Here is a 122,675-nt window from a genome sequence, read left to right as displayed (position 1 = left end):
CGAGTTTTAAGACCACCTTAAACCTAACCAGTGTGATCACATGAGCGCGCAGCAACTCCAGCAAGACTCTCAAGATTTTATTCCGACTTTGGAATTTTGTCTGAGACTTTGAAATCGGGGGGAAAGTCGGTAGGTGTAAGGCGGGCATTAGCACTGACAGGTCCAGTAAACGTCAATTTCTACACTTTTGTGAACATGTTTAACAAACAATTACCTGTCAGAATCTTTGGGGAACCAGTGAAAGGCGAGCTCTGGACATGTACTCTGATAGTTCTGACAATTTATTGCACTGGTTTCGTTTTTCCAGGCGTTTTTTCTGCAGCTGATTAGGGTCTTCATGTTTATCTGACTGGATGAATTCGGCAGCAGATAACCGTGTCCATAATGGCGGAAACGCTATATGAACACCCTCTTCAGGCGGGTGCCAAAAACCACAGAAGCATCCCCTCTTGGCATTCCATACTCTTTGCCTCGGCTAGGTAGGAACGCCTCTGTCATATGGCTAGTCACGCTGGACGTAGGGGCGTGATTGTATGGCGCCCCAAAAGGCTCAAAACAATAACGAGTTATGAATAGTCAAGAAATGGTATGCAATCCATAGTAGCAAATAGTGACTAGAAATTATGAATAGATAAAATAGTGAGACAGGGCTTTGACTAGAGGCACGTACAAAAGGTTATTTCACACATAGCGGAAAGCAGTTTTTTGCAACTAGCCTTACCAAATATATACACTCCTTTTTTATTTGCTTACAAGATTGTAACTATATTCAAATATATATATGTTCCTTTTCTGTTTTTTGTTTTTTTTAACCCTTTTTTGTATCCAAATACAGTAATGTGCCGGGAATGTTATTGTTTTCCTGTGAGATTTTGTATATTTCTTGTTGTTCTTAAATAAATGCTATAAAATAAATATTAAAAAAAACACCCCCCCCTACCTTCAGGCCATGGCCAAACCCTATACACAATAAATAAATACATTTCTATTAATACATCCATGATACATTTGCAACGAGCTTCCTGCATTAGCGTATCCTAGCAACCATATTAGTCATTTTATCCAATTGCAATGCCTAAAATAAATGATGGACGTGTATCTGACCAACCGGGTGCTTGGAAAAAATACTTTACCGCCCAGTTTGCCAATGTTTCTGAAATGACAACAAACCTAGCCATTATCACACAACTTGCAGCAAACTAACAGGGGGTTTATTTGGTAACCCTGTTATTCACACCTATTTAGCTTTTGCAATCCGAAAGTTTTGCTCGTATGTACAGTATGTAGTCGGCGTTTACTTGCAAGCTAGCTAGCTGAGGTTTAGCTAGCTATCACATTACTAATGCCATGTAGCCAAGCTAGCATAACATTCTAACGCTAGCTAGCTAGCTCTGGTCCAAATATGGATAGGGTCTTTGAGCTGGTTATCTTGGTAACGAGTTACAGTAGCTACTGTAGCTAGAGAGATGTTGGCTGTAGCTAGCTAAGTTAGCTGTAGCTGGCTACCAGCCAGCTAGATTAAATGAATTGAAACTTGTTTAAATTATTTTAAATAGATTTGCTGGGCGCAATGGAGCATGTTCATCTTGCTGGCGAGGAGGAGGATGACTTGTACTCTGGCTACAATGACTACAATCCAACTTTTGACTCCGAGGTAAATATGATAGCTAGCTAACTGTGTTTTAGCTGCCTTTACGAGACCTTCTGTTATTGGTGTGTCAAGATTCATATAAGATAGGGTTGAAAGTAGTCTAATATTAGTAATATCCTGTTTCTTAAAGGAGCTTGACAATGATGCTGGTTTCCAGCAAGCAGTGAGGACAAGTCATGGGAGACGACCACCAGTGAGTAATGTCACTGTCATGTAACATTTACAATACAGTGCAGTCCAGACTAGCCAAACAGCTGTGTGACTCTTCTCGTGTGGTTGTATAATGCGCCATCACTAACATGCCTTGCTGTTGATGAAATACATTCATGCATTATTCAGATGACTGCGAAGTTTCCTGGCACTGCTATTGGAGGACGGCCTTTGGGGACATCTTTTGGAGTAAGTTAATGAATTATATAAAATACTGTAATAAAATCCAGGTGTACATTTAATCTGTAAATGGGGATCTGGCCCCAAATACATCACATTATCATTCATGTTAATTGCTAATGGATTTGAGCATGTTTGATATTTCAAAATGTCAGGTTGAGAGCAGATTTGGCAGTGAGAGCAGGTTTCTGAAGGTGAGAGGAACAAGGATCCAAGATGGTCCAAGAGATTAAACACTCAATAGTCTGAGGTTAGGTGTCTCTAACTCAAGGTGATTTGGAAAAACAAAACCCTTTACCAGATAAATTATTACAGGCTTTTGATGTCTAAATACGCACTTTTCATGTTCTAATGAACATATTAGACAGTGGAGAAAGGCTTTCCATATGGGTGTTGCTTCATTGAATCTCTCAGTGTTTAACACAGCTGTGATGTTGTTGTCCTGTGTGGTGCGTTGCAGTCCAGGATTCCCATGGCCTCATCGATGGGCAGACCCATGACAGGAGCTGTACAGGTGATTCATCAGGAGGTTGATAAGTGACCGTATGGTCTGCTTCTGTAAACGGATGTTCATTAGTTTGATATCTTATGTTATTCGTGTACTTGGCTTGAGTGTTCTATCTCTGTGATCAGTGAAATGTCGGGGGAGTTGTGAAGCTCATCTGTGTGTGTGTGTGTTTGTGTGTTTGTGTGTGTGTGTGTGTGTGTGTGTGTGTGTGTGTGATGTGTGTGTGTGGCAGGACGGAGCAGCCAGGCCCATGACAGCAGTCAGAGCAGCAGGCTACACATCCGCCATGACTAGAGGTGCACTGAGACTACTGCTACTGGCACAGACCAGCAGAATAGCACACTATGCACAGCAGCATGCAGTATAGTACAGGTGTGCAAGTACAGATCTAGTCATTTTTTAATTTTCAGGTTCAACATTTGATCCACTAGGCCAGTCCAAAGGACCTGCTCCTCCATTGGAGACCAAAAATGAGGACACGTAAGTTGTCATTTTAATATCTGTTTAGCTTCTTGTTCAATGTTATAAATATGACGCTGCCTGATGATAGAAGTGATGAGCGTGTTCCTCAGGCTGGAGGAGAAGATTAAGATCCTGGAGAAGAAGGTGAATGATCTGATCGAGGACAGCTGCCTGGCTCACGGCCGGGGAGACCTGCAGCTGGTGAGGCTCTACTGGGCAGACAATGTGTGTGTGATGTCTGACCTGTAACCGTGTGTGTGTGCGTGTGTGTGTGTGTGTGTGTGTGTGTGTGTGGGATGTCTGACCTGTAACCGTGTGTGTGTGTGTGTGTGTGTGTGTGTGTGATGTCTGACCTGTAACCATGTGTGTGTGTAATGTCTGGCCTGCTGTAACTGTGTGTGTGTGTGTGTGTGTGTGTGTGACTCCTCCAGTCTCTGGAGAAAGCCAAAGAAGCCGGGAGGAAGGAGAGAGCGCTGGTGAGACAGAGAGAGCAGTCGGGCAGCGCTGACCACATCAGCCTGGACCTCACCTACTCTGTGAGTCACACATCTGCCCCCACCTGTTTCTCTAAGCTCCGCCCTACTGTGACCTCACCTGCGGTTGTAACTCTAGTATACGTAATATGTGTCTATATATTTCTGCAGGTTTGCAGTAGATCGTTCCCTGCTGATGCTTCTGTTTGTGTCCAGGTCCTGTTCAACGTAGCGAACCAGTATAGTAATAACGACATGTACCCAGAGGCCCTGAACACATACCAGGTCATCGTGAGGAACAAGATGTTCAGTAATGCAGGTGGGCGTGATGGTGATCAACGTGGTCATCACTGTGTCCTGTATAATCCACCCTGACATGCTAACCTGCTAAATAGCTGTTAGCCTACATACCAGCATCACCTGTAGCCATACCTGCTTCCTTATTCACAAGCACTCAGTCGCTGCTGACACTGGACTACTGCTGAGGCTGCAGAGAATCTCCCAAATCTCCTCCTTCCATCCTTCCTTTTCTCTTCCCAGGAAGGCTAAAAGTCAACATGGCCAACATCTACTTTAAGCAGAAGAACTACCTCAAGGCCATCAAGTTCTACCGCATGGCCCTGGACCAGATCGGCAGCCAGCACAAGGAGATGAAGATCAAGATCATGCAGAACATCGGCGTGGTCTTCATCCGCATGGGCCAGTACACCAACGCCATCACCTCCTTCGAGCACATCATGAGCGAGAGCCCCAACATCAGGACGGGCTTCAACCTCATCCTGTGCTACTACGCCATCGGAGACAGAGAGAAGATGAAGAAGGCCTTCCAGAGTCTCATCTGTGTTCCTCTGGGCATCGACGACGAGGACAAGTACATCCCTCACAACGTGAGCAGTGCTCTCATATCAGCATACAGTCATGATGGAACTGCCCCTCTCTAGTGTCACTGTACCTGCTCCAGCAACTGGTTTGTCCTTCTGTCATCCAGCGATTGTGTCCATTGACCGTCCCCTTTCACTTCACATGTCTCCCCTCCCGTTCATGCATGCTAAATCCTGAGGACACTAGTGTGTAGAATAGTCGTGTGGTGTGACCTGCCCTAAGAACTCTAGTGTGTAGAGTCACTCTAGTGTGTAGAGTCATGGTGTGACCTGTTCCCACTGTGTGGCCCATAGGATGACGCCCACGCCAACCTGGTGATCGAGGCCATCAAGAACGACAAGCTGCACCAGATGGAGAGAGAAAGGTAACACATCTCACTCTGTTTTGTGTGTGTGTATTTTTTATCTACATGCTCTGAAGGTTCCCTCTCTCCCTCCATAGAAAAGCACTGGCTGAGAAGTTCATCATGACGTCAGCCAAGCTCATCGCTCCGGCCATCGAGACGTCGTTTGCGGCTGGGTTTGACTGGTGAGTGACGTCACACCTGAACAGGAGAGCAGCCTGTGCTCCAGCCAGATAGCTAGGATGCTAACTAGCTGAGTCTGCTGCGCAGTAGGGGAGGCAGGGAGGCTGCTGGGTAACAGGGCGCCCCCTGCTGGAGCGATGCGGTAATGTTCCTAGTGCTACTCTGCACGCTTGTTCCTGCAGGTGTGTGGACATGGTGAAGAGCTCCCAGCTGTACGTGGAGCTGGCCAACGATCTGGAGATCAACAAGGCCATCGGCTACCTCCGACAGAGGGACTTCAATCAGGTGAGCCCAAGCGTGGTGCCACATGCAGTACGAGGTGTTTTTCAGCCTTTCTCTCCATCATGTCTGTTCTCGGTTCTGTCGCTTGGCTGTGTCGTCCATGTTCATGCCACTTTCCCCCTGTGGCTGTTTCAACACACAAACGGGTTTCCTCTTTATTTACTCCCTCCATTTTGTCTGTTCGCCTCTTCTTCTCTCCACGTGCATGGCTTCTCAGTCTGAGGTATGTGTGTCCTTTGTGTGTCTGTTTCTATTCAGTGTGTTTATTTTGTACTGAGAATGTTGCAAGTGACCTTTCATACAATGTAGGAAACATGAATCAGTGTTTGAGCATCACTAGTATGATTGCGTGGTTGTGTTTTTGTGCGGTTGTGTTTTTGTGCGGTTGTGTTTTTGTGTGGTTGTGTGATTGTGCGGTTGTGTTTTTGTGCGGTTGTGTTTTTGTGCGGTTGTGTTTTTGTGCGGTTGTGTTTTTGTGTGGTTGTGTGATTGTGCGGTTGTGTTTTTGTGCGGTTGTGTTTTTGCACGGTTGTGTTTTTGTGCGGTTGTGTTTTTGTGCGGGTGTGTGATTGTGCGGTAGTGTTTTTGTGTGGTTGTGTGATTGTGCGGTTGTGTTTTTGTGCGGTTGTGTTTTTGTGCGGTTGTGTTTTTGTGCGGTTGTGTTTTTGTGTGGTTGTGTGATTGTGCGGTTGTGTTTTTGTGCGGTTGTGTTTTTGCACGGTTGTGTTTTTGTGCGGTTGTGTTTTTGTGCGGGTGTGTGATTGTGCGGTAGTGTTTTTGTGCGGTTGTGATTTTGTGCGGATGTGTTTTTGTGCGGGTGTGTTTTTGTACGGTTGTGATTTTGTGTGGTTATGTTTTTGTGCGGTTGTGTTTTTGTGCAGTTGTGATTATGCCGTTGTGTTTTTGTGCGGTTGTGTTTTTGTGCGGTTGTGTGATTGTGCGGAACAGTGTTTTTGTGCGGCTGTGTTTTTGCACGGTTGTTTTTGTGCGGTTGTGTTTTTGTGCGGTTGTGATTATGCCATTGTGTATTTGTGCGGTTGTGCGGTTGTGTGATTGTGCGGTTGTGTTTTTGCGCGGTTGTGTTTTTGTGCGGTTGTGTTTTGTGCGGTTGTGATTTTTTGCGGTTGTGTTTTTGTGCGGTTGTGTTTTTGTGCGGTTGTGTGGTTGTGCGGTTGTGTTTTTGCGTGGTTGTGTTTTTGCACGGTTGTGTTTTTGCGCGGTTGTGTTTTTGTGCAGTTGTGTTTTTGTGCGGTTGTGATTATGCCGTTGTGTTTTTGTGCGGTTGTGTTTTTGTGCGGTTGTGTTTTGTGCGGTTGTGTGATTTTGCAGTTGTGTTTTTGTGCGGTTGTGTTTTTGTGCGGTTGTGATTTTGTGCGGTTGTGATTTTGTGCGGTTGTGTTTTTGTGCGGTTGTGTTTTTGTGCGGTTTTGTGATTGTCATTGTGTTTTTGTGTGGTTGTGTTCTTGTGCGGTTGTGTTTGTGCGGTTGTGTTTTTGTGCGGTTGTGTGATTATTCCGTTGTGTTTTTGTGCGGTTGTGTAGGCTGTGGAGACTCTGAAGACGTTTGAGAAGAAAGACAGCAGAGTGAAGAGCGCCGCAGCCACCAACCTGTCCTTCTTATTCTTCCTGGTACAGTAACCCTCTGAGGAATATATCCATATCACTTACATATTCACTGAAAACAAAATGTTTTTCAAAGAAATGAGAGCTCCCCATGTTGCTCACTGGAGCTGAATAATGTACAGTATCAACTGATTGTGAATGAATACTGAACAAGGCCTGTGACTGAACCAGAGATTGATGTAGAAACACAGTAAGATATGGTTTGTACTTTTGCCTAAAGCCAGCGTGCTGACCTGCCCTGTGCCCTCAGGAGAAGGACTACGAGCAGGCCGACCGCTACGCAGACCTGGCCATGACGGCCGACCGCTACAACCCCGCCGCGCTCATTAACAAGGGCAACACGGTGTTCGTGAAGCAGGACTATGAAAAGGCTGCGGAGTTCTTCAAAGAAGCCCTGAGAAACGACTCTTCCTGCACCGAGGCCCTCTACAACCTGGGTACCCCGTCCTCTCCTGAACCCTAACCTTAACACTAACCCTAACCCTCTACAACCTGGGTACCCCGTCCTCTCCTGAACCCTAACCTTAACACTAACTCCTAACCCTCTACAACCTGGGTACCCCGTCCTCTCCTGAACCCTAACCTTAACACTAACCCTAACCCTCTACAACCTGGGTACCCTGTCCTCTCCTGAACCTTAACCTTAACGCTAACCCTCTACAACCTGGGTACCCTGTCCTCTCCTGAACCTTAACCTTAACACTAACCCTAACCCTCTACAACCTGGGTACCCCATCCTCTCCTGAACCCTAACCTTAACACTAACCTCTAACACTAACCCTAACCCTCTACAACCTGGGTACCCCATACTCTACTGAACCCTAACCTTAACACTAACCCCTAACACTAACCCTAACCCTCTACAACCTGGGTACCCCATACTCTACTGAACCTTAACACTAACCCCTAACCCTCTACAACATGGGTACCCCGTCCTCTACTGAGCCCTAACCTTAACACCAAACCTAACCCCTAATCCTCTACAGCCCAGGTACACCCCCACTCTGAACCCTAACCCAGTGTTAAAGGAGTAGTAGAGGGAAAATGCATGTTTAGCCCTGTTTTAAGGTTACTTATGATCATATACAATGGTTCAGATCAAAACATTGACAAAACTAGCACTTTTGAGAAAGTCTGATAATTGCTCTACCACTGTTATGGTCATACAATGGATGTGGGTGAGCACCTTGAAAAATCATTCAAAAAACATGTTAAACTCTCAACGTTTTGATCTGAACCATTGTATATGATCATAAGTAACCTTAAAACAGGGCTAAACATGCATTTTCCCTTTACTACTCCTTTAAGGGCTAGTGTTAAGGTTACAGTGGACAGTCTTGAATTTTTTTGAAGTGATGTCAACATCACCCTCTAGCCTAGATACCAAAACTTCAGAAGTGGGTGGGTACCCTGAAAACCAGTTTGACATTGACATACAAAATCCCAATGTCCAGAGGACATCCTCCCTTATAAAATATGAAAAGACTGGTACGCCTAATCAGGTGCAGTAGGATGGCTAATTGTGCATGCCTGTGTGAATTTCAGTTGGTGACCACTGGACTGAGATGGAAAGGGCATTTGGAAAGCACATTTAGAAAGATTCTCGACACTTAACAAAAGTTATTTTTTAGAGTTATTTCACATAAATGGGCTGGATAGATATGGTTTTCAGCTCTGGGATATTTATATTTGCCTAAGGGTTAGGGTTAGCCTAGTGTGCTAACAAACTAGCTAGCCATCTGCTTACATCGAAGTTGGCTTATATCTCGCCCAAATGCCCTGAAGTCATGCATTTAAGGCTCCAGTATGTAATTGTCGTACTACGATCTATCTAGAAGCTGGATACGAGTGAAAACTCTATCTGCAAGGGTTAGTTCAGTATCACGGTAAGTTTGTGGGTTTGGGTACGCCGTAGAAAAACACTCCTGTTGCTGATTGAATCTCTGCACGCACGGACGCTTTGAAGTGGGGCGCAGGTGTGGGTGGCCAAGCCTCTATAGAGGAGGCATCCTCAGCTCCATGCTGCTTATAGAAGGACTGTAGCAGCTAAACAGTAGTCCATTAAGATGCGTCTTTCACAGAGGATCTCATTCAATGATCCCTCTCGGCTTATCATCGCAATATAGAGATATTATAATGTTTAAAATCTCACACATCTTAGCAGCCTTAAGTCTAAGCCATGAAGAAGCAACCGTTGTATCTTGCGTAGTTATATTTATGTCTTTTATTAAAAGGTTATGATTCAAAGAATCAGTTTTAAAACTTTTTGAAAGTCTTGCCATGATATACTGTACTGTAGGCTAAAGTATGAGGTGGCATATATATTTGAATCAGAGCATTTAATAATGAGATTTGCCAGTGTCCCCCAGACCCTCAAGTCATCTAATCCAGTGTTCCCTGCTGCTGTGATTGTGGGTCCGGCTCTCCTGGTGGCCCCTCCCCTTCCCCAGGTCTGACCTATAAGAGGCTGGCTCGCCTGGAGGAGGCTCTGGACTGCTTCCTGAAGCTCCACGCCATCCTGAGGAACAGCGCCCAGGTCATGTACCAGCTGGCCAGCCTGTATCCTCCTCACAGCTCTGATCAGGGACTATCAGCATCTGTTGCTATGCATCTAGTGTGTGTTTACGTGTCTGTGTGTGTGTGTGTGTGTGTGTGTGTGTGTGTGTGTGGTGTGTGTGTGTGTATGGTGCGTGTGTGTGTATGGTGTGTGTGTGGTGCGTTTGTGTGTGTGTGTGTGTGTGTGTGTGTGTGTGTGTGTGTGTGGTCCTTGACGGCTGCTCAGATACGAGATGTTGGAGGACCCCCACCAGGCCGTGGAGTGGCTGATGCAGCTGGTCAGCGTGACGCCGACAGACCCCCATGTTTTGGCCAAGCTGGGCGAGCTGTACGACAGCGAGGGGGACAAGTCCCAGGCCTTCCAGTACTACTACGAGGTACCCACACCGCCGGCCGCAGTGGGACCATGCACACCGCAGGGCTAGAGGAGGATGGAGAAGGCAGTACTTTGTTCAGAAAACACACACACACAGACACAGACAGTGGATATCTGATTGTATGTATGTTTGCGGGGCGGCTGTAGCTCAGGAGGTAGAGTGGGTCGTCTAATGATCGTAGGGTCGGCGGTTCGAATCCCGGCTCCTCCTGACGACATGTTAAAGTGTCCTTGAGCAAGACACTGAACTCCAAATTTCTCCCAATGAGCAGGCTAGCACCATGCCTGGCAGCTGCCGTCATTGGTGGGTGTATGTTTGTGTGAATGGGTGAATGAGAGGCCTTCATTGTAAAGCGCTATGTAAGTGCAGTCCATTTACCAGATGTCTGTATTGGATATCACACTATCCTAAATCCCAACAACAGATACCCTTGCAGTGACTTCCAGTGTTGGGAGTATTATAAAGTAGTGCGTTAGTGTAATTCCACTACTTTTGGCGGTAACTAGTAATGTAACGAAATACTAGTAGAATTAAAATAACACAGGTGAAGGCGGTGCAGGTTTTGTCAGTGGCTGGTCTCCTTGAACCTTCTCATCCGCTCTCCTCTCCTGTCTTAGTCCTTCAGATACTTCCCCTCCAACATTGAGGTGATCGAGTGGCTGGGGGCCTACTACATCGACACCCAGTTCTGTGAGAAGGCCATCCAGTACTTCGAGAGAGCCACGCTCATCCAGTACGTCAGTCAAGTCCAGCTTAATTTATATACAGTAGCACCTTTAAAAGCAGCCGTAGTTGACCACCATGCAAGGACAGTGTTGATGTGTGTTCTGCCTGTGTGTGTGTGTGTGTGACCCAGTTCTCCTGTGCTCCTCAGGCCCACCCAGGTCAAATGGCAGCTGATGGTGGCCAGCTGCTACCGGAGGAGTGGTGAGACCCCGTTGAGATCCCAGTCTGGCCTGGGCCATGTGAACATTCAACACAACACAGCCTGATTCAATAGGAGACCAAAAGATACTAATCGCTCATTTTGCAGGGAACTACCAGAAATCTCTGGAGACGTACAAAGACATCCATCGAAAGTTTCCAGAAAACGTTGAATGTAATGAACCTTGTTCTCTTGTATTGCTCCCAACATTACTGGGATTAATCTAACTTATAATGATGTGTTCTAAAGGCGTGTAGAAGTTCTGACGTCTGTCCGTCTGTCCGTCTGTCTGTCCGTCTGCCTGCCTGCCTGCCTGCCTGTCTGTCTGTCTGTCTGTCTGTCTGTTTGTCTGTCTGTGTCTGTCTGTCTGTCTGTCTGTCTGTCTGTCTGTCTGTCTGTCTGTCTGTCTGTCTGTCTGTCCGTCTGTCCGTCTGTCCGTCTGTCCGTCTGTCCGTTTGTCCGCCTGTCCGTCCGCCTGCCTGTCCGTCCGTCTGTCCACCCAGGCCTTCGTTTCCTGGTGAGGCTGTGTACAGACATTGGGCTGAAGGAGGTGCAGGACTATGCTACCAAGCTGAAGAAGGTGGAGAAGATGAAGGAGATCAGAGAACAGGTACTCCTCCTCCTCCTCCTCCCTCCTTCTTCCCTCTGTCACAGCAGGCCGTTGGAGGCGTCCGCCAGCCCTGGCGTCACCGAGGTGTTCCTGTAGGATGAGGACCAGCGTCCCAGACAGACAGACAGACGCTGAGCAGCCAGGCAGGCAGGCAGGCAGGCAGACAGACAGGCAGACAGGCAGACAGGCAGGCAGACAGGCAGACAGGCAGGCAGACAGACAGGCAGACAGGCAGACAGGCAGACAGGCAGGCAGGCAGACAGGCAGACAGGCAGACAGGCAGGCAGGCAGACAGGCAGACAGGCAGGCAGGCAGGCAGACAGACAGACAGGCAGGCAGGCAGGCAGGCAGGCAGGCAGGCAGACAGGCGCTGAGCAGCCAGGACTAGATGAGAAGCAGCTGCTCCTCAGTCAGCGCTGAGATGTTGTTGGACCAGAGGGTTCTGCTGGTCCTGCTCTGCTCTCTGGCACAGACCCGTGTGATGTCAACACCAGCTCAGTATCTGGAGGCTTGCATGCTTGTCTCTGGTACTGTTTAACTACCATAGAAACAGTGTTAGGAGGGTTACTTTCCAAATGGATTCTGTTACAGGTTATTGATTACCTGTTTAAAATTGCAATCAGTAACATCCAAAGGGTTACTCAATCTCAGTAACATAATATGATTCATTTCCATTACTTTTGAATTACCTTTCATTTAAGGTCATATATTGAAATAAGGCATGAATCAACAACATTTTCAAAGAAAAGACTTTAGGTTTCCTGCTTCACAGTTGGCAAAGCAACAGCATAAGATTGAGAGTGTTGGTGCGCGGCAGAGGGAGACACTGAGAAACCCTAAAGCTAGCAAGCAAGCTAATCCTGCCTGTCCAGCAGCTAATATTAGCTAAGTTAACCGACCTGTAGCAAGATCTATCCAGTTCAGCTAGCCTGATTGCAAACAGAATTGTCAACTCGTTACACTCCATTGAGAACTTAAAGAATCAGAAAACCTTTGGATCCAGGCTCTGGACCCCAATTCAGCAGCATTGCTTTGCATTTTGGCAGCAGTAAAACTGACATAATACTGCCTCACCATCATCATCATCATCATCATCATCCCCAACTAGGTAACTTGTGTTTCCTCCAAATGCTTCTTTAGATTGGATGTTGAATCCTTTGAAGATGATGACATCTGAGTGCTGGCAAACACAACTTGCACCGCAAAGTGACATTATTTCCATGTTCAGCCTCAGAAATAAAATCCTCACAAAATGTCCAGATGGTGAATGCCTTCTTATCTTAAGGCATGCTTGATAATGCTGTCTGCAATGTGACTCTTGCTGGTACTGTAGGTTTTGTGTAATTTGGTTGCGTAATACTGGTACATGTAATGTGTTCCTCCCCAGCGCTGCACACAGACCAGCAGGCTGTCAGAGTACTGTATAATGGAGGGGCTTGTGAGGGTCTCTAACCAACCCTGTTCTCTGTCTGGTCCAGAGGGGGAAGTCCTATAACCAACCCTGTTCTCTGTCTGGTCCAGAGGGGGAAGTCCTATAACCAACCCTGTTCTCTGTCTGGTCCAGAGGGTGAAGTCCTATAACCAACCCTGTTCTCTGTCTGGTCCAGAGGGGGAAGTCCTATAACCAACCCTGTTCTCTGTCTGGTCCAGAGGGTGAAGTCCTATAACCAACCCTGTTCTCTGTCTGGTCCAGAGGGTGAAGTCCTATAACCAACCCTGTTCTCTGTCTGGTCCAGAGGGTGAAGTCCTATAACTAACCCTGTTCTCTGTCTGGTCCAGAGGGTGAAGTCCTATAACTAACCCTGTTCTCTGTCTGGTCCAGAGGGTGAAGTCCTATAACCAACCCTGTTCTCTGTCTGGTCCAGAGGGTGAAGTCCTATAACCAACCCTGTTCTCTGTCTGGTCCAGAGGGTGAAGTCCTATAACCAACCCTGTTCTCTGTCTGGTCCAGAGGGGGAAGTCCTATAACCAACCCTGTTCTCTGTCTGGTCCAGAGGGTGAAGTCCTATAACCAACCCTGTTCTCTGTCTGGTCCAGAGGGTGAAGTCCTATAACCAACCCTGTTCTCTGTCTGGTCCAGAGGGTGAAGTCCGGCCGGGAGGGCAGCGCCCGGGGTCGCAGAGAGGGCAGCGCCAGTAGTGGTGAGTAATCTGGCCCAGAAACACAGAGCCAGGTCTCTACTTCTGACAGGAATGATCACTGTGTGGTTCTGCCCAAGTGGACCTCTGTTCAGTATGGTTCTGCCCAAGTGGACCTCTGTTCAGTATGGTTCTGCCCAAGTGGACCTCTGTTCAGACAGAAGGAGATACTCAGTCTTTCAGTCATCTTTTCTCCCCCGTCTGTTGGTGTGTTGTCCTGGACGCAAGATTACTTTTCGCAACCCAGTTTAGCAAGAACACCAATCAATCAATCAATCAAAGCTTTATTTGTATAGCGCATTTCATACCCAGAGGCAACACAATGTGCTTTACAGAGAACAAGGGAGGTGGGCATACGACCCACCCCTACATATTCCAGACTGAAGCAAAAGCCAGTATCACCCGGGGGCCAGATAAGTGAGCTGTAAAAATTCTTCCCTCACCCCTCTCAACAAGGCGATCGAGCAAGCTCCTGGAGTATGTTTGTCTACCGGCTAAGAACATTTATAAAGCAATACATTACATTAAATTACATTTCAGAGTAAGAGAGGCTAAAAAAGCATCATAGGAGAGACATGGCAAATACTGGTGTGTGTTTGCTATAGCCCAGGCCTAAAACCGGAAGTGGGCTGGTGTATGTCTGTGTACGTGTGTGTGTGTGTTAACTAGATGCTACGACATCCACAGCAGACACGGGGGTATCTATCGGACTCAGGGTGGTCTGCTGGTGACAGTGGGGCATCCACTGGACCTGGTTAGAAGGTAGGAGGGAGAGAGAGAGGCACTAGGGGAGGCAGAAAACGGTTAGTAGCACACTGAGCCATTGAAGCAACACAGCTGTCAGAACAGAACAAGCCTGTTTCAGGGTAACCAGCTTCTGTACACTACTTGATATACATACAGTGCATAGCAGGATAAATACCAATGTATACAGAGGATTCACAGGTAGGTTTGAGGCTGCCTTTCTGTGTCTCAAGGTCCTGGCTAGTGATTGTAGGCTAGGTCGAAAAGGTACGTCTTGAGATCTCTGTTTCGGCCCTTCGAAATTAAGATCTGAGTCAAGTATGACACCTAGGTTTTAAGCCTGGCAATTGGTGTCAATTTCCAGAGTTTTTAAGTGTGCTGATAGTTTCTCTCTTTCAGCGTTTTCTCCAATGATCAGTACTTCTGTTTTGTCCTGGTTTAGTTGGAGGAAATTGTGACATCCATACATTTATATCCGTAATACACTTGACAAGGCAGTCAACCAAGTTGTAGTTACTGGGTGTTACAGAAATACAGAGTTGGGTATCATCTGCGTAGCTATGGTAGCTAATGTTGTGCCTCGTGATGACACTGCCAAGGGGCAGCATGTACAGGCTGAAGAGTAGAGGTCCTAGGATCGATCCTTGGGGCACCCTACAGGTCATAGGGATCTTTCCTGAGCTATGTTCACCGAGGGCAACGAAGAAATCACGACCGGTTAGATAGGTTCTAAGCCAATGGACTGGACCAGAGAGACCAACCCACTTCTCCAGTCTTTCGATGAGGATTGCATGATCTATAGTATCAAAGGCTGCACTCAGGTCCAGGAGGACGAGTTAGAGCTTAGGGTTAAGGTTAGAGTTAGGGTGAGGGTCAGGTGTAGGTGTAGGGTTAAGGTTAGGGGTTAGGGTCTTCCTTAACCCTAAACTCAATGGTGTTATCGCTAAACTGGGTTGCGAAACGCGTAGATGTGTTCTGGACAGGGGGAATGCCCAACCCTGTCCGCACGGCCAGCGTTATGACCATCCTCCTACATAGTTAGTGTTAGTCAGAGTAGTGTCTCTGTGTAGAGATGGTGCTAGGGTTAGGAGTGAGCTACAACAGAAAACTGGGCGTACGATCTTTTCAGCGCAAAGCTCGGCATTGATCAATTTGGACGTGAGTGGAGGTTACGATCAAATCCCACGTGAAGTCTCAGCTCATGTAGCAAGTTTGAGAATGATCACTTAAAATATGTAGCCTAACCTATAGCAAAATATTATATTTTTCAAAGCCTCAACTATATGTTACATAAATAGATATTTTCCAATTGTTTGCAATTAATAATAATAATAACTTTAATTTATATAGCGCCTTTCATGAAACCTAAGGTCGCTTTACATCAGAGCAATAAACAGAGACAACAACAACAACAACAACAACAACAACAACAAACAAAAACAAACACCAACAACAAGAACAACCAATCTAGCTGCCAAGGCCTGGGTGAACAAGTGTGTTTTCAGTGCAGACATGAAACTGTCCAGTGTTGGCGCCTGGCGAATCTCCATGGGGAGAGAGTTCCACACAATTAATGGGATAAACCATTTTTTGGTGTAAGATTAATTTCTCTTTCATTTTAAGATACCCTACTTGTTATTCTACAGTATGGTTACTGGTGATATAATTACAGTACAAGCAATCAAAATGTACAAATTAAAAGCAATGTGTAGGCTAACGGATTTACAGTGTGGTGGGTTAGATGCTTATTCAGTCACTTATTTAAACAAGAGCTCTGACAGTCATCAAATCTCGCAGATCGGGCTCTGAAGAAGACATCTACGTGCCCATCCTACGGATTAGGCCCTATGCTAGCTGAAAGAGGTTTATGGGATAAAATTCACACAGGTCTTAGCTCTAATTTGAGATTTTGTTTCTTTGTAATTTATTGTCACAATAAATCCTCAAATTGACAGCTATTCGTGGGCAATGGTTTTTACAGTATAAAATACACAATTAAACATGTATGCTGCCCAGCTCACATGCTGTCCCACAGTATGTGTGAATGAGTGAATTTACATTAATTTTCCAATAGCGTCTTTCAGTTGACTGATTATTGGATGGATTTGTAAGACGAGAGAGTGTTTTCCAGGAGCGCGGGGATCTGTTCATGGAGTGATGAGAGGCTGTTGGACGAGTGATTGGTGAAATGTTCTTAGTGATGAGTGGCTGTTGGACGAGTGGCTGGTGAAATGCTCTTGGCCATATTACACATCTCTCTGTCTCCACTACAGGGGCAAGGCCAGAATATGTAGGGACGTGATATTTAAATAACTATTGTTTTCAGCTGCCACATTTATCAACGCCCGATCACTTGTACACTATAATTGGCGAGATATGAAGGTTCATGAATCACACGTGAACAGAGATATGAAGGTTCATGAATCACACGTGAACGCTGTCGTTCATCATCTCTGCACTCGGATCTGCGCAGGTTTCTATTTTCATTGATCAATGAGGGCCAGTGTCTGTACAGATACAGTAGTGTTAGTCAGAGTTAGTCTCTCTGTGTAGAGATAGTGTTAGTCAGAGTTAGTCTCTCTGTGTAGAGATAGTGTTAGTCAGAGTTAGTCTGTGTAGAGATAGTGTTAGTCAGTCTCTGTAGAGATGGTGTTAGTCAGAGTTAGTCTCTGTGTAGAGATAGTGTTAGTCAGTTAGTCTCTGTAGAGATAGTGTTAGTCAGTTAGCCTGTCTATAGAGATAGTGTTAGTCAGAGTTAGTCTGTCTGTGTAGAGATGGTGTTAGTCAGAGTTAGTCTGTCTGTGTAGAGATGGTTGCCGATTTAAATCTGTACCCCTCATACACTTTCAGATTTCTGTGCCAAATTGCCACTCCGACTACCCCCAACTAGTGCAGACTGCTGCTGACTAGGACAGACTCGGCAGGATTGTGAATCGTGTACAAAATCGGGCAGAATATTTTGTAGTGTATCCTCAGCTTTAGTCAGAGTTAATCTCTCTGTGTAGAGATAGTGTTAGTCAGAGTTAGTCTCTCTGTGTAGAGATGGTGTTAGTCAGAGTTAGTCTCTCTGTGGAGAGATAGTTAGTCAGAGTTAGTCTCTCTGTGTAGAGATGGTGTTAGTCAGAGTTAGTCTCTCTGTGTAGAGACAGTGTTAGTCAGAGTTAGTCTCTGTCTAGAGATAGTGTTAGTCAGTTAGTCTGTCTGTGTAGAGATAGTGTTAGTCAGTTAGTCTCTGTGTAGAGATAGTGTTAGTTAGTCTGTCTGTGTAGAGATAGTTAGTCAGAGTTAGTCTCTCTGTGTAGAGATAGTGTTAGTCAGAGTTAGTCTCTCTGTGTAGAGATAGTGTTAGTCAGAGTTAGTCTCTCTGTGTACAGATAGTGTTAGTCAGTTAGTCTGTCTGTGTAGAGATAATGTTAGTCAGAGTTGGTCTCTCTGTGTATAGATGGTGTTAGTCAGAGTTAGTCTCTGTGTAGAGATAGTGTTAGTCAGAGTTTGTCTCTCTGTGTACAGATAGTGTTGGTCAGTTAGTCTGTCTGTGTAGAGATAATGTTAGTCAGAGTTAGTCTCTCTGTGTAGAGATAGTGTTAGTCAGTTAGTCTGTATGTGTAGAGATAGTGTTAGTCAGAGTTAGTCTCTCTGTGTAGAGATAGTGTTAGTCAGAGTTAGTCTCTCTGTGTAGAGATAGTGTTAGTCAGAGTTAGTCTCTGTATAGAGATAGTGTTAGTTAGTTAGTCTGTCTGTCTGTGTAGAGATAGTGTTAGTCAGAGTTAGTCTCTCTGTATAGAGATAGTGTTAGTTAGTTAGTCTCTCTGTGTAGAGATAGTGTTAGTCAGAGTTAGTCTCTCTGTATAGAGATAGTGTTAGTTAGTTAGTCTCTCTGTGTAGAGATAGTGTTGGTCAGTTACTGTCTGTGTAGAGATAGTGTTAGTCAGTTGGTCTGTCTGTGTAGAGATAGTGTTAGTCAGTTAGTCTCTCTGTGTAGAGATAGTGTTAGTCAGAGTTAGTCTCTCTGTGTAGAGATAGAGTAGGGGTAGTATCTGTAGAATTAAGTCAGAGTAGTGTCTCTATGTAGAGTTAGTTAGTCAGAGTAGTGTCTCTGGCTGTAGTCTCTCTCTAATGATGAGCAGCTGTGGGATCCCTGTCCTGTTTTGTAAGGACCGAGGAGCAGAAACACACACACACACACCCCTCTGAATCTGACTATGGAAACAAATGACATCAGCAGCAGGACTCATTGGAGCCAGGCATTTACTGTCAAAGACAACAGCTGAAATATTATATTACAAACGGCGTATGTGCATGCGTGCGTGCGTGTAGTGAGACTGCCGTCTAGACTGGCCTGGTCCCCCCAGAGTAGACTGCCCTGTTACCTGTAGGTGGACATTACTAGTGAAGGCTGGTTATCTCCACTGCTCTATTCTCTAGACAGCTGTGTATTGATGCTGTATCACAACTGTCTCTCCTCTCTGTTTTCTACTGACCCTCAGAGGCGGATATCAAAGCAGGTGAGCAGGACTGGTGAAAAGCTGTCTCTTTGTATGTGATCCACGAACACACACACACACACCCTCTCTCCATGGTCGTCCCGTCCTCTTTTCTATCCTGCTAGCTGTGAACACACACACACACACACACACCCTCTCTCCATGGTCGTCCCGTCCTCTCTTCTATCCTGCTAGCTTTGAACACACACACACACACACACACACACACACACACGGTCGTCCCGTCCTCTCTTCTATCTTGCTAGCTGTGAATACACACACACACACACCCTCTCTCCATGGTCGTCCCGTCCTCTCTTCTTGCTAGCTGTGTCTCTCTCTTCTCTCTGGGCTGTGTGGCCTCCTGTCTCTGGATCTGCTCAGTCTCCTACTGAGAGCAAACACAGGCAGGAGCCAGAGAGAGGTATGCACACCTCTACACACACACACACCCTCAGCTCTCTCAATCTCTCTCACACACACACACACACACACACACTCTCAGCTCTCTCAATCAGGTTTACTGTCAACTCTCAGTAAAGTGACTTGGTGTTAAAACTAATCCAGGTCAGGTCCAGCTGGCTTGTTTCTGTTCAGGACTGGTAGGACGGAAGCTAGTCATGCCACTGAAATAGCTGTGAATTGAAATGACATGAAATAATGTCTGATAAATTAAGATAGGTCTTGTTGCCTGGACACATCAGTTCCAATGCTTCCAATGCTAATCTAGCACAATAAGAGCTGGATAGCCAGTTAGCTCATGAGCTCACAACAACTAGCAGCAGCTTCCATAACATTAATAGCAGTCAGTGGCTAAAGCAGTTACACTGATGATTCCTGTAACTTTAGCTTTTTTGCTGCAATTGGTTCAACAAAGGTAAGGGAGAAAAAGATTGGAGTGAAAGAATGAACGTGTGGAGGTTTGGGGTATATGGAGGGCTAGTTTTGGTGTCCTTCTTCCAGTCCCTAGTGTGGGTTGGGGTTAGAATAAGGGTTGGGGTTTGGACAGGATCTGACCTATAAGTCAAGGGGTAAAGGTCGGAGTGAAAGGATGAACATGTGGACGTTTGGGGTATAGTCCCATAAAGTCATCCCCACCGGGGCCTTGAACCCTTATCTCCCGGGTGGGAGTCCGATGCTTTCACCACTACTCTACTTGTGCAGTGGAGATCGGGGGGTTGATTTTGGTGTCCTGCTTTATTTTGGTGTACTGCCTCTTGTGGTGCCAACAGAGAGATGCAGGCCAACATTCAACGGAGGGAGGGAGGGAGTGATAACTAGTATAACTCTAGGGGGCCAAGTGTGCCCAGTAAGACCAGTAAGGTCTATCCTGCTGTGTTTTAAATGCATGGGTTCTGGAGTTCTGGCCTCTGGAGTTCTGGTCTGGGTTCTGGATTGTGCGCAGAGTGCAGTGCATTCCCCAACTCTCGTGGTCCCACAAATCTTCTCACAAGCTGCTGTTATCTGTGTTCTGCCAAGAACGGCTCCCTCCTGCTACTCTCCCCCTCCAGACAGTGTTTGCTCTGCAAACCTGCCAGGAGAGGAGAGGGGAGGGGAGGGGAGGGGAGGGGAGGGGAGGGGAAGAGAGGAGAGGGGAGAGAGAAGAGGGGAGGAGATGGGAGGGGAGGAGAGGGGTCGAGAGGAGAGAGAGGAGAGGAGAGGGGAGGGGAGGAGAGGGGAGAGAGGAGAGGAGAGGAGTGACTGAGAGCCTCCAGAATCCCAGTTTTCCCTCCTCTGACCGTCTTCCCTGAAAGCCCCAGCATGTAGGGGTATGTGCGCGGGAGTCAGCGCTTTTCGAAAAGGTTGTGACTCCCGAAACTAGGTTTGTGGGACCATGCTGTCGCCCTTTCGGTGCTTGTGCTTTTAGACTGGGCATGGGTCACCTTGTGAACTAAGCGTGCAAGGCTGTCAGATTGGTCAGGAGGCTCCAGCACCGGCGCAGAACGCTGTTGGACTGACTGACTGACTGACTGACTGGCCGACCGACCGACCGACCGACCGACCGACCGACCGAGCGCTGCAGACCGCCGGCCAGGCAGCTGATGGCTGGTCTGTTGATATCTGAGGCGGCGGGGTAGGGGGGCGTTCTCCAGTGGGAAGGGGGGCGTTCTCCAGTGGGAAGGGGGGCGTTCTCCAATGGGAAGGGGGGCGTTCTCCAGTGGAAAGGGGGGCGTTCTCCAGTGGAAAGCCACGTCTCCCGCATAGTTGGGTTTGAGGGGCCTTCAGCAGGACGGAGGAGACACGGAGACGCCCCAGACACGCTGGAGGACTGGGCCTCCTTCTGCTTCCTGTTCTGGTTTCCACGGTTACCTGGAGGCCAGATGTGAGGTGTGGGGGAGTCTCTTGCCTGTCCCCCCAGATCTTTATTTGAGCCTGGGGCCGACACACACACATGCACAAGCACACACACACACACACACACAGAAAGAAATCTTATACCATAAAGAAACCCCTGTATAAGCGCTTTCACACCGCCATACTTTTCCCCCTGAACTACGGCCCTCTGGGGTTACAGTAACTCGCTGTGGGTCTATGGGGGGTCCGTGGAGGACCTTCAACCCCCCCAAAAGACTCAGCTCGTGAGGTATTGTAGTTGCCGGGGAAAAGTACTTTGTGGGTGGGGCAGTAATGCTGAACATTTCTGATTGGCTGAGTAGGGAGCCTACTGGCAAATTTTATTTCAACAGCACCATGTTTGAATTATTTGTGCAAAAAAGCTTCCATGTCTAGCGATCATGCTGATTTTCCAAATTGATTTTCTAAAACTGAATAAATCCCACATGAAACTGCTTTCCTAGTTCAGTATTGTTGTAACTGAGACATCGGATGAGAAAAATATATTTTCCCATAGACGAGGCTTATAAGTCCATGATGAAAACCAAAACACTTGTGTTTACTGCAGAGCATTGCAGGGAACTAAACTGAATAAATACCATATGTGTAAACACGAAACTGCTTTCCTAGTTCAATCTTGTATCTTGACATCTACTGGAAAAAAAAAACATTTTCCCAGTGACAGAAACCCAAGAAAGAGTTATTTTCTCTCTCAACCATCTTGATATAGCAGCTATAAAGCAGTGAGTCTCTGGTCTCCTCTGCGCACGGGGGGGGGGGGAGGGGGGAGATCCCACCCCGCGGTCTCAACGCCATCTACATGAGCACTTCTAGGAATAAAGAGATCCAGGGGATTTTCCCCTGAGGGAACAGTACTGGGGGCTTTCTGGTGGAAAAGTGTCTTGCGACAGACCCCTGTATTAGAACATTACTCTGTTACCATCAGATAACATGCTGGCCAACATGAAGCATCACACTGTGAATTAATCATTGGAGACTTGTGTGTGTGTGTGTTCGTCTTCGTCCTCAGACAGTGGACATAGCAGCCATGGTACCAGTGCCAAGGCGGAGCGTCTGAGTGCCAAGCTGAGGGCACTGCCCGGCACCAACGAGCCCTACGAGGCCAGCAGCCCCAGGGACATCGGTGAGTTCATTACCCCCTCCCCCCAGTATCAGGCCAGCAGCCCTAGGGACATCGGTGAGTCCATTACCCCCCCCCCCCACGACAACCTGGTCACCCCTCCCCTCTCTGACATTACTCATCCTGGAGGTGTTGTGTTTTCCTCTGCTTCTCTCTGACCGTGGTCAACCAATGGTAAGAGACCCAGCGCTAATGTGTAGTCAGAGTTTTAGTGTTAGAGTGAGTGAGTGAGTGAGTGTGTGTGTGTACGTGTGCGTGCCTAGTGATTAGACTGACTCAGAGCAAGATCAATGAACCATTTACTGGTAGATATAGTCACAGGACTAATGTGGTGAAGGACAACTGTTTATTAGAAGATCATCATGACCGCTGTGCTCCTGTGCTGTAGATGCGTCTTACATAGACCCCCTGGGCCCTCAAACGGAGAGACCCAAGACTGCTGCCAAGAAGCGCACTGACGACGACGACTTTGCAGATGAAGAGCTGGGAGACGACCTCCTACCGGAGTAGCTTCAGTCACGCTCCCTACCTTCTCCTCCCATGTGAATATAACTGACTAATGAGCTGAGGAATCCACACATCCACACATTCCAACAGGTCTGCCCAGCTTGCAGAACACCAACACAGCTTGAACGTCAGAGCAAAAGTGATGATTGATTTTCTACTGTATATGAGAGTTTGAAGACATTTTATCACCTGGAAACCTTCTGTGGACATTCCATCATGAGTAACTCCCACTGCACTGTTGCCATACAAGCCTAGTCACACACTTCATTGAATAGTTGATACTTTATTGGTTGTAACCAATGCATTATTTATTGTTAAAAATAAATATCTTTTTTTTTTTACAAATACATGTATTTACTGTCATGTGAAATTTATATTTTCTTATGACTTAAAATAAATGTCTTGCCTAAATCGCTGTTGTTTTTTTGCACCTTAGGGAGATTACGCCTGTTTGAATGCTGAACCTCCACATGAAAGCACAGCTGCCAAACACATTTTTAAATTGTATTAAATCAGACACCGAAATATAAGTTAGAGGAATTGGAAATATCTGTCAGCGTTCCATTCTGCGGGCACAACCAAACCAGTGTTCTAGCTCTCCGGAGCGCGCAGTCCACCCCACCGCAGGAACTCCCGGGGAAGAGGACGACACTTAAAAATGGACGGCGTGATATTTTATCAAGAGGTGAAAGTTATAACACTTTAATAACGGTTTATAGAACTCTGAATAAATGTTTGTTACTTCTGGGACGAACTGCGTACAGAAACAGCGAACAAAGAATTTTACGCAAGAACAGGCTAGAGCGGGAGAAAAGTCGAACTTAATCCACACAGTCTATAAAATTGAAATACGTAAAGTGTATTTTTTTTTCTAACTTTTTTTGGTTCACCGGTTGTCTAAATAGTTATTTGTTACATTTAGGCTACATTTTTTGCGATTTGTTGCAGTGCGCAACTATGTTTGGTCGGGGTTTTCTCATGCTTTTGCATCTGGTGCTTTTGAGTGAGGGAGGTTGTGCAGCCAGGGTGTCCAAGAAGTCGCCTCGGAGCCGCCCGTGTCTGGATCTACCGGAGGAGATCCTGGAGCAGATGTTCGGGCGCCTCTCGGTCGGTGTCCTCAGCGCATTCCACCACACTCTGCAGCTCGCGCCCTTGGAGCGACTGAATCTCACGTGCCCGTCAGGGCGCCGAAACCCAGATAGAAAGTCTCGGGTCCCGGTGAACTTTCAAAGCCTCTCTCCTTGGGCATACAGGTAACTACGCAGGCTGCTGAACGCAAACTATTCCACAGATGATTGTATATGATGCAAAAAAAACAAAAAACTGTTTAGTGTTAAATATATCAAGGTGTGAAGCATGGTGAAGGTGTGAATCAATAGTTGCAATTTCTACACTTGACAGGATTTCCCACGACCCGGCCAGGTATCCCCGCTTCATACCGGAAGCGTACTGCTTATGCAAAGGCTGCTTGACCGGTCCTTTCGGGGAGGAGAGCGACCAGTACCGTAGCACCCCGGTCTACATGCCCTCCGTCATTATGCGACGCACGGGGTCCTGCGTGGGGGGGCGTCACTCCTACACCGAGAGTTACGTCTCCATCCCTGTGGGCTGCACGTGCCTACCGCTGCTGGAGAAGGACAGGGACGCGCAGAGCAGCAACCAGAGTCTGGACCGCGCGCAGAAAGCGGGCCCGCTCGGCAAGGACAAGAATAACTACAGGCTACCGATGGGCGGCAGGAAACCAAAGGGATAATATCTGAAACGACAGTCTAAAAAACTCGAGTTTTGTTACATGGCAACAATTAGTATAACTTGATATTACATAGACATGTAACAGACAAGACCTAGGACTCGGGAGCAGTAATTCAACTATAAGAATTGTACTTCTTGATAGACACTGCCACCTACTGATACGTTTTTCAACTCTTTGTAAACAATGATTCAGTCATGACTTTGGATCATGTTCTTGACTGTGTACATGCCATCAGATATTACTACAACTTCCAGTGTTTATTTTCTGATATATAAAATATTTACACATTCAAGCATGTATGCTTCCTGTATCCCATTATTGATATAATTCTGTTATAATAAATGAGAAAATAAATTGTAAAAACAATCCCCAAAGTCTTTGTTACATTATTTCCAAAGTGGAATGTTGGACGGCGTTCAGTCAGATGATTTTGTCCACTGACATGAAACTCCATCCAGCGAGACATCGTCAGTCCAATCAGAGGTCGGGGATGAACAGCATGTCTGTCAGACATCTTCAGTCAACTAGGAGAGGATGTGCTCCTGCAGAGGACTTTAGATGTGTTGTCTCCATTGTGTCCAACACACCACACCTCCACCTGGAGGCATCTCTGGCCCCTGGGCCCTCAGTCAGAGAAGACCCCCCTGGAGGATCTCTGGCCCAGGGCCCCTAGTCAGAGAACACCCCCTGGAGGAGCTCTGGCCCAGGGCCCCTAGTCAGAGAACACCCCCTGGAGGAGCACTGGCCCAGGGCCCCTAGTCAGAGAACACCCCCTGGAGGAGCTCTGGCCCAGGGCCCCTAGTCAGAGAACACCCCCTGGAGGAGCTCTGGCCCAGGGCCCCTAGTCAGAGGAGACCCCTCTCAGGACAGCTGGGAGGGGTAGTTGACGTAGCAGCGGAACTCGTTGGCCAGGTTCTTGTTGTGTTTGGGACGGAAGCTGCACATGTGCAGACCCAGGAGTCTCTCTGCATGCTCTTCCATGATGGCCCCTGGAGAGGGAGAGAAGAGTGAGCGTGATCATAAGGATGGGTCTACTAGAATAACTAAGTACATTTACAAACACCTTGACTGTAGTTCCCTGTCCATGTGTTTCCCCCAACGCAGGGCTTCCCTGGACCCCTTACAGGGGAATAGGGATGGGAATCGAGAACTGGTTCCCAGTGAATCGATTCCTTGGAATCGTAAGCCAAAATCCTTAACGATTCCGCTATCGATTCCTGTCGTTGCTGCGCATGCGCAATGTCGTCACACGCACGCTGCCTTGTTTTGTTTTATTAGACCGCGGTAGAAGAAGCCAGCAACATGTCGTCTAGGCATAAACGTTTGAAAGTGTGGTTACATTTCACGCGACAAGATGACAACACGGCCACTTGCAATGCTTGCAAAAACCTATATCATCAAGGGGGGGGAAATACTACAAATATGCAAAAACATTTGGCCACACAACATGCGATAACTTTGCAGGAATGTCCCGTTTTTGATGCACTCCAGGGTGACGACAGCAGCGCAGCTAACATAAGTGTAGTGGAAGGTAAACTCCTCCAGAGTCTCTGTCTATTGTGTTACTGCCATTTGTTTAATTGTGTAATCCAGCTTTCACTATATGAATAATCTCCATTTCCATCCATGTAATTTAGATGATGACGTTCAGAGTCAGGCTGAGTCTTATTGGTCAGTTGTCAGGGTTAGGGTGAATACACCTAAAAACAGCACTGTAATTGGCATGTTCAAAGTAGTACATATAAAAGAAAATTAATGTTAATAAACCTGTTTGTACTCTTTTTTGCCCAATGAGAATCGATAAGGAATCGGATCGATAAGCAGAATCGAAAATGGAATCGTAATCGCTAAAATCTTATCAATTCCCATCCCTACAGGGGAACACGTTTTCCAAGGACCCCCTCATAATCCTAACAACGATTAAGCATATGCTTACTACCACATTTGCACTCGTAGATTCCATTGGAAGTATTTGTATTCTAAAACTTTTCGACCTAAATACTTCAGACCTGTTTCATAGTGATAAAACATTTCAATTTGAATCATGTTAATACCACTTTTAAACAGAGGGTCATTTTATTCTAATTAAATTTGGATTCAACTTGACAGCTTTTGTACTTTTCAAGTAATTGATCTTAAAAGCTCTCAGAAAATTAGCTGTAGCTGGCCTAGTCCTGAAGCTGTGGCCAGGTTCACCATACGTGTTTTCTGGCAGGAGTCTTCCTTGCTCTTTCAACAGAATAATTATTTAGTTTGGCCATCATATTCTGGATGCTTTGTAATCAGATTGGCTGGTTGATGTCTTCATTCCCTAGCAACCGAAGACACGACATGACTCATTTTGGTCTCCTGTGTCTGTTCTCAATAAACCAAACTCGATAGAACCCTCGTCATATCTTCTCAGTTTAGCTAGTTTGGGGTTAGCATCACATGATGATTTGGACTGATTCAAATATTTCTCCATGCTCAGCCAACTGACTGGTAATCAGCCAAGCTAAGCAGCCACAGGAACGGTTCATTGCCCCCTGAGTGATGTGACTGATTCATAACAGATTGATGTGAACGTCACAATCACATCAGTTTCTATTGGCCCAAAGCTAACGTGGGAGTAACTTAATGGACCCAATACCTGTTTTATTGCACGTCTTGGCGCAAATGGTCCCCTATAGATATGTACTTGTTAATGATACAGCATTATAGCAAATTATTTCCCCACTTTGAGAACCACTGCCCTACGACAGCAAGTTATAATCAAGCATGTGTGAATCAGATGTGTCGACGCACAGCAGGACAGAACACGCTGGTCCGGTCCGATACTGACCACACCCTCTCTGACTCACCGGTGCAGAGCAGCACTTTGCCCTTCGCCAGGTACCGGACCGTCTGGGCCACCTTGCTGAGGCACTCCTGTGACAGGTAGGGGGGGTCAGCCAGGACCATGTCGAAGCTCTGAGGCGCGATGTCCTCTGGTAGAGAGAGAGGCTGGTTGTAGTCGTAGTAGATGAAGTCCTGACCGTAGGTGGAGAACCGCCGGTCGTACTCCAGCACCACGGCCGACACGCTGCCAGAGCCGGCCACGTCCCCCTGCTTCAGCTTCTGGTACACGCTGGGCGCGCTCAGACAGGCTATCCTGGAATGGGACACAACACCATGTTAGTGAGGGTGGCCGGCCGCTGAACACTCACAGACATAGTACCTCTGGTCTTCCTTCAGTAGCGGTGTGTGAGTCACAGCACACCCCTCCCACGGTCTACTGTGCGGGTACCTGGTGACCCGGTAAGCATGCGGGTCACCGCTGCCTGCCACCACTGACCACACCCTGTGACCCGGTAAGCATGCGGGTACCCGGTGACCCGGTAAGCAGCGAGGGTACCCAGTGACCCGGTGGCTTGCTCACCTGCCGCCCTCACCAGCCTGGTGCACCAGCTCCTCTGCCAGCCGGGCTGCCGTCTCATCGCTGTACCAGAACTGGCTCATACTCTGATGGGCAGACATGATACGTTAGAGAAGGAAGAGATTCACCCTCAAAGGAGACATCAATAACAGCGGACACACCTCTAAGCACTATGGTCCTTACCTGCTGTAAGATGGGAACAAGAGGAACAGGGATGTGTGATGGGAATTACAGTAGGCTACTGCCAAGTTAACAAACACTGTCATGTCAGCTAAACTGTACTCTCGTGGGCTACATAGGCCAAGTCACAACTGACTAGATGTGTAAACAGCACCATGTATGAGATTGCAGTCTCTAGCTTTTTGCAAGCTGGCTACAAACCTACCCAATCCTCCACCACTGCTCCAACTGAGTACTGGTCCACCGTGCTGTGGACAAGGCCGTTTCTCTCCTCGTCGTAAAACTCTTGAAGAGCCGCCATGGTGGCCGCGGACAGCTGAGGAACATAATCGTCGCTGTCACTCATGGTGGTGGTCTGTCTGGGAGTATAGGGAAGTAGCGTTAGCTACTGCAGCTCGCTATCAGTCAAATCTGACCAAAACCACATTTACCTTCAAAACCTCCACCGGATACACAGTCGTGACTAGCTAGCTAACGTTACCTGCGTCTAACTAACGTTAACTAAGACTAACTAGCTAACGTTAGCTAATTTAGCTGGAGCAAAGAAAACACGCAGGTGGCAGTGCTAGCTACCTAGTCTCCTTAAAATAATTTGCAACTTGCAAGCGAGCTGTACTAGTATTTCATATAGGCACACAAGCCATATGTCTTACCTCGTCTATCAAAAAGAATGACTACCCAGCTTTCTTGGTAAATAGTCACAGCAACGCTGTTGGTCAGCAGAACATGTGCTGTACTGTAGGAACGTTACTGTAGACCAGACTCACGCCGCGCTCTGTCATCGCGAGACTAACGTTGCTGTAGCAGTCCAATACGTGTCCATGCTGTAGCAAAGAGTATGGGAAGTATTCCATATAATAATAATGATAATGAATAAATAATAATACTCTGTGGCTGTAGTCGGCTGCTACCTACTCGCACAAAATTAGATACCCGTGTTTTATGTTTCTTGTTTTATTATCTAATTGTACACACGTATTTTTAACTTGTGTATACATATATTGTTATGGAATGTATAACTTCTTATTAAAAAAAAAAAAACTAGGGCTGCAAGCAGCAGTGAGCGGGCCCTCGCACCCCACGCGTTTTGGGGTGCGGCGCCGTTAAAGGGTGTGCTATTTCGGTGTCCAGTACTGAGAGAAACTTCCTGTCACCAGTAGGTGGCGCTCTAAGCGTGACAATACCGACGCATAGATGTGTTCAGGACGATACCTTGATGAAGCGTGAGAAATGTTATGTAAATCGGACAATGTATGTAGGAGTTATGAGGACTTCCTGTAAGCAGTAGGTGGCGCTATAAGTATAACTCAATGCTGACGCACAGATGTGTTCAGGATGCGACCTTCATCAACCCTGAGCAATTTGAAGTAAATCGGATAATGTATGTAGGAGTTATGAGGACTTCCTGTTTCACCAGTAGGTGGCACTGTAGGTATGACGCAATACTGACTTACAGATGTGTTCAAGACAACCTTCATGAAGCATGAGAAATATCGGACAAATTGGATAATGTATGGAGGAGTTATGAGAACTTCCTGTTTTATGGCAAAATGTCAAAATTTGGCAAGGGTGTTTGGTGTAAACTCAATTTTTTTTTATAATTTTTGATCACAAATGTCTTAAGATGAAGCTGACCGAATACGAAGTTGATCGGATGAAATCTGTAGGAGGAGTTCGTTAAAGTAGCCTACACTGTAACGGCTGAATGAAGAGCTGCATTTAGTTATGCGTGCGCGGAGACAGAGACTTATGGACTGTTTTGTGTGTGTGTGTGTTGTCTCGTGCGAGTTAGAGGCACCGTTCTTTTAATGAGGAAGTTGGTGCGTTGTTTTGGCGATGTGCAGCCTAGCGTTTTCACTATCTACTGTGCAGGTAGTTATTAATGTTAGAGTTAACAGTTTAGGTCTAGTTAGTTTAATCATAACAAATGAGTAGAGTCGCCAGTGTGAAGCTAGGCAGTAGTTTGAGCTTCTGAATTAACGTTAGCTAGGTTTGCCGACCGGAGCCAGCTAGCTACATTTGAGCTGTTCTGTTCTTGGACGTCAATAAAAAGACATCAACAAGAAAACTGGCCTGTTCCCTGCCGCTCGCTACATTGGTGTCAGAAGTGGGATGGCTGCCAGAGACTACAGGATGGAGAAAGAGATCCAAGAACTAGAACAAGCCATTGGAATGGCATACCGGCAGTTGGGAAACCAGCCATTGAAGAGGATGGAGTTGGTGAGAGAAGGAAGTTCCTCAGCCCGCCCAGATGGTTCCAGCGCGCTGCGGCCTCATCGCTCCTTACCAACTAGGATGGCCTCTACATTAGAATGCCCGCTGCCTGCCACCACTGACCACTCCCCAGCAACCCTGCCACTGGCTACGGAGACAGAACCGACATCACCCACTGCGGCTGCCCCCATTAATGAAGCATCGCCACCACTCCCCACCCCCAACTGGGAGCGCCCCGCTGCTACAGCGAAAACTGCAGCGAAGCTGCCCAAGTACAACGGGATGACACAACTGGAGCCATACCTCTCACAAGTCCAACTAGCAGCATGGCACAGCGGTTGGAGCGACGAAGAAACTGCCACACACCTGGCCCTGTCGTCGCCCCGGACAGGCGCTACAGGTGCTCCTCGACCTACCCCACCGGAACAGCGGAACCTCCAAGCCCTGATCATGGCGCTGGAGTGGCGGTTCGGGCGACGACCCTTCAGTGACCAGAGTCGTGAGCAGTTAGCCATCCGTTGCCGCCAGGAGGGAGAGAGCATGGGAACCTTTGCTGCAGACGTGCATCTGTATGCTCGACATGGCTACCTGCAGTTTGACTCAGCCGCACGAGAGGAGCTGGCCCTACACGATTTCCTGCGGGGGCTCACACCGGAACAGTTACGACAGCATGTCCGCCTTGCCATGCCCCAGTCCCTCAACAAGGCTCTCCACGAAGCTGAACGGGCCGAAGGGGTGCTCTCCATGCAGCCTTCCCAGCAGAAAGCTCCTGTGCTCCGACCACAAGTCCGCAGGAGTGAACATGAGGAGGAGGCAGAGACGGAAGAGGTCCGCCAAGCCAGAGAGTCTCCACATCGACGGGAGTCTCCACGTCAGGTCGCCAGTCTGCCTGACGCACACCCGGGTCAGCCAACCGTTGTTGTACCATCTCCCTTGTGCAACCTGGTGTGCTCCCAGACACCATGGGTCCGCTCTCAGCGGTATGGTCACCAACCTCCACTCAGCTAACGACGGTGACCGGAGGGAAGGCTGACATGAGGGGGACGAAGGCACTGCGAGTCCAGGTTGGAAACCAGGATCTGGTGCACGAGTTCTGGCTTGCCAACATCCGGGACCCATGCATCCTCGGTCTGGACCTGCTGACCTGCTGGAGAGCCTGTGCTGATGTATCGGGGACAGCCATCACCCTCGGCACTGAGACTGTGGCTCTCCAGTCCGGTCCGGGGGAGAACAGGTCCAGGGAGGAATAAAGAGCCAGTCGGCAAGTAGCTGCCGCCCCACAGGTATCGAGCCCCGGCACTACTCCTTCTCAATTACCCATCATCAGTGATCCTGTGTTGCCCGCAGAGCCGGCTGCCCCGCCCTCCACTGAGACGACCAAGGCCATGCATGATTTATGGCAACGCAGCAATGACGGCCTCAACTCAGAGCAGCAGCACCAGCTGAAACAGCTCGTTGATGACTACGCCGACATCTTTGCTGCTAGAGACGAAGACTGTAGGCAGACTGGTTTGGTCCAACATGCCATCGAGACCGGCTCTGCCCAGCCCATCCGGTTGCACCCCCATCGTCTGGCCCTCCACAAACGTCAAGTGGCGGAGGACAAGGTCCGCAGCCGCCAGTGGGGTGATCGAGCCTTCCAACAGTCCATGGGCAGCCCCAGCCGTCTTGGTGAGGAAGAAGGATAACAGCTGGCGGTTCTGCGTGGACTATCGACGCCTGAACGCCGTCACCAAGAATCCGATTCCCGGATTGATGACGCCCTCGACTACATCTCGGGGTCCAGCTGGTTCAGCTCCCTCGACCTCCCCTGTGGTTACTGGCAGGTGGAGCTGGCTCCCAATGCGAGACCGAAGACCGCCTTCACCATCGGGCAGGGGTTGTGGCAGTCCCGCGTCATGCCGTTCGGACTCTGCAATGCGCCAGCTACTTTCGAGCAGCTGATGGAAAGGGTGTTGGTGGATATACCCCGGAGCCGTTGCGTCGTCTACCTTGATGACATGCTGGTACATGCCACAGACTTCGATGGAGCCATATCCAACCTGCGTGAGGTCTTCGCTGCCATCCATCGAGCCGGACTACGGTTGAACCCAGCAAAGTTTCGCCTGCTAGCGAGGGAGACGTTGTTCCTGGGCCACATGATCGATGCAAGTGGCATAGCTACCAACCTGTCTGAGACTGGCCAACCCCTGCTAATGTCAACGAGCTGCAAGGTTTCCTGGGACTGGCGTCATACTATCGCCGTTTTATCCGGGGTTATGCCACGGTCGCCAGCCCACTACACCGGCTGACCGAGAAGGACCGGCCATTCGACTGGGACTACGCCTGTGCTACAGCCTTCAGCGGACTCAAGACAGCCCTCACTGAAGCCCCAGTCCTAGCCTACCCTGATGTCCGGTGGCCTTTCATTGTGGACACTGACGCTAGTAATGTGGGGATTGGCGCTGTCCTTTCTCAGCAGGGAGATGATGAGGAGCGTGTTGTGGCCTACTACAGTCGTACTCTGCATCGGGTGGAAAGGAACTACTGTGTGACTCGGCGTGAGCTGTTGGCGGTGGTTGAGGCAGTAAAGCACTTCCGGACGTATTTGTATGGCAGCCACTTCCTCATCCGCACCGACCATGCCTCACTGACCTGGCTCTTGAACTTCAAACACCCTGAAGGTCAGGTAGCCCGATGGCTGGAAGTCCTACAAGAGTATGACTACGAGATCCATCATCGGGCGGGGCGGCACCATGGCAACGCCGACGCGCTCTCCCGCCGCCCCTGTGCAGTAGTGGAGTGCCGTTACTGCCAGCGACAAGAGGACCAAGACAAAGCGGAGGTAATGGTAGCGGCCGCCCACGCTGCTGAGACTGAGGAAGGTTGGCTACCCCTGACCAACCTGCAGCTGCAATAGGAGGCAGATATTACCCTGGCGCTGGTGAAACACTGGTTGGAGACGGGGCGAAACCCTGAGTGGACTGAGGTGTCGGCACAGGGGCCGGAGGTGAAGGCCTACTACTCACAACGGGGCATCCTTGAATTCCACGACAGGGTGGTGTACCGGAGATGGCAAGCTCCCGGACAAGGGAACAACCTCCTGCAGCTCCTGGTGCCATGTGCACTCCACCCCCAGGTACTCCAGATGGTCCATGGTTCAGTAGGGACGGGGCACTATGGCAACGCCAAGACACTCCACCGCCTGCGGAGGAGATTCTACTGGCCTGGTTGTTGGCGAGATGTGGAGCTGCACGTGCATTGTTGCGACTCCTGTACTGCCAAAAAGGGGCCGACCCAGCGCTCCCACGCACCCATGCAGCAGTACTTGGTAGGCGCCCCGATGGAGAGGGTAGGGGTGGACATCCTGGGGCCCTTCCCAGTTACAGACTCTGGCAACCGCTACGTCCTCGTGGCTATGGACTACTTTACGAAGTGGCCCGAGGCATATGCGGTGCCGGACCAGAGTGCCAACACGACAGCAGAGAAGCTGGTGGAGGAGATGTTTGCTCGTTTCGGGGCCCCTGGTGAGCTCCACAGTGACCAGGGGCAGAACTTTGAGTCGCAGGTGTTTGGAGAGGTCTGCCGGCGGCTGGGGGTGAGCAAGACACGGACGACACCGCTCCACCCTCAAAGTGATGGACTGGTGGAACGGTTCAACCGTACCCTGGCCACCCAGCTGGCCATCCTAACCAGTCAACACCAGCGGGACTGGGACCGCCACTTACCTCTGGTCCTGTGGTTCTATCGGACAGCTGTCCAAGAGTCCAGCCAATGCACACCTGCTGCCCTCATGTTTGGGCGAGAGATCCGGACACCGGTGGACACCTGAGCCCGAAATCGCTGGGGGGAAGGAGATGGACTACCTCCGAAGGCTGATGGACCGGCTGCAGGTGGTTCACGACTACACCCGCCAGGCCCAGGCCAACTCCGGGGTTCGGCAGAAAAGGGCCCATGACACACAGTGTCAGGGACAGGCTTTCCAGCCCGGGGACAAGATCTGGGTGTACTGTCCTGTCCGTAAAAAGGGCGTGTCTCCTAAGCTGTGCAGCCACTGGCAGGGGCCTGGGGAGGTCATTGCCCGGCTGTCTGAGGTGGTGTACCAGGTGCGCATGCCCGGCCGAGGCCGTGTGGTGGTGTTGCACCAAGACAGACTTTCACCCTACCGCCCCCATGCTTCCCCTGCTGTGGAAGACGGAAGCAACGACAGCCCATCCCGTCCCGATCAGTGCAATTCTGCAGCGAGTCCCAGGCGCCCTGTTCGCCAGTGGCGGCGGCCTGAGCACCTGTGTGTGTGATGGGTTAGACGTCCTCGTCCTCGTCTAACCCCTCAGAAGGGGGCTGTGTAGCGGCTGAAGGAAGAGTCGCATTTAGTTATGCGTGCACGGAGACACAGAGACTTATGGACTGTTTTGTGTGTGTGTGTTGTCTCACACGAGTTAGAGGCACCGTTGTTTTAATTAGGAAGTTGGTGCGTTGTTTTGGCGGCGTTATCGGTGAGTCGAGATGCAATGTGCAGCCTAGCGTTTTCACTATCTATTGTGCAGGTAGTTATTAGTGTTAGAGTTAACAGTTTAGGTCTAGTTAGTTTAGTCATAACAAGAGTAGAGTCGCCAGTGTGAAGCTAGGCAGTAGTTTGAGCCTCTGAGTTAACGTTAGCTAGGTTTGCTGACCGGAGCCAGCTAGCTACATTTGAGCTGTTCTGTTCTTGGACGTCAATAAAAACACATCAACAAGAAAGCTGGCCTGTTCCCTGCCGCTCGCTACAGTACAAGGCATGGAAATGGTAAAAACAAGGAAGAAATGGCACATTAAGAGCAAAATGGCTGAATTCCTGTTGGATGTTGGGTATAGCTCCAAGAGACATTTGTGTGTCTCGATGAACTACATATGCCCATTGAATTTCGTTCGCTTACATCAAACTGAAAGGTGGGGCTCGCCATTTTAAATTTTCCAGGTGGCGCTCTTGAGCGTTTTGCCACGCCCATTTCCGTCACTCATGAAATATCACATTTTTCACCGGAACTGACGTATCTGCAAAGTTTCATGCGTTTTCATCGATGTTTAGGCCGCCAAAAAGGCATTTGTTTGGAGAGAAGAAGAAGAAGGTAGGAGAATAATAATCCAACAGGGATTATTGGGAAAATGTAGTCCCAGACACGACCATCTTGTTTCTACACAGGTGTATCTATTCGTCTGATTGCATAGGATTCTATGCAGTAGAGCAAATCAGACAAATAGATACACCTGTGTAGAAACAAGATGGTCGTGTCTGGGACTACATTTTCCCAAGCCCTACAGGGCCTTGCACCGCACCGCCAGTGCTCGGGCCCTAAAAACCTGCAAGCGGCTATACAGGGTCAAGCTTCAAGCACGCAGCAACGACCACACTGCAACGAGCGCACGCACCAACGAATGAGAGCCGCAATGAGCGAGCACAGCAACAAGCCCATCAACAGGCCAGACTATTACAGCACATTGCGGAGACTATGGCAAATGTGGCAAGTTTGTTTTGCATGAGGAATGACGTAAGTGTACCAACTTTCATACATTTTCATCCAATGGGGTGAAAATGGCAAGCAAGAGAGAGAGGAGGAGGAGCCAGAGAAAGAGAAGGAGAGAGGAGGATGAGACAGAGAGAAGGAGGAGGAGCCAGAGAGAGAGGAGGAGGAGGAGGAGAGAGGATGAGGAGCCAGACAGAGAGGAAGAGGAGAGGCTCGCCGGCCCGCCTCCTCCTCCTCTGGCTCCTCCTCCTCCTCTCGCTCTCTCTGGCTCATCCTCCTCCTCCTCCTCCTCTCTCTCTGGCTCTTCCTCCTCCTCCCCTCTCTCTCTGGCTCGGGGCGGACATGGCAGCATTGTACGCGAAATTTCTTATTATAGCACCACCTATGGGTGAATCATGGCGAGTCTTTGTGACGTAGTTACTCATGGTCGATATGCAGAGTTTTTTGGTTGAGAACCTCAAGAGTTATTCGAGGGCTAATAAAAAGCTACACACGCAAAACATTCTGGGCATGATGCTGGTCCAGCACTTCTGCGTCCCCCGACACAAGGCATGTAAAACATCTGTCGAGACCTCTGCTCAGTGCTCATATATAAAATGATAATTTGTTTCAATTAATATAAAAATAGTGGTAATGATTCACGGTAGTCATCTGTGTATGTAGCCTGTCGGACAGCTAGTTCTACGGAAACTAACAAGGATGAAAAAAAAACACTGTAAACCAAAGACAATGAAGTACATCTATCAAAACATTTTATATAATAAGTTTATATACACTTTTACATTTCATTCAGGCATTCCAAAATAACCAGGGTAGTGCTCTCAACAGGAAGGTCAGTGAGTCCATCTCCAACGCCATGGTTAAACAAGTGGCTCCGTTCCTTTTTTGGTTTCTTATTGCTTTCTTCGGTATTGTGGGGACTTTCCTTCCATCCAGTGTGTTTTTGAAGAGTAGAGAGTGGATATGACGTATAAAAATAAAACGAGTCGCTAAACTTCAGAGGCCAACTCTTCCTCAGGCTTCCACCTCCGCTGCTCAGCTGGGGGAGGGACGGGGCTTGGGGGGGGGCACAACAGGGCAACTACTGTACCATCTAGAAAGAAGTAAAACCAATTCCAGAGTTACAAAACTTGCTTTATCTTCTGGTGAACTCTTAAATTCATCTTTTTCCGTTATCTATCATTTTATATAAAAACCTTTCAGTCATGGTTTTTGAACACACATTTAAACATATATACACCCTTAATGAACACAACGTGATTTGGTTTTTCTGACAGCAGCCCTCCTGAAGCAGGCAGGAGAGCCTCGTGATGTCATGGCAGTCTGTATGTGTCCAGCGTGTTCTCGTGTGTATGACAGGCACAGTCGTCATGGCGATGTGTGTATGACAGGAACAGTCGTCACTGTGGACATGTTTCAGCTCGCCACGCCCACAACGCAGGAGTCAACACAATCAAGAAAACAAAGGCACTCTAGGGGGGGGGTGGGGGGGGCGGGCTGGAGGGGGAGGGGGGGGGCGGGGTTAGGGGCGGGGAGAGGAGGGAGAGGTGCATGGCGTTCTCAGAACAGGTTGGCCTCTCCCTCTGCCACGTTCCTCCCAGCCCCTCCCCCCCTCTCCCCCACTGGTGAAAGTAAACAATGATTGGACAGGAGAGAGGCAGCTACCTCTGACCTCATCCTCGCACCCCAACTCCCCCCGCCTCAACCTTCCAGGTCACTGGGGGCCTCCAAGGACGGGGAGGAGGGGCAGGGGTAAGGACGCCCGCCTAGCGCTGCAGCGCCCCCTCCTGGCAGAGCCTCCTAGTCCTTCCTCAGTGCAGTCTCCCTGGGCCCTGTGGGTTGGAGGTGGGTACAGGGGGGCAGTCTCCCTGGGCCCTGTGGGTTGGAGGTGGGTACAGGGGGGCAGTCTCCCTGGGCCCTGTGGGTTGGAGGTGCGTACAGGGGGGCAGGTGGATGGTCAGAGAGCCACGCCCAGGAGGTGGAGGCGATACAGTCAGGGGAGAGAGACAGTAGTTATTTGACACAGAGCAGACCCCCCACGTTGGCCACGAACTCCTCCAGGCTCTTGAGGAAGGCCACCTTCTGCTTGCGGTCCATGCTGGGCGGCGTGCTGCTGGCCGTCAGCTTGTTGAAGGCGTCGGCCAGCCGCTGGTAGATGACAGCGTCTCTCTGGGACGAGAGCAGAGACTCCACCAGCTCCAAGTACTCCGTCTGGGACAGGAACCACAGCGTTACTTCACCTTCATGTGACTGTGTTAACCTTTAACCTTTATCTAACTATGTTAACCTTTAACTTTGATCTAACCATGTTAATCTGTCCAACCACGCTAATTCTAACCATTTGGCATATTTAACCTTATCAGCCTCACTGGGAGGAGAGACTCATTTGTGGACAGGAACCATACTGTGTTGGGTACTCAGTTCACCTTTACACCGGTCAGCTCACCTTTACAGCGGTTAGCCGGTTAGTCCCAGTAAGACAGGTTTCTGACTTGGGGCCACTGCTGGTGTGATCATCTCATAGGAGGGCCACCTCAACATTCAAGTACTACTAACTCCAAGAAAGTGCAATGCTTCTGAAAATGTCATTTTTCATTTCCCTAACTATTCCATAACTAACATTTTCATCATACAAATTCAAACAGCGGTTTCTATACATTTTTATATCACTGCAATGTCTTCCTTACTTGTATTTGATCTTGAATAGCCTACATTTGTACTTTATTTCAGCTTCAAGATGTGAGACTGTAAGCCTGCCCTGTACTTGCATTTATTAAATTTACATTTCTTTTCCATTTCTTGCCACACTTGAATACATTTGTAGGCTATTCTATTTCTTGCCAGACACGTATCTTGAAAGACTGCTGAGTCGTTGGCCCTGTCAGCTGCGTGGCTCGTTTTGTCCTCTCGTCTCCCTACGACTCACACTGTTCTCCATGTTTAGTAATGAATGATGCTTGAGATTATAGAACGGCAACGTTTTTGTTGCATATCAGGCTGGTAGCATTTCTGTTGAACTCCACGAAAAAAATACTGCAATGTCCTTTCTTGAAACTGTCTGTGTTCCTAACATTAGTTAACCATGAAAACGGCCTCTCGGTGGCGAGCTGTGTTCCGTTCATAGTTCATAGCACCTGTGACTATAGGAGCATTCACCCATTCACCGAGCCACGTGAATTTGAGCCACGTGAATTTAGCGTTGTAGGCCTGCCTGCCCGCCGGCGCCGTTTACAAGACATGATTATGCGGCGCGGATGACGTGATATTTGTGACATCATGTCTGAGGAAGGGTGGGCGGGCCGGAGTCTGAGACCCTGCAGTCAGACTTACCATCTCTTTTACTAGGGAAAAGGCAGCGTGGCATTAATGCACATAAACCAATTGTACCTGTGCATGCCTTGCTCAAGGGTACATGGGCAGTGGTGGTACTCACTTGGTGAAGGCACACTAATGTGTAGAGCGCTTCTCCGGCCGCCACCGTCATCTCTGTGTTGTGTTTCTGCAGCACCAGCATGTCAAACACCAACTATAGAGACCGGGGGAGAGGGGTGAGAACGGGGGAGAGGGGGTGAGAACTTGAGAGAGGGGGTGAGAACGTGATGTGGGAATGTGAGAGCGTGATGTGGGAATGTGAGAGCGTGATGTGGGAATGTGAGAACGTGATGTGGAAATGTGAGAACGTCCTGGTTCTAGAGGCGTTGGGACATGGGGGCGTGGCTGACCTTGAGGAAGTGGCGTGTGGCGAGAAAGAGGGGCGTGTCTTTCTCCTGGGTCTTGGCACACTGCTCGGCCAATGGGGACAAAGCCTCGAGACACAGCTGACTCACCTCTGAACTCATCCTGAAGAGCATGGTTAAGGACCAACACACTGACTGGGCCTACATAGTATACACTAGTAAAAGGCTTGGTAACAATGCTGTAGTAATGCGCTCGCACTCACTCACTCACACACTCACACACTCACACACTCACACACACACACACACAGAGGATACGAGGTCATGCCCAGCTCCAGGGAGAACATGAGGCTCTTGAAGAGCTCCTCTGGCAGCTGAGGGATCTTCTCGGGGAAGATCTCACAGATGAAGGTGATGAGCTTGTAGTACTGGTTACACAGGGAGGGGAACTGGGATAGAGACACACAAAACACATCAACATCAGCTTCAGAGAGTGATCTAGACTGGACAGTCAGTGGTCTAGACTGGTCAGTCAGTGATCTAGACTGGACAGCCAGTGATCTAGACTGGTCAGCCAGTGATCTAGACTGGACAGTCAGTGGTCTAGACTGGTCAGTCAGTGATCTAGACTGAACAGCCAGTGATCTAGACTGGTCAGTCAGTGATCTAGGACAGTCAGTGATCTAGGATAGTCAGTGATCTAGTATAGTCAGTGATCTAGACTGGTCAGTCAGTGGTCTAGTGGTCAGTCAGTGGTCTAGTGGACAGTCAGTGGTCTAGACTGATCAGTCAGTGGTCTAGTGGACAGTCAGTGGTCTAGAGTGGTCAGTCAGTGGTCTAGTGGTCAGTCAGTGGTCTAGACTGATCAGTCAGTGGTCTAGGCGGTGGGCCTCACCTTGAGGAGGTCCTGAGACATGAGCGGCAGCACGATGTTGACCCCAAACAGAACCACGTCTGCTGCAGATACAGAGCGCCCAGCAGCGGCCGTACCCTGCTCCTGACCACGGAACACCTCATCTGCACACACGCACGCACGCACACACACTGTATAAGAGAACTGAGAGCTTGGCACTGGGAAACTAATATGAATTAATACATTAATGCATGAATGTAATAACACATTTGCACACCTCAGTTGCTACTCACTGGCTGGAGATCATGCACACACAGCCCTGCCCCATAGCTACCCCCTCCGTCTGACCCCGCCTCCATCCCCCCCCCTCTCTCTGACCCCCCCCTCCCTCTGACTCCCCCCTCTCTCTGACCCCAGGGTTTTTCCTGGCTCAGAATGGCTCTTTAGGGGGTGATGTGCACACAGGTTTGGGGAAACCCCCGTTTTAAACAGAGTAGCCTACCAGCATATAAAGGCTTACTGTATATTCTTTACTGTCGTTCTGACTGAGCTCACTTTCCACAATCGCGGGAAATCTCCTGACATGACACAAAATGGATATGAAGACAAAATGTTTAAGATACTGATAACCTGTCTATTAATTATCTTGATTACTCATAACCAGTCTATTAATTATCTTGATTACTAGTGGTCCAAACCATGGAGAATGTTATGCTGCTATAATGCTATCAAACACATTTGGAGAGGATTTGAATTGCTATTTTTATTCTAAATGTTTTGCATTTCGGCACTGGTGATTTTTCTTTGGCTCTGGCTAAAATCTATTTTTGGGGGCGCCAAAAAATCCTCTATGCAGGAAAAACCCTGGACCCCCCCCCCCCACACACACACACACAGACACACCTGACCCCTCCCTCCCTGACCCACCGGTGTCGCTGAAATCGATGAACTCCTTGGACAGCAGGTTGGTGAGCAGCTCCATGATGAGCAGCAGGTCCTGGTACTGGTCCTCCTCCGCAGACGCCTCCGAGCGCTTCCGGCCCACGTTGTTCTTAGAGTAGACCTGCAGCAGGGTCAGGCACGCCTCATACAGCTTCATCGACTTGGACTGAGAGAGGAGAGAGAGGGAGGGAGAGGAGAGAGAGGGAGGGAGAGGATAGAGAGGCAGGGAGGGGGCTGTCACCACACCAGTACTGTTGGCTAATAACATCAGCACTGCCTGTTAATAACACCAGCACTGCCTGGTAATAACATCAGCCCTGCCTGTTAATAACATCAGCACTGCCTGTTAATAACATCAGCACTGCCTGGTAATAACATCAGCACTGCCTGGTAATAACATCAGCACTGCCTGGTAATAACATCAGCACTGCCTGGTAATAACATCAGCACTGCCTGGTAATAACACCAGCACTGCCTGGTAATAACATCAGCACTGCCTGTTAATAACATCAGCCCTGCCTGTTAATAACATCAGCACTGCCTGTTAATAACATCAGCACTGCCTGGTAATAACATCAGCACTGCCTGGTAATAACATCAGCACTGCCTGGTAATAACATCAGCACTGCCTGGTAATAACATCAGCACTGCCTGGTAATAACATCAGTACTGCCCTGCAGATACTCTGGCTGGCGTTGTGCCATCTTGCCATATAACTATGTAGTCTTTTGAGATTGACACTAGTGTCCCCACATCTGAAGGGGTTGGTTGTGCTCCCTCACCTCTCCCAGGTAGCAGATCTGCTTGTGGGCCACCTCCACAAACACCTCGATGATCAGGTTGATGGTCTCGGGCGTGTTGCGGTACACCTCCATCAGCCCGATGCAGCTGGACAGGAAGTCCATCAGGAAGCTGAAGAGCGAGGCCACGTTGTCGATCTGCGTTGCCTCGGCGATGCCGCACAGGGCCTCCAGCGTGGCGACGATCTCCCGCTTCACCTCCTCCTCCTGGCTGATCTGGGAGAAGTTCTCCTGGTTGATCAGATTCAGGAACCTCTGCTGGAGGGGGTGCAGCACCTGGGGGGGGGGACAGTTCAGATGAGAAAGAGTAAGAGGATGGAGGGAGGGAGAGGGTTGCAGATGAACGGAGAAAGGAGGGGAAGAGCGGAGGAGGAGGGAGAGGAGGAGAGGGGGAGGGAGAGACGGAGAGGAGGAGGGAGAGACGGAGAGGAGGAGGAGAGGAGAGGAGGAGGGAGAGGAGGAGAGAGAGACGGAGAGGAGGAGAGGAGGAGGGAGAGACGGAGAGGAGGACGGAGAGAGGAGGAGGGAGAGACGGAGAGGAGGACGGAGAGGAGGAGGGAGATGAGGAGAGGAGGAGGGAGAGACGGAGAGGAGGGAGAGAGGGAGAGTGAGGGGTCAGCTGACGGCCTGCCGGAGGAGAGGACAGCAGCTCCTCAGCCGGGGGGGTCAGCAGCTCCTCTCCCCCGAGGACAGAGAGCTCCAACACAACCAGCATGAGAGCAGGGACTGGTCTCTCCCATTTTGTACACTCTCCATTCTGTGAGTAAAAGCGAGCCAGGGTTCTAATGTCCAGGTTTGGGCGGGGAGGAACGGGAGAGGTTAGTACTAGACAACCACGCCGTGCAAGGTTAGGGGCCTGCTACACTGTCCTGCCCAGCTAACCCTTACCATACCATGTAGTGCTGTAGTATGGTATTGTGCTAGCGTGGGATTTGGTGTGTGTGTGTGTGTGTGTGTCCTACCTCTGTCCAGTACTGCTGCTTGGTGTCTGAGTCCATGTGGGCGAATCCGCCCAGCACCAGGGCCTTCATGAGGGTCCTCTGGACGGAGCTGGACAGCAGGTGGAGCGGGGGGCTCCGGCTGGCGAACTGCTTGGCCAGGTTCCACCAGTTCTCACACTGAACCACGATGTTGGCCCTGGGGGTTGGGGGTCCACATCAGTAAGCACAACTTTTGCAATGGCGAGGATGCAGAAATCAAGTGTAGAAAAGCATCTATTCAGAGCTTTCTCATCAGCACGTTATGTTTTTAGGAAAGGAACCTCTCCCTGGCTAATGACATAAAGGAGTATTCCCCCGAGCCATTCCCCTTCTTCCCCACCAGGGGGCGTGGTCTCAGCCTGCTCCCTCACCTCTCCCTCTTCTCCACCAGCGTGACCAGCAGCTCCACCGTGTCGTTGGCCAACTCCGGCTCGGAGCTCCACACCGACAGGTTGTTGATCACCTTCTCCAACAGGTATCCCACAATCCACTGGGCCCCCTCAGTGTCCGCCCCGAACGCCGTGATGAGGGGGACGCTGATCTGAGGGAGAGATGAGAGGGTGAGGATCTGAGGGAGAGATGAGAGGGTGAGGATCTGAGGGAGGAGAGATAAGAGGGTGCTGATCTGAGGGAGGAGAGATGAGAGGGTGATGATCTGAGGGAGGAGAGATGAGAGGGTGAGGATCTGAGGGAGGAGAGATGAGCGGGTGAGGATCTGAGGGAGGAGAGATGAGAGGGTGATGATCTGAGGGAGGAGAGATGAGAGGGTGCTGATCTGAGGGAGGAGAGATGAGAGGGTGAGGATCTGACGGAGAGATGAGAGGGTGAGGATCTGACGGAGAGATGAGAGGGTGAGGATCTGAGGGACTGACTGAGGTTATCAGACTGACAGGTTATCAGACTGACTGACAGGTTATCAGACTGACAGGTTAACAGACTGACTGACAGGTTATCAGACTGACAGGTTAACAGACTGACTGACAGGTTATCAGACTGACTGACAGGTTATCAGACTGACAGGTTAACAGACTGACTGACAGGTTATCAGACTGACTGACAGGTTATCAGACTGACAGGTTAACAGACTGACTGACTGACTGACAGGTTATCAGACTGACTGACAGGTTATCAGACTGACAGGTTAACAGACTGACTGACAGGTTATCAGACTGATCTACATGTGATTAGCCAAAGAAAATAATCTCTATACAAAACTCTTGGTTTCCACAAAAGCAGGGCGAGAGCGGCGAGGACAGTGGTGGGCCACGCAGGGGGGGTTTGAGATGAGATGCGTAGCTGGCGTCAGAATACAGCCCCCCCCCACAGGACCCTAACCCTGCTACAGCCCCTCCCCCCCACAGGACCCTAACCCTGCTACAGCCCCCCCCCCCCCCCCACAGGACCCTATCCCTGCTACAGCCCCCCCCCCCCCCCCCCCCAACAAGACCCTAACCCTGTTACAGCACCCCCCCACACACAGGACCCTAACCCTGCTACAGCCCCCCCCCCCCCCCCCCACAGGACCCTAACCCTGCTACAGCCCCCCCCCCCCCAACAAGACCCTAACCCTGTTACAGCACCCCCCCCCCCAACAAGACCCTAACCCTGTTACAGACCCCCCCCCAACAGGACCCTAACCCTGCTACAGACCCCCCCCCAACAGGACCCTAACCCTGCTACAGACCCCCCCCCAACAGGACCCTAACCCTGCTACAGACCCCCCCCCCAACAGGACCCTAACCCTGCTACAGCCCCCCCCCCCCACAGGACCCTAACCCTGCTACAGCCCCCCCCCCCCCCCCCCCAAAGGACCCTAACCCTGCTACAGCCGTCTCAAAACCCACCTGTCCGTAGAGCTTCTCGTCCACCAGCAGGTAGGTCTTGGCCCAGCGGCGGAGGAACCAGACGATGTCCTTCCCCATCTGAGGGCTGAGCAGCCCGGTCAGGCTGGCCCTGGTGGCCCGGGACTCCACCTCCGACGTCCGCAACACGGCCGACAACAACCTGGGGGGGAGAGAGGGAAGAGAGACAGGGAGGGAAGAGAGAAAGATAGAGGATAGAGGATGGATGGGAGAGCGGGAGAGGAGGGAAAGAACGACAGAACAAAAGAGAGGTGGGAGTCAGCAGCTGTTTGTTTCAGTTACTCAGAGACAACAATAACCCACTTAGACGCACACACACACACACACACACACACACACACACACACACGGAGGGATGGACACAGACAGACAAACACACCTGTGCAAAGGCCAGGGAGATGGGGGGGCTTAACGCAGCTTAGCGTTCTGTATGCCAGTGATCTTGGAGCAGACAGGGTTTCACATTGTTTGTAGAAAACAAACCCCCACTGACATTTGACTATGCCGGGGTCAGACACTGTTATTAGGAAACCTGATGCAAGCCCCCCCCCCACGGTCGTCTGTCCCTGTCACGACTGTCAGGCCTCGTCCCCCAAAGGAACAATCAAGACACACCCAGTCCCCCCACCCCTCTGACTGAACCCAACACTAATCCTCCAACACCTCCGGTCCTCCAATGCCCCCACACGCACACACAGTATTCAACCTCTCATTCCCTTCACACAGTATTCACTCTCAGTCCCTCCACACAGTATTCACACTCTCAGTCCCTTCACACAGTATTCACACTCTCAGTCCCTTCACACAGTATTCACACTCACAGTCCCTTCACACAGTATTCACACTCACAGTCCCTTCACACAGTATTCACACTCTCAGTCCCTTCACACAGTATTCACACTCACAGTCCCTTCACACAGTATTCACACTCCCAGTCCCTTCACACAGTATTCACACTCTCAGTCCCTTCACACAGTATTCACACTCTCAGTCCCTTCACACAGTATTCACACTCTCAGTCCCTTCACACAGTATTCACACTCACAGTCCCTTCACACAGTATTCACACTCCCAGTCCCTTCACACAGTATTCACACTCACAGTCCCTTCACACAATATTCAACCTCTCAGTCCCTTCACACAGTATTCACACTCTCAGCCCCTTCACACAGTATTCACACTCTCAGCCCCTTCACACAGTATTCACACTCTCAGTCCCTTCACACAGTATTCACACTCTCAGTCCCTTCACACAGTATTCACACTCACAGTTCGCTCACCTCAGCAGAACTCAAGTGTCTATCCGGTCCTCTTAGTTAGCCCCTGGTCCTATCTTAGCTAGGCCCCAGACCTCTTAGCTAGCTCCAGTCCTATCCTAGCTAGCCCCTGGTCCTATCTTAGCTAGCCCCTGGTCCTATCTTGGCTACTCCTTGGTGCTATCTTAGCTAGCCCTTGGTCCCATCTTAGCTATCCCCTGGTCCCATCTTAGCTACCCCTTGGTCCCATCTTAGCTAGCCCTTGGTCCTATCTTAGCTAGCATCTTAGCTAGCTCTGGTCCTATCTTAGCTAGCTCCGGTCCTTTCTTAGCTAGCTCCGGTCCTTTCTTAGCTAGCTCTGGTCCTATCTTAGCTAGCTCTGGTCCTATCTTAGCTAGGTCCGGTCCTATCTTAGCTAGGTCCGGTCCTATCTTAGCTAGGTCCGGTCCTATCTTAGCTAGCTCTGGTCCTATCTTAGCTAGCTCTGGTCCTATCTTAGCTAGGTCCGGTCCTATCTTAGCTAGGTCCTCTTAGATATCCCCCCCGGGCCTCTTAGCTATCCACCGGGGTTGGCTGGCTGGCGCCAGGGCTGCTCTAAGGCTGTGCGTGTGAGTGTGTGTGTGCGTGTGAGTGTGTATGTGCGTGCCCGTGTTGGGCTGGGGCTTGTGCCAGGGCATTCCTCCTGTGGGACTGGCACCACACCCTCAGGGGGGCAGCTGGGGCACCGGGGACAGAACACTGCTGCCCTCACCACCACACCACATCACATCACCCCAGGCTCAGCGCCCAATGGGTTTAACAGGACCCTCCTCCAGACAGACCCTGGTGGGAACGTGACAGAGCTGTGGTAACAAGGCTTTATGGGACAGCAGAAAGCGCCTGAGGCTTAAAGCAATACATAGTGTTTTCTCTGTTTTTCTCGGTACTGCGCCCCCACAGGCTCTGCGAGTAAGTGCACTGTCGTACTGTCGTAACGTTATCAGATTGTTTTTTTTATATTTCTGGCTTCCTCTGTGATGTTTCGCTTCGGTTTTCTCACCTCCGCCATGATATCATTGAGCTAAAAAATGCATGATATCCATAGATGCCGGAATAGTTAGCTACTACTGTGTTGTTTAAGCACAATGTTGCGCATGCGCACTTCGACTGAATGCTGCGTCCCGGGGGCGCGAGTTTTAAAAGGTAATAAATGTCAATTTATTATCTTTCTGAGTAGACTGTTTGGACGATTCATCTTACTTTTAGTAAATCTAATTGGAGAATTAGCACCAGACATGTTTGTAAAGGTCCAAATATCGCGACATATTGCTTTAAAGAGGTAGGCTCTTTTTAGACAACCTGGATCTTATTTACGGCATATTATAAGACGTTTGACTCACCGAGATAACTTTGGTGTAATTCGGAGGCCTGTAGAAGAAATTTAAAATCCAGCACGAGCCAAGTATATCCATGTAATGGCGGCGGACGGGGCACCAAAAAGTGTATTTTCTGCCACGAAACGGTTGTTTTCATCTATTTTTATGAATCGCTAGTTGTGCTTCCCTAGAGCGAGGGCTTGTTGTGGTCTTCCCATCCATGGTCTGTTGGCTCTGTAATATGATCTTTAGAAATGTCTTTAGAAACGAAATAAAGCTTCCCCACTTGCTCCAGCACGCATGCGCACAGCGCGCAGTCTGGCTATTCTCCGTCTGTAGGCTACACTCGCGGCTCACATTCTGTACGCTACGATCGGCTTCCATCATATTCTAAGTCATCTTCTATATCCTCGAAATCTGATAAATATTCAGCCATATTGCACACAATATTCCAGGCACCAATAAGCCGATTGTAGCGTAGAGAATTTGAGCCGCGAGTGTAGCCTACAGACGGAGAATAACCAGTCTGCGCGCTGTGCTCTGCGCATGTGCGCTGTGCTCTGCGCATGCGTGCTGGAGCAAGTGGGGAAGCTTTATTTCGTTTCTAAAGATAATATTACAGAGGCAACAGACCATGGATGTGATGTGTGTCGTACTATCGCCTGACAGAATCCAGACGGAAACAGACTGACACAAGGTTAGATCACTCCTGAGTCCCTACAGACGGACAGAAGGTTAGCCCCCTCCCTACAGACAGACAGGTTAGCCCCCTCCCTACAGACAGACAGGTTAGCCCCCTCCCTACAGACAGGTTAGCCCCCTCCCTACAGACAGACAGGTTAGCCCCCTCCCTACAGACAGACAGAAGGTTAGCCCCCTCCCTACAGACAGACAGGTTAGCCCCCTCCCTACAGACAGACAGGTTAGCCCCCTCCCTACAGACACACAGGTTAGCCCCCTCCCTACAGACAGACAGGTTAGCCCCCTTCCTACCTGATGACGGAGTCTGTCCTGTTGCACCCTGGGATGGAGGAGGCCTTCTCCCCGGGGGATCCCAGCACCTGCAGTGTGCTGTTGATGTCCACCTCAGTGGCGTGTTTGATGGAGTACTCCATCACCTCCGCCGGGATCAGCGGGGTCTCGCCCTGGGCGTCGTCTGCCAGCAAGTACCCTAGAACACACGCCCCCAAAATCAACGAGTACCCAAGGAACACACACCCCCAAAATCAACGAGTACCCTGGAACACACGCCCCCAAAATCAACAAGTACCCTGGAACACACGCCCCCAAAATCAACAAGTACCCAAGGAACACACGCCCCCAAAATCAACGAGTACCCAAGGAACACACACCCCCAAAATCAACAAGTACCCTGGAACACACGCCCCCAAAATCAACATCAACATGAATAAACCACTTCTCTCAACTCTTCATTAGGAAAAACGTGTATGGTTTACATTCCTTCCCTCAACTATTCAGTTAATATACTTTTATGCTCAGCTGCCATGCACATGGGTGATTTGAAATATTTTTTCAGCTCCACTTGTTCTGAAATGGCATCACTTCTGAAAGGAAGGAGGGCATTTAAAATTCACATAAAGGAAAGTCAGTCACCGATGGATATCTTAGAATCCACTACACAACAGCAGGCACACGACCGGTAGTGGCTCTTCCCTAGTACATCACATTCCAGTCATGCATTGATACAGCCTAACCTCAATCCTAGCATCTAAACTTAGCTACTCCACTCAGATAAGTAGATGGCCAATTCCCCCTGTAGGGCAGATAGGGGTTTAATTTATGCTAACAGATTGTAATTTAACAGAACTATTGCAGTGCCCATCGGGGCCCATGCCCGTATAACTCATAACAAATGCCTTATAAAGGCTATTGCTATATATTACTTCTTTTTTTTAATGCACGAAATAAAATGAATTTACTCAAACAATAGGCTACGTGAAACAACTCCCCTTCCTTAATAGTCCTTTGAACATTTGTTTGTAATTATCAAACATATTCCCACATTAGGACTCCAGTTCCCACGATGCATTGCCAGTTACGCAGTAGTCACCTGCCAGCCCTCAGACAGCTGGTTGGCTTATTTAGCTTAGCATAAGTGCAATTCACTATTTGTATACTTCTATTCATGAAAATGGTATACACATTCATACAGTACCAAGTTAATGTAATATGTATATCATGTCCGTTACCCAGGTTTCCATGGGTAACGGACAATATATCAAATACACATATAAACACTGTTTAATTGCCGCTACCTACCGTTAGCTAAAGCAGCTGTCTCGAGAACTGCTCTGGGTCCTAGTGCCCATGTTTGGAAAGGGACAAAATGTGCAGATTTTTTTCCTAACTTTCTTGGGAAACAATGACCCAAACAACTCGACATGGGACGACCTTGGGTCCTGAGCAGTACACCTGCCCAAGATCAACCCTGCCCAAGATCAACCCTGCCCAAGCTCAACCCTGCCCAAGCTCAACCCTGCCCAAGCTCAACCCTGCCCAAGATCAACCCTGTCCAAGCTCAACCCTGCCCAAGATCAACCCTGTCCAAGCTCAACCCTGCCCAAGCTCAACACACAGCGCCTGGTTGCTGAGATACAGGACTTACTGTCCTGACACGTCAGGACTGACGCAGCTAAGCTGTTTTCCCATGGGCTGTCTTGGCTGAGCAGGATTTGCATTCCCATAACAACAAGGCCATCCTGCTTGAGGTGTATCTCTAGCTGATGAGGTACTGGTCATGTGATACTGAACACGGGAACTAAAAAAAACACAACCTACTACTAAAAAACTACTTGTAAAGCGCTTTGAGTGCCGCTAAGGTGGAAAAGCGCTATATAAGTGCAGTCCATTTACCATTTACCATTTACTAATTTACAGTCACAATAAATGCTACATTTTGACATCAATTAATGTGCAAAAGTTTCCTCTGGGATTCATCCCTTTCATGTGTCAGTATAAGCGAGCATCCAGAGGACCTGAAGATGCAGCTGATCACAATACCTGTTTGGGGATAAATAATATAATACATGAATGTATTACTTTAAATGTAAACTATTCTACTACTGTATGTATTGTGCTCTCATAGTTTATTATCGTGGATGTTACAGCAGTAGACTATAGCCATAGTGAGGTTTGCTTTGCGATGTGCTCATCTTAAAACCTAAAATAGGCCTATAGCCTACAACATGCTTTCAATGCAAACATTTAATTTAGAAGAATAATTCGTTTGAAAATATTATTTAGCCTCTAAACACATGTAATATGTGTCTTGTTTACAATGAAACAAGACAAATCAGCGCCACACAGCGTCGCCCAGCGCGGCCAATAGGAGAGCTCTCCTACAGGACTGACCTGTGACCAGGATGAGCCAGTGGATGTCCTCGTAGAGGTCGTCCAGCACCTTGCGGTCCAGGGAGCCGGGGTCCGGCGAGGCCATCAGGTGCTGCTGCGTCCTCTGGAGCTGACCGTGGAGACGCGTCACTCTCTCCTCCAGCAGACTGGCCAATCACACGCAAGGGGCAGAGGTCAATCACAGGCCACTCAGTGACCGTTATGGCTATGGTGATGGGCATGGTGTTCAGAAATTGATAAATATGGTACAGTGTGGTAGAAAAGTGTGTGTGTGTGTGTAGTGAGAGCTAATACGGTCAGTCAGGATGTGTGTGTGTGAGATAAAAGCCCACCTGGTCAGTAGAGGTATGCAGTGGTCAGCTGCGATGCGTCCCAGCATGCCGATGCTGGCCAGCTGGTCTGAGAACAGCTCCCGGTCATCCTCCTGCAGCTCGTTGATCTCATCCTCCTCATGAGATGCCATGCCGTTCGCTGTCTGGAGAGAGAGAGAGAGAGAGAGAGAGAGAGGAGAGAGACAGAGAGAGAGAGAGAGAGACAGAGAGAGAGGAGAGAGACAGAGATACAGAGAGAGAGACAGAGAGAGAGAGAGACAGAGAGAGACAGAGAGAGAGACAGAGAGAGGAGAGAGAGAGAGACCGAGAGAGAGAGAGAGAGAGAGAGAGAGAGAAGACGTCAGATGAAACTAAACAGTCAACCACTGTTAATCAAAACAGGTACTGTAGTCAAAATAAATGCCATGCGTTTAAATCTCTCATTGGTATTTAGAGAGAGAGAGACGGGAGGATACCAGCGGCACGTCTCTCACCAGGTTGCGGGTGCCGTCGGGGGCGGCCAGGTGGCACTGGATGTATGAGTTGAAGACCTGGACGGCCGGCTGGACGAAGCAGCCCCGGGGGAAGTGCTCGTCGTCCTGGCCCAGCGTCAGCCACGACTCCAGCAGCTTGTCATACGCCTCCATGTACACCATGTCATCCTTATCCAGCTGGGGAGAGAGACCACGTTAGACTACTGTCTCTGTTAGCGGTGCGTCTGTGTGTGTGTGTGTGTGTGTGTGTGCGTGTCGGATTAGGCTTGATCTCTGTCCAGGAAACTGTCCTGAATTCTTTTACGGTCGGCCAATGGAATCGGTCAATAATTTCCTTATTGAACCATGAAACATTATATCTGTCGTAACTTATCAGTTCCTTCCAAATGTGGACCTAGTGCTTGTAGCCTAGTCTATATCTGGATGCAAACGGTTGTTTCAAACATGAAATATGCATCTGGTCATCTGAAACGCCACGAAGACACAGCCACAGTAAGGAGGTGCCTGTTAAGAGTGTAGTAGAAACCAGGGCTTTAGTTCCTGTCATTGCCAGAGATGTAATACCCACCACTTCCTCCAGGGCGGCACTGCGTCCAAAGGAGCAGGTGAGCAGTGTGAGGCAGTTGATGAAGGAGGTGAAAAGTTCGCTGGGCAGAGCCGTCAGGGTGCTTCTGGGAAATGTAGTTATGAGGTTGGAGATGATGTTGGAGATGCCCACCGCCTCAGAGTCCTCGATCTCAATCCTGGGAGGAAGGACACGACCAAATCACAACCAAATCACAACCAAAACACAACCAAAACACAACCAAAACACAACCAAAACACAACCAAAACTCCAACCTTAGCACAACATAGAAGGAAAGTTGGAGGGAAAATCCAACTACATTTTTGAAGCTTGAATTTAAAGCTTGATATTAAAATTCTTGAGCTTGGTTCACATTCAACATAAACCCAATAAAATAAAATACATGGTTTATCAAACTACTGGCTGACGTTTCAGGACAGGTCCTCCACAGACCCAAACAGACCGGCTCTGCTCAGTGTGTGAACAGCGCTAGCCTCCAAAGAGAGGCCAGCAGGACCTGGGTTCTCAGAGGGAGGCCAGCAGTACCTGTGTTCTCAGGGGAGGCCAGCAGTACCTGTGTTCTCAGGGGAACAGTACCTGTGTTCTCAGGGGAGGCTAGCAGAACCTGTGTTCTCAGAGGGGGGCTAGTAGAACCTGTGTTCTCAGAGGGGGGCTAGTAGAACCTGTGTTCTCAGAGGGGGGCTAGAAGAACCTGTGTTCTCAGGGGAGGCTAGCAGAACCTGTGTTCTCAGGGGAGGCTAGCAGAACCTGTGTTCTCAGGGGAGGCTAGTAGAACCTGTGTTCTCAGAGGGGGGCTAGTCCTCCACATTCCCAGGCAGAGCACGGCAGGCCTGCTCTAGCTACACATCCCTAAACCCTATCAGATGGATTTAAATTGCAAGCAGAGCTGTTCAATCATGAAGATTGGCCATCCTTCTCTGCATGGTTTCCCTATGATGCAACTGGAAAAAAGTTCCAGGAATAGGTGATTACAGAGAGAGAAAGACAGAGAGAGAGACAGAGAGAGAGAGAGGGAGAGAGGAGGAGAGAAGGAGAGACCTCGACTCACTCCGCCTCCTGAGTCACGCGGTCTGGACGCCAGCATGTGTGCGTGCGCTTGTTACCTCCGCCCCAGGGGCAAAGGGCGGAAGGTAATGTTTTCGCCCCTGTCTGTCTGTGTGTGTGTCTGTAGGCGGACAGGATTAAACAAAAACTACCTGATATGCATGAAACTCGGTGGAGGGGTGCAGCATGGGCCAAGGAAATCACCATTAAATTGATCATGATTCATTCATAGTTGGCTTTACAGTACCCATATAACTGTAACTTCAGTGTAGTGGGGGATTTAGGTTTCAGTTTCCTCATAGGTTTCAGGCCACTACGCCAAAAACTGGCTGTTCCTGGCCATGGGGGCTTGCTTCATGCGCCACTGAGCAACTTTCATTGGATTGAATGGGCCGCCATCTTTGCATGCCTTATCCACTTCTTATAATACATCCATGATCCAGCCCTGATCAGTTATGCTCGCGTCAACAGGCTGGTGTCTATTTACTTTTTCAGCTCGATCCGGATGCTAGAACGCTAGAGCCCGCCTACCATAATTTTTCTATCCGGTGGATGGAAGATGATGCTGCAGCAGTGTTATTATTTAAATCGGCAATATTTAAATTTCACCTTGCGCCTGACGAGACTACTGGCTGCAGTGTAGAGAGTGACAAACAAGCTGCTAAAGCTATTGCCGATTATGGTGTTTTGTGCGCACAATACCACTTAGTGCGTTGTTATCAACTTGTTTGCTAATAAAGGCTAGAGCTACTAGTTAGCTGTTGATAACGAGATCAGCCGTTGCAACTGGAACGCTCACCTCGGGAGTGACCATTGCCAGTTCCCACTCGCAACTCCCAAGACAAATGGAATGCATCATAACGTTATATTTCTCATTCGTGTGGATAGTTGAAGCGATGCATTCTGTAGGCTACGTCAATAGAGTCCGCTAAATTACCATGTTTAATGCTTTATGTATACTATCTGTTAGTGTGAAGTGATGATTTCTGTACAGTCAAGATCGAACCCAGCATGGGCAAGTGAGCGTAAAGGCAATACTGCCAAGCAACACAGTGACACCTGTTATATAGACTAGTGTCTCAACTTGCATTTAAACGATAATGTAAACTTCAAGCATTCAAAGTAAACTGCAGACACTTTCAGGTGGATGAAAATAAACTGTCTGCACATTAAAATGATTGACTTCATAGAAAACTATATCTCACCTATAGACTATAGATTTAACATGTCATTGGCTGTAGGGCTGCACAATTAATCGTGAATTAATCGAAATCGCGATTATGACCTCCGCGATTAATTAATCGCAAAAGGCCGCAATTAATGTGATTAATAATTTTCCTTTGAATTTAGTGTGCTAGGACTACACGGACGAATCACAGGCGCTTATGCTGTCTGACCAATCACATGCGTTCCCGCTGTGCGCAGCAATTTCAGTACCCGCAGCCGTGAGTAGTGAAAAAATTAGTGAAAACGAGGTCAGTGAGTTAGTAGCAAGAAAGGGATCAACGTCCGTGATTTGGGAGCATTTTGGTTATTATATATTAATATTATATATTAAATATGAATCGCAATTATTAATCGCAATTAGTATTTTGAAGCAAATAATCACAATTATTATCTTTTGTCATAATCGTGCAGCCCTAATTGGCTGTATAACTCCCATCTCAAATGTACATCTTGTAAACTACTGTCTGCAGACTCTGAACCAGCCCACTCCTCCCTCCACTACTGCTCTGCTTGGCTGTTAATGAATGTGAATGGGAAATCTTCACAAAACTAGCAAAGTTTTGGAAATTGGAGAGGAAAGATGTCAAGCAGAAAGAGGAAACTACAGGTGGTGCTACAGTAACCAATTCAAAAAGCCAGTAGGAGAGCACAGAACATGAGAGGTGGTGGTGGGAGGTGGGAGGAAAGGTAGAGGGGGGGACGTGGAAGGGGGAGAGCAGTTGAGGGGGGGGGGGGGGAGACAGGGGCGGAGGTCTGCACTCTGCACACTCTGAGTGCAAGCCCCTCTAGTTATTTATACATCACAGCAAAGGCCTCTTCATTCAGATCAGCACTACTTCAACTAAAGCCACAAGCTATTACACACAAATCACATTAGCACACACATTACTCATGCCTGCTGGCCCCAAATACCTACTTAAACCCCTCAAACAAATATCAAAAACACACACACACTCCTACCATTATCTTGTAGTGCATACACACACATCACCTGGGGATTTCCTATACTGCTCAGGTTTACTGTTCAGATTGATTTAATACTGAGGCCCTCATTCCAGAACCACACAAAGGAAGAACAATCAACAGACGATTTTCCAATATCACACCGTGTCCGGTTAAGACAATTTGTGCTACTGTAGTCAAGAGTGAGATATAACAAGCCATTTGCTCCAGTAGATAATAGAATGGAAGAATGAGCCGCTCTCCCACTCACATTCAGTTACTCTGCTTTGTGGACGCAAGAAACTAAAGCCTCTCAATTAAAACCTGAGATATCCTTTTCATCTGGCCGCTACACCTGTTAACATGGGTCAAATACTAAATCAAACACTTGACAGGAACATGTTTGAAGCGTATTTGATTTACCTCAGTTTCATTGTAGTGGGTCAACCAAATCAAGTCCATCAAGTATTTGACAGAACCCTGACAGAACCCCCAGAAGCCCAGAACCCTCAGAATCCAAGAACCCCCAGAACATTCAGGGCCCAGTGCTGACAGAACCCCAGAACCCTCAGGACCCCAGAACCCTCCGGACCCCAGACCCCTCCGGACCCCAGACCCCTCCAGACCGCCGGCCCCAGCGCTCACCCGTTGATCATGCTGAGCAGCCCCTCCACCAGGTGAGCCAGGTAGGTGACCTGGGCGCTCTCGTCAGGGAAGATGGGCCCGTGCATGGAGGCCAGCTGGGCCAGGCACTGCAGGGAGTCCTGGGCCATGTCCGAGTCCTCCCGGATCTTCCGGTGCACCTGAGGAGAGAAGAGGACGAGGAGGAGAGGGGATTATTACATAGTTATTAACTAGCATGGATCTGCAGGAGGTCCGTCAGAGCGAGTAACCCAACCCAAACCGAAGAGGCCTGAGTGAGCTGGATGGCACAGGTACAAACGCCTTCTGCAAGTTTACTGTTTTAGTTTCACAGGAAATGAAGACACTTCTGCAGATTTCACAAACTCTATTCATGACCGTGGATCTAATATCAGCAGTGTGTCAAGTCATCCAGTTGTTGACCGGTCAGTGGAAACCCTGAAAGCACAGCCTAGCGCTTCTACCACAGACACCTGTCTAAAAGCAACCTGTCTGTTCATTACTTAAATGCCCATCTATGTAACAGACTTTCTACATGAAATCAACAGCCTAAACTGAGAGAAACACATCCCCCGGAGCTACTGGCCTTCAGAGGCATTTAAGAGCACAAGGTGAGAGTCACACTGACTACAGCCACACCGACTAGAGCACAATATGAGAGCGACGCTGTTCCATACACTCACCGTAAACTGCGATCTGAACAGAGAGACAAGTCTGGACCCGCGCACTGCAACCCTTGATGTCTCCACCACAGCCCGTCTCAATCGATCACAGAGCCCGTCGGAATCTCTCCAGGGATCTCAATCAAACCCTGAGCCCAATACTCACACAAGTCGCTTTTCAATTGTCATTCTGTCAAAGCCGAAGCATGGTTGACCTGCCGTGTCCACACACACACCCCAGCGGAGCAAGGCAGCTTCGACTCCGCTCTGCAACATGTGTTTCCACTGACAGCCCAGTGTGGACGTCTGGCTCTGAGTGAGCTGGGTCTGTTCTTCCAGGATCTCTCACACGCTCTCTCCCTCTCTGCTTCTCTCTCCAATCTCTCACACGCTCTCTCTCCCTCTCTGCTTCTCTCTCCGCTCTCTGTCTCACACGCTCTCTCTCTCCCTTTCTGCTTCTCTCTCTGCTTCTCTCTCTCCCTCTCTGCTTCTCTCTCCGATCTCTCAGTCTCACACGCTCTCTCTCCCTTTCTGCTTCTCTCTCTCCCTTTCTGCTTCTCTCTCTCCCTCTCTGCTTCTCTCTCCGATCTCTGTCTCTCACACGCTCTCGCTCCCTCTCTGCTTCTCTCTCCGATCTCTCACACGCTCTCTCTCCCTCTCTGCTTTTCTCTCCGATCTCTCACACACTCTCTCCCTCTCTGCTTCTCTCTCCGATCTCTCACACACTCTCTCTCCCTTTCTGCTTCTCTCTCCCTCTCTGCTTCTCTCTCCGTTCTCTCAGTCTCACACGCTTTCTCTCTCCCTTTCTGCTTCTCTCTCTGCTTCTCTCTCTCCCTCTCTGCTTCTCTCTCCGATCTCTCAGTCTCTGAAGCCCAAACGCTTCTGGACATGGCGCCAGACCCGCATACCAGCATCAGAACCTATAGAACTCTCCCTCCCTCTGGTCCTCCTGGGAAGAAGGAGAGACCTCCCTCTAGCAGTCTTTGTCTCTGGTCCTCCTGGGAAGAAGGAGAGACCTCCCTCTAGCAGTCTTTGTCTCTGGTCCTCCTGGGAAGAAGGAGAGACCTCCCTCTAGCAGTCTTTGTCTCTGGTCCTCCTGGGAAGAAGGAGAGACCTCCCTCTAGCAGTCTTTGTCTCTGGTCCTCCTGGGAAGAAGGAGAGACCTCCCTCTAGCAGTCTTTGTCTCTGGTCCTCCTGGGAAGAAGGAGAGACCTCCCTCTAGCAGTCTTTGTCTCTGGTCCTCCTGGGCAGAAGGAGAGACCACCCTCTAGCACTCTTTGTCTCTGGTCCTCCTGGGCAGAAGGAGGGACCTCCCTCTAGCAGTCTTTGTCTCTGGTCCTCCTGGTCAGAAGGAGAGACCTCCCTCTAGCAGTCTTTGTCTCTGGTCCTCCTGGGCAGAAGGAGAGACCTCCCTCTAGAAGTCTTTGTCTCTGGTCCTCCTGGGCAGAAGGAGAGACCACCCTCTAGCAGTCTTTGTCTCTGCTCCTCCTGGGCAGAAGGAGACCACCCTCTAGCAGTCTTTGTCTCTGGTCCTCCTGGGCAGAAGGAGAGACCACCCTCTAGCAGTCTTTGTCTCTGGTCCTCCTGGGCAGAAGGAGAGACCACCCTCTAGCAGTCTTTGTCTCTGGTCCTCCTGGGCAGAAGGAGAGACCACCCTCTAGCAGTCTTTGTCTCTGGTCCTCCTGGGCAGAAGGAGACCACCCTCTAGCAGTCTTTGTCTCTGGTCCTCCTGGGCAGAAGGAGAGACCACCCTCTAGCAGTCTTTGTCTCTGGTCCTCCTGGGCAGAAGGAGAGACCTCCCTCTAGCAGTCTTTGTCTCTGCTCCTCCTGGGCAGAAGGAGAGACCTCCCTCTAGCAGTCTTTGTCTCTGCTCCTCCTGGGCAGAAGGAGAGACCTCCCTCTAGCAGTCTTTGTCTCACTCCCCTGTCTTCCCCAGCGGAGAAGCTGGGTGTCATCCCTGGTGCTGTGAAGCTAGCGTAGCGTAGCTGTTAGGGAGCTCTGCCCTATTCCAGAGTGTGAAGTCATTCTCTGGAGACCGGTGATGGGGGGGGGCCAGGATTGAGCGCTGCACGCGCTCTAGAAACAGCTGCACCAACCAATGATCGGCGCGACGCTAGCTATGCCAATCGCCTTGAGTCTGTCTATAGTTAGAGGGGCCGGGGCAGAGGGGGTAAATCACAACAGCCCGGCGCTGCAGACAGAGGGAATGAGAGGGGCTATTTATACACACAGACAAAGCCTAGTGTCTGTTTCCTCGGGGGAATCGGAGGCTCGCTTCTCTGTTTTTTCAAATCAACACCGTGCTTCCAACTGATTGTCTGCCTGCCTGCCTGGCTCCCTCCCTCCCTCTCTGTCCTTCATTCCTCTCCAGTTACCGTGGCCCTGGGCAGAGGCTTCGCCACAGTCTCATCAGAACCGGCGCTCCAGACTCTGCCCTGATTGTGTTTACCCAGTAAACACACAACTGTGTGTGTGTGAGTGTTTCTGCATGTTCATGGGCAGAGACAGAGCTAAAGCAGACACCTCCCAATGCACCAGAGCATTCAACAAGCACAAGAACAAGCACACACACACACACACGCACACACACACACACACACACACACACAACGTAAAAACACTAAATCACAAATGAAAAGCACTCTCTAATCAGTCAAAGCCCCAATGTAAACAGAAACCTAGACACACCACTAACAAAACCAGTTGGGTTCCCAGCTGGAAGGGAAAGCGTCATCTTGGCGCTCAGTCCTCTAGGTGTTAAGAGAGCAGTAGTATTGTGAGTGAGGCCTCAGCAGACCTCTCCCTCTACAACTCTCCACCGATCACTTGTGTCAGAATGGAGCTACAGACTATTCTGTGTGTTCTTGCTTCCTGTCCTTCCAGCATATAAATCATATAAATCATATAAACCATATAAATCAGTGGAAATCCCAAGTGCTTTGACCAGCTCTAAAGAGTGGAGTATATTTTCAGTGAGGCGTCAATCTGCAAACGTCTGCTTCTCTCCGGCCCTCCCATGAGCGCCCTGCCCTCCCATGAGCGCCCTGCCCGAGGCCGCGGACCAGCGGAACCGTTTATGGGGAGATTGACACCCACAGAGGGGGGGTTGAGCTCCCCAGGGCCCTTAAGAGGGGGAGCGAGAGGGGGGCTGCTGTTAACGGGGCCCCTAATCCTGGGGTTAGGGTCTAATCCTGCCACCGCTCTGCTTTCAACTTTGACCCTGGCGGCGCGTGTCAGCTGAGGACTGAGGGGTGGCAGCTGAGCCCCCCCCCTAAAACACACACACAACATGCATGCGCGCACACACATACACGTATGTACATACACAGACAGCTGACAGCAGTCGTCCAATAACAAACACCTCAAGCCTGACAGACAGCAGGGAGGTAAGACTACTGTATAGGCCCTCTTAACACCGCTACTATACAGGCCCTCTTAAAACTGCTACTATACAGGCCCTCTTAAAACTGCTACTATACAGGCCCTCTTAAAACTGCCACTATACAGGCCCTCTTAACACCGCTACTATACAGGCCCTCTTAACACCGCTACTATACAGGCCCTCTTAACACTGCTACTATACAGGCCCTCTTAACACCGCTACTATACAGGCCCTCTTAGAACTGCTACTATACAGGCCCTCTTAACACCGCTACTATACAGGCCCTCTTAAAACTGCTACTATACAGGCCCTCTTAACACTGCTACTATACAGGCCCTCTTAAAACTGCTACTATACAGGCCCTCTTAAAACTGCTACTATACAGGCCCTCTTAAAACTGCTACTATACAGGCCCTCTTAAAACTGCTACTATACAGGCCCTCTTAAAACTGCTACTATACAGGCCCTCTTAACACTGCCACTATACAGGCCCTCTTAACACCGCTACTATACAGGCCCTCTTAAAACTGCCACTATACAGGCCCTCTTAACACCGCTACTATACAGGCCCTCTTAAAACTGCTACTATACAGGCCCTCTTAACACCGCTACTATACAGGCCCTCTTAAAACTGCTACTATACAGGCCCTCTTAACACTGCTACTATACAGGCCCTCTTAACACTGCTACTATACAGGCCCTCTTAACACCGCTACTATACAGGCCCTCTTAACACCGCTACTATACAGGCCCTCTTAACACCGCTACTATACAGGCCCTCTTAACACTGCTACTATACAGGCCCTCTTAACACCGCTACTATACAGGCCCTCTTAACACTGCTACTATACAGGCCCTCTTAAAACTGCTACTATACAGGCCCTCTTAACACCACTACTATACAGGCCCTCTTAAAACTGCTACTATACAGGCCCTCTTAACACCGCTACTATACAGGCCCTCTTAACACCGCTACTATACAGGCCCTCTTAAAACTGCTACTATACAGGCCCTCTTAACACCGCTACTATACAGGCCCTCTTAAAACTGCTACTATACAGGCCCTCTTAACACCGCATCCGCTGATATCATCATCATCCTGATATACTGATAGTTTGAGTTTATTGCATTATGAATGAAATGTTACTACACTATGATAAATATAATTCATAATCCAGCGCACAGTTGGGTCTAGATACAGCGCAGACGTTTCTAAGCAGTTATGGAATTAAATTAAATTATTCTGCAACTGCCTATTTGAAATTTCTAAAGTTCGTGTGTCAACACCAGGGCCCCGAATTCGGTCGCACAAAGCCACTGGCGGTCTCGTCAAAGGCTTTGGCAACAGTCAAACACAAGTGTCCTAATTGTCCCACTGAAGTCAGTGGGGGTGTGTCCAGTGAGGGGGTGGCGTGATTGGTTGAAGCGGTGCAGGTGGGCCTTTCTCAAGCCAATCAGGTGTTAGTGTATAAAACGCTCTGGGTGAGAGAATGGATGAATGAGCAGAGAGGGGAGAAGAAGAGAGGGTTTAGGTAACGCAGGAGGAGATCGATGTCCTTGTGCCTGCAGGAGCGCCAACTACATACAGATCATTATATGACATGTTCAACTACAGACAGATATGACATGTTCAACTACAGACAGATCATTATGTTCAACTACAGACAGATATGACATGTTCAACTACAGACAGATCATTATATGACATGTTCAAGCTGCTAGGGAGCAGATAACAGTGGCTGTCAGCACTTCATGAAATTCATTTGCAGGACTACAGACAGATGGAATGATGTTTTCTAGTCGGTCAAATAAGTATTATCTGAATTGTCTTTTTGTGTCGTTGGCTATTGATGTCTGTAGGCCAATACAAAATTCAAACGATGTGAATTGATAAGCTATAAACCAACTGGATCAGGTTGGCAAACAAGGCTGACACCAACTGTACTGTACTGCTCCCCCGACCGATCCACACACCTGTAAACCTCCCCCCGACCGATCCACACACCTGTAAACCTCCCCCCGACCGATCCACACACCTGTAAACCTCCCCCCGACCGATCCACACACCTGTAAACCTCCCCCCGACCGATCCACACACCTGTTAACCTCCCCCCGACCGATCCACACACCTGTAAACCTCCCCCCGACCGATCCACACACCTGTAAACCTCCCCCCGACCGATCCACACACCTGTAAACCTCCCACCGACCGATCCACACACCTGTAAACCTCCTCAGGAAAACTAAATCCCTCCATCGCTCTCCTGATGGCTCACATCTTATGGTTCCACTAATGCAGTCTCGGGAGAGAGGGTGTGCTGTCTGAGCCCCATCTTTAATGAGAACAGTCTCCTAGTACATCCCAGTTCACACGCTCCACACAGGCTGATCTGGATCTCAAGAGTTTCCGCTCCAGAACCCTGGCTCAGCACATGGGTCATTAATATGAGAGGATTATCATCTTCCCACTGGCGTTGGAGGGAAGCTTCCAGAGTGAGGCTCTGTTTGGATGACGTATAGAAGACAAGTCATCATTAAAGACATGCCTTATAAAGACTTGGCCATACATCTCAAAAATGCAAGAGCTTTGCCTCCTGACACCATGAACAGCTCCACCTACGTTGAGGCAAACTACAGGCAGTTCAACACCAACTCTTCTGTCAACCATACTGGAGCATGGGAGCCGGATTTGGCAACAGATATGCTTGTTTTATGAAAGGGAGTGGAGCTGTATTTGGCAGCAGAGAACAGAGAGGCTGGAGGGTGTTGAGGAGAGAGCTGGAGGGTGTTGAGGAGAGAGCTGGAGGGTGTTGAGGAGAGAGCTGGAGGGTGTTGAGGAGAGAGCTGGAGGGTGTGTTCAACACTTCACTACATAAGAGACAACACAAAACACCTGGAGACTTAAACTGGAATTTTTCCCCTCAAAGACTTAAGATCTGACTTGGACTTGGCACAAAATGACATCTTTGTTACCAGGCCAACATGGTCTGTCTCTCCTGAAACACCACCAACACCTCCCCATCTTCACAGCACCTCACGGCCCCCTCCACAGAAAAACCCATCAAATCACATGAACCACACAAACACGTCCGCTTACAACTGCAAATCCTAACCCTTTGAAACAAGATTTCCTAGAATAGTTCCAGAAATAAAAAGGGCCTCCTCTCTTTTCCCTCTGACTCTGGTTTGTATAAAGGACTGGCAGCAGTGAAGAGAGATTAAGCACGACAGTGACAGCTGTGAACGAGCATGAGGACGGACGCACGAGCATAGGGATGGATGAGGGACGGATGAGCGCGAGGAAAGATGAGGGGACGAGGCCGGCGGAGGAGGGGGGGGCAAGGACGGGGGCTCTACTCACGGAGAAGAAGAGGTCCATGACGCGCGTGTCCAGCAGGGCCTCCCTCCAGGACTCGCTGGGCTTCAGCATCACGTTCTGGGTGGACTCGAACATGGCGATGTAGTGGCGTCCCAGTGACGGCCCAAAGGTTAAGGCCAACGGCATCCAGGACCACGTCCTCTCCAGCTCTCACACACACAGGGACTCCTGTCCACTAGCTGTCTCCCTCAGAAGAGTGGTTGTATCTCTCTCTCTCTCACGCTCTCCTTGTTCTGGTTGGTCTGCTTGCTCAGTGGAAACTTGCTGTAACTCGGTCAGTCGCTCTCTCAACAAGCCTGCCTCCTTCCCAACATCAGTCCTGCCCCCTCTCTCTTTCTCTCTCTCTCACACTTGGTCTCCTCCTTGCTCCCTGTTGGTCTCTCTCTCAGTCCTCCTTGCCCACTCAGTTTTTTCTCTCTCTCTCTCTCTCTCTCCCTCCCTCTCTCCTCTACAGGCCTTGTGAGGCGGACAGTGCAGGAACTCCCTCCCTCTCTCCTCTACAGGCCTTGTGAACTCCCACAGGAATATCAGATCAAAGCCCTTCACCGGCGCGGGCCACACATTCCACCGGGCCAGAGCCGGTCACTCCCCTACACACACACACACACACCACATCACACACACGCACGCACGCACACACGCACACCCCACTCAGACAGGTGCCATGCCAGCGTTGCGTGCATGTGAGTGTGTGAGTGTGCGTGTACTGTATGTGCGTGTGTGAGAGTGTGTGTGTGTATGTGTGAGAGTGTGTGTGTGAGAGTGTGTGTGTATGTGCGTGTGTGTGTATATGTGTGTGTGTGTGTGTGTGTGTATATGTGTGTGTGTGTGTGTGTGCGCACCGCTCCCTTCTTCCAGCAGCCTTGGATTTATGGCCTTATTATAAATAGCTCCGGTCCAGCAGCAGAACTCTGAGTGAACCTTCCTGAGGAGTGTGTGTGTGTGTGGGAGTGTGTGTGTGTGTGGGGGGGGGGGGGGGGTGGAGAGTGTGTGTGTGTGTGTGTGTGGGAGAGTGTGTGTGTGTGTGTGTGGGAGTGTGTGTGTGTGTGGGAGAGGACCAACACGAGTCCTGGCGACAGAGGAAGCACTCAGGGACCCGGCCACCTGTGTTCCAGCGCCCTGCAGCTCAGATGAGCCGTGGGACTCACAGGGGTCTGGGGGAACCAGCACCGAGCCAGCAGAACCTTCCCAAACACACACACCTGCTATCAACCAGGATCAATCATGGAACACCGAGCCAGCAGAACCTTCCCAAACACACACACCTGCCATCAACCAGGATCAATCCTGTCACCATGACCAGGGACTTTCTGAACACGCCCTGAGTCACATGACTGACATGCAGCGCTGCGGAGAGCTTCTCTATACTAAGACTGATCCTCATCACTCACGAGGAGGAGTATGAGCACTGTCCACTACAGAGCCCCTGCGTGTGTGTGTGTGTGTGTGTGTGCGTGCGTGTGCATGCCTACAGGATGACGGATGAGCTTAGAGTGACCTGGACACATGGCTGTGGTTGTGTTTTTTTTCTAGAGATCACCTGCCACCATCTCACTCTCAGTCCCACAGACAGAGAGAGGGACAGAGAGAGAGAGAGAGATAGAGAGACAGAGAGGAGAGAGACCGGCCCTGGACACGGCTCGGGAGAGAGACCTCCAACACGTCAGTGGGAGAATTAAGGGCTGATCTTGAGATCGTAAAAGCTGTGTTAATGTGGGAAAGAATCCACCTTGGTTTACTACCGAGCTGATGACTTTATACAGTCGGCCACCCGGGTGACAGGCCACCAGCAGGACACAGCTACAGCACGAGGCCATTACCAGGATATAGTTCATTACCAGGATATAGTTCATTACCAGGATATAGTTCATTACCAGGATATAGTTCATTACCAGGATATAGTTCGTTACCAGGATATAGTTCGTTACCAGGATATAGTTCGTTACCAGGATATAGTTCGTTACCAGGATATAGTTCGTTACCAGTATATAGTTCATTACCAGTATAGAGTTCATTACCAGTATAGAGTTCATTACCAGTATAGAGTTCATTACCAGTGTATAGTTATAGAGTTCATTACCAGTAGCGTTCATTAGCAGTGTATAGTTCATTACCAGTATAGAGTTCATTACCAGTAGAGTTTATTACCAGTATAGAGTTCATTACCAGTATAGAGTTCATTACCAGTATAGAGTTCATTACCAGTGTATAGTTATAGAGTTCATTACCAGTAGCGTTCATTAGCAGTGTATAGTTCATTACCAGTATAGAGTTCATTACCAGTAGAGTTCATTACCAGTATAGAGTTCATTACCAGTATAGAGTTCATTAACAGTATAGAGTTAATTACCAGTATAGAGTTCATTACCAGTATAGAGTTCATTACCAGTATATAGCTCATTACGAGTATAGAGTTCATTACCAGTATATAGTTCATTACCAGTATATAGTTCATTACCAGGATATAGTTCATTACCAGTATATAGTTCATTACCAGTATACAGTTCATTACCTGTATAGAGTTCTAGAAAATGCCAGATAAAAGTGTGTATGTTGCTGTAGTCCAGTGGTAACTATCAAAAGATACATTTTGGCCAAAAAAACAAACAAACAAAAAAAAAAAATACTGACTGGAGCCGCAAAACATATTTGAGCCTCCTAATGAGGTCATATTTCCCCTCATAGGTGTTTTCAAGCCTGGTGGTCCGCACCCAGGGGAGGGTAACCTTAGGGGGGGGGGGGGGGGGGTCTGGGGGTCCAGAGGGGGGGTGAGGGTCTGTGGGTCCAGAGAGGGAATCTTGAGCGTCAAACACTACATTTCCTGCATCCTGGTGAGTTTCAAGGCAGTCTGCTGCTATCTAGCCTGACGCGCCACATGGTTTGCTTCACAACACCATCTGGGAACTCTGCTGGAAACTTTGGAAAAGGGCAGGCACTTTCACAAATACCTGGCAGGTGGTTGGATGAACCATCTGTCTATCATGCGGTAACTTCACGCTGTCTTCACACCTAAACTTGCCCCGCTTGACTGCAAGTTCCTCAGAGCCAACACTGATAGGCGAGATCGTTTTCTGATCTGGCACAAACGGATCTCTATGGAAAGTATCCAGACTGATATGCATGAGCAAGAGAAACAGTGTGTGAGCTCGCGAAATCAGGATGGTCTTACGAGCTGCTATCTAGCTAGTTAGCTAACTTGAATGCCAACATGACCATTTATTTTAGTAATAAATAAATGTATTTAAAAGTACTATATTTATTTAGTTATTCATTTAGTTATTTCCTGTCCTGGTCTAGCCTATCCTGGTCTGGTCTAGCCTGTCCTGGTCTAGCCTGTCCTGGTCTAGCCTGTCCTGTCCTGGTCTAGCCTGTCCTGTCCTGGTCTAGCCTGTCCTGTCCTGGTCTAGCCTGTCCTGTCCTGGTCTAGCCTGTCCTGGTCTGGTCTAATGTGAGCCACGTGTCTATGGTGCTCTAGTCTAATATGCTGATGTGACAAAACTATCTGAAACACAAACACCGACTCATGACCCCCAACCCCCTGCTGTGCCCTAAACCCTAAACCCCGCAGGACTAAAGGTGACATGTGGGTCAAACAAGTTTTAGCTGAACTGTAACCTACATTAGGAGTGTCTCAACACACCACAGCCTAGGCCTTCAAACCAGGTCTGCTACAGGCCGGGACACACTGCACTAATCATCAACATCTCCCGGATGAGAGCTACAGTAGGTGGGAGAGAGAAGTGATTGGTCATGGTTTTCAGATAGCCATGTGGCTATATCAAGGTGTGTGTACTAATACACACTCAAGTAGAAATGGTGCTTGGAGAGCACAGACCTCCGCCCATGAATGCAGGTCTTCGCTGTTGAAGTGTGCATGTGAGCAGGACATGGTACTGCAAGCAGAACTTGGTATTGCTGCAATCGATAGGTTGGGAGCGTAATGCAAGTGAAAACCCCTCGTCTCTGTGACCTTCCCACGTCGAGATACGCCCGTTTCAACCCCCCCCCCCCATTGACAATTAATTGGGGGACAGTGCATTGCACTCTGGGCTCTCCCCCCGCACCCCCCAGTCCAAACCCTGTGTCTCTAGCACCCCCACACAGGGAGCTGGCTCCGTTCTAGGTTTTGTTTTCATTTGTGGACCCGCTCCAAAATTTTAAAGGTTCTAAGTTGGCCTGTGCTACACCCCTCCACCGAGTTTCATGAAGATCTGTCGAGTAGTTTTTGCGTTATCCTGCTAATAGACAAACAAAAACACCCACGCACCCACCCACGCACGCCACCAAAAACATGACCTCTCATCCTGCGCCGTCGCTGTGGAGGAGGTAGTAAAGATGGTTTCTCCAGTCAGAATCAGCTCAGCCTGTTGTGAACCAGCAGAGACACACAGGGCATGCTGGGACTACGCAGCTATGTTAAGGAGTGTGGGGGGTTTAAGTGACATATCCTCTCTTAAGTCCTGCCTGTAGCCTTGCCATGTGGAATAACAGTCTAGGAATGCCTCTTAACCCCCCCGCCCAATACAACACCCCCCCCCCCCCCCACCCCCCGTCTGGCCTGGGTTTGGACAGTTGCTGCCATGGAATCTTCTCCTGCTTTTCTAAGCAGTGTGCCGCCTCCCGGGAACCCTGGAAAACTCGCACACACACGCGCACACACGCACGCACGCACACACGCACACACACGCACACACACGCACACACACGCGCACACAGACACACACACAGACACACACACAGACACACACACGACACACAAACACACCTGGGTTCAGGTTACTATGACCCAGTCCTAACCTTCACCTCACAGCAGAAAATACCATACCACTAAACTGGCATCAGATCAGCTAGCGAAAGGGACCTTGGCCTGCTTACTTTCCACGGCAGGGTGGGTCTAGACGTTGTCTGTCATCTGCGACAGCCATTCAGAGCACCTGACTGCAGGCTGGAGCCCCGGGGCCTAACCCTGACCCCGCCCCCCCCCCTCCCAGGGTCAATGCTGTCGTACAGACGCGCAGGGAGTGTGTGGGTAGCAGATGCCCCGCGCGGGAGGGGGCCGGGGGAGTGTGTGGCGCTGACAGATGACACGCATGCCACGCGGTCGGGTTCTGGGGGAGGGACGCCACGCGGTCGGGTTCTGAGGTTGGGACGCCACTGGGGTGTTTTTAAAAGGGCCCTTTAAACAAGGAGGTGGTGGAGTGTGTGTGTGTGTTCGCAAGTGTGTGTGTGTTGATGAGAGGGGGTAATGGGCTGCGGCTGTCAGGCATGCAATTAAGGAGCTGTCACACACACACACACACACACACACACACACACACACACACACACACAGGCATGTTCTTGACACATGCAGACTGAGACCAGACTGGCTGTCCCTTCCCAGCGGTCTTCATAAATCTGTTCTCTGTTCCCTCAACCACCCATGCAGCATGCTCCGACTTCAATCACTCTCACACACACACAATTGAGCATGCCAGGCATTCTGGACAGACATAACAAGCGGTGGGGTTTAAAGGAGCGAGCCCCCCCCCCACTCCATACAGAGGCCTAACTATCTGGTCTGGACGCTACTGCCCCCTCTCCCTACTGCCCCCTTTCCCTACTGCCCTCTCCCTACTGCCCCCCATCCCTACTGCCCTCTCTCCCTACTGCCCTCTCCCTACTGACCCATATCCCTACTGCCCCCTCTCCTTACTGCCCCCTATCCCTACTGCCCCCAGGTTGATCTATCTTCATGCACACACATGTTCAAACAGAGGTCATCACAAAACGGTACATCACTGAAAACACCAGTGAGATATTTACTCAGGCTTTCTCGTCCACACCTGCCCTCTCTATGGCCTCAGTCAACGAGCTTGTAGATCATTTACATTCTAAAATTACAAATATTATTGATGCCACTGCGCCCACTAAGGTGAAGATGGTCTCTGGTAAGAAACGATCTCCATGAAGAAACGCCACACTGGTCAGAATAGAAAAAAGAGAATGTCGAAAAGCTGAACGCAGGTGGCGAAAAACATATCTACATGTTCATAATGACATCTACAGTATAAAGAGAGACTTCGCATTTATAATTTGGAGCTGAGAAATGCATGGCAGTTTTTCTTTTCTGACATCACCAAAAACCTAGCTAACAATCCCTCCTGTGTGAGTAGCCTCTGAACTTCTATCCACCAGGGCCTGCAATGAATTTGCCTCATTCTTCACTGACAAAATTCAGAAAATTTGTCAGTGCCTCCATATCAGGTACAGGATATGTGTTGTCCCAGTGTCCACTTAAAATTAATACCATGACACAATTGTATCCGATCAACCATAAAACCCTGGAGGACATTATACAATATCTGAAATCCTCCTCCTGTTGCCTTGATATTCTGCCTACAGGCTTTTTCAAAAATGTATCTACCTGCATGGCCTCTGATTTACTACAAATTGTTAACATCTCTTCTTTTAGGTGTTCCCACAAACCCTGAAAACTGCAGTCGTCAAGCCACTCTTAAAAAATAATAATCTAGACACCTCACAAATGAATAATTATATCAAACCTCTCGTTTTTAAGTAAAATCATTGAAAAAGCAGTTTTTCAACAGCTGAACAACTTCCTGGCACAAAATAATTGCTTTGATATCTTCCAGTCAGGATTTCAACCACACCACAGCACCGAGACTGCTCTTGTTAACGTCTTCAATGACATCCATTTAAACACAGACAATGGCAGAATTTCAGTCTTAGATCCTGGAATTGGTCCTTAGTGGATCTTAGCGCTGCATTCGACAGTTGACCACAACATATTACTAGGCCGATTGGAAAACTGGCTGGGAATTTCTGGCACAGTGCTAAACTGGTTTGAATCCTACTTGAAGGACAGGGACTAGAGTTCCCCAAGGCTCCATTCTTGGGCCTCTTCTGTTCAACATGTACATGCTCCCACTAACTCAAATTATGGAAAACAACAAAATATGCTACCACAGCTATGCAGACGACACACACATTTATATCACCATATCACCAGGGGACTATAATCCCATACAAGCGCTGATTAAGTGCATTGAACAAATCAACGATTGGATGTGCCAGAACCTTCTTCAACTAAACAAAAATAAAAATGAAGTAATTGTCTTCGGAGCCAAAGAAGAACGATTAAAAGTCAGCGTTCAGCTCCAATCAGTAATGCTAAAAACCACAAACGAAGCCAGAAATCTTGTTGTAGTCATTGACTCAGACCTGAATTTCAACAGTCACATTAAGACAATTACAAAGTCAGCCTACTATCACCTGAAGAATATATCAAGGATTAAAGGATTTATGTCTCAGCAGGATCTGGAAAAACTTGTCCATGCGTTTATCTTCAGTAGACTTGACTACTGTAACGGTGTGTTTACAGGTCTCTCTAAAAATCCATAAGACAGCTGCAGCTGATTCAGAACGCACCTGCTCGAGTCCTCATTAAGACCAAGAAAGTGGATCACATCACTCCAGTTCTGAGGTCCTTACACTGGCTTCCTGTCTGTCAAAGAATTGACTTTAAAATACTGCTGTTGGTTTATAAAGCACTGAATGGTCTAGGGCCAAAATATATTTCTGATCTGCTGCTACGTTATGAACCATCCAGACCTCTCAGGTCGTCTGGCACAGGCCTGCTTTCTGTCCCCAGAGTTAAAACTAAACATGGAGAAGCAGCGTTCAGTTTTTATGCTCCACATATCTGGAACAAACTTCCAGAAAACTGCAGGTCTGCTGCAACTCTCAGTTCTTTTAAATCAAGACTGAAGACTTTTCTTTTTGCTGCTGCTTTTTATTAAATCAAATAATTATTCATTCATACACTGTACTGTAACTTTTATTCCTGTATTTTATTTTTCCTGTATTTTGTTTGAAATGTCCTTTTTTGCATTTCGTTTATGACCTTTTATGTGTTTCTTGCACTTTGTCTTGGTGCTTTTAATGTCTCATGTAAAGCACTTTGAATTGCCTTGTTGCTGAAATGTGCTATACAAATAAACTTGCCTTGCCCCCTCTCCCTACTGCCCCCTCTCCCTACTGTCATTTATCCTACCGTAGAAATGATCCAGTTTCCTATTTCTCATCCTCATTCACTGCAGGGTTTTCTGTAGACCATGAGGAATAAACTGTACAAACCTCTTTGCTGTTTCTAACCAACGGACTCTGTTTTCTCATACTGGGAAGTTACTCAATGTGTTCTGTGTTGAGACTCCTAGGGCTCAATGTGTTCCGTGTTGAGACTCCTAGGGCTCAATGTGTTCCGTGTTGAGACTCCTAGGGCTCAATGTGTTCCGTGTTGAGACTCCTAGGGCTCAATGTGTTCCGTGCTGAGACTCCTAGGGCTCAATGTGTTCCGTGTTGAGACTCCTAGGGCTCAATGTGTTCTGTGTTGAGACTCCTAGGGCTCAATGTGTTCTGTGTTGAGACTCCTAGGGATTTTCTCATACTGGGAAGTTACTCCATGTGCTCCGTGTTGAGACTCCTGGGGGTTTTCAGTAGCGAGATGGGCTCAGTAGATCTAAACGTAAGGAACTTGGTTGGTAAAATTATTGTTTTTAGATGTGTGGGTACAGGACTATTCTGGTGCTCTTTAGAGACATGGCTAAAAGATACTGTTGCAAACAAGGACATTGATTGAGACAGTATTTTCAGGTGTGACAGATTGCAAAAGGAGGGAGATATAGCTTTATATATCAGAACATCATGTTCTTCCAGAACATCATGTTCCCTTAAAGGATATGTACACTGAATTTCATGTTTAGCCCTATTCCTGGCTTCCCTGGCATGTATCTGACTAGAACAGGTTAAAATATTTCTGTTTTGTGCAGTACAGAGTTCTGTGTCAATAACGTCGGTGCGCGCACCCTGGTTCGTTGCTAGCTATGGGCACACTCGAAAAACTCTAAAAAGTATGATATACGTGGATTTAAAGTTCAGGAATTACATGGTTTATGCTTACCAAGCTCTGAAGTCCTGTAAACACCATAGGTCCTTTCGCCTCTGCATTTCGAAACAGTAACTTCTAAACAGTACTACTTTCACCAAACATACAACAACCATCTCTTCATGCTGTAAACCTCCGCGAAATTCATCCGAATCCAAATTTCGCGGAGGTTTACAGCGTGAAGGGATGGCTGTTGTATGTTTGGTGAGATTAGTACTGTTTATTAATTTCTGTTAGTAACAGTACTGTTACTGTTGTTTCGAAATGCAGAGGTCTCCTCCAAGCCGGACACGCCTGGAACACCTCCCTAGGGAGGCCTCCTCCCAGCCGGACATACCTGGAACATCTCCCTAGGGAGGCCTCCTCCCAGCCGGACACGCCTGGAACACCTCCCTAGGGAGGCCTCCTCCCAGCCGGACACGCCTGGAACACCTCCCTAGGGAGGCGCCCAGCAGGCATCCTCACTAGATGCCCGAACCACCTCAACTGGCTCCTTTCGACGCAAAGGAGCTTTGCCTTTTGGCTCAGCTCTCTTTTCGTCACAACAGTGCGGTAAACGACTGCAGAACCGCACTAGCTGCTCCGATTCTCCGGCCAAACTCCCTCTCCATGGTTCCCTCACTCGTGAACAAGACCCCCAGATACTTGAACTCCTTCACTTGGGGTAAGGACTCATTTCCTACTCGGAGCGGGCAAACCACCGGTTTCCTGCTGAGAACCATGGCCTCAGACTTAGAAGTGCTGATTCTCATCCCAGCCGCTTCACACTCAGTTGCGAACCTATCCAGAGAGTGCTGGAGGTCACAGGCAGATGATGCCATCAGGACCACATCATCTGCAAATAGCAGCGACGCGATCCCCAGCTCACCGAACTGCAAACCCACCTCCCACGGCTACGCCTCGATATCCTGTCCATGAAAATCACAAACAGGATTGGTGACAAAGCGTAGCCCTGGCGGAGGCCAACCCCCAGCGGAAAGGAAGACGACTTACTGCCGAGGACACGGACACAGCTCTCGCTCTGGGTGTACAGGGATTGGATGGCCCTAAGTAGGGATCCCCTCACCCCATACTCCCGCATAACCCTCCACAAGACCTCTCGAGGGACCCGGTCATAAGCATATCCTTTAATGTATCAATTCCCGAGAAATTTGAGATGTTAATTTGAGATGTTGTCATTAGCAACAATATAAATCTGTTTAGTGATCGCTGTCCGTCGGTAGCCAACTCCGGGCTCTTTGCTCTTGTTAAATCATGTGATATGTTCTGGGCTTTCTACTGTCAGCAGGTCGTCAGATCCAGGTCGAGCTATGGAGCATTTCTCCTCTTTTTATTGATAAATATGCCCCTTTGAAATGTTAGAGTGTGAGATCTCCTGCTTTGTATACCTTCCTGTATACAAAGTAACAGCAACACACAAACACATGCACACACACTCTACCACAGTGCCCTCGGCCTACAACGCCAGTCTCTGTCTGTGTGTTTGTGACTTGAGAAAGGATATGATTGGGTGGAAGGAAGTTCCAGCTGAGGACTTGATTGGCCAGGGCCAAGTAGCGCTGGAACACAAAGGACATCTGGGCGTTGAGGTTCTCCCTGCGGCTGAACTCTTGGAGAACCTCCATGGTCAGAACAAAGATCTGCCGCAGGTCCTCCTCCTGAAACACACACACACACACACACACACACACACACACACACACACACACACACACACACACACACACACACACACACACACACACACACACACACACACACACACACACACACACACACACACACACACACACACACACACACACACACACACACACACACACACACACACACACACACACACACACACACACACTAATAGATAAGACACACTGGCGCTCTTGTACAAACTCTATTAGCAATAGGCAGGCGCTATAGGCACAACTAGGGGTGGAACCACTAATGAAGCAGAAAAGGTGCCTTCGTCCAGCCAATCTGGGGACACAGTGTAATAACTGGGGGCAAGAATCCCTGAGACTGAATCCCTGAATCCCCGTCTTGAATTTCAACATGTCTATTGGGTTTTTTCACACCTCATTAAGCAACATTTTCATAAGTTTGAGTTCAGTTTTGATGACAGCTCTTTTGCCAGAAGCTTAATTTTACATGTTTGCAAATCCTAATAGCAGCGGTCACTGTTCACATTACAAATGTTTCAGGAATGTTTGATTTAATCCATTTCTTTCTTTGGCTCTGAACACTCCCATGATCTGCCTACTGTGACGCAAACTTTAAAACTTTGCACAATCCTGGCAAACGCACCTTTAAGTGGCAACAAAACCGTGTTAGTGACAGCTATGGCCAGTGTTGACAGCTGCGGCCAGCCAGTGTTTCTGCATAGTCTCATAAATACACTTTCAAACACACAATAATCAACACACACACACAGACACTTTCAAACACACAATAATCAACACACACACCCTGAGACACTTTCAAACACACAATAATCAACACACACACACACTGAGACACTCAAAACAAACACTCCTGCAAACACAGAGGGGCAGGGGAGCAGGGGAGCCGACCTGGAAGATGCGCTTGCAGCTGCCATGGAACTCCATGCTGAGGCCGATGTTACTGGTCTTGCTGGAGCTGGAGAATTCGCTGAGTAAGGCGGTCAAGATGGAACAGGCCAGTGTTTGCTGCAGAGTCAAAGGTCACACAAACAGTCAGGGGCAGGGTCAAACACACTGCCATAGACACTCCATAAGCACGGCAGCTCTAGAGGCAAGACTGAGGCTCCAGGGGTCTCTGAACTCCACTTGAACCTTTTTTTGGTGTGTGAAGCACCTCACCACTTTTCTTTTCCAACCAATGTTTCTGGTATCTGCCTTTTACTAAGGTGATTCTGAAGAACGGGAGAGGTTAATATTGGGACCAACGGAGCAGCGCTCTCCAGGTCCAGAGAGGTGCAGGGTTACGTGGTGAGTTGGTTTTATGTCCTGCACAGCACCAAGCAACACACCTGCATCAGCCAATCACAGAGAGACTGACTGGCTTATAGTCAGGAAGTAAGAGTGTGACAGCAGAGCCTCCCAGACCCAGTAGCCAGAGAGGGAGTCCTGGGCTGCGTTCCGAATCACATACTACCCTACTATATAGTATGCCAAAACAGGATGTAGTATGTCCCAATACATAGTATGCCACATACAGTATGGCAAAAATACCAGGATGTCCTACTACATCCGGTCGTATTTTGCAGTATGCAAGTCAGCAGGCTTTTCTGGCTATTCTGACCCACAATCCTGTGCGCAGCGGAAATGTGCGTCACATGTGCGAGTCGTGACAGCTGTAGACGAATGTCGCGTTATGGACAGCGACGGATGCGGGCAAATTTCAAGGCGCAATGTTATGACAAGGTAGTATGTCCCATTTGGATGCCTACTGCTTGCAAAGTACGTACTTTCTAAGGGCAGCTGTAGTAGGTAGTGGTAGTAAGAAGTAGAAGTATGTGATTCGGAACGCAGCCCTGGTTTCCAGCCTGTGACCAGGCAGAGAGGACCTGAGATCAGGAGGACATGGCGCCCTCTAGTGGGGACTTGAGAGAAGTGGCCCTGCCTCCTCATTCTCACAGCTCCCAACGGACATGGAGTGGAGTGACTGGACTGGTCATCATGACTTGACCTCTTCCCCTAACTCGCCAGTTTAATAGGGCATGTTTAAACAGAGGGGGTCATCAATTTGGGAGTTCAAAATAAATATTCTACAGATACGCTTGAGTGGTTGATCTAGGCTGATAAAGAAAATCTAATAGTTTGACAGTTTAACACAGTGGTATGTGGTGAATGGGAGAAGCTACGCTGTACAGCATGATCACTCTTTAGCTGGTGAAGTCCAGCAGCTCTTCAGATAGCAGGTATACAGACTGAGGTCTCTCTTCAGATAGCAGGTATACAGACTGAGGTCTCTCTTCAGATAGCAGGTATACAGACTGAGGTCTCTCTTCAGATAGCAGGTATACAGACTGAGGTCACTCTTCAGATAGCAGGTATACAGACTGAGGTCTCTCTTCAGATAGCAGGTATACAGACTGAGGTCTCTCTTCAGATAGCAGGTATACAGACTGAGGTCTCTCTTCAGATAGCGGGTATACAGACTGAGGTCACTCTTACCACGGTTGGGTTGCCGCTGCTGATGAGCTGGCTGACCTCGTGGAAGATGCTTTTACAGTTGATGGACTTGTCCAGGGAGCCGCGCTTTACTATGACCGCTACGGCCAGCAGAATCTGCTCCCGCACATACTTCTGTAGGCTGGGAGGGAGAGAGAGAGAGAGAGAGAGAGAGAGAGAGGGAGGGAGGGAGGGAGGGAGGGAGAGAGAGAGAGAGAGAGAGAGAGAGAGAGAGAGAGAGACAGAGAGAGAGAGAGAGGGAGGGAGGGAGAGAGAGAGAGAGAGAGAGAGAGAGAGAGAGAGAGAGAGAGAGAGAGAGAGAGGGAGGGAGGGAGGGAGGGAGGGAGGGAGAGAGAGAGGGAGGGAGGGAGAGAGAGAGAGAGAGAGAGAGAGAGAGAGGGAGGGAGGGAGGGAGAGAGGGAGGGAGGGAGGGAGAGAGAGAGAGAGAGAGAGAGAGAGGGAGGGAGGGAGGGAGGGAGGGAGGGAGAGAGAGAGAGAGAGAATGTACTCCAGAAGCAATTAGCATTTGCTCACACAGCATAGCAAATCACACACACACACTAACTAACTAACTAACTAACTGACATACTTGGGTCTCTGTAAGACGTATGTGAGGAGGAATGTTCGGAGAGACTCGATGCTCGGCTTCTCCAGCAGGATCCACTCTCTCACCACCGCCTCCATGATGGCCGTGGCTGCCTGGAACAGCACATAGTCCACCTTACTGGTCTCTGAGAGAGAGAGGGAGGGAGAGAGAGGGAGGAGAGAGAGAGAGAGAGAGAGAGAGAGAGGGAGGGAGGGAGACAGAGGGAGAGAGAGAGAGAGAGAGATGGGGGCGCCATTAATGTCAAGCCTGTGGTCTTAGTGGACGCGTCTCTGTGGGGAACTCTACTGGGCTCTACTGGGCTCTGTGGGGAACTCTACTGGGCTCTGTGGGGAACTCTACTGGGCTCTGTGGGGACCTCTACTGGGCTGTGGGGACCTCTACTGGGCTGTGGGGACCTCTACTGGGCTCTGTGGGGAACTCTACTGGGCTCTACTGGGCTCTGTGGGGAACTCTACTGGGCTGTGGGGAACTCTACTGGGCTGTGGGGAACTCTACTGGGCTGTGGGGACCTCTACTGGGCTGTGGGGACCTCTACTGGGCTCTGTGGGGACCTCTACTGGGCTGTGGGGACCTCTACTGGGCTGTGGGGACCTCTACTGGGCTGTGTAACTGCGTTAAAGTATTACAACAAACTGCACTTTCTTGACTTGCAAACATGTGTATGGTCATGGCACAATTCAAATTGATCAAGAAATTATTTGTTTATCGCCATTGACTACTGAACATATTTTTTCTGAAATAAGGTCCCATGACACTGCTCTTCCTGCTTCCGCTTAGGCACTCTATAGTGAGGTGTAGTGTATATAGTTTGGTGTATATAGAGAGGTGAAGTGTATATAGTGAGGTATATATAGTGAGGTGTATATAATGAGGTGTAGTGTATACAGTGAGGTGTATATAGTGAGGTGTATATAGTGAGGTGTAGTGTATAAAGTGCAGTGTATATAGTGAGGTGTAGTGTATATAGTGAGGTGTATATAATGAGGTGTAGTGTATATAGTGAGGTGTATATAATGAGGTGTAGTGTATATAGTGAGGTGTATATAGTGAGATGTAGAGTATATAGTGAGGTGTTGTGTATATAGTGAGGTGTATATAGTGAGGTGTAGTGTATATAGTGAGGTGTATATAGTTAGGTGTATATAGTGAGATGTAGTGTATATAGTGAGGTGTATGAGGTGTATATAGTGAGGTGTAGTGTATATAGTGAGGTGTATATAGTGAGGTGTAGTGTATATAATGAGGTGTAGTGTATATAGTGAGGTGTATATAGTGAGGTGTAGTGTATATAGTGAGGTGTATACAGTGAGGTGTAGAGCATTTAGTGAGGTGTATATAGTGAGGTGTATATAGTGAGATGTAGTGTATATAGTGAGGTGTATATAGTGAGGTGTAGGGCTAGGACTAAGGGAGGTATTGTGATTGGGCCATAGTCTTCATTAGGACCAATGCACATGATGAAGTGTGTGGGAATAGTAGGCTATAGTCTTCATTAGGACCAATGCACATGATGAAGTGTGTGGGAATAGTATGAGAGCTCCTATGGTGAGCAGGTTATCATTGTTTATTTTTGTTGGCAGTAGGCCTAGTGTGTGTTGCTAATAAAAATGTGTTATTTAAAATTTTTCGTTGCACTCCTAAATTTCTTTCTGTGCTCCTAAATTTTTTCATTTAGGAGCACATGTGCTCCTAGTGAAAAATGTTAGCTTAGAGCCCTGGTGGTGTATATAGCGAGATGTATATAGTGAGATGTATATAGTGAGATGTAGAGTATATAGTGAGGTGTATATAGTGAGGTGTAGAGTATATAGTGAGGTGTATATAGTGAGGTGTAGAGTATATAGTGAGGTGTAGAGTATATAGTGAGGTGTATATAGTGAGGTGTATATTGTGAGGTGTAGTGTATATAGTGATGTGTATATAGTGAGGTGTAGAGTATATAGTGAGGTGTATATAGTGAGGTGTATATAGTGAGGTGTGTATAGTGAGGTGTATATAGTGAGGTGTGTATAGTGAGGTGTAGTGTATATAGTGAGGTGTATATAGTGAGGTGTAGTGTATATAGTGATGTGTATATAGTGAGGTGTATATAGTGAGGTGTGTATAGTGAGGTGTAGTGTATATAGTGAGGTGTATATAGTGAGGTGTAGAGTATATAGTGAGGTGTATATAGTGAGGTGTAGTGTATATAGTGAGGTGTATATAGTGAGGTGTAGTGTATATAGTGAGGTGTATATAGTGAGGTGTATATAGTGAGGTGTGTATAGTGAGGTGTGTATAGTGAGGTGTAGTGTATATAGTGAGGTGTATATAGTGAGGTGTAGAGTATATAGTGAGGTGTATATAGTGAGGTGTATATAGTGAGGTGTAGAGTATATAGTGAGGTGTATATAGTGAGGTGTAGAGTATATAGTGAGGTGTGTATAGTGAGGTGTGTATAGTGAGGTGTAGTGTATATAGTGAGGTGTATATAGTGAGGTGTATATAGTGAGGTGTAGAGTATATAATGAGGTGTATATAATGAGGTGTAGTGTATATAGTGAGGTGTATATAGTGAGGTGTAGTGTATATAGTGAGGTGTATATAGTGAGGTGTATATAGTGAGGTGTATATAGTGAGGTGTAGTGTATATAGTGAGGTGTATATAGTGAGGTGTATATATTGAGGTGTATATAGTGAGGTGTAGTGTATATAGTGAGGTGTGTATAGTGAGGTGTAGTGTATATAGTGAGGTGTATATAGTGAGGTGTAGAGTATATAGTGAGGTGTAGAGTATATAGTGAGGTGTATATAGTGAGGTGTAGAGTATATAGTGAGGTGTATATAGTGAGGTGTATATAGTGAGGTGTAGAGTATATAGTGAGGTGTAGTGTATATAGTGAGGTGTATATAGTGAGGTGTATATAGTGAGGTGTAGAGTATATAGTGAGGTGTATATAGTGAGGTGTATATAGTGAGGTGTATATAGTGAGGTGTATATAGTGAGGTCTAGATTAGTTTATTTAGATCAGGACAGTGCATATTGATGAACGTGTAAAAAAAAACATGTAAATAAGACAGATTGTAGCCCGGAGGCTAGTTTCAATCTGGAGTCCATTACGCAGGTTGATGTTACAAAACAAGTTACAAGAGGTACACATATAAAACACAGACACAGTACAATATATAAAACATAGAAAAATGTCATGCAGTTAGACGTGTACGCATTTTTGGTTGGCTCTAAGCCACACCTTTAGATGCCCCTTAAAGGTGGCAAGAGTGGGGCAATCCCTTATGAAGTGAGGTGTATATAGGTGTATATAGTGAGGTGTATATAATGAGGTGTAGAGTATATAGTGAGGTGTAGTGTATATAGTGAGGTGTATATAGTGAGGTGTAGTGTATATAGTGAGGTGTTTATAGTGAGGTGTAGTGTATATAGTGAGGTGTGAATATAGTGAGGTGTATATAGAGAGGTGTAGTGTATATAGTGAGGTGTATATAGTGAGGTGTATATAGTGAGGTGTAGTGTATATAGTGAGGTGTATATAGTGAGGTGTATATAGTGAGATGTAGAGTACATAGTGAGGTGTATATAGTGAGATGTAGAGTATATAGTGAGGTGTAGTGTATATAGTGAGGTGTAGTGTATATAGTGAGGTGTAAAGTGAGGTGTAGTGTATATAGTGAGGTGTATATAGTGAGGTGTATATAATGAGGTGTAGAGTATATAGTGAGGTGTATATAGTGAGGTGTAGTGTATATAGTGAGGTGTATATAGTGAGGTGTAGTGCATATAGTGAGGTGTATATAGTGAGGTGTAGTGTATATAGTGAGGTGTATATAATGAGGTGTAGTGTATATAGTGAGGTGTATATAGTGAGGTGTAGAGTATATAGTGAGGTGTATATAGTGAGGTGTAGTGTATTTAGTGAGGTGTATATAGTGAGGTGTATGAGGTGTATATAGTGAGGTGTAGTGTATATAGTGAGGTGTATATAGTGAGATGTATATAGTGAGATGTATAAAGTGAAGTGTATAAAGTGAAGTGTAGAGTATATAGTGAGGTGTATACAGTGAGGTGTAGTGTATATAGTGAGGTGTATATAGTGAGGTGGATATAATGAGGTGTAGAGTATATAGTGAGGTGTAGTGTATATAGTGAGGTGTATATAGTGAGGTGTATGAGGTGTATATAGTGAGGTGTAGTGTATATAGTGAGGTGTATATAGTGAGGTGTATATAGTGAGGTGTATATAGTGAGGTGTATACAGTGAGGTGTAGTGTATATAGTGAGGTGTATATAGTGAGGTGTATACAGTGAGGTGTAGTGTATATAGTGAGGTGTATATAGTGAGGTGGATATAATGAGGTGTAGAGTATATAGTGAGGTGTAGGGTATATATTGAGGTGTATATAGTGAGGTGTAGTGTATATAGTGAGGTGTATATAGTGAGGTGTAGTGTATATAGTGAAGTGTATATAGTGAGGTGTAGTGTATATAGTGAGGTGTATATAGTGAGGTGTAGTGTATATAGTGAGGTGTGTATAGTGAGGTGTAGTGCATATAGTGAGGTGTATATAGTGAGGTGTAGAGTATATATTGAGTTGTATATAGTGAGGTGTAGTGTATATAGTGAGGTGTATATAGTGAGGTGTAGAGTATATAGTGAGGTGTAGTGTATATAGTGAGGTGTATATAGTGATGTGTATATAGTGATGTGTATATAGTGATGTGTATATAATGAGGTGTAGTGTATATAGTGAGGTGTATATAGTGAGGTGTAGTGTATATAGTGAGGTGTATATAGTGAGGTGTAGTGTATATAGTGAGGTGTATATAGTGAGGTGTAGTGTATATAGTGAGGTGTATATAGTGAGGTGTGTATAGTGAGGTGTAGTGTATATAGTGAGGTGTATATAGTGAGATGTAGTGTATATAGTGAGGTGTAGTGTATATAGTGAGGTGTATACAGTGAGGTGTATATAGTGAGGTGTAGTGTATATAGTGATGTGTATATAGTGATGTGTATATAGTGAGGTGTAGTGTATATAGTGAGGTGTATATAGTGAGGTGTAGTGTATAGTGAGGTGTAGTGTATATAGTGAGGTGTATATAGTGAGGTGTAGTGTATATAGTGAGGTGTATATAGTGAGGTGTAGTGTATATAGTGAGGTGTATATAGTGAGATGTAGTGTATATAGTGAGGTGTAGTGTATATAGTGAGGTGTATATAGTGAGGTGTAGTGTATATAGTGAGGTGTATATAGTGAGATGTAGTGTATATAGTGAGGTGTATATAGTGAGGTGTATATAGTGAGGTGTAGTGTATATAGTGAGGTGTATATAGTGAGGTGTAGTGTATAATAGTGAGGTGTAGTGTATATAGTGAGGTGTATATAGTGAGGTGTAGTGTATATAGTGAGGTGTATATAGTGAGATATAGTGTATATAGTGAGGTGTATATAGTGAGGTATTTTCTCTCTTACCGAGGATGTGCTTGCAGATGGCAAAGGGTGATTTGGACTTCCTGAAGGAGAGGAATATGTGCTCTGCATGTTGTCTCTGCTCAGTGCTGACCATGGACGGCGGTGCCTACACACACGCACGCACACACAAAAAAAAACATTACACAACAACACAAAAGCATACAGCATGGGATAAACAATACCTGAGCTCTGCACCTCTTTTCAGAAACATCCAGTGAACCCCCCCGTCTCTGGTCCAGGAGGGCGGCCGGCTCGCTGACCAGCGCTCAGCAGTGAACTCACATTCCAGGACTAATTGCAGTGAAAGCAGCTCGCTGACTCACAGAGCAGAGACAGAGAGCAGCTCACTGACTCACAGAGCAGACAGAGAGCAGCTCACTGACTCACAGAGCACAGAGCAGCTCGCTGACTCACAGAGCAGAGACAGAGAGCAGCTCGCTGACTCACAGAGCAGACAGAGCAGCTCGCTGACTCACAGAGCAGAGACAGAGAGCAGCTCGCTGACTCACAGAGCAGAGACAGAGAGCAGCTCGCTGACTCACAGAGCAGAGACAGAGAGCAGCTCGCTGACTCACAGAGCAGACAGAGAGCAGCTCGCTGACTCACAGAGCAGAGACAGAGAGGCTCTTTTATCTGCGCCCTGACCGCAGGAACCAAGAGCGTTCCCAGGTCTTCAGCCCGCGTCCTGAGAAGCAACACGCAGTCACATCACGTAAGCACGCACACACACATACACGCCCCCAGCCAGTCTGCAGCAACACACACCTCTTCAACTTTTTTTCAATTCTCAGTTGTGATTTTACTGTGTCAAAGTTTTTCATTACATAATTTAAAGGTATTACTGGTAGTTTGACTGCGTCCTCCTAGAGAAGCCTCTTGCAGCAGCACAAGTGTCTGATAAGTGATATTCTTTTTCACACAATTTCCCCCTGCGATCATTTAAGTACCTATCTACTATTATTATATTTTAGGATCCTACCTCAGAATCCTCCCTCATACACATATTGTATTTATATTTGCTACTGGTGCACTCTGCCTTTAGCACTAGATTATGCTCTTAATCACTTGTTTAGGAAGGAGATGCACTTGTGAGTTCTGGTGAGTAGTAGGACACTGACTTCCTACGTTACATGCAATTATTGTAGGTCGCTTTGGATAAAATCTTCTGCTAAATGACAATGTTATGTTTTTAGTCCTAACCATCCTTGCACTTGGACACAGAAACACCCTGCATGGTTAGGCCTGCAAGCAGAGGACAGGGCAAGTGTGTCAGAGAGCTACTCATTAAAGTGAAATGGCCCTCAAAATACAATCTATACAAATGTAGCAAGAACTTCTGGGGAAAAAACAGGATATTTGTGGACACCAATGAGAAGACTCTTGGTTTTATGTGAGGAGGATGATTGGCCCGTGCAAATAGTGGGCAGTGAGGGGAGGCTGATTTGGCCTCTGATTGGTCACTGACCGCAACTTTTCACTTTTCTGACGAGTCCTGCATTCGTGCGAGCCATCGACATATCTGGCACATAAAGTGTGATTTAGGCCACTTGGACTTTCTTCCACATTAACTCACTTCAGAGTTGTCTAGCTACAGGTTTCCTCTTTTCTGGGCTGGATGAGTTTTTCATTTAGCGCTAACAATACGCTCCCAATGAAATATGTTCAAACGCAGCTGGATTTGAAAGGTAGGCGCTGGCTCCGCCCCTAAACCCATGTTTTGTGGGGTTCTACTCCAGACTAGGTACTAGGTGGCCCACATTGTGACGGCTGGTCACATACATGATTTAGCCACACGATATCCCTCATCTATCCAATATGATCAAACTACTTAAACAAGAAGCATCTACCCAGTGAAATAACTCAGACAACTAGGCCTATAGACTCATATAACCAATAATAACTGTACCAACACTAACCTATGAGAATCCTAACATGTAGAACAAGGACCCGACAAGCAAAAATCCCCTCTGTGGATTTGGCCCCCCGAGTAGACTGGACTAGGCTATACTTTTACTGTCTGTGACACAAAGTATTTACTTAACTGAAATGTACCCTACTGCTAAAAGCTGTCTGGTGTTATCAATTACCATAAAGCAAAGGTCTGGACCATGGAAAATAAACATGGTTGTTGGTATTCCTCATCATGGGGATATCACCTATCAGATCTTCTGGCTGAATGTCCATTTCAAAATGACACTGCAACACAATGTGCATCATAATCCATGGGTGGTGTGAGCTAATAATGTCAATATTTCAGAGCTTAAATAATCTAACATTAGCTTGTTCACGAGACCTCTTTTATGCAACTAGGGTAATTAGTACAGCATAAATGAACAACCATGTCGGCTGTAGGGCAACCCAACATGAACTAGGAGGTCTAACAAAACGAAGATAAAGCCCAGTATGTTCTGTCTAGATGGATGGTAGACTCAGAGCAGGGACCGTTACCACTCATAAAAAAGTGAACTTTTATCAATATGAACACGCCTACTGCCTGACTAACATGTTCCAGGATTTCAGCTTTCTGACTCAATGTGTTGCAACAAACCGAGGGGCATGACAAATAGCATAGCTGATGCTACAACTGAATTAACCATATTTCGCCAGGCTGAGTTTAGAGAAATGCAAGTAGAAACATCTAGAATAATGGAAAAGGTAGGTAATAGGACAAATCGGCACATAGTCATCATATGCCACAAGCATGGTGCGTGACCAACTTTTAGCAACCTAGCCAAGTGGTCAGGTCCGGACATGTGCCGCATCGCAGCTAGCTACTCGTTTCAACTGTCTGTTATATTCTGCTAAGCCTTTATTCTACATCTAAAGGAAAGCTGATATGGCAGCTTCCTTGTCGACAACCCAATAGTGGTGCTAAAGCGAAGAAACTAGGAATGTGGACGAACATGGATTAATCAACAGCGTGTTTTCCCAGCAACGACATGGGCAGCCATGGAAGATGCTCCGTCTAAACAGCATGTCTACACAAGTATTAACTTGGTTTTATAGCAAACCTGGCGATTGTATGGGTCAATGAAGACATTTGTGTTGATAGTAAAGTTTCTCGAAACAACGACACAGCATAAAGTGTCACACATGGGGTCTTTTTGGGGCAACGGTGATGGCTATGCTGGGTTTTTGCGGGATGGAGAAGCACTGCGCCACGCATCACTATCCCCTCTTCACACAAATAACTGTGAGGTTTTACACGAGTCGTCGTATTCCAAGTCTTTAGAGAACCAAGTTCGAACCACATACCATCAGACACAACAAAAACAACATTTTATTTCTCACCATTAAAACTTTGGCAGCGCTTTCCAGCTGTGAAATCACTTCTGGTGCACCGACCGCCGCCATCATCGTCTCTCTTCAATGACGCGCCATGCGCTGCATTGTGGGTTAAGCGGTACTGCGGGCCAATGGGTTCATGGAGCCTTTTGAGTTGTTTCAGGTCGAAGCGTTCCTTGTGTGGAGGTTATGCAATCTAAAGATAACCATAAACAAGATTTGAATGCAAGTGTCTTGTCTTTGACAAGGACGTCAGCGAATCAAATTTAAAATGTGATATCATGATTAAAAAAAATGTGTTGCCTAGTGTTATGCACTCATATTTTCATGTAAAAAAGATGCCATATTATAGACTACTTACAGCTATTGAATATGACAAACTGACTTTTAGTTATTCTACTCAATTAAACTATGCACGAGAGAGTGTGTGTATGTGAGAGTGTGTGTGTGCTGCAGTGGAAATCAAAACACTAGGCAACTGGTTAATTTAATTTATACATATATTTGACATGTAAGGACAGTGAAAGCATCTTTACAAATTCTCAGTTCATCCATAAATGTAAAAAAGAAGATGATTTGTTGTCCAAATTATGCAGTCTATAATACTGGGTACACATGGAGGTTTGAACATCAGCTCAAAGAAAATGAAAAAGAATAAAGATACAAAAAATATGTATATCTGTATAAATATATATTCAAGAGTAACAGAATTGTATTATACATTAAGGAGGACCAAAGCCATGAGAAACTCCCTAGAGTGAGAATACAAAAAGGTACACAAGTAAGAACGTCCCAACGTGAATCAGATCTAAAGGCATCAAGTCAGTCAAAGATTGTCAGTCATCACTCTCAAAACTCAGAACCAGTCCACATCCTCCAGGACACGCGTTACACACCTGCACTCACACACTCTAGAAACGTTACACACCTGCACTCACACACTATAAAACAGACTCCGTGAGCAGTTCTGTAATATAAAGCTATTTTTCACTGAATAGTCCATCTATGTGAATGTGAACTGGCATGGCAATTTAACTTGCTACGACGATGATCAAATAAATGGCAATATTGATTTTTTATTCTTCAAGTCTAACTTTTGTATTTGCAAATGCTTCAAATATTACTACATTACATTTTGTCTCAAATTTCATCTTGAAGATGATAGGCTAGATGCACGCAAATTGACATAAGGCAGAACAAAGATAAAATGGTGTTTAAGTTTTATATAAAATACCAAAAAGTTGTCCTATTTGATATAAAGAACAACATTGGCTGATTGTCGATAAGGAAAGAGATATTGGAAAAATAAAGAATTTCCTGCTTTGAGCTGTGCTCAGTGGCAGAAAGGAACAGTTTTGCATCACAAGTTTGATATCAATATAACAAAGTATGATATCAATGTCAAATTAACTTGTGGTCATCAGGATAAATTAAAATGTACCAAAACACAACTCTGTCATACTGTATGGTCTGAGAAAGCTGTTCATTCAGATTCTCACATTTTCATTAGCAACCCTGCCTTGCTCTCCTCCTCGCTGCCTTGCAACTCCTCTCCCCTGTTTCCTGCTGCCCCCCCCCCCCCCCCCGGTCAGGGCCGGCCTGCCTGGGGAGGGAGGGAGACCCCATCACCGGTCAATATTCACCACTAACACTGATCACCACATGGCGGATTCACACCCACATTCAACTAGAAGGCACACAGTTCGTCACTTTCTAAACCAAACACACTGGCAGTCAAACCCACACTTTTTTGCACAAACAAAATTAAATTTGTATAAATGAAATAATGATAATAAAGTAAATAATATTAATCACAATTATAAGCAGCATGGGGTCATGTAACTACACAGAATATATGTAACCAATATAATTTTTTTACGTAGCGTGTTTCAGTATTAAAAGGATAGTAAGTGTTTAGAAAACTATTGTATTTTCTGTATTGCACATAGTCACACTATCAGGTTTTATGGTTACTTGCGGGTATTCAGGTGTCGTCTCCTCATGTCCCATCAGAACCTCTGAGACTATAGACTGTGTTCATCCTCATGTCCCATCAGAACCTCTGAGACTATAGACTGTGTTCATCCTCATGTCCCATCAGAACCTCTGAGACTATAGACTGTGTTCATCCTGATGTCCCATCAGAACCTCTGAGACTATAGACTGTGTTCATCCTCATGTCCCATCAGAGCCTTGGAGACTATAGACTGTGTTCGCTGTAACCTCTGAGACTATAGACTGTGTTGATCCTCATGTACCATCAGAACCTCGGAGACTATAGACTGTGTTTGCTGGACTGAGGGCGGAGCAGGTCCTCCCAACACATCTGGACTGTAATACTGCTTGTGTGTTTGTAGAGCTTTCTGAAATGTTACGGTGGCTAAGATGCGAGTAGTGTCCTGTAAGTATGAAGAAGCCCTGTGGACCGGAGGGACTGGTCAGCTCACACGTAAACATGTGACTGGGCACTCGACACACATCCTCAAAACAAATCAAATCAGCTGGAGAACATGGTCATTATAATATAAAGAGACAATTCCATAGACCATTGGTCATCCATTCCCAGTTGATCTGAAAAGAAAAATCCATCTTATTTGAAGGTTAAACCCAAATAGGTTGCGTTTGAACCTAAACTGGTTGTGTGCTTTTGCGACTAAATATTTCCTGTCCCAGTCATTCTTCTTGGTTCTGAATCTCACATTTCCATTGGCTGTATTGGGATGTAAAATCATGGCCTCATCGAGGGACCACACAACACTTCTTTCACCACAAGATGGCATCAATGTTCTCTATGGGGCAAATAGTGTACTATAAAACTAGATGACTATGCAGATATTGTTATATTGTCAAATTAGACAAAATCTTTGGAAACATTAGAACAGTTCTGTAAGTAACTATAATATAACATTCTCGGAGGCTGGCTACAGGAGCGACCTCCTGTAAAGACAGGTCTCATGAGGGAACGTTTGGTAGCTTATTCCGGCACTGCTGTCAAGAGAAGTGCTGATTTGATCAGTTCCCCGTTCCCACGGCTACCAGTGAGTTCAGTCCATGTTGAAATCCCCATGTCCAAACGCCGTGCGCTCGTCCCAGTCCACGCAGCTCCAACTGTCTTAGACTGGGAGTGTTAAACAGGAAGTGTTTGGATAAGCTTCCTGCCCAAGGTGGATGTGGATGTGTTCTAGGGCTGACAGTAAGACCCAGTGTGGAAGGAATGGGAGACACAGAGCACTGGGACCATTAGCGCTGGGGCCGTTAGCGCTAGGGCAGTTAGCACTGGGGCCGTTAGCACCACCAACGGTTATGGTCTCAGGTTCAAACTCTTACGTTTTCTGACCTCAAAATACCAGAGAGCATTCAGTCTCTGAAGACCTATCTGACCTTTTGACCTTTTCTCAGATATCTGTTCAGAGAGTCCCCTACCTCGCCCAGTCATACACAGTATGCTGTTTCTTGGTCCCGGATCAGGGGTTCTTATTGTGGTCTTTCTGCTCAAGATGTAGATTCATATAGTAGAGTCTGAATTGTTAAACAGATGTCAGGTCATCCTGTTCACAGTCTCACACTCAATCGTTCTGAAACACACACACACACACATTATGCACACACACCTCAACGAGAAGACCAGTGGTAGATGGGAGGGTGCCGTAGAGTTCTGATGGGAGGAGAGAGAGGCCCATCATTTGATTGGAGGAGAGAGAGGCGAACCGTTCTGAGCTCTTACACATACACAGGCTCACAACCCTCCCCCTGCTCTTCTTCCTCCTCTTCCTCCTCCTCCTCCTCCTCTTCCTCCTCCTCCTCCTCCTCTTCCTCGGGGCCCATGCTGCTGCTGGCGGGGCCCTGGGCGTTCTCGGGGGGTTTCGGGTAGCGGAAGGGGCAGCCGTTGTCGTCGAAGAATCTGCGGAAGGTGAACTCGTAGAAGGCATGTTCGGGGTGCTTCCCGTGGGGGGAGCACAGGTTGTCCCAGGCCCGCGTGCTGTCCCCGCTGTCGCTCCAGGCCCCGGGACCCCCCTCCTCCTCCACGGGGTCGAAGTTGGACGTGTCCATGGGGTGGGCGATCTTGGGCCGGTAGGGGGCCGGCTGTGTGCGCGGGTTGCTGGAGAAGTCCATCTGGTGGAAGAAGGGGTGGGCCTTGATCTCGCCGGCGCCGTTGCCCCCCAGGCGCTCCTCAGCGGAGCAGCAGAGGCGGCCGATGATGTGGACGGCCTCCGGGCTGAGCTTGACCTGGGGGGGCACCTGCAGCGTGCTCTCCCAGTTGATCACCTGGGGGGCGGGAGACAGAGCAGGTCAGAGAGGACACAGCGGACTCCACAGATTCACATAGTGAGTGACCGGGCGGCGCAGCGTCCAGAGTCCCACCCACCTTGATCTGGGTCTCGGTGGGGCTGGAGGCCAGGAAGGGCGGCTGACCAACCAGCATCTCAAACAGGATCACTCCCACGCTCCACCAGTCACACAGCTGGGTGTAGCCTGCACACAACAGGAGCACACACAGGTTCACACACAGGGTCACACACAGGGTCACACACAGGGTCACACACACAGGCTTCACACCAAGGTTATTATAGTTAACGAAAACTAACTAAAAAACTGAAACTAGGTGTGAAAAAATATTTTAGTTAACTGAAATAAAAATAAAAACTAGGCTTTACAAAAAAACGATAACTAACTAAGACGGTATTGTGTGTTTACAAAACTAACTAGAATAAACTAAAATTGTAGAGAAAATTTCCTTAGTTTTAGTATTTTTCATTTCATACGTAAGCCTAGTCTTTTGGGTGGTTATGAAATCTATCCTCCATGTTCTTTAGCTGTGTCCCTGTGCAGGAGTAACCTGATGTGCTCCAGATGGTTTGTTTCACACAGAGTGAAACAACGTGAGCTCACAAGATCAGGATGGTCTCACGAGGCTAGCACAGAAGAAAAAAAAAACGAAAACTAATACTGAAACTAATAAAAACTAAACTAAAACTAAGCATTTTCAAAAAATAAAAACTAAACTAAACTAGCAAACCTGCTTTAAAACTAATCAAATGAAATTGAAAACAAAAAGTTAAAACTATATAAAAATAAAAACTAATGAAAAAACTATTATAACCTTGCTTCACACACAGGTTCACACACAGACTCCGCCTCTTTAGAGCAGGACTGATGTGGTGTGTGAGGCCTGAATATGAGACACCAGCATGAACACTCTCTGTTGAAGAGCACTTTGAGCTGCATTTATTTGTATGAAAGGTGCTATAAAAAAAAACATTATTATAATTAACACAAACTAAAGGTGGGTATATACCAGGGGTGCCCACTCTAGCCCATATTGATGTTCCTCCCGCCCCGCCCCTCTCTGACCCACCTTTGCGCAGCAGCACCTCGGGGGCGATGTAGTTGGGCGTGCCCACCAGGGAGTGGGCCAGGCAGCGCTGGTGCAGCCGAGTGGCACACTGCTCCAGGCTCATCAGACGCTCGCCACAGCGGCAGTTGGACACGTCATCCCAGAAGTCACTGGGCTCCATGCTGTCCTGCCGGGCGTGGCTCCCTGAGGTCCACACGGGTCAGAACACACACACACGGGTCAGAACACACACACACGGGTCAGAACACACACACACGGGTCAGAACACACACACGCACGTCACACGCCTGCGAGGCCGACCCGTTCCTTTAGGGCCCAGCAGGTGGACCCGTCCACTCACCTTTCTGGTAGTACTTGGAGTTGTGTGTCCAGCGGAAGCCGGTGCAGAGGCCGAAGTCGGTCAGCTTGATGTGTCCGTCCAGGTCGATGAGGATGTTGTCGGGCTTGATGTCTCGGTGGATGAAGCCCATCTTGTGCACGCTCTCGATGGCCAGCGTCAGCTCTGCCACGTAGAAGCGCGCCAGCGGCTCGGGGAACACGCCCAGGCGGATGAGCAGACTCATCATGTCCCCCCCGGGGATGTAGTCCATGACGAAGTACAGGCTGTCGCGGTCCTGGAACGAGTAGTAGAGGCGCACCACCCACTCGTTATCTGCCTCCGCCAGGATGTCGCGCTCCGCCTTCACGTGCGCCACCTGGTTGCGGTTGAGCACGTCCTTCTTGCGCAGCGTCTTCATGGCGTACAGAGCATTGGTGTCCACCTTGCGCGTCAGGCACACCTCGCCGAAGGCGCCAATGCCCAGTGTCTTGATCTTGACAAACATAGACTTGTCCATCTTGGCGCGGCGCAGACGGTTGTAGTTGGACTCCTTCTGGTTGAGCATCTTCCTCATCTGCTCCTGCTCGGCCTCTGATAGGCCGGCCTGGGTGGGGGGAGGGGTCAGAGAATGAGGAACAAAAAACATGTTGGTTAATCAAATGAAATCATGTTCAAATATGATCACTGATAAGCAATGTATCACAGCGGATGAGTTAACGATGTGAATCAACATAGGGACTTCACACATGACTGGTTTTACTGTTTTCTGTCTTTCTCTGAAAAATAGCTGCTTTGCACAGAAAGTCAAAGAGGCAGGACCTTCAGTCAAACACAGCCGTGACCTCAATGACCCCAGCTCTGACTCGGGCTTGATCTCAAACATTTGTCCTCAGTGTTTAACCTCTGGGACGTCTGTCCCCGTTAACCCCAACCCAATCAAAAGATGATCCTGCTGATGAGGTCCTGTCTGAGCCGAGTGGTGAACATTCAACCTGGTTTACCATCAATTACTAAAGTAAAGAGCATATTGTTGAGTTGAGTCAGATCTCTCTCCGTAGTGTGTGGGTCTGTTTTAGGACGGTGTCCTCTCACCTTGGACATCTCCTGCTCCAGCTGCAGTCTGCGGTTCCTCTTCTGCTGGTAGGTCTTCATCACGTTCTCCACGTGCTGCTCCATGTAGAACTTGAAGGCGAAGGGCGAGTAGCTCTTGATGCGCGACTCTCTCTTCTCCTCGTCGCGCCCGTTCTTACGCACCGGCACCGGCGACGTCTGGATCTGCTTCTTGTCCTTCACTGCCTTCTCTCCTTTCTTGCTCTTCTCCTTCCCCTGGCTCTCCGCTCCCCTCCCGCTGCCTGCGCTCCCGTCCGGGGCTCCGCCCATGGCCCCGCCCCCCTCCAGGGCCCCAGGCTCGCCGGCGGCCCCGGGCAGGAGCAGGGTTTTGGGGTAGGGTGGCGGCGGGAGGCGGGGCTCCTGGGCGGGCTCCAGGGCATAGGCCTCGTGGGGCTCGGTGGCGTCCTGGGTCTGAGCAGCCAGCCAGCCCGGGTGACACGGCCCCACCGCCGTCTTGGGCTCGGGACGCATCACGCGGATGCTCTTCACCGGCGGCTGGATGGGCGGCGACGTCACGGCGGTGATGGTGTTGGGCGGGCCCAGGGGCGGGTCCTGCTTGGCGGGCCGGACCGCGTTGGGGGCCGAGCGGCTGTTGAAGGAGTTGGTCCTGCTGGGCACGCGCACCTCCCCACGGAAAGGCCCCTGGGGCTGAGGCTGCCTGGAGGGAGGGGCCCCGTCCGGGACCTGGGGCCCGGCCCAGTGGTGCTCGTACAGGTCCAGGTTGAGGCTGGCCCTGGAGGGCGTGAGCAGGCCCTGGGGGAGGTCGGAGAAGTCGGGGCCGGCGGGCGAGCGGGACATCATGTGCACCTGGTGGGAGGTGGGGCTGGACTGGCGGGGGTGCGAGTGGGGGGGGAGGTACATGTTCGGGGAATAGCCTCCTCCGTTCTGACCCATGGCCCGGTGGTTGTCTGGCGCCATGGGGGGCATCTTGTTCTGGAAGGACGCGCTCCTCTGGACCCCGTAGCCCGAGGGCTCCATCATGTGTGTCCGGGCGTGGCCGTAGTCGTAGTGGGGGCCGGGCACAGGGCCCCCGGGCGGCGGGGGCTGAGGCTGGCCCGGGAGGCTGTAGCTCATCATGGCCCCGTGCTGCTCCATGCCCCCGGCGTACGCCTGCTGGGCCCCTGGGGGGTACAGCGGGCTGCCAGCGCCGCTCTGGGGGGCCAGGGCCGGCGGGTAGGCACCCATGCTGGGGGCTCGTCCCATGGGGTTGCCCATGGCCGGACCCTGCGCCGCGCCCGACGGCGCCATCATGTAATTGATGACGGGGGGAGCGGCCATGTACGGCCTTGGCATCTCCCCCTCCGGCCCGTAGGGGGCGCCCTCGTACATCGGTGCCCCCATCTGGTGGTACGGGGGCATGGCACCTTCACTCGTTCCCTCTAACGCCGGACGGTGGTCCATGGAGTTTGGCATGCCCCCTTTTCCTAGAAATAGCACACAATTAACACACTAATTCCTGTTTCGCCTTGCTAAATGTGACAAGTTCTGACAACATATAACATAAGCATCTTTGTGACAGTGTGGATATATATACACACACACACACACACACACACACACACACACACACACTCTGCATTCATATGTGTGTTAACGTGTGTGTGTTTACCTGGCGATGTCTGTTTGATGACGCGGACGATGAGCTCGTTACGGGGGTCCAGGTAGCCCATCTTACTGATGTACTCCAGCGCTGCCTCGATGTTCCTGCTTCCTGTCTGCTTCAATGCTCGCACTGCCATTTCCTGTAACACACACACACACATCCATCAGGTAGCGATGAAAGCAGTGCCCCAGTAGGCGTTGGTGCACCTGCATCCTCTCCTCTAGGGGGGTCAGGTAGCAGTCACATCCTGGGTCACAAAAACATGAGACTAAAGAACACACCATGGGACCTCTGACATACAGCACATTACACACTACACACCAGCACACACTAACACACACACACACACACTACACACCAGCACACACTAACACACACACACACACACTACACACCAGCACACACTAACACACACACACACTACACACCAGCACACACTAACACACACACTACACACCAGCACACACTAACACACACACTACACACCAGCACACACTAACACACACACACACACACTACACACCAGCACACACTAACACACACACACACACTACACACACACACTACACACCAGCACACACTAACACACACACACACACACTACACAACAGCACACACTAACACACACACACACACACACTACAGACCAGCACACACTGACACACACACACTACACACCAGCACACACTACACACCAGCACACACTAACACACACACACACACACTACACAACAGCACACACTAACACACACACACACACACTACACACACACACACTACACACCAGCACACACTAACACACACACACACACTACACACCAGCACACACTAACACACACACACACTACACACCAGCACACACTAACACACACACACACACACTACACAACAGCACACACTAACACACACACACACACTACACACCAGCACACACTAACACACACACACACACACTACACACCAGCACACGCTAACACACACACACACACACACTACACCCCAGCACACACTAACACACACACACACTACACACCAGCACACACTAACACACATACACACACTACACACCAGCACACACTAACACACACACTACACACCAGCACACACACTACACACCAGCACACACTAACACACACACACACACACACCAGCACACACTAACACATACACACACACACACTCTCACACACACATACCTGCACACACACACACACATACCTGCACGCACACACACACACACACACACACACACACACACACACACACACACACAAAGAAATATGCATTCTTTGTCACTTAAAACGTTGCCAATTTCTCGCCAACTACTCAATGTCACATCATCCAGATGTGTGCAGCTGCGGTCAAGCTCACATAACTTCTCTTGAGAATCCACCCTGTTGTGTACTACTCATCTTCCTGTTTCCTGCAGGACGTGGGTGGGTCTGTGCTATACTGCCCCCCCACCATCTCTCTGGGTACTGCGCCAATTGTGAAATACACACCAATAACTGTAGGTCTACCAAACTACAAACGGTTTGTCCTACTGCATGCTTCTAGAAAACAAGCCATGTAAACAACACCCTTTCATAATCAGTGAATGGAAGACAAACACAACAAGAAGCTATGGAGGGTGTCTGACGAAGTGACCCACACTTTCATGAGAACATCCCCCTGAATCGCATATGACCTCACTCTACAGACATCTACACCCAAACCTCCCTGAGCACTCACACTGGGCATTCACTCACACTGCAGGCATTCTCTCACACTGCCCCTGCTGGCCAAAACAAATATTGACATTTAGTCAAAGTCACTAAAGCTCAGCAAAATTGTCTCAAATGTACAAATGTTATATTTACACAGTATTTATTTATTAATTATTTTATTAATTATTTTATGATCAGTTTTATGAAAATATGATTTAAAGGTATAGAAATGTAGTCATTCCATGGGTTAGGGTCCATTCCATGGGCTATAGGGTCAAGGTTCATTCCATGGGCTATAGGGTCAAGGTTCATTCCATGGGCTATAGGGTCAAGGTTCATTCCATGGGCTATAGGGTCAAGGTTCATTTCATGGGCTATAGGGTCAAGGTTCATTCCATGCCCTGTCTACCTGGTTTATAAGAAGCCTCTCTGGATTGCCCACAGTTCCAGAGACAGACTGGACACTCGTCTGCATGGAGGAAACTGAGTCAAACACCAACGGGTCTAAAAACAGGGTCTGCGCTGCTACCGTGGCACGACTAACTCCCAGATCCAGGAAATGCCAGAGCCACAGACATTCTACACATTCTGTTTGTGTCCATATGACCAGACCCAAATATACAGCTAGACACTCACACTCACACACTCTCTCTCTCTCACACACTCTTTCCCTCTCACACACACACACACACACACACACACACACACACACACACACACACACTCACACTCCACCTCTCTCTCACTCCCCCCACTCATAATACAAACCCGTCACACTCACACACAATTCTGCAAACACATCATTCCCCACACAGGAAACAGGGTATAAACACTCTGTCTGTTTATGGTCACTCTTAGTGAAGCCTGGATGTGTGTTTTGAATTCCAGCGTCTGACTGCCCGTTGTCCCTGGTAATGTTACTGCCTCGCCTCGTATCTCTCTCCCTCTCCCCCCCCCCCCCCCCTCTTCTCTTTCTCTCTTTCTCTCCCCCTCTCTTCTCTCTCCCTCTCTTCACTCTCCCTTTCTTCACTCTCCCTCTCTTCTCTCTCCCTCTCTTCTCTCTCTCTCCCTCTACCTTTATATTTCTGTGGCCCCTCCTTCCTCCCAGTTGTTCCCTCACGTCACACAGCGCTTCTTCTGCTCATTCCCTGTTCCTTTCTCTGTCTCTCCCTCCCTCCCTCTCTCTCCCTCTCTCTCTCTCCCTCCCTCTCTCCTGTGTGAGGTCGCAGGGTGGGGTCAGTGGTGGACTGGCCTGGTGGCACGTTCCAACTCTGACCCCGGCTGTCATGGCGACAGATGTTCCCAACATTCCACAGGCCAAGAAGTAAGAATTCAAGCTATTTGGAAACCTGTAGTTTTTACGGCCACAAGCCTCTGAGCTCATCCAAAACATATAATCACACATAATCACACACCGCACACACACACACACTGCTGACTGTACTGACAGTACACAAACACAGGGACGATGCATGTTTCTCAGGCAGAGAGTAAACAGTGACACACACACACACGTACACACACCTCAATGAAGTGAACAATGACAGAAGCCCCTCCTGACTGTAATGAGCAGCATGTCAGAGAGACCCTGCTCTCAGCACACAGAAAAACACAACAGCCTGGTTTTTGATATTAGTTTTCACTCTGACCCAATTTCGAAACACATTCCGCTGTGGGACCCTGGAAATGAAATCCATGTGGAGGACCTTTACTGGGCTACGTGTGGACGGACAGAGAGGGACATCAGCAGGGCCGGAAAAACAACACATCCCCTCCTCAGCTCACTAATACATACAGGACCCATACAGGACTCTATGCTCCCTGTAGGCACAGCCAGACACACTGAAGCACACTTGAAGACAAGTATTTTGGACATACAGTATAGACATGTAATATACACACACATACTACATACACAGATACTACATACACACATAATACATACATAGTCCAAAACACAGAGACAAGCATACAGTCATATAAACACACCATATAAGTGCATACATGCACACGCGCGCACGCACGAGCCTCAGCGGCCCGTCCTGTTAACCTCATGGTTACATAAACGTTGGGCCGTGTTTGCTGCTACGTCCGTCTGAGCTGTAATATGCTGTCTGAAGCCCCGCCCCCAAGCTGGACTGAACCGGACTGATGAAGAGCTCCTCCTCTTCCTCCTCCACCAGCTACCCCCCCCCACCCAGCCCCACAGCCACTCCTTTAAGGTGACTATGTAACGCTCAACCTCGCTCTGGACTAGGGGAGAGGAGGAGAGGGGAGGAGAGAGGAGAGGAGGGGAGAGGAGAGAGGAGGGGAGAGGAGAGAGGAGAGGAGGGGAGAGAGGAGAGGACAGGAGAGATCGAAGAGGAGGGTAGAGGAGAGAGGAGGAGAGGAGAGGAGAGGAGAGGGGAGGGGAGAGGAGGTTCGGATAAGAATCAGGCTGGAGGGCGGTCTGGGGGGGGGAGAATGACAGCCAGAGTAGGGGCCACTATGTGGCGGCCATTAAGGCTGTGGAATGTTCTGGGGGAGAAAGGGCCCAGGCCCCCCAGCCCCAGTCAGGGGTCCGCGGCCTGAGGCCTGTCTGTCACACCACCAGCACAGCGCTTCAGATGGAACACACACACACACACACACACACACACACAGTGTTTGAGCAGTTCCTTCCATGAGTCTTGAGTACAGCCTCTGCATGTGACATGTTATAGTGGCCTGTAGCAAAGTCCCTGAGATGAGGGACGGTCCTCATGATGGAAGAAGGGACGTGACGTAGGACAACTCTGACAAACACAGAGAGAGAAAGATCAAAGTGAGAGATCAGAGAGAGACTAACAAACAGACCACAAACAAACAGATACACACACAGGCAGACAGACACAGAGACAGAGACAGACAGACACAGACACAGACACAGACACAGACACAGAGACAGACATGGCCAGGGTGGCGTCATGATGGGAGCTGAAGGAACTGTTCCACCCAGCTGCCATTGAAAGGGCACTTCCTGTTAGTACCTCTCCCCAGACAGGAGGCCAAACCCACACCACAGTCCAATAGGGCTCAAACACTCCTACACTCCTAACCCTAACCCTGCTCAGCAACAATACATGTCAAATTATCAGACTCTTAAGAGCACTTAACAAATAAAGCAAAATCATGTTTTTTAACTTGGTTCCTGTGACACTGGGGACAGATTTTGCTGATGGAAAATTGGCCAAAATTAGAGCACACTAAGAATTGTATGTAAAGTATGTTAAAATTATGTAAACAATGAATGCAGAAAATCACTAATATTCCAGACTTTATTTGAGGAGTTCACCCTGTATTATGTCTTGCGTTTTAGATTTATTTATTTTTTTGCGAGAGTTTGCTCTTGATTGTGAGCAGCCTGGTTGTGAGGAGCCTGGTTGTGAGCGGCCTGGTTGTGAGCGGCCTGGTTGTGAGGAGCCTGGTTGTGAGGAGCCTGGTTGTGAGCGGCCTGGTTGTGAGGAGCCTGGTTGTGAGCGGCCTGGTTGTGAGGAGCCTGGTTGTGAGGAGCCTGGTTGTGAGGAGCCTGGTTGTGAGGAGCCTGGTTGTGAGGAGCCTGGTTGTGAGCGGCCTGGTTGTGAGCGGCCTGGTTGTGAGCGGCCTGGTTGTGAGCGGCCTGGTTGTGAGCGGCCTGGTTGTGAGGAGCCTGGTTGTGAGGAGCCTGGTTGTGAGGAGCCTGGTTGAGGAGCCTGGTTGTGAGGAGCCTGGTTGTGAGGAGCCTGGTTGTGAGGAGCCTGGTTGTGAGGAGCCTGGTTATGAGCAGCCTGGGGCCCATGGAGACTAAATGATGGTTCCTTCCCAGACCAAGTCTACATCTGATACACTGGCTTCCAAAAGGACATCAGCCACACCCCACCAGAAGGTCCCAGCCACACCCCACCAGAAGGTCTCAGCCACACCCCACCAGAAGGTCTCAGCCACACCCCACCAGAAGGTCCCAGCCACACCCCACCAGAAGGTCCCAGCCACACCCCACCAGAAGGTCTCAGCCACACCCCACCAGAAGGTCCCAGCCACACCCCACCAGAAGGTCTCAGCCACACCCCACCAGAAGGTCTCAGCCACACCCCACCAGAAGGTCTTGAAGCCCAAACCATTTTTTGAGAAGAGAAAGAGCAGATGTGAGTTATGCACACAGACCAGATGAAGAGCAAAGGCCATCTGCAAGCATGCGGCAGCTTCCTGATAACCTGAATCAACTCATGTGTGTCTCTCCCTGAAGCAGGAGCTCAGACAGGCAGAGCAGGGAGGAGGGTTACTCCTAGTGTTGTGCACAGGCTTGAGTAAAGCATTCTTCACATGCCAAGTGCTGTCGCTAGCTTGTGAGGAGTCATGGAGCTGATCTTAGGTCAGTCCTTAAGTCTTCAACCACACTCAGTACTGTTTTTGTAAGGAGCCATGGAGCTGATCTCAGGTCAGCCCTAAAGTCTCTAACCACACTCAGTACTGTCTGCTAGGAGCCAGAAACCTGGGCTCAGGTCAGCTCAGGAGTTTTAACCATACAGTTACCAGCAAGAGTTGCTAGACTGACCAGTCTGTCTGATAACAAGACCAGCTCAACAGACCTCAGAGCATGTTCTAGACTGAGCAGTCTGTCTAATAACCAGACCAGCTCAACAGACCTCAGAGCTGTTCTCAAATCTGTTTGGAAAAAAATGGGTAGAAATCAGTACTGTTGAATAAATATGTTTTAGTGCAGAACTACTGTACCAACCAACCAAAATAGCTAAACTGAATAGAAACATAATGACATGATGCTTTCCAAGGTTGGAATAATTCCCCCAACGTCCACACAAGGCGTTCACCTCTCACAGCGTCCAGTCACACCAACAGATGAGATATTTAATATGAGTCTCCAGCCCTACGAGAGGACTCTCTGCTCTTCTGTGCTCTGGGCCAAAGGAAATGTTCCCTCCTCTTCCCTCTGGGTTCCACGTTCCACAGCGCCGCTCGCTTCTGGACACCAGGGAACTTACTAACTGGCCCGTTGTGAAATCCCAACCAATATTTCAAAATGTTTTCATGCACTCGGCATTATGTAAGGACTGCACTGTACCTTTGGCAGAGTAGGATCGTATTGTAATGAATATGAGAGTGTAGCCGACCGCTATTAAAACATAACTCATAGTGAGTTATGCTATAGGCATTCACAGACATTGGGCCATTACAATCCGGAGCGGTTTCACCCCTCAAAGCAAATGTATATGGCATTGCGCTCAGTACACACACACACGCACACACACACATGCACGCACACACACACACACGCACACACACACACTAAGCACAGACTTGCAAACACACACCCACACCCACTATCCAGACCTTACCTGGTCACAGCCAGCGTTGACCAGCTCCTGCAGCATCTGCCGGTTCACGTCCCCGGCGGGGTGGGCGGAGCCAGAGGAGGGGCCCGACGACTCGTTGGCGAAGGGCATCAGCGACTTGCGGATCTCGCGCAAGGCGTTCTGGTAGTTGTTGAACTTCTGCGGGGGCCGGAGCTGCTGCTGGCGGCTGGCGGCGTCCTTCCCTTTGCTCTCGGCGGAGCGGCCGCCCTCCCCCCGGGCGCCCTGCAGCGCCTGGCTCACCAGCTTGGCCGGCTGCTTCAGACCCTCCTTGATCTCCTGGAGACGCTGGCGAGTGTTGCCCACGTACGGGGCGGCGGGGAACGTCTTGGGCCTCATGGCGCCCCCCCCCTTGGTGGAGTGTGCTCTACGTGGACACACACACACACACACACACACACACACACACACACACACACACTCACTCACACACACACACACACACCCTCCTCAGCTCGCTCTTCAGCCTCTGCTCTAGGTAGATAAGGGCCTCCAGGAGGATCGGTCTTTAGAGGGAGATTGGGATCCTCTATCGCTGCTGCTCTTGGTTGTTGTTGTTTGTTTATTTGTTTGTTTCTGGGTAGCTCCTGAAGGTCATCCTACTGGTCTCCCATAGTGTACTCCTAGGGGTCTAGCTCCCCCTCAGTCCAGGACATGTGAGGGTCCATGAGGGTGCCTTTTCCCCAAACCATGATGGTGCCCCTCTGGGCCTGTGGAAAAGCACACAGACAAGGTGGTCAAAGTGTGGTCATGACATCGGGTCACAGGTCACCTGAAGAACATCAGCTTCTCTGTGTGTGAAATGCTCCCGTGTAATCTGACATCACCTCCTTACATTTTTCATCTGGAGAAATACTGTTCCACTCAGGAATACCGAGTTGCCGCATGGCTGTGAGCACAGTTATACACCAACAGTATCTTATTGATGTTATCTTATCACATTAGTACAAGTGTTGTAGAACACTGGATGACTGCGGTGTGATTATAATTGCTGTGTGGCATCTATTATAGAATGTGTGGTAACTATGGTAATAAGCACAGAAGTAGCACAAGAGCCATGGGTCTGTTGTTTTCACTAGTGCCACTAGATACCTAAGCCCAAGCATTGTATGGGCATTTTCAGTGTAAAACAATGCTTGATAAACAGAGCATCATGTCAATAGCTCTTAACAATGACTGATTCCTGAATGTTAAACTATAAAGCCTGTTGATAACCTAAATCTAAGAATACAGTGCTACCCACACATTTAGCTCACATGTCCTCATCCCAGGTGTAAATTAATTGATTAAGAGTGATTATTTCACTTAGGCTAAAATAAACATGTTGTCAGGAACAGAAGCTGTTTGATAATCAACCAGAGCGCACAGCATGTAGCCTGCTATCTGCAGCATGTAGCCTGCTATCTGCAGGATGTAGCCTGCTATCTATCTGCAGCATGTAGCCTGCTATCTATCTGCAGCATGTAGCCTGCTATCTATCTGCAGCATGTAGCCTGCTATCTGCAGCATGTAGCCTGCTATCTATCTGCAGCATGTAGCCTGCTATCTATCTGCAGCATGTAGCCTGCTATCTATCTGCAGCATGTAGCCTGCTATCTATCTGCAGCATGTAGCCTGCTATCTATCTGCAGCATGTAGCCTGCTATCTGCAGCATGTAGCCTGCTATCTGCAGCATGTAGCCTGCTATCTGCAGCATGTAGCCTGCTATCTGCAGCATGTAGCCTGCTATCTGCAGCATGCAGCCTGCTATCTGCAGCATGCTATCTATCTGCAGCATGTAGCCTGCTATCTATCTGCAGCATGTAGCCTGCTATCTATCTGCAGCATGTAGCCTGCTATCTATCTGCAACATGTAGCCTGCTATCTATCTGCAGCATGTAGCCTGCTATCTGCAGCATGTAGCCTGCTATCTATCTGCAGCATGTAGCCTGCTATCTGCAGCATGTAGCCTGCTATCTATCTGCAGCATGTAGCCTGCTATCTGGAAGAACGTGTGGCTGAGGCGATTCTGAGCCGAGCAGCTCTGCTGCCCTGGGCCTGTCTAGCTACACCAAGACACCCTCATCAATACCACGCTTTCAGAGAGCTGGGGAGCATCCAGGGGGCTGAAGAAAAAGCCCTGATGGGGCTTCAGCATGTTACAGCCTTCTTGAGAAAAACACAGCACTCACTGTTTGGACAGAACTTATGAGAAATGTTTTTCAGATGGTGGTGCCAAGCTCCACACAACAAGCATTGCCCAATCTCCAGGATCTTTCACCTCAGCTCCCATTCTTGTGATGCTTTGAGCACAGCGTCTGACCAGAAAACATTCCACTCCACAAGTAACAACAAGAATACTCATACCGTTGCATCACAAGGGAAAGCAGACCAACATAAACCATGAAAAAAAATAGACTTCGCTTAAAGATCCACCTAGAGGATATGGAGGGTTGTAAGGGTGAGGGTTCTGGATATTGGTCCCATCACACTGGCTGAGTCTCCCCAGGCCGGGTCCAGAGGCCCTGTGCCTCCCTCACTTTGGCCCCAGACTTCCTTCATCACTCAAACATGTTTGACCACCTTGGATTACGTAGGCTGCTTATCCCAAATAACACAGAGGGTTCATGTACAGTCAAATTAATGGTTCTTTCAAAAATGGCATTACAAGTGTATGGTCTTATAGAATAACATAAATGTGGCACAGCCATTTTAGGGGGTGTAGTTTACTAATCATTTACTAATCAAAGGATGCTGCTCAAGTCTTATCAATTAGGTTCTGACCAATCCCAGCTGTGATGCGAAATTACATGCCTTTAAATGTGGCTATACAGTTTGATGTCTGTCTCTGTAACAGATGAAGGAAATGTGTTTATGTGGAAATATCACCTTTGTTTTTTAAATGGAGGTAGGGCGAGGGAGAGTGAGGGGGGAGAGAGATTACTCTACCTTGCACCGCGTGCGTGGCTGCACACCTGAATGAAACACATGGCTGCTACAGCGCCAGACTGCTGATAGCAGACATGCATAGAAACGGGTTTCAATGAATAGGCTAGATTTAGGCCTATGAGCTGTATAACAATTACACCATAAGGTCCTGCAATACTTTGGGCACATAATCTTTTTTTATTAACTTAACATTTTGATTCTCTGTCAGATCAAATGCACGGGACATATATTATATTAATGATATCTAATTCGCCTATATCCATACCATTTTCTCTATTGACAGAAAATAGAAACAAATACAGTACCCCATATCCAGCGACCATTATGGAATTTCGTAATTAATCAAGCAATCTGGCTCCTGTAACATTGGGCATTTCACATTCCAGTCAGAAATATAACAGCATTTACATTTTAGTAGGCCAAAATGTATTATAGTAAATGTGCTTCTAACCTCTTTGCCTACTTTACCACCATCCCGAAAACCTAAACCAATAACACGGAAAGCTAAACTAAATAGGTTATCTGAATCGAACTAAGGGTAGCAGTCTTCTTGATGTCATTATGATCAAATCCGCACAACAATACGAGTACAGATCGTGGGGCCTTCTCCACTGGGAGTTGTGTTGAAGTTTAGCTCGGCCGATCGGAGTGAGAGGAACGCAACTCAACTCGAGCAGCTTCGACATTCCAATGTAGGGAGAATTTAACTCCCCGCTGCCTTCCTCTTGTCGCGTTGGCTGAGAAAAGGCTTTCGTTCGCTGATATTTTTGCTATGGTAGGAAGCCTACATCGTAAAAAACTTTTTTTTATCCCATTACTTAGGGAAATACTTACATCTCCAAATATAAAGATAAACTTACCATGTGATAGAAGTGGTATGAATAGCTCAGATTCGCGAGTAAATCCCATCGAATTACACGTTTTCGGAAACGTTACATCCAATCCTTTGTAATAAATCACCTTTAAGAAGGACTCACGCTTTATTTTAACGCAGGGCCTTGGTAAATATCATGAGATGAGACTCCATTTTCTCCCAACTCCAGGCAGAATTAGAATGCAGTACAAAGTTGGACACTTAGTGCATTGTTAACATTCCAGGAGTCACGTGAGGGACCAATGCACGTCAGCACCGCACATATTCTAGGCGGGGCTTCCTATTTCGCTATTTAAATAAAACGAGATTATTCTCAGTCCATAAACTTCTGCACAGCGACAGTCTTGATTTTTAACAACTATATTTTCAGGCATCAAAATAAATTCAGGCTCCAAACCATATTCTATTAAAATATGCAATAAATAAGATCCTCTTAACACTCGTTTTTCTGTCAGTCTCTCTCTCACACTTACATTTCTCTCTCACACACGCGCGCGCGCACACACACGTGTACACACACACACACACACAGTACCTTAATGGTGATGGTAACAAACCAGTTATACATGGTTTCTGTACACTGAGAGACATCACCTGACCTCGCATACATAAAGCTTTTATTTGTGAACACAACCAGATTAGTTGTTAATCATGGACTCAAATGTTCTTATGCACATATGAACAACACCATACAACGAAAAGACGAGTACTGTGCAATTTTTTTTGAGAAGAGACATCAAACATTATTAATCGCAAATCAGTGAAACATGTAGCCAACCCTGTGGCCTGGGGTGGAGGGCAGAAGGCACATGTCCTGGTGCTACTGCTGCATGGCATGGCTCTCCCACCCGTCAACGCATCAGCAAGCTCCCAGCAGATCACACACCACCAGCTCCCAGCAGATCACACACCACAAGGAATACGGCAAATCAACCAGGCACCAATAATACATATAGAACAACAACGATAGATCTCTCACTTAATACATGCTGTTCAGAAAATACAAATGTCATACATAACTTACAGTGACAAGATATGGTGCTTTATACAGTGCTTCTTACAGACGTACTTGCATGTGTTTACTGTCATAAAGTAGGAACAAGAGGCATTCTATACTGTATAATGTAAAAATAAACATCTGTAAAAAAAAATGAGGGCTGTTTAGTCACAGCAGTACAGGGTAAGGCACAGGCCTGTGAGGACCATCATGTATGTCCAGGTCCATGATTACGACCTCAGGGATCCGGTCATGGTCCAAAATATCAAGGCCTACTTAAAGTGATAAATCCAGCAAAATATAGCGACATTACTGTAGAACACAATGGCCCTAATCCCAAATTATTTTCTTTGGGAATTCCTTTACAACACAAAGTATCCACATCGGCTGAAAAAGAGCTAAACTCAGCAAAGCAAAAGCATGATATGTCCTTGATACTTCCTCTAGAATGAAGAAAAACAACCGTGGCACAGATTGTCCCAGAAAAATCCCCCAGGAAGTCGCCGTTGCTCCATTCCATTACAGCCATCATGTATTATCCCAAAACAAAGAGCTTCTCCCAGGAGCTTGTAGTGTGGAAATAAGAACTGAGGTGTTGGGTACAGAAAAGGTAAAGGGGACCCACAATGAAACGCACTACTGAGCTGTGGGTCACTCTAGAGGAGCAGCAGAGATGCACAGGTTGTTTAAGGCACAGGCCACCTGGACTATCTTATCAAAAGTGCTCAGATTTGACATGCGCTCGGTGGTGGTGAAGGGGCTCTCGACGGGGCCGGTCAGCATGGCGTACCGCTGCTTCACCATGGCCAGGACTCTCTCCACATGCCCGCGCACGCTCAGCCTGTCCGGGGAGGCGGCCTCAGCTGGCGAAGGGCCTCCCCTGTAATCCTCTAGTCCGTCTCCCACATGGCGGCCGGTGATCTTGAGCGACGCGCCGTGGGCGGCCACGGACTCTCCGATGTCCAGGTCCCTGTCCGCCAGGACCACATCCCCTGGCAGCAGCTTGCAGAGGAAGCCGCACCCCTCCGCCAGGTTCTTGTCGCTCACGCTGCCTGGCGACCCCCTGGAGACGAACGTGACCACGCCCTGCGGGGCCACGCCTATCAGGTACTTCAGTGTGCTAGTCCCCGCCCCCTGCGAAGAGTGAGGCGTTGCACCGGTCACCTGCTGGTTGGTCTGTGACGCCAGCTTCTTCTCAAAGGTCACCGTGAAACAGTCTATGATGACGGCGCAGTCTGGGTGGGAGGAGCGGAGGGCGGCGGGCAGGTTCTTGCGGAGCTCGGCCCGGGACGGCCAGAACACGGCGGTGGGCACCAGCGTGGTGGACATGATGCTGACCATCCTGTGCACGGTCCTGGTCACCGTGCCCACCTTCACACCGAAGCGATAGGCCAGGTCCTGGTTCCTGAGGTCCAGGCGCAGACGCATCAGCGTCAGCAGCAGCTGCTGGAACTTGGGCAGCTTGACGCTCTTGGCTCCGTCCATGTGAGGCGCCAGGAGCCACATGACCGTCTCAAACACAAAGTAGTTGGGCAGGCCGGTGTAGAAGCGCACCTTCTCCGGGTCGTTCTTCAGGGTGGTCTCAGTGAAGGACATTTTCTCCAGGGACTCCCTGAGAGCCCGGTTCTCCTTCTTCAAGGCTGCCAGGACTTCGTCGTGGTTGGTGGGCGTGGCCGACCTTTTGGTAAGCTTCACACCCTGGCTTCTGCCATCACTTGAAAGTTCGGACTCTTCGCCTTCATCGCTGCTCGACGATGAGGACGCGCTTTCGTCTGCTTGACGGTCGTCCTGGCTTGGCCCCAGGGGGCCCACAGGCCTGCCCTGGCCCTGCAGGAACAGCAAGGCGTTGGCCGCCTCCACTTGGGCTTCCTGCTTATCTATTGGTTCAAAGGCACCAGTCTCCTTCATTTCTGGAGGTGAAGTAAACACAGTTGGAACATAATCTGGCGACCGGGGATTCTTCACATGTTTACCTGCAGACAGTAGGAGGAAAAGAAAATGAAAAAAAACTTTTGAGAGGTCCATGATACAAAATCTCAATCATGTCAACGTTGATATAAGATGATAGAAAAAGCTGTCATATTCATGGTAGGGAACAGGTAGGAAGAACAATTGTAGTTTTTATAAAGTAACAAACTATTTTGCACTTTCAAAAAACTTAACTTACATACAAGGTAATCAAGAGAGCGTGTTGGGTTATTTTCAACTGTGAATTGCAGCCTATGTAAGGCACTTGTTTCATTGACAAATTTGACTATACCCCTGAGATGAAGACACTACAGAGCCAGTTTACCTGAGATGAAGTGAATACTACAGAGCCAGTTTACCTGAGATGAAGTGAATACTACAGAGCCAGTTTACCTGAGATGAAGTGAATACTACAGAGCCGACTACCGTCGTTTGGCACCCATCCATCTCGGTTCACAGCTGCAATCCAACGTTGTTTTCTCTCGGGGTCGCGTGGGAAACGGTAAAAAGACAACGTGGTGCCCGGTGTTCTTCTATTACGACAGCCAGCAACCACACAAGTGTGAACCATAGTCGCCTGGAGGTGCGGTATTTATTTGACTCCCAAAATGGTGGCTGGAAAACGAGAAACACTGGACTTTTATGTCGTCACATCAGTGTCTTCTTGAGTGCTCGCTTCCAGTGATGTGATTGGCCACTGTGTCTGAGGACAACACCCATATTTTTAGCGTCACTTGTGCGACCACGATTTGTTCTCTGCAAGCAAGTTATGTGTCAGAGCCAGTAGAAGCCAGTTCGGTGCATCCCTCCAGTCCAAGCTCCACGTCTCTCGCTCAAAAGTTTAGTTTTGTCTCTGTGCGTGAGCATGTGCCTCTAAATGTCCTGTACATGCCCATGCCCTGTATTAATTGGCGTCATGTATTCACTGAGCGTCCCTAGTTAGCTATGGATTAGGCGATATTGTTTTATGACACTTCCCAACTTGGATCACCATCACTGTTCCAAACAAACAATCTGATGCTGCAAAAACGTTAAAAAAAAAAAGTGTTATAGTACTAGATCACAGAGGGTAACGTTAGCTAGCTAGCCTGGGTAGGCTACATGAAGCTTCTTTAATAATCAACTGTCAGGGTAACACAGGGTTCCCACTCTAGTACAAATGTGGAATTCTGACTTTTTCATGTCTACAAATAGCAATTTGTAGTAAGCACACAATGTGGCAGGCATGTTTGTTCCAGTCTTTAGGCTAGCTAGCAACATAACACACATGGCAGAGCCATGCCTTACAGTTGAGTGATGAAGGCTTCCACAAGTCTGATTGACAAAAGGGAGAAATGACATTAAAAGAAATCCCTGATATTACATGACTCCGTCAAAGACTTAAAGGAGTAGTAAAGGCAAAATGCATGTTTAGCCCTGTTTTAAGGTTACTTATGATCATATACAATGGTTCAGATCAAAACGTTGACAAAACTAGCACTTTTGAGAAAGTCTGATAATTGCTCCGTTTTGGTCATACAATGGATGTGGGTGGGCACCTTGAAAAATCGTTCAAAAACATGTTAAACTCTTAAGCCAACTATCTACTCATCCTTTCCTGCTTTGTTGAAACAGTCATGTCCTCTTCTACTGAGTGTTCACCACAAACACAACGGCAGACATTACAGGATGGAGGAGTTTAATAGGGCTGGTGTTCCATTCAGCGAGTTGCAGATTTACATAATTTACATTATTAGGCAATAATACGTATGCAAATTACAATAGTGAAATACAATAGTGAAATAGGGTTTATGACACCATTAAGTGCACTCACCCCTCACAGGATGGACAGAGCTGACCAGTCTTGAGAAGGAAGTGTATCCTGAAAGAGCTGACCAGTCTTGAGAAGGAAGTGTATCCTGAAAGAGCTGACCAGTCTTGAGAAGGAAGTGTATCCTGAAAGAGCTGACCAGTCTTGAGAAGGAAGTGTATCCTGAAAGAGCTGACCAGTCTTGAGAAGGAAGTGTATCCTGAAAGAGCTGACCAGTCTTGAGAGGGTGAAGGATATAGGTTGGGAGGGCACAGGTGACAGTTCCAGATGGGAGACTACCTGGATATCAGCATCACCGCTACCAACAGAGCAACCCCCGTCGCTGGGCCAATGAGACCCTACTGACCTCCACATGTTAGGATATTTATTTTGTTTTTTAAATGTAGGGTTTCAGTATCTGATCCTGAGAAGTACTCAGTATATTCATGTCTAGTTGGATTGTTAGGGAGAACGACACACCAGTTGTGTTCATGTACAACATTCATTTACAGTATTAGGCCAGATTTCTCTTCCTAAAGGAATGGTGTGAATTATATTTCTATTTTATAATGTGTCTGCTTTGTATTCAACATGATTAAGTAGATGAATTCCAAAACCAAGTCTCTGTTGTCCAATATCTGTGCTTTGATAGATTTTGGGCCAATGTTTACTTTCTAAATGACTGTCACAGGGAGTTTAGATGGCCGATATTAAAACGGTAAAACGACTTGCCATTATACTCAATTACCTCTTTACTGATAAGATGAAAATAAACCAAAAAGAAAGCTACAATATTTATGAACAATATTAATTGGCTAGCTGTCGGTACATAGTAGGAAGGGTAGGGGCTGTGTCTACTCAGGTGTGTAAGAGGACTCTGTACACGGTGCTGGTCCCCACACCCTGCACATGCTCCAGTCTCTTGAGCTCCGTCAGACACAGGAAGAACAACGGAGCCTTGGCCCCCACTCCTGTGATCCTCTTCAGCTCCTCCATCAGAAACCCTGCACCACCACCTGCAGGGGGCAGCACAGGGCATCAACACAGTTGGTTTGCAGACAATAGTTCACTTCCTAACAAGTGGTTAAAAGTAGGCATCATGAAGGCAGAGAGGCGCGCAGTGTGCACCGTAGTACTGTGTGAGGTTGAAGCGAGGAGACATCATTCCATCTGAATGGAAATGTGGGATGAGGAGATGTGGGAGGAGATGTGGAGGGAGGAGATGTGAGATGAAGAGATGTGGGAGGAGATCTGGGAGGAGGAGATGTGAGATGAGGAGATGTGGGAGGAGGAGATGTGGGAGGAGGAGATGTGGGAGGAGAACGGCAAGAAGACACTGACCGCAGGGCTGCTCCTGTGCAGCGCTGTTGATCCTCTGGAGCGCCTGGTTGAGGCTGGACAGAGGAACCTTCCTCAGGTAGCTGGGGAGGCTCAGGAACTCCGTTTCCGATACCAGGGCTACGGCAGGGGCTCTTCTACAGGGACAGACCAGGACAGAGGAATCACCTCTGGGCTTACATCCAAACTCCCAACTATGGTGATGGAGGGCAACGCAAGGAACAGCCCCCTCCTACCTCCAGGCCATGGTCAAACCCTACACCCCCCTACCTCCAGGCCATGGTCAAACCCTACACCCCCTCCTACCTCCAGGCCATGGTCAAACCCTATACCCCCTCCTACCTCCCTCCAGGCCATGGTCAAACCCTACACCCCCTCCTACCTCCAGGCCATGGTCAAACCATATACCCCCTCCTACCTCCCTCCAGGCCATGGTCAAACCCTACACCCCCCTACCTCCAGGCCATGGTCAAACCCTATACCCCTCCTACCTTCAGGCCATGGACAAACCCTACACCCCCTCCTACCTCCAGGCAATGGTCAAACGCTACACCCCCCCCCTACCTCCAGGCCATGGTCAAACCCTATACCCCCTCCTAGCTCCAGGCCATGGTCAAACCCTACACCCCCTCCTAGCTCCAGGCCATTGTCAAACCCTACACCCCCTCCTACCTCCAGGCCATGGTCAAACCCTATACCCCCTCCTACCTCCAGGCCATGGTCAAACCCTACACCCCCTCCAACTTCCCTCCAGGCCATGGTCAAACCCTACACCCCCCTACCTCCAGGCCATGGTCAAACCCTACACCCTCTCCCGACCACTACACTCTGCTACCTCGGGTTGACTGGTTGCCCCGTCACTCTGAGGCCCCTGCGGTCAATCAACACGGTCACGGCTCTTCTCTGTCCTGGCCCCGCAGTGGTGGAATGAACTGCCCACTGACGTCAGGACAGCAGAGGTGCTGCACCATCTTTCGTTGCAGGCTCAAAACATAACTCTTCAAGAAGTACTACAACAACAACAATCCTCCCTCTTAAGAACCTATTCTCCTATTCTTGCACTTTGCCTTCAGCACTAGATTATGCTCTTAGTCAGTTGTTTAGAAAGGAGATGCACTTGTAGGTTCTGGCAAGTCGTAGTACACTGACTTTTCCTACGTTAAAATGCAATTATTGTACTGTAAGTCGCTTTGGATAAAAGCTAAATGACTTATGTAATGATTCTCTATTTCAATGGGATACAAGTAATTTAGCTCAAAAGATACACATTCCACTTACTACAGTTGGCATGTAACACTGAGTGGTGAAATTGTGGGTATTACCTGTTCTCCTTCTCTGTGGGTTGAATCACAGCAATAGGGGGTTTCTTGACCCGGGAAACAAGCTACATGACAAAGATTGAAGATTCACATTTACATTGCAGGATACTGTATACAAATCTTTTATATGTGTACACTCATTATTACAGACTCTAGGACACACCTGGACCATATGGGGGTATTTCTAGTGCTGGACTGGTGACAAGTAATGCTCACCGGATGAGGCTAAGCAGAGTGCCCTCATTCTGTGGTCTTACCAACTTTGACTTGGTTCAGGTTACGTACTTTACAGATGTCCTGTGTGATGGCGCTCAGGTCGGGCATCTCGGGGGTGCTGGGCTCGGCGTAGCGGCCGCTGACCCTGGGGGAGCCCAGGTCGAACTCCTGGGTGGGGCCGTCGTGCTCCGCGGTGGAGAGGGGGGGCTGTCCAGAGGTCCCGTTCACTCTCACACTCTGCTTAGGCCCCGCCCCATTCACTCTCACACTCCGCTATAAAGACACAGCGTGGTCAATAATACAGCCTTCCTGACTCTGAAATACAACCATTCTACTCCAACAGGTCACACTGAAGATATGAATCATATGATAAATAAATCAGAATTCAGGCTTCATCTTACACTTGGAAAGCGGTCTATGAATGAGTCCAGGCTTGGCCTCTCGGGTGTGTGGTCGCTGTCGTCGTGCTCCCAGGGGCGGCTGAGGGCTGGAGGCTGCTGGACTTCCTCTGCCAGGCTGGCTGAGGCATCATCCCTCTCTCCTTCACCCTTCAACAACACACCCAAGCTCTGAGATACTCATCATCCCTCTCTCCTTCACCCTTCAACACACCCAAGCTCTGAGATACTCATCATCCCTCTCTCCTTCACCCTTCAACACACCCAAGCTCTTAGACACTCATCACCACATCTAAACGCAACTGAATCAACAGACGTCGTGACACACTCGTCTCTACCTTCCTGGCGCTGAGGAGTCCGGTTATGTAGAAGCTCTCAAACGCAGGGAGCTCAGGGGAACGTGATGACTCAGCGGAAGGGACCTCAGGGGAGCATGATGACCCTGGGTCAACGTGTCCCAGCTGAGGGAGGGGGGCGTGGCCGGGGGACTTGGTGATCTTAAAACCTGGTGTGCACAGCACCGGCGGCTCAGGGGACTCCATGCTCTCTGTCATCAACAAGAATGAGAAACGCAGCATTCAGACTGAATACCACCACCACCACAGGCATATTCACCTCTGAACAATACCACCACTGCCTTATTCAAATGAGACTTTCCTGCCACATGATTACCTTCGCTCGCCAGGCTGTACATCCCAGAGTTTGATGGCGGGGTGGAGAGCATGTGTGATGCTCTCGCTCCGAGGCCAGAGCACGCGGATGAGCTGATAAAGATAGCGCACACCAACCCATTAGCGCATGCGGCAAAAACATGTAGAGGTTACTGCACAGACTTTGACTGGACAGGAGCATTCCACTGAGAGCGCTGAGGAGGACACACACAAACACAAATAAACACAACACACCTGGCAGTCTTTGAGGGCTTCTTGCGATGCAGGTCCATGGTGAAATCATTGTTGAGGCACATGGTGTGTTCAGAGATCCCAAAATCCTCCATGCGGGGACTCAGCGGATCGTCCTGGTCCAAGCGCAGGGCACACTTGGGCGTTTTGGGCATGGGGGGCTGCATGGCCATGGCAGGTGGGTGGAGGGACATGACAGGGGTGGGGGCGGCCCACCCGGTCCCCCTCAGCAGCACCCTCTCCAGGTGGATCTCAGACAGGCCGAAGTCAGAGAGCTGTGGGGTGCGCATGGGGTCCACAGTGAGGGCAGCGGGCAGCTTCTTGGGAGTCACAGGGGGGAATGGCTCCTGAGCCCCCTGGTCAGCTTCCTGGTCCTCCTCTCCCACCTCCATCTCAGCTTCATCCTCCTCCCCTTCAGCTGGACCGTGCCCTGAGGCCACCGTGGGAGAAGGAAGGTAGATTGATGTAAATTTAAAAGAAAAAGAGCATGCAACCATACAGGAGCCTTAACTCACCTGAACAAGTCTGTGTGTTCTTGGGAGCTTGGTAGCCATATTTTTCAAAGTGTCCCTGTAGTCTCTGGATGTCCTCAGTGCTCCTCTTCTTTAGCACCGTACAGGCCTTTAGAAAGCTCGTGAGTTCCACCTCCCTGGCCTGCTGACTGCCCAGCTGCCCCTGGACCTGCCCCTGGGGACGCACGCAGTCAAAACAGCACTAAACATAGATGGCGAACCGGTCTTTGAGAGCAACATTTGGCTACGTTCCCCCTCCAGGGCCATTTTCCAAGCCCCGGTGCTCACCTTGAGATTTCTGACCTCAGAATGCAGGTCATGCAGAACTCGCACAGCACCCTCTGTGTTAACGTCATCTGAAACAAAGAAAGGGTTCAAGTCTGACAGTTGTAACTAGAGTCGCGATGGTTGTAAAGTGGAGCGTGTTAGGCTTAGCTAGCTGCAAACCGACAGCACGAGTGACAAGCCAGAAAGATGGTATAGCATATGGCAAGATAACTAGGCCAAGTTAGCGAGAGTGGGAGGTACTGGCATAGTAAACTACCATCTTCTTCGAAGTGTTGATGTTTATGATGAAGACTTGCAGTCTCGGTCTCCAGTGACACCGCTAAGTTTCGTAACTTTGAGAAGAAACGCGCTGATGTGTCCATTTCCTATCAGTAATTTGGTCGCAAACGTCCTTATTCCTTCTAGTCTAGACCATGGAGCTATAAAAAAATAAAACTAGATCAGACGCTGATTCTTTCGAATTTGGCGGCACTTCCGCAATTCCCCGGAAACGGTTCTTGTAAAGGAAGTGACGTTCTTCAGTCGTCACGATCCTACCAGCAAAGAGAATTTGCTACCAGCGCCATCCTACCTCTAACTCCATTGGCTCCGGGGCCTCAGGAGGGAGGCTCACAGAACTAGAGACCTTCCATACTCTTTGCTAGAGCAGAGGTAAAGACCTTTCTCGTCCGGTAAAGGCTAGTTCCTAGGCCGTTTAGGGTTAAGTTTAGGGTAGGGTTAGGTTTAGGGTTAAGGTTAGGCTTAAGTAGGCTATAGGGTTAGGTTAAGGTCAGGGTGGGGTTAGGGTTTGACCGGTCTCTGCGTTTATGGGAACTAGCCACTACCCCCCCCCCTCGCTCTTGGGAAAATATCTAAATCAGCACTGCCACCTACTGTTTGTACAGAATGCAACAGGCCAACATGAGTGCCCATGGCCTGGGGACGGAAAATCACATTGGCTTCATAGGCAACACAACACACATTAGGAACTAGGAATATCAAGTTGTATAGCTCTCTCTGGCATTCATTTACAACCCTCCGCCTTTGACCAAGGCCTTTCCATCCATCAACAACAGATATTCATGAGGAGGACAGCTTTAGCTGATTTATTACAAACTACAAGGCCAAAATGTAATGAATGTATTTATTGTTATCCTGTATGTAAGAAAAAATGCTGGTATATCACCAGAATTCAATATGACACAGAAGCAAAAAGAATATTTGTTTATCGTTCCATGGTCATTTACTGGGTGTTGAAGAGGTTTGGATCAGCAGACAGGCGAGGAGGCGGGTTAGGGTTTTGGGTGCCAGTCGGTTACCACAGCAAGAAAAAGAGATAACGATTATAACTGCACAAGAGAAAGAACAGAAAAGAAGAGCTACTGTAAATGACTGATTTATAAGAGGCATTTATTCTACTTGGCTGTATAAGATAGATTATGCTCTTATCACTTGTTTTAGAAAGGACACTGTGAGTTCCATATCTATGGTGAGTTCTGGCAAGTAGTAGTACATTGGCTTTTTCTACGTTAAATGCCGTTATTGTAAGTCTCTTTGGATACGTAGAGAACGTAAGATAGGAATGGAATAACATTCCATAAAAACGAGGGGCTGGCTATAACGAATCATTAACAGTGCAATGCATTCTGGATAACCCACTCCAATTTCTTTAGTAGCCTTCAATCTTTTCAGAGTTTGTCCCAGCATCAGATCCGGCCTGCAGCAGCTGGTCTCTGGAGGAGGAGATGAAGCCATTAGAGGAGCAGCTAGGTGAGGACCAGGAAGTGAAGGAGTTACCATATGAACTATGACCTTATGAACTTGACGTAAACCAACTGAAAGCCTTTGAGGCTTTCAGCCCTAGAGATGATAGAGCACCTGTCCAAATGAATTTCAGAGTGAGTGCACCCTGGAGGTGACAGACAGGTGACAGGGAGGTCAGAGAGAGTGCTAGGCCAGATGAAGGTCAGAGAGGAAGAGGTGCTGACTGGTCTCCAGAGAGGAAGTCTTCTTCTTCTGCCCATGGGTGTCCAGAATGTGCTGAATCATCATAGAAAGAAGACAATTGTTGAAAATCCTTCTCATCTAGCACAGCAGGAGGAGGTCCTGTCAGAGGAGGAGGTGGGCCTGTCAGAGGAGGAGGGCCTGTCAGAGGAGGAGGAGGTGGGCCTGTCAGAGGAGGAGGAGGGCCTGTCAGAGGAGGAGGAGGATGGCCTGTCAGAGGAGGAGGGCCTGTCAGAGGAGGAGGAGGTGGGCCTGTCAGAGGAGGTGGGCCTGTCAGAGGAGGAGGTGGGCCTGTCAGAGGAGGAGGTGGGCCTGTCAGAGGAGGAGGAGGTGGGCCTGTCAGAGGAGGTGGGCCTGTCAGAGGAGGAGGTGGGCCTGTCAGAGGAGGAGGAGGCCTGTCAGAGGAGAAGGAGGTGGGCCTGTCAGAGGAGGAGAAGGTGGGCCAGTCAGAGGAGGTGGGCCTGTCAGAGGAGGAGGAGGGCCTGTCAGAGGAGGAGGAGGAGGGCCTGTCAGAGGAGGAGGTGGGCCTGTAAGAGGAGGAGGTGGGCCTGTCAGAGGAGGAGGAGGAGGGGCTGTCAGAGGAGGAGGAGGGCCTGTCAGAGGAGGAGGAGGAGGGCCTGTCAGAGGAGGAGGTGGGCCTGTCAGAGGAGGAGGAGGCGGGCCTGTCAGAGGAGGAGGAGGCGGGCCTGTCAGAGGAGGAGGTGGGCCTGTCAGAGGAGGAGGTGGGCCTGTCAGAGGAGGAGGAGGGCCTGTCAGAGGAGGAGAAGGTGGGCCAGTCAGAGGAGGTGGGCCTGTCAGAGGAGGAGGAGGGCCTGTCAGAGGAGGAGGAGGAGGGCCTGTCAGAGGAGGAGGTGGGCCTGTAAGAGGAGGAGGTGGGCCTGTCAGAGGAGGGTCTGTCAGAGGAGAAGGTGGGCCTGTCAGAGGAGGTGGAGGGCCTGTCAGAGGAGGAGGAGGGCCTGTCAGAGGAGGAGGCGGGCCTGTCACAGGAGGAGGAGGGCCTGTCAGAGGAGGAGGAGGGCCTGTCAGAGGAGGAGGAGATGGGCCTGTCAGAGGAGGAGGACCTGTCAGAGGAGAGGAGGAGGGCCTGTCAGAGGAGGAGGAGGTATGCCTGTCAGAGGAGGAGGGCCTGTCAGAGGAGGAGGAGGAGGGCCTGTCAGAGGAGGAGCAGTGGAAGGTGGGAGAGGACGGTCAGTGACCAGGTACAGTGCAAAGTCACATTCCTGGAATATCTCCCTTCTAAATGGCCAAATCCCTGAGCATCTAGATCCTGCCTGCCCCTGTGTGTGTGTGTGTGTGTGTGTGTGTGTGTGTGTGTGTGTGTGTGTGTGTGTGTGTGTGTGTGTGTATGCGCCTGTGGCAGGGACACCCTGACACCGCAGCGCAGAGGAGGACAGCAGGACATCGCCATGGCTGCAGCAGAGGTTGATGCCTTCCGAGGACAAGAGTAAGGTTGGTTGGTGAGAATTAAACCAACTAGTGCAGAAGCCATGGCGGCGTTGAACCTGGTTTTGTCGGTTCAAAGTTTTTTTCTCTCTGCTGATTCCTGTAGCTTGGGGGTACCTCTTGTGGGGCGGCTGTAGCTCAGTTGGTAGAGCGGGTCGTTCAGGGATCGAAGGGTCGGTGGTTCGAATCCCAGCTCCGACTGTCCACACCTTGCATGGCAGCTACCGCCATTGGTGTGTGAATGTGTGTGTGAATGAGAGGCCATTATAAAGCGCTTTGAGTGCCGCTAAGGTGGAAAAGCGCTATATAAGTGCAGTCCATTTACCATTACTCTTCAAAATACAGGAGGGTGCCCAGTGCAATGCATTCTGGATAACCCACTCCAATTTCTTTAGTAGCCTTCAATCTTATCAGAGTTTGTCCCAGCATCAGATCCGGCCTGCAGCAGCTGGTCTCTGGAGGAGGAGATGAAGCCATTAGAGGAGCAGCTCGGTGAGGACCAGGAAGTGAAGGAGTTAGACAGGTGACAGGGAGGTCAGAGAGAGTGCTAGGCCAGATGGAGGTCAGAGAGGAAGAGGTGCTTACTGGTCTCTTGAGCTCTGACTTGAGCATTTTCCTTTATGCCTGAAGTGCCAAAATCTCAGAAAAAAATAGATTTCCTGCTTAATATTCAAATCAAATGCATCATTGCATTTAGGGTGGCCAGTAATTTTAGCATGGTTGCCACGGCCCCCACTGGCCACCTGTTGGGGGCGCCCTTGCTCTTGACTATTGCCCACATCATTAGCATAGCCTAGTAGGCCTGCTGTATGTTGAGCCCTCCACTCATTCGCTCTACAAAAGCCTAAGTGTGATGGTTTATAAGCCATCAGTTCCTCAGCTGTGGGTACTCCGTCCAGAAGATAAGGCCTGACTTTTAGTTTTAGGGCATAAACTTTAAGTTCTTCTGACCCATCCATGATTGAGTTTAATAGTGTGGTTCAGGTCACCATTCATGGCTCACATGCACGGCTGTGCAAAGAAAGAGAGTGGGGAGGTGAGAGAGCTTTTATCAGATCAGCCGACTGATTATGGGGGAGTGTATAAATTGTGAGGGACACTGAAGGTCAGAACATACCTACCTGAGAAGGACACGTCCAGGTGAGTCATAGAGTCACAGACACCACAGGTTTGCATATTAGTACTCAATATTACTCAAAATCACTAGTTTATTTTGTCTAGTCAAACATTCCAAGTAAATGTAAACACTTTGATAAATGTGCTGTATTTTTCTGTGCTTGTGCAGCTGTTTCAGCTGAGTCCTAGCCATGGCCATGTTTGGGAAGGTGCTGGAGCCAGTGGGATACATGCAGACCATGCGGGTGTTGGTCCAGGGCATCGGCTCCTACCTGGCGGGTGGGGCCACCCCAGAGGAGACGGACCTGGCCAGGAAGAACCTGGACTACATCGACCAGGAGCTGGGGGCGGCGGGCCAGGGCCTGCTGAGTGACCAGGAGGTGCACCGGCTGGAGGACGACCTGGCCGTGGTGTACTACCAGCTGGGGGCGGCGGTCAGGGCCCAGCCAGAGTTCACCAAGCGGGAGACAGAGGTGTTCCTTCAGTATGTCCAGGAGCACCGCCTGGAGAGGCAGCTGACCGCGCTCCACAGCCGCCTGATGGGCATCTCTGCGCTGACCCACCAGCCCGCACTGCTGGAGGAGCTGGTCCACAGCCGCAGGCCCAAGCGCTGGGAGATGAGGGAGTTCTGTGTGAAGGTCAGTGAGGGCGCCACATGGTCAGACTACACCAGGGAAAACAGCTGATCATTACAGACCGGTCAACCAGGGAAAACTACTGATCATTACAGACCGAGGTCAACCTAATCAGTGAGTGCAGTAGATATTGGGAGGGTAACATTCCAGTAAATTGGGGTAATGCTAACTCAGCTTGTCATGACAAATAGATAATTATCTAGTGCTAAATCCTAAATAATCATATTCTTAAATACTGTATAATTGAAGATACCATTGTAATGTAGCCACCAAACAGGGAGGAAAGTGTATTCTTACTCCCAGAGCCAGTAGACATGGTTTAGTGTAGTAGACATGGTGTAGTGTGGAATTTGACCTTGAGGGAAACAAACCACATTGGAGATTGTGTTCACCTTGAAGAACTTATCATCTTTAAACAGCAAACTGATGTGTGCACCAGATAAAACACCCACCATTTCAGGCACAATTACACTTTTAACATCTACCATTACTGCACATGTAAGTATATTAATTATAATCTTTGAAATGCCGATCAGCTTCCAAATTCCAAGATTTTTTTTAAAGATTGTATTTTACTTGATTTCTTATCTTTATCTTCTTTTATTGTATTGTGTGATGTTCCATCTTATTTTGGCTGCTTTTTGTTAATTTTATATCTATTTTTATGTGAAGCACTCCTGCATATAAAAAAGCACTTTGAGATGCATTTATTTGTATGAAAGGTGCTATACAAATAAAGTTATTATTATTATTGTTATTATTAAATGCTGATGCAACAAAAGTAACTAATTTCATTGCCAGCACTTTTTAGTTAATCCTCATTGTCCGATGAGCCATAACAGCCATGTTAATCTTCCCTTGTCTGTGTTGCTCCCCCTGCAGGTGAACTTTGTCCTGGGTACGGGGCTGCTGTGCCTCTTCACCCAGGCCTCCCTGACCAGCCGTGACCAGGCCCTGCTCATGAGGACCTGGTCCGAGCGCATGGGCGCCCTCTACAGGAAGATGAAGACCACCGGGGGGCGCTGCTCTGGCTACTTCCTGGAACAGGCGGAGGAGGACGTGAGGCAGCAGCTCCAGGAGGCCCAGAGGGGCCGGGCCAGCCCAGAGGAGGCAGCAGCAAGCCTCCTGAAGACCCTGGAGAAGAACTACGATTGGCTGCGCTGGGCGGTCATGCTCCACCCTGCCGTGGGGCCACCTCTGGAGGATGAGATGGAGGCGGAGGGAGAGGCGGAGGGAGAGGCGGGACCACAGCCAGACAACTTCCTGTCCGTGTCCTCTGAGGCTCCCTGCCCCCACGTGATGGTGTGCTACAGGGACACGCCCACCTCCCTGGACAAAGGCCGTATCCACCAGCTGATCGTGGACCTGGAGTGGAAGATCCCCAACCCCCCCCCTGAGGTGTACGCCGCCATCGAGGAGGACCCTGGGAAGGCCCGGCGCTACCTGGCCTCGCGCATGCTGAGGAAACTGAGGAAGGGGCTCGGTGCGGGCGTGGCGGTCCACGTGGTGCCCGGCAGGATGGAGATGAGGTGTAACTTCCCCCAGGCCTCCTACTACCTGTACGAGTACAAACACAGGCTGGCCTCGGGCACCGTGTGCGTGTTTGGATGAGAGAGAGGGCGGGCGAGGCAGGGGGCCTGGCCTGTGAGCTAAGCCTCAGCTGGTCCACTGCCCACTTGGTTAGCTACACATGAATGCACCACAAGAATCTTCAAGGTTTCATACATAACACCAACTATGAGGTGTCCTCTTTATTTCTACTGTAGCCATTATGAATGATAATTGTATCAACTATTGTCTTCAAAATAAATTACACAAAAAAGGTTATGTGAGTCTTTGCCTGCCCACAAACACACTCAGGTAATCACAGTCTTCGACTGGTTTATGATAGCACCTGCTAAATAATGAGATTGTTATTGTAATATTCATATCTTATTCATTTTATCTACAAAATAAAACATCTGTAAGGAATCACTGAAGTAAATAAACTACATTAAAATGTAAAAAGACCAGTCTATACTCTGCCAGTCTTGATCAGTTGTGCTACTACTGTATGTGCACTACTCTTCTTTTATATCCAAACAGTGTCCAGGCTGAGGTGGCCTCACACAGACTCCAGGTATTGCAGGGCCAACCGGCGCATCTCCTGCCTCACGTCTGGAAACCCCCGCAGGACCTCCCTGTAGCTGGCTGCAGTCAGGGTGAAGGCCTGGCAGGTGGTCACCGCTCGCACCGTGGTCTCGTACTTCCCTCCGGTCAGGAGGGACACCTCTGGGGAACCAGTGAAGCACAGAGACTCAGCTGTAATGTGTGATATAGAATAACCACATCTGACTGTTGCTACACAACATCAAATTACCCTACTGAGAGTTGTCAAATGAATAACACATACACTATATGGACAAAAATATAGGGACACACCTCTTAATCGTTGAATTCAGGTGTTTCATTCAGTCCCATTGTCACAGGTGTATAAAATCAATGAATGCTTCAGCTAGAAAGATATTTTGGACAATTCTATGCTTCCAACATTGTGGGAACAGTTTGGGGAAGGCCCTTTTCTGTTCCAGTGCACAGAGCAAGGTCCATAAAGGCATGGTTGGGTAAGGTTGGTGTGGAAGAACTTGACTGGCCCACACAGAGCCCT

General features: G+C 48.7%; 6 protein-coding genes across 7 annotated transcripts; 2 read left to right on the top strand and 4 right to left on the bottom strand.

Moving 5' to 3' along the window:
• Positions 1 to 1,570: 1,570 nt before the first annotated feature.
• ift88 (intraflagellar transport 88 homolog) lies at positions 1,571 to 22,835 on the top strand (the record flags this gene model as incomplete). Of its 2 annotated transcripts, XM_084461466.1 has the most annotated exons (24): positions 1,571 to 1,654; positions 1,782 to 1,844; positions 1,991 to 2,050; positions 2,502 to 2,555; positions 2,782 to 2,845; positions 2,960 to 3,029; positions 3,122 to 3,212; positions 3,443 to 3,547; positions 3,701 to 3,803; positions 4,025 to 4,371; positions 4,660 to 4,730; positions 4,808 to 4,894; positions 5,075 to 5,177; positions 6,716 to 6,802; positions 7,047 to 7,233; positions 9,247 to 9,355; positions 9,579 to 9,729; positions 10,347 to 10,462; positions 10,604 to 10,656; positions 10,763 to 10,828; positions 11,158 to 11,264; positions 13,345 to 13,405; positions 21,995 to 22,108; positions 22,494 to 22,835. In XM_084461466.1, 24 exons carry the CDS (start codon positions 1,571 to 1,573, stop codon positions 22,613 to 22,615), a joined length of 2,475 nt encoding a protein of 824 aa, XP_084317592.1. In that variant the 3' UTR covers positions 22,616 to 22,835. The 2 variants fall into 2 exon arrangements, with proteins under 2 accessions (XP_084317592.1, XP_084317591.1); XM_084461465.1 differs by having other exon boundaries at positions 3,443 to 3,803.
• A 415-nt stretch (positions 22,836 to 23,250) lies between these two features.
• Positions 23,251 to 25,124, top strand: il17d (interleukin 17d). Its single transcript, XM_084459939.1, has 2 exons — positions 23,251 to 23,865; positions 24,014 to 25,124. Exons 1-2 carry the CDS (start codon positions 23,570 to 23,572, stop codon positions 24,363 to 24,365), a joined length of 648 nt encoding a protein of 215 aa, XP_084316065.1. The 5' UTR covers positions 23,251 to 23,569; the 3' UTR covers positions 24,366 to 25,124.
• A 97-nt stretch (positions 25,125 to 25,221) lies between these two features.
• On the bottom strand, positions 25,222 to 28,686 carry eef1akmt1 (EEF1A lysine methyltransferase 1). Its single transcript, XM_084459951.1, has 5 exons — positions 28,593 to 28,686; positions 28,145 to 28,298; positions 27,763 to 27,845; positions 27,206 to 27,495; positions 25,222 to 25,354 (listed from the first exon to the last, which is right to left on the bottom strand). The coding sequence occupies exons 2-5, from the start codon at positions 28,283 to 28,285 to the stop codon at positions 25,227 to 25,229; spliced, it is 642 nt and encodes a 213-aa protein (XP_084316077.1). The 5' UTR covers positions 28,286 to 28,298; positions 28,593 to 28,686; the 3' UTR covers positions 25,222 to 25,226.
• Positions 28,687 to 36,403: 7,717 nt separating this feature from the next.
• xpo4 (exportin 4) lies at positions 36,404 to 85,957 on the bottom strand (the record flags this gene model as incomplete). The annotated part of the gene is given in 24 exon segments (XM_084459975.1): positions 36,404 to 37,847; positions 39,070 to 39,162; positions 39,359 to 39,476; positions 39,632 to 39,762; positions 40,209 to 40,330; positions 41,094 to 41,274; positions 41,891 to 42,184; positions 42,871 to 43,045; positions 43,260 to 43,429; positions 44,733 to 44,892; positions 48,355 to 48,532; positions 50,734 to 50,879; positions 51,066 to 51,208; positions 51,539 to 51,715; positions 52,107 to 52,281; positions 55,983 to 56,140; positions 63,385 to 63,497; positions 73,854 to 74,007; positions 74,917 to 75,033; positions 76,504 to 76,642; positions 77,090 to 77,231; positions 82,577 to 82,682; positions 85,868 to 85,942; positions 85,946 to 85,957. Coding segments are annotated over 24 exon segments (3,477 nt in total). The 3' UTR covers positions 36,404 to 37,649.
• A 426-nt stretch (positions 85,958 to 86,383) lies between these two features.
• Positions 86,384 to 105,276, bottom strand: lats2 (large tumor suppressor kinase 2). Its single transcript, XM_084459834.1, has 8 exons — positions 105,111 to 105,276; positions 101,307 to 102,031; positions 94,256 to 94,388; positions 92,629 to 94,070; positions 91,558 to 92,140; positions 91,218 to 91,400; positions 90,228 to 90,334; positions 86,384 to 90,127 (listed from the first exon to the last, which is right to left on the bottom strand). The coding sequence occupies exons 2-8, from the start codon at positions 101,658 to 101,660 to the stop codon at positions 89,582 to 89,584; spliced, it is 3,348 nt and encodes a 1,115-aa protein (XP_084315960.1). The 5' UTR covers positions 101,661 to 102,031; positions 105,111 to 105,276; the 3' UTR covers positions 86,384 to 89,581.
• A 5,460-nt stretch (positions 105,277 to 110,736) lies between these two features.
• On the bottom strand, positions 110,737 to 115,213 carry ska3 (spindle and kinetochore associated complex subunit 3; the record flags this gene model as incomplete). Its single annotated transcript, XM_084461450.1, has 11 exons — positions 110,737 to 110,894; positions 111,214 to 111,353; positions 112,539 to 112,600; positions 112,821 to 113,024; positions 113,153 to 113,299; positions 113,488 to 113,696; positions 113,822 to 113,913; positions 114,055 to 114,481; positions 114,567 to 114,738; positions 114,852 to 114,919; positions 115,108 to 115,213. The coding sequence occupies 11 exons, from the start codon at positions 115,211 to 115,213 to the stop codon at positions 110,737 to 110,739; spliced, it is 1,785 nt and encodes a 594-aa protein (XP_084317576.1).
• Between the last annotated feature and the right edge of the window lie 7,462 nt (positions 115,214 to 122,675).

Source organism: Borostomias antarcticus (genome assembly GCF_949987555.1).
Source record: "Borostomias antarcticus genome assembly, chromosome: 2".
Taxonomy (NCBI): Eukaryota; Metazoa; Chordata; class Actinopteri; order Stomiiformes; family Stomiidae; genus Borostomias; species Borostomias antarcticus.
The sequence above is the reverse complement of the archived record's forward strand: the minus strand, read 5'-3'. Positions and strand labels throughout refer to the sequence as shown.

What these genes read in the sequence shown, in the direction of transcription:
- il17d (XM_084459939.1), top strand. Translation starts at nt 23,570, where the DNA reads ATGTTTGGTCGGGGTTTTCTCATGCTTTTGCATCTGGTGCTTTTGAGT. An exon ending in CTCTCTCCTTGGGCATACAG is followed by an intron (nt 23,866 to 24,013) that starts GTAACTACGCAG and finishes TACACTTGACAG; the next exon opens with GATTTCCCACGACCCGGCCA.
- eef1akmt1 (XM_084459951.1), bottom strand. Translation starts at nt 28,285, where the DNA reads ATGAGTGACAGCGACGATTATGTTCCTCAGCTGTCCGCGGCCACCATG. An exon ending in GAGCAGTGGTGGAGGATTGG is followed by an intron (nt 27,846 to 28,144) that starts GTAGGTTTGTAG and finishes TCTGCCCATCAG; the next exon opens with AGTATGAGCCAGTTCTGGTA. An exon ending in CAAAGTGCTGCTCTGCACCG is followed by an intron (nt 25,355 to 27,205) that starts GTGAGTCAGAGA and finishes CTCCCTCTCCAG; the next exon opens with GGGCCATCATGGAAGAGCAT.
- lats2 (XM_084459834.1), bottom strand. Translation starts at nt 101,660, where the DNA reads ATGAGGCCCAAGACGTTCCCCGCCGCCCCGTACGTGGGCAACACTCGC. An exon ending in TCAACGCTGGCTGTGACCAG is followed by an intron (nt 94,389 to 101,306) that starts GTAAGGTCTGGA and finishes TGTGTGTTACAG; the next exon opens with GAAATGGCAGTGCGAGCATT. An exon ending in CCACCGAGACCCAGATCAAG is followed by an intron (nt 90,128 to 90,227) that starts GTGGGTGGGACT and finishes CCCGCCCCCCAG; the next exon opens with GTGATCAACTGGGAGAGCAC.